Source organism: Polypterus senegalus, chromosome 1, assembly GCF_016835505.1.
Source record: "Polypterus senegalus isolate Bchr_013 chromosome 1, ASM1683550v1, whole genome shotgun sequence".
Taxonomy (NCBI): Eukaryota; Metazoa; Chordata; class Cladistia; order Polypteriformes; family Polypteridae; genus Polypterus; species Polypterus senegalus.
The window spans coordinates 100,110,246-100,254,424 of record NC_053154.1 but is presented as its reverse complement, the minus strand read 5'-3'; the positions used below and the strand labels follow the sequence as shown (position 1 = coordinate 100,254,424).

General features: G+C 38.0%; 4 protein-coding genes across 11 annotated transcripts in view; 2 read left to right on the top strand and 2 right to left on the bottom strand.

Annotated features, from left to right (window-relative positions):
• Positions 1–45,239, bottom strand: part of nr1h3 (nuclear receptor subfamily 1, group H, member 3) — a 55,551-nt gene extending 10,312 nt beyond the window's left edge. The window contains exons 1-8 of one of the 6 annotated variants that reach the window (XM_039754118.1): positions 45,077–45,239; positions 41,094–41,162; positions 31,138–31,217; positions 29,557–29,640; positions 21,087–21,347; positions 20,332–20,598; positions 19,768–19,973; positions 19,077–19,256 (exon numbers count right to left, since the gene is read on the bottom strand). In XM_039754118.1, the coding sequence (XP_039610052.1) occupies positions 19,077–19,256; positions 19,768–19,973; positions 20,332–20,598; positions 21,087–21,347; positions 29,557–29,605 (963 nt within the window). In that variant the 5' untranslated portion in view covers positions 29,606–29,640; positions 31,138–31,217; positions 41,094–41,162; positions 45,077–45,239. Of the gene's footprint in view, positions 1–19,076; positions 19,257–19,767; positions 19,974–20,331; positions 20,599–21,086; positions 21,348–29,556; positions 29,641–31,137; positions 31,218–41,093; positions 41,163–44,990; positions 45,045–45,076 lie in introns of those variants that run through there. The other 5 variants (XM_039754124.1, XM_039754122.1, XM_039754132.1 and 2 more) reach the window with 5 other exon arrangements.
• A 39,502-nt stretch (positions 45,240–84,741) lies between these two features.
• On the top strand, positions 84,742–110,511 carry LOC120529774 (ADP-ribosylation factor-like 14 effector protein). Of its 2 annotated transcripts, none has more exons than XM_039753914.1 (4): positions 84,742–84,820; positions 103,140–103,668; positions 108,890–109,017; positions 109,918–110,511. In XM_039753914.1, the coding sequence occupies exons 2-4, from the start codon at positions 103,234–103,236 to the stop codon at positions 110,144–110,146; spliced, it is 792 nt and encodes a 263-aa protein (XP_039609848.1). In that variant the 5' UTR covers positions 84,742–84,820; positions 103,140–103,233; the 3' UTR covers positions 110,147–110,511. The 2 variants fall into 2 exon arrangements, with proteins under 2 accessions (XP_039609848.1, XP_039609839.1); XM_039753905.1 differs by lacking the exon at positions 84,742–84,820 and adding an exon at positions 91,170–91,428.
• Positions 110,512–113,963: 3,452 nt separating this feature from the next.
• LOC120518053 lies at positions 113,964–123,032 on the top strand. Of its 2 annotated transcripts, none has more exons than XM_039740623.1 (2): positions 113,964–114,049; positions 121,568–123,032. In XM_039740623.1, exon 2 carries the CDS (start codon positions 121,655–121,657, stop codon positions 122,546–122,548), a length of 894 nt encoding a protein of 297 aa, XP_039596557.1. In that variant the 5' UTR covers positions 113,964–114,049; positions 121,568–121,654; the 3' UTR covers positions 122,549–123,032. The 2 variants fall into 2 exon arrangements, with proteins under 2 accessions (XP_039596557.1, XP_039596568.1); XM_039740634.1 differs by lacking the exon at positions 113,964–114,049 and adding an exon at positions 115,557–115,608.
• A 9,003-nt stretch (positions 123,033–132,035) lies between these two features.
• Positions 132,036–144,179, bottom strand: part of fshb (follicle stimulating hormone subunit beta) — a 25,023-nt gene continuing 12,879 nt past the window's right edge. The window contains exons 4-5 of the mRNA XM_039749984.1: positions 132,882–133,059; positions 132,036–132,389 (exon numbers count right to left, since the gene is read on the bottom strand). Coding sequence (XP_039605918.1) covers positions 132,171–132,389; positions 132,882–133,059 — 397 coding nt within the window. The 3' untranslated portion in view covers positions 132,036–132,170. The remainder of the gene's footprint in view (positions 132,390–132,881; positions 133,060–144,179) is intronic.

The window sequence follows — 144,179 nt, the reverse complement described above, 5'->3', positions numbered from 1 at the left end:
TGACTTTCTTTTTATATTTTGCTTTTATTTATATTTCTATAGCATGGATCAATGGACAGTCTTGCTCCAACATCAAAAAGTATAAGTCAGTGGTGAAGCTGTCCAGGGTAGGATATTAAGATGCATAGACCACATATGGCTTCCTGCTCTTTGGGTGACTCAAGCAACTACCAACCCTTCAGTTTTTTTTTTTTTTTTCAAAGGGTAAAAGAATGTTAAGGAGAAGAACTGGACCATTCCACATGGCAGCAATGCATTAGCTCAGTAACATTTGTAGGTTTTCATGCATTAGATACTTTTTTCAAGACCCAACACAAAATCTAAAGATGATAAAGGTCTGAATTTAGACTAAGTAAATGCAAAAGTCTCAATTTTTTCTTCATCGTAATGTAGCCTGTTTATATTTTCTAGTTCAGTAACTTGTTGCATGACCCAGGTAGCAAAATGTATGCTTCACCTCATTGACAGATGGTGAAGAATTTTCTTTAAAATTCTTCTGATATTGAGTAGAATGCATAGTACTCTAATGTATATCAAATTGTTTAGATTCAGATGCAGCAAAGCATAGTGCTGGTGTTTCTTACTTTGGAAAGCAGATGTTTTTTAAAATAGATCTAAAAAGCACACATTTTTCAAAAAATATACTTTTTACTCATCTGTCCACAGAAGTCTTAACGGTCATCCAAATGTAACAGTGTAGACACATCGTCTTCTTAAAAATGGCCAATTGCTATTACCTTTCTAATGTGAAAAAATTGAATTAATTGCACATGCGTCTCTCAGATGGCACAATTATGAATAGTGACATTTGATGATGCAAGAGGGTTCTTCTGACTTGATTGAAAACTTTTTCAACTTGCTCTTGGGAAGATTTTGGTATTATGACTCATCTATTTACCAAATGTTTTCCATTTGAACAATGTGTTTGTGGAACCAAGAAGCTTTATACATCTCTTTGTCACCTTTTCCCAAACTAACAGACTTCCATTTTTACTAGAATTTTTGAGGAATTTCTTCTCATCTTGGCATGATTTGCATTTAGTACCTGTCCGCTATCAATTTCATTCTGGCCCTTTGGCCCAACAAAGCTTGCCATTCCTATCCACTTAATTCTTCTAAAATAACATCAAGTCTAGTTTTGAAAGCCTCTAAAGACTTACTGTCTACCATACTACTTGGTAGCTTTCTCCACCTGCCTATGGTTCTTTGTGTAAAGGAAACACTTACTAATATTTGTGCAAAATTTACCCTTAACAAGTTTCCCACTGTGCCCCCATGTTCTTAATGAACTCATTTTAAAGTAACATTCTCATTGTACTAACCCTGAAACAGGGGAAGAACAAACTAGTGTGTTTCTTCGTGCCGGTCCCAAACCCAGATAAATGGAGAGGAATACGTCTGGAAGGGCATCCGTTGTAAAATTTTCCCAGATCAACATGCGGGCAAGAAGACAGATTTCCATACTGGATCGGTCGAGCCTCATGTTAACAATGACTGCCACCAGTATTGTTGGCCAACAGGGTGCTGGCAGAAATTGAGCTACTGTTTGCCAAAGAAGGAGAAGAGGAGGAAGGGAGACGTGTCTGGAGGAAAGAGGAGAGAGATAAAGAGAGTGCAACTGAGTGTAGTAACTTTGAATGTTGGCAGTAAGACTGGGAAAGGGAAAGAGTTAGCTGATATGATGGAGAGAATAATGGTTGATATATTGTGCGTGCAAGAGACTAAATGGAAGTGAAGCAAGGCCAGGTGGACTGGAGGTGAATTCAAATTGTTCTATCATGGTGTGGATAGAAGAAGAAATGGGGTAGAAGTTATTCTGAAGGAACAGTATGTCAAGAGTGTTTTGGAAGTGAAAAGAATGTCAGACAGAGTAATGCAAATTGGAGGTGTGATAATGAATGTTGTTAGTGCATATGCCCTGCAAGTTGGGTGTGTGATGGATGAGAAAGATGATTTCTGGAGTGAGTTGGATGAAGTGATGAACAGTGTACCCAAGGGACAGAAAGTGGTGATTGGAGTGGATTTCAATGGACATGTTGATGAAGGAAACAGTGGAGACGAGGTGGTGATGGTTAGGTATGGTGTCAAGGAGAGGAAGGAAGAAGATCAGATGATAGTGGATTTTGTGAAAAGGATGGGCATGGCTGTGGTGAATATTTATTATGAGAAGAGGGAGAAACAGAGTGATGTACAAGAGTGGAGGAAGATGCACACAGATTGATTATATCCTATGCAGATCAATCTGCAGTCAATCTGAAGGAAACTAAAGACTACAAAGTGGTGGCAGGGGAAAGTGTAGTTAGACAACATAGGATGGTGGTCTGTAGGATGACGTTGGAGATCAAGAAGAGTAGGAGAGAGTGAGGGTAAGGCCAATGATGAAATGGTGAAAGTTGAAAAAGGAAGACTGCAAAGTTGAGTTTAGGGAGGAGGTAAGACAGGCACTGGGTGGCAGTGAAGAGTTACTAGACAGTTGAGCAATTACAGCAGAAGTAGTAAGGGTGACAGCAAGAAGAGTGCTTGGCATGACAATTGGACAGAGGAAAGAGGAAAAAGAAACCAGGTGGTGGAATGAGGAAGTAAAGGAGAGTATACAGAGGAAGAGAAGGGAGAAGAACAAGTGGGATACTCAGGGAGATGCAGAAAGTAGACAAGAGTACAAGGAGATAAGGTGCAAGGTGAAGGGAGAGGTGGCAAAGGCTAAAGAAAAGGTGCATGATGAGTTGTATGAGAGGTTGGACACGAACGAGAGAGAAAAGACCTGTACCGACTGGCTAAACAAAGGGTCCAAGCTGGGGAAGATGTGCAGCAGGTTAAGGTAATAAAGGATAAAGAATGAAACATACTCACAAGCAAGGAGTGTGTGTTCAGCAGATGGAAAGAGTACTTTGAGAGGCTGATGAATGAAGAGAACGAGAGACAGAAGAGGTTGGATGATGTGGAGATGGTGAATTAAGTGCAACAGATTAGCAAGGACAGCTATGAAGAGAATGGAGAATGGAAAGGCTGTTTTTTCAGATGACATACCTGTGGAAGAATGGAGATGTTTAGGAGAGGTGGCAGTGGAGTTTTTAACCAGATTGTTTAATGGAATCTTGGAAATCTTGGAAAGTGAAAGGGTGCCTGAGGAGTGGAAAAGAAGTGTACTGGTGTCACTTTTTAAGAATAAAGGGGATATGCAGAGTTGTAGTAACTAAAGGGGGAAAAATTGATGAGCCATAGCAGGAAGGTATGGGAAGGAGTAGTGGAAGCTAGATTAAGAAGGGAGGTGAGGATTAGTGAGCAGCAGTATGTTTTCATTCCAAGAAAAAGCACCACAGATGCAATGTTTGCTCTGAGGGTGTTGATGGAGAAGTATAAAAAAGGCTAGAAGGAGTTGCATTATGTTTTTGTGGACCTGGAGAAAGCATATGACAGGGTGCCCTGAGAGGAGTTGTGGTATAGTTTGAGGAAGTCAGGAGAGGCAGAGAAGTACGTAAGAGTTGTACAGGATATGTACAAGGGAAGTGTGACAGTGGTGAGGTCTGCAGTAGGAGTGACGGATGCATTCAACGTGAAGGTGGGATTACATCAGGGATCAATTCTGAGTCCTTTCTTATTTGCAACGGTGATGAACAGGTTGACAGACGAGATTACACAAGAGTCCACTTGGATTATGATGTTTGTTGATGACATTGTGATCTGTAGGAAGAGTAGGGAGCAGGTTGAGGAGACCCTGGAGAGGTGGAAATATGCTCTAGAGAGGAGAGGAATGAAGGTCAGTAGGAACAAGACAGAATACATGTGTGTAAATGAGAGGGAGGTAACTGGAATGGTGAGGATGCAGGGAGTAGAGTTGCCAAAGGTGGAGGAGTTTATATACAATACTTGGGATCAACAGTACAGAGTAATGGGGATTGTGGAAGAGAGGTGAAAAAGAAAGAGAGAGTGCAGGCAGGGTGGAATGGGTGGAGAAGAGTGTCAGGAGTAATTTGTGACAGACAGTTATCAGAAAGAGTGAAAGGGAAGGTCTACAGGACTGTAGTGAGACCAGCTATGTTATATGGGTTGGAGACGGTGGCACTGACCAGAAAGCAGGAGACAGAGCTGGAGGTGACAGAGTTACAGATGCAAAGATTTGCACTGGATGTGACGAGGATGGACAGGATTAGAAATGAGTACATTAGAGGGTCAGCTCAGGTTGGATGGTTGGGGGACAAAGTCAGAGAGGCAAGATTGAGTTGGTTTGGACATGTGCAGAGATACTGGGTATATTGGGAAAAGGATGTTAAAGACAGAGCTGCCAGGAAAGAGGAAAAGAGGAAGGCCTAACAGGAGGTTTATGGATGTGGTGAGAGAGGATATGCAGGTGGTGGGTGTGACAGAGCAAGATGTAGAGGACAGGAAGATATGAAACAAGATTGTCAGCTTTAGCAACCCCTAACGGGAGAAGCCAAAAGAAGAAGAAGAAGATGTGTATATACATTATCATCAAAATAATAATGATAATAATGGAGAATTCAAAAAAGTCTGTAGGTTTGTCCTAATAATGTAAATTTAGCTACTATGGATTATTAATGCCAGTAGGTAATTGCATACACGAGTACAGTTTGTATATTTGCTGTCTTAAGACTGCTGTAGTTAAACCCCTACTCAAGAAAAATAATCTTGACCCATCTGCTTTTTAAAATTTTAGACCCATTTCTAACCTGCCTTTCTTAAGTAAAATTCTAGCGAAGGCAGTCATTTTGCAGCTAAACGACCACCTCAATAAACATGCTATTCTTGATAAATTTCAGTCAGGTTTTAGAACAAATCACAGTACAGAAACTGCACTTTTTAGAATAGTAAATGACTTGCGGGTAAATGCCGACAGAGGCCATTTATCTGTTCTCATCCTTTTAGATCTTTGTGCCACATTTGACACCACTGATCACAACATTCTTATAAATCACCTTAGTCAATGGGTGGGCCTCTCTGGCAGTGTCTTAAATTGGTTTGAATCCTACTTGGCAGGGAGAAAATTCTTTGTTAGTTGTGGTAATTACAACTCAAAGACACATGATATCCTATATGGTGTTCCACAAGGCTCTATCCTGGGTCCGCTGCTCTTTTCAATCTACATGCTTCCGTTAAATCAGATTATCTCGGGGCATAACGTGACTTACCACAGCTATGCTGATGACACGCAGCTGTATTTATCAATAGCACCTGATGACCCCGACTCTGTTGTTTCACTAACACAATGTCTTATTTGTGTTTCTAAATGGATGAATAGTAATTTTCTCAAGCTAAATAAAGAGAAAACAGAAATTTTAGTGATTGGCAATAATGGATATAATGAGGTTATTAGAAATAAACTTGATGCATTAGGATTAAAAATCAAGACGGAGGTAAAGAACTTAGGGGTAACTGTTGACTGTAACCTGAATTTTAAATCACATATTAATCAGATCACTAGGACAGCATTTTTTCACTTAAGAAACATAGCATATTTAGACCTCTTATATCACTGAAAGATGCTGAGAAATTAGTTCACACTTTTGTTTTCAGTCGACTAGATTACTGTAACACACTCCTCTCAGGGCTACCCAAAAAAGACATAAACCATTTGCAACTAGTGCAGAATGCAGCTGCTAGAATCCTAACTAGGAAAAGAAAATCCGAGCACATTTCCTCAGTTTTGATGTCACTACAATGATTACCTGTGTCACTCAGAATTGACTTTAAAATACTGCTTATGGTTTACAAAGCCTTAAATAATCTCGCTCCATTTTATATATCGGAATGTCTGACACCTTATATTCCAAATTGTAACCTTAGATCCTCAAATGAGTGTACTGCTTAGAATTTCAAGAGCTAACCCTAAAAAGTGGTGAGGCGGCCTTCTGCTGTTATGCACCTAAAATCTGGAATAGCCTGCCAATAGGAATTCACCAGGCTAATACAGTGGAGCACTTTAAAAAAACTGCTAAAAACTCATTATTTTAACATGGCCTTCTCATAACTTCATTTTAATTTAATCCTGATACTCTGCATATTCAATTTATTATCATAACTAATCCGTACTAACCCCTACTCTCTCTTCTGTTTCTTTTCCTGGTTTTCTGTGGTGGCGACCTGCGCCACCACCACCTAATCAAAGCACCATGATGTTCCTACATTGATGGATTAAAAGCCAGAAGTCCACATGACCATCATCATCTAGTCCTTCCATGAGAACCCTAAATACAAAGAGGGCTGTTTCATTTATGTTAGGTAGAATGCCCATAGGGGACTGGGTGATCACATGGTCTGGAACACCTGCAGATTTTATTTTTTTCTCTCCAGCCGTCTGGAGATTTTTTTTCTGTCCTCCCTGGCCATCGGCCCTTACTTTTGCTCTGTGTTATTTAGTGTTGTCTTATTTTAATTCTGACTTTATCTTTTTTTTCACTTTTCTTCATCATGTAAAGCACTTTGAGCTACATTTTTTGTATGAAAATGTGCTATATAAATAAATGTTGTTGTTGTTCTTCTTCTTCTTCAAGGTGACAAGTAGCCACAGTTCAGGGCTAACAGTGACTCGTACATTGGTTGACAAGCATGTAATATTGTCTTGTACTAGCTTTTAATTTTCTTTTTTTCTCATAGATTACACAGATGCTATGCAGTCAAAAGTGTGAACCCAGTACTCTTCCTACGACGCCTTATCAGGAGGATTTTTAACACAAGGAGATCAATGTTCAGGTCTAATAAAGCCAAATGATCCGTATTTTGTGAATCCAATGAAGGATGAACATCAAACCCCAAGGGTTAAAAACACTCTGGACTGCCTAATAACTGCCCCCCAAAGGTAAACACACAAAACTTCAATCTGGGCTGCAGGCTGGCATTTACCAGAGTCAAAAGAATGTGCATGTAACGTCATATTGAAGTCAACTAACCCTTACACTTCCCCCAACTGGCTATAGTCGGTTCCCAATGCAATTCTTACGCCAGAGAAGAGTATATTCGGCAACATACTTTCGTTGAAAGCTGCAGCCAGCAATAATTATTTCCCGGTGCAATTCGCCAGCATGTTGGAGCCGAGTATATTCAGCGGCATACATTCGTTGAACGCTGCAACTAGCTGTAGTTGGTTCTCAGAGTAATTTGCCAGCACGCCAGATCACAGTATATTCGGCGACATACATTCATTGAGCAGTCAGCTTATGACCACTGCTGCCCCCTAGCAAATCAACATCACTGTCCCTGGGATTCAGCCACTGCACTAGACTAGCCTGCAAACATCAGCATTGGCCTCTGTGTGAATGCGTGCAGCCAGTTCAAGTGTAGTTGGCTCGGTGATTTACTGAATTTCATCCATGACATCAGTTGCACCTTGTACATATAATAAAAGATTTTTGTAGTAGTTTTTTTTTTTATAGTTTTTACAGTTCTTTGGCAGAGTGTAAAATGAACAGTGTTGCAGTAATTGTGATGTTCTTTGCATGAAAAATAGCGTTCCATTAAAATTTCACTTTTTCTTGGTGAATTGTGAGGTTTTCTTAAAAAGTGCAGCAAAACAGTATTTGGCGTCCAAGGGTGAATTAACCCCCCAAAGTATGTGGCAGTTTAAGGGTTAATCACCACTACAAAATGCAACTTAAAAACGCATAGGTTGCTCAGAACGCATTCATTTAACCAAGTGTGAAGACACAGGGCCTTTCTGCTATATTCCTTTCTAATTGCATTTTAGCCTCCCTAAAATCCTTCTTAATGGTTACACTCATGTTCTCATAAGCCCTACAATTCACACTGGAGTTTAGTATTATACGCCTTATACAGCTGTTTTTTTCCTTTGCAGCTTCAACTCTTTATTAACTCACTGCTGAGGATTTTTTTTTTTAATTTCCTACTAATTCAAATTTAGGTATGTACCTGTCCTGCATTATATGTAAAACGTTTTTAAGCCTGTTCCACTGCTAGTTGACTGACTCCCCACTTAAAAGCTTATGCCAATCTATCCTCTTTAGATTTTGCCGCATCTACTCAAAATTTGCCCCACCAAAGTTAAAAACTTACCAGTAGGCCTGGGAAAGTTAACACATTGATTTTTGTGATTAACGTGGCTTGTTTAACGCATTAAAAAATACTAGCCAACCCGCGGCGTACCATACGCCACATAATCGGGCCGTTTTTTTAATGATTTTTAAGCACAGGGAGAAAATTAACAATTGAAAAATCGGTAATGTAATAAATCAGCAAGAAAAGCAACATTGTAACAATGCACGGAACGAACCAATACACAATCATCTGTGACTGAAAACTGGTGGACCGCCATCGCTCATGTGCCCACCACCAACTCGTCACTTGAGTCGTTGTCGTCTTTGCACAGTCCAGATGCACCTGTGACTCACGTAGACTTTCCGTGTTCCTGCAGGAGCATCTAAGAAGACGCATGTTTGTCGCGGATGCGAATTGCTGTATGTAGCGTGTAAAACAGTTTGTTATGGTGCACGCGGTCGTGCGTCATAACCGAAAACTTGGTTTTTAAAGACTGCTTACTTCTTGGTGTTGGTGGGCGTAACTCCTTCCTGCATGCGCCATAGGTGTCTTACTTGTCGGCGGCTTAGTGAATCCACGCCCCTTCCGGCGTGTTTTCCATGGGTGTCTTGCCTTAGTGAATTATATATATATATATATATATATATATAGATTGTCAAATCCAGGGTTGGCAATAAGGCAAACCCCTCAGGTAGTACTTTGGTCATAACGGCATTTTCATGTAATTTATTTATTTTTAACTTTACTAAATAACACAAAAAAGTTAAGTGTGTATCTAAAGAATTACATACATATCCAGTGCCTTATTTATATACTATTTTTAAAAATGTTATGAAATAATTGTACTGTATTATCAAAAGTTATCTGCTTATTCGTGGCTACTGTTTAACATCATTCCCTGGGTTTACTCTTTCAGGACTGTTTAAGATTATATTCTAGGTTTATAGTACTGTATTGTCTACCACTGTTTCTTGTTTTGTTTTGGATGTGCTCTGTTTCTAAGTATGTCAGAGGACTAGGACTTTGTGAAGTGTGGTCTAGCGTCACATGGGGAGGCAAAATGGGGAGGCGGGGAGGGGGGAATAGAGCAAGCGATTTCTAATCTGTCATTTTAACCATTACAAATTTAAGTGTCAACATAACAATAGACTTCATAGCAATAAATCCAGGGATAATTTGAAATTATGGTCAAAAAGTTATCTTATGTAATAATGTACTACCTTAATTAAGACTACAAAATGTCAACAAAAGTTCAGAAGTAATGTCTCTATGACCAAACAGTGAACTTTGTGAACTGGAATATCAAAGGTCTCAATTACAAATTAAAGAGAAAGAAAGTATTCTCTGATCTAACAGGGCTAAATGCCAAGATTTTTACAGGAGACCCACTTATTAAGCAAGGATCAGTTTCGGCTGCACAGAGACTGGACTGGCCAAATATTCCATTCCAGCTATACAAAGAAAACTACAGGTGTGGGAATTCTTATACTTAGAACAATTTCATTTGTAGTATCAGATGATCGCCATGGGTAATTTAATTGTAAAGTGATTTTGACAAATATCTATACAACAAATGTGGATGATAGGGGCTTCATTCAAAACATATTTACATCCAACCCTTATGTGAACACTCATAAAATTATAATGGCCAGAAAACTTCAATTGCACTTTAAATATGGATCTGGATAGGACTCCCTGTCACAGGGGCGATACTACGTAACATTGCAAAAACATGTACACAGTTTTGTAATAGACCACTGGAGATTTCTAAATCTAAACTCAAGAGCATATTCCTTCTTCTCACTAGTACATCACTGTTACTCAAGAACTGATTATTTCTTTATACATATTTTTTTGTGCGAAATCAAATCTTCTAAGTACAAAGCTATTGTTATCTCTGACCACCCCCTCTGATCATGGAGCATAAATCATTATGCCCCACATACTCATCTTGTAGCTGGTGTCATAACCCACTTTTATTAGCTGACGTCAACTGTACAGTTTATATCCAAGCAAAATGATTATTTTAGAGACAAATACAAAGGGGATTATCAGGAAAGGACTTGAACAGAAAATATTACTAGATCCAGATGATATGCTACTATATATATCGATCCACAAAATACTGTGGCTGCATTCCTAGCAGCACTAGCAGAATTTCAAAATAATAAAGCGTTTTTTTCCAACAGACTTTTGCTGTCTGCATGGAAAAACTTAAGCAAGACTTGCATAGATGGTCTACCCTCCATCTCACTTTAGCAGAGAGAATTAACACTGTCAAGATGATTATCCTTCCTAAACTTCTTTTTCCATTTCAAAGCATCACCATATATATTAAAAATCATTTTTTAAGAAATTAGATTCAATCATAACCTTCTTTATTCAGAATTTAAAAAATCTATGCATCCAAAGGGAGACCCTACAAAGACATAAGGCAGAAGGTTGCATGGCTCTACCTAACTTTCAGTTCTATTACTGGGTGGCAAATATACAAGCTATAAAAACCAATGGACATTTACACAAATACCTGAACACACACAGGCTTGGCCCACAACAGAAATAAAATACTGCAGTACTTCTTTACATTCCTTGCTTTGTGCCCCAGTAAATACAATTTATTGTCAATATACTAACAACGCAATTGTGCTTCATTCACTCAGAATATGGAACCAATGTAGGAAGTACTTCAAAATAGAGAAGCTTTTATCTGTGGCACCTTCATGATAACCACCCTTTTCCACCCTCTCATACTTGCACAATTTTTAATGTTTGGAAAACATATCAGATTAAATCAATTAGAGATCTGAACATAGATAACATCTTTGCACCCTATAAACAATTACATTCCAAATGTAACTTTCCATTAACACAATGTTTTCACTATTTCCAAATTAGAAACTTTGCTAAACAAAATCTGCCTAATTTTCCTCACCCCACCCACCAACACCACCTACTTCTATTCCGAAAGAAATATTGGAATAGGAATAGGAAGTCCCTTCCTTTCAAAGATCCCATAGTACAGTGGGAAAAGGATCTCTCATTCAACATTTCAGAAAAGGAGTGGAAGGCAGCCACGCACAGAATTCACTCTAGCTCCATATGCGTAAAATATGCAATTATTCAACTTAAAATCATCTATCGAACACATCTGTCTCCTTTAAAATTGTCCAAAATGTTTCCAGGGCAAGAGCCAACCTACAAACATTGCAATCGAGCTCCAACCATATGTTTCGGGCATACACCAATTAAGCACCAATCTGGACCAAAATCTTTAAATGCCTTAAATGCCTTTCAGAAAGCCTTTGTGTCACAATCTCTCCTAATCCAATAACAGCTGTGTTTTAGCGGTGTTTGGTGTACAGTGATCCCTTGCTGTATCGCGCTTTGACTTTCGCGGTTTTGCTCTATCGCGGATTTTATATGTAAGCATATGTAAATGTATATTGCGGATTTTTCGCTGATTCGCGGATTTCTGGACAATGGGTCTTTTAATTTATGGTACATGCTTCCTCAATTTGTTTGCCCAGTTGATTTCATACAAGGGACGCTATTGGCGGATGGCTTAGAAGCTACCCAATCAGAGCACGTATTACATATTAACTAAAACTCCTCAATGCTATAAGATATGCCTCCTGCGCGGTGCTCGATTGTTTGCTTGTCTCTGCCTCTATCTCACCCTCTCTGACATTCTCTGCGCCTGACGAGGGGGTGTGAGCAGAGGTGCTGCTTGCACAGAAGCTGTTTGCCTAGTGGATACGGACGATCCTCTAAGAAATGCCGCTTTATCGAGGTGCGTCCAAAAGCACACTTATTGATTTTTTGATTGTTTGCTTTGATCCCGCGCTCTCTCTCTCTCTGACGTTCTCTGCGCTTGACGGAGGAGATGTGAGCAGAGGGCTTTTGCACAGAGGCTGTTTGCTTAGAAGATACGGACGCTCCTGTAAAAAATGCTGAAAGGCTACCTTCACATTGATCCCTTCATTGCCGCTGCTTTATCGCGGTGCTTGCATACTTAAAAGCGCAACAGCCCTATTGATTTTTCATTGTTTACTTTACTCTCTCTGACATTCTCCGCTCCTTACGCGCACTTTGAAGAGGAAGATATGTTTGCATTCTTTTAATTGTGAGAAAGAACTGTCATCTCTGTCTTGTCATGGAGCACAGTTTAAACTTTTGACTAAAGGGTGTTATTTCATGTCTAGAGGGCTCTAATAATGTTAAAAAACGTATTTAGAAGGTCGTAAACAGGTTTTCTATGCTCTAACTGCGAAAATATTAGATTTATAAATAAAGAATCCTACTTCCTGGAAATTCATTTATCTGTCTGGAGCGGATTAACCGCGATAAACAAGGGTTTACTGTATAACTGTGCGGAGAATATTTATAAACAGTGTGGGAGAGTTTCTAAGGGCTTAAAATATATAAAAATAATCATACAAACATATGGTTTCTACTTCGCGGATTTTCACCTATCGCGGGGGGTTCTGGAACGCAACCCCCGCGATCGAGGAGGGATTACTGTACTCCCAGATGGGCTTAAAGTGGACAAGGACAAACAAACTGTAATTGCCTTTACTTCACTACTAACATGAAGACTTATCTTGCTCAACTGGAAGAATCCTAACTCTCCTATTCTAAGTCAGTGGGTAACTGATATTTTATACTATTTGAAATTGAAAAAAAACCAAAATTCTCACTTAGAGGATCTGTTCAAAAGGATCTAATTAATAACATTTTGGAATAAGCATTTACATACTGCATACTGGGGAAAATTATATTCTCATTTTTTTTTTTTTACTCTTGAAGTTTTACTATGGTTGTTGGCCTTCCCCTCTTTCTCATGGGTAGGGGTAGAGCTGAATTTAGTTTTGTCAAGTTTTGCTTGCTTTTATGGAAGGTTACTTTCTTTTAATAAATTCAATAAAATGGAAACATATTTTCATTTAAAGTTTTAAAAATGTTGCATTACTTGCAAGTGAGTAGGAGGAAAGAGGGTAGGAATGGGGGAGTTGATGGCAGTCCTGATGCAATACTGAAATGTTGCAAAGATAAAAACTATGCTCTCTTTTTTTCATTTTATGTTTCTATAAGAATAACAAATCAATGTCATATCAAATAAGTGATAATTAAGTTATCTTTGAGAGGCACTAAAACTAAGTCTCTAGTACCTCTGTACTTAACTCAACAATCTGCCAGGTAGCTTACAGTGCTGACTGTCCTAAAATAATGACAAAATTCTACAAAATAGAAGTGTAATGATTATCCCTACCCATTATTCCAGTTTGCAGTATCTTCATTAATTTATGCAAAGAACACAGCATAACCATCCAAGTAATGCACAGTGTAAGATTTAAAGTGAGACAGCAGCTATGGAGATCTTTTTTAGTGTACCAGGAGCAAAGGTATAGGTAGAGCAGCGTTTTCCAACATTTCTTCTGTGGTGGCACACTTTTTGTAACCCAAAAAATCCTAAGGCACACCATGATTCTACCAAACAAAAAAAATCTCTTAGACGTGTTAAAATTGTCCAAAGGGAAGGGACAGAAGGCGGCAAAAAAAGCAGATACATCACTTAGTGAACACCATGGGTGTATTTTCCAGCTGCTTTGTCTATTTGCCCACTCATACAGGTGGCCCTCTCTCTGCCTCACCTCCAGTGACACGGGGTCAGTGGTAACTTGTATGCTCATTGTCCCACAGCTTTGTGAGAGTCACTGGTGAACATGCACCCAGGCAGATGGACCCCTGACACGTCTACTGGCTGCTAAAGTGCTCTCTGAGTAATGTGTCTGCAAAATGGTGATCACGGACTTAATTTTATGTCAGCTACTCCAAGTAGTCCTGTCCTCCTCGGACAGGTCTCGACAACCTGGGGAGTGTGTCTCTCTCAGGTCTGGACCCAGAGGCACTACATTGTTATTTCTGAAACGCACCAATTGAAAAACACTTCTGTACAGTATAATTATGAAGTCATTGATGGTGATAAACAATTGAGGATAGCATTTGCAGGATATTAACACAAGTTTTAATGTATGCCCATTTAAGAGATGCATATTCTTTCAATTAAATCAGTCTTCAGCAGTGCATTCAAAGTCAACAATAGTTCTGATCATTTTTTTTTTTTTACTTTGACACATGTGTCTCACATGCTATGCCAATTTGAGAATTAATACATTGGCCTTGTTTCCTTATTGCCTTCTTTCAAAATGTCTTTTAGGTGCTTCATTACTTACTTGTATTTTGTTAAAAGTTTGGGTTTAAGGTCATTTTTTAAGTTTAAACTATGCCATTCATTTTTATAATTAATTTCTGTTGATTCTACATAAATTTTGTGATTCAGTGTGTATTTACTTCATAATTTATTAATTTTATAATTACATGTTTTAATGTTAAATGCAATTAATCCCAATTAATTGCATTAATTTATGTGATTAAATTACTAATTCCCAGCCCTACTGTTTTAGTCACAACATCCACACTGTTCCAAAATACTGAGAACTGTGACATTGACTCTAATGGTTCAGTCACCTCTGCACCCACAGTTCTATCCTGATTATTAAAAACAGTAAATGCAGACAGGCTTCACTCAACGTTGGAGCTTTAACATACTGTATTAAAAAACAGTCACTGATTAATTCTAAACACTCCTGCTCTTATACTCCAATATTTGCAAGGTTATCCCAGTTAATATTCGAGTAGTTAAACTCCCCATTACTATAATATCTCCCTGTAAACTTGCCTTTCTCATATTACCAAAAAGATGTGCATTGAAATTATTGCCTACATTAGGCGGTCAACAACACACTCCATAAGACCTCTTTCCCTAAGACAAAGCCATATGTCCTCACTAAGATGGAGCTCATCATCCAACTGAAGAAGACATGTTTAAATTCTGTTTGACATAAACAGCAACCCCAACCCCACCTCCTTTTCTGTTCAGTCTATCCTTCTAAAAAAAATTTGTATCCCTCTATGTTATACTCATCCCAATCATTGTTATTTAGCCAGGTTTCTGCTATTTTTATAATATAATTATGCTATGCCACATACAACTCCAACTCGCTTGTTTTATTTTTGATAGCTCAAGCATTAAGGCAGGTTACATCTTCCAAGGCAGGCTAAAATCTTAATACACTTATCATAAAGTTACATACAAAAAATAATATATGAAAGGTTTAATGAAATAATGTGATGAATGCCATATTCACATTTTTAGAACCACTGTTAAAGAAATATTGTCAATTGAGAATCTCAAGCTATAGTCAAATCATATTTTAGAAAAATATGACATCTTAATGTACAGAATGTTATAACCAATAATGATCCATAAGCATAATAACACAATAAAATATGATAAATAGCACTTAAAATTTTAGTGTAAACCATTATATAATGGATTTTAAAAAATCTGCACACCACTGCCAAAAATCTCAGGTTTTGTGTAATAAAAATATGAAACACAGATAAATCTGGTCAGAGCTTATTCCACCTTTATTGCTAAATTGCAATCGATACAAAAAAGGTAAAAACAAATCAGAAACTGTTCAATGAAAAAGGGAAAAAAAATGACACAAAAAACAGGCTGAATTAGTGTGCACATCCTCTAAATTAATGCTTAGCTGAAGCAATTTTTGATTTTGTTACAGCACTCAGTCTTTTTTGAAAAGTCTATCAGTTTGGCACATCTGGACTTGATGATATTTACCCACTTCTCCTTCCAAAAAGTTTCCAGATCAGTCAAATTACAACAGCATCTCCCGTGCACAGTTCTCTTTCGGTCACCCAAAGATTTCTGGCTGGGCCATTCCAAGACATTGATCATCCTTTGATAATGCCATTGCTTTATTGATCTTGATGTACGCTTTGGGTCACTGTCATGCTGAAATGTGAAGTTTCTCTTCATCATCAGCTTCCTAGCAGATGCCTGAAGGCTTTATACCGAAACAGACTGATACTTGGAGCTATTCACTATTAAATCCACCAAGACTAAACCCCCAGTTCCAGCTGAAGAAAAGAAGCCCCAAAGAATCATGCTGCCTCCACCATGCTTCACTGTGGATATGGTGTTCTTTTGATATTGTGCTGTGTTATTTTTGTGCCAAACATACCTTTTTGGAATTATGGCCAAATAGTTCAACCTTGGTCTCATCAGCCCATAATACATTTTTCCACATCATTAAGGGAGGCTGGGTATATTTTTTGAAAGGTTTAGCCAGGCTTGGATTTTTTTCTTTGTAAGAAAATGCTTTCATCTTACTACCCTAACTCTTGGTGGCCTCCCTGACCAGTTTTCTCCTTGTCTTCTCATCAGTCTTTGAGGTACGACCTGATCTTGGTATAGTCATTGTTGAGCCATAATTTCTTAACTTATTGATGACTGTCTTCATTGGGCTCCATGAGATATTTAATGCTTTGGATACTTTTTTGTACCCCTGTTCTGACTAATACCTTTCAATGATGAGATCCCGTTCATGATTTAAAAGCTCTTCTAACCAACAGGATATCAAAATAATCCTACAGGAACAGCCAAACTTTAACTGAGTTCAATCAGATCCACTTTAATGGATATCAGGTGCATACTAACCACTATCTGAGATGAGACTTGCGATTGTTTGGTTCTGAACACAGCCACATCCTTGATTATTACAGAGTGTGCACACTAATGTAAACTAGTGTTGTATGATTTTGTATTTCCTGTTTTCATTGAACAGTTTGATTTATTTTCAGCTTCTTTGTATAGATTGCAATTTTGCAATAAAGATAGGATTTATCTTGGTTTCAATTTTGTATTACATAGATAGATAGATACTTTATTAATCCCAAGGGGAAATTCATATACACAATATATCTGCAATTTTGGCAAGGGTTACAGAATTTCCAGATCCATATTTTACTATATATATATATATATATATATATATATATATATATATATATATATATATATATATATATATATATATATATATATATATATATATATATATATATAATATCATACATCATAATGTGAGGTTTCGCTGCTGCTAGCACTTTGCGAGTATATTATTTACCTTTATTATTATTTATTGTTAAATATTGTATGAAGCACCATTTTGTACAAGGTACCATTTATGCCTTAATTCATTCTTAACCATATATACACCATTTACTGAAATAGATTCATGGCATATTTATCATGTGTATTTGATTTGATTTACCTCATACCCTGTTTAATAAGAAGTAATGCACTGAAAAGAGGCCGTGAGTTTGCATGTTCTGCTCTGCAAGCTTTTTTTCTTTAAGCGCAGCTTCTCAGTATACAGTTTATGCACTGTTAAAACAATTTATGCCCTAAGCTCTTCCTGACCCTTTTGTGAAACTGCTTTATGCCATCTTTATGATGTTCTTTGCTGTACACTTCTGGAGATTTTTGCTTTCCAGTTATTCTCTACTTGTGTTCAAAGTACACATTACTTAGACTTTTTATTAGATTTCTTTTTATTTATTTATACTACTTTTAAGTATCGTTCATATTTTTTACATTTGTTACCTTTTGGTTATATAGATTCATAGCATTTTATGAAAAAAATACGTTACATTTTGACCAAAAAAAACTTTTTTTCTGGAAAATAAAAATTTAAAAAAGATTTACATTTGAAAATGGAATGTGTCAATTTAAATTTGATAAACATTTAAAAAACTTTACATTTTCAGTTATGACAAAATGTAATAGGCAACAAAGGATCACATTTGTTTGGCTCCTTCTGTTCAAATATGATCCCAGGTAACAGCTCCTACTTGCTCCCATCTCTTCTTTAAGTGGCCTTGTTAGCTGAATGCAGTGGTAGTGCATGCAAACTTCATACTGACAACAACCAGGCATAACATTCAAAACCAGAACCCTAGGTTCATGAATCAGCAGCACAACTGTGTCATCCTACTTAACAGCCACTTATGTAAATGTATTCTGTTTGCTAGTAAATGTCACTTCCACTCCTAATGCTATACAGCTCTATTTTTCACCACGCTAAACAGCTTCAGACATGTGCTTAGTTTTCTGAAATTTTACTTCTTTATTTACATGAAAACTCCACCCCAACAGTCAGTGTGAACAGACAAGCCAAATTAAAAGCTATCCTTATCTCAGGAAAAATAGTGCCTCAAATATGAGAGAAAGTACTTTACAGTTTATTTTTGTTGTTATAAATATACATCAGAAATATGTAGAGCATGCTTTCTGAAACCTTTGCCACATAAAAATGAATGTACGCTGTAAGTTTTAATCAACTACCCCGCCCTACCCTCCCCACCCCAGTGTTTCGATATACCCAGTAAACCGCAATTAAAATTTCAAGAACAGGCATGGCAGTTTTTTTTAACTTTAAAAAAAAATACTGCACTTAAAAGCACAATTTTCAACAGCAAATTAATGTACAACATGATTGTGAAAAAATTACATGAAAAACACCAAATTATCCTTTAATATGCTAATATAAACTAAATATAGAAATGTTAAAGAATTTTAATTTTAACACATTAATTACAAACATCTTCCACACTGATATCAGCTGACAAGGATGTAACTGATGATAAGATGCTTCTGATATGCAGAGATGAAATCAGAGTATATTTCCTAGCACATAGAGATCTGTGATTGATTTGTACAACTAGGTTGGTTAAATTTTTAGTTGCAAACTAATTTTAAGGAAATTAGGATTGGGCAATCTTGTTTTGAAATCTAATCAGGGAAATGCGTTTGAATATTACACCTTAATTTCTTAACTTCTCGAAATGTTGTTTATGTCTTGTATGTTTAAAAGAATAATTAGTCATTCTCCTCCAAAGTCTCAGACAGATGGGGCTACAGCTATTGCTCTTCCAATGCATTCCAGCCGTGTTAATTAAAATAAAGAAAACAAAAACCACTATATTTTTAGGATATCAATATCACTAATTCCTTGCCTTTTTAAAGTATTTTCCATAGATTGGTTTCCTCCTCAACATCGTTTTTCTCTTCAGTAAATTACTCCTGCTACAACTGCTTTATAATGACCATCTCAACAGTCCAACCGCAAAAACCAATGTACCTCAATTGTAGAAGTCTTCAGTAGTGCAATCTGATCTTCACGAGTTAGTTCCAGAAAACCAGGCAGTTGTTTGGCAAAATCAACAATCTCTTGGACTGACATGATAGCCAGTTCTGTGAAATGAGCAAACCTTTGCTGACGTACTTCTCGATTTTGTGGGTCCTGGTTCTGAGGCCATGGCTGTAAAGCAGAAAGGTAAATTTTGATTTGAATCTCTAATCATCAAGAAATATTTGCTTACATATACTCTATATAATTATCCATAGAGGAATTTAACAAGATTTTAAAGGAAGCAGAGGATTTCAGTGGTGAAACTGTACTTGCACATATCAGAATAGGTAAGAGAACCCAGCAGCCTAAAAGCTGCCTTTGTACTATTATGATATCATTCTAGGATAGTAGAGGGTGTTAAATATCATTCATGATATCACCATCACAACATTTACAGAGTAAAAACGTATGACCAAATTTTAAGACAGAAAATACCAAGGTCAGTGCTTTGCGATAGTAGCCTTTAGGTGATTAAATAATTGAACGAAGGAATTAAAGGTAATTTCAACAAAGTGTTACCATTCCTCTTGTTAAGGGGCAAAAGCACAAGAAAAATTATGGGAAAAAAACAACAATGAAGGAAAATCATGGCTGGCAAAGCAACAGGTAGACAGGAAATCCTTGCCAAAAGTTTACTCACAGTCACTTTGGGGCGGTCAATGAAGGAACGTTTATTACACTGTTTTTGCACTGACACCAATTTCTCTATCATCTCGCGTTGCTCAGGAACAAGCTTAACAGGCTCCAAAATGGAGGGGGTACGTAACAGGGCCCCAGAGTTTCTAGCAGTCTCATCCTCCTGCCTTTTAATCTTTTTCAGTTGTATCTGTTCTTCTGACAGGACACCTGTGAAAAAAAATGAATTAATAAAGATCATTCTATTGAAAATTCATATTATACGACCAGTCCAAAATATGACTTTTGCCTTTCATATCTACTGTTCCCCACTATACTCTCTCCCTCTTCCTCTTCTAAGCCGATACCGTAAAATACCCTATTCCACCCTTGATTAAATCTACAGTTTCTCTGCAATAAAACTCACCACACCAGGTACTAATAATTCTCAAATTTTCCACAACCACTTTACATCATCTTATTCCTAACTTGTTTCACACTCCCTAATAAACCACCATTTACATTTCATTATGTTTATGAGACGTTACTCTGCTATACTACCTCTTTGCCCTGCCCCTTGACAACTCACATTGCTCCAGCATGCCTGCCTCACGACACTTGCGTAGCCGGCATTCCTGGCATTTGCGCCGCATGTACATATCCATCTCACACTTGCCACCATTCTTGCAGCTATACTGTGCAGTCTTGATGACGCTACGGCGGAAGAAGCCTTTGCAGCCCTCACAGCTCAGTACATTGTAGTGGAAGCCAGAGGCCTTGTCCCCACACACGCTACACACCTCATTACCCAGCATTTTGGGGGCTGGCCCTTTTTTCCTCTTGACAGGCAGCCGATCTGATGGAAAAAAAAAAATCACACCTGTTTTCAATGTAAGAGATTCATACTGCGCAATAACTCATAACAAAGTATTATCAAATCAAATCAAAATAATACAGGAAAGCAGATCAAGTGGTGGTACAGGGCTCTTTTCACCAGCCTTCCTAAACCATCTTTTGTAAAACTTCACCTTAACCTAAATGGGCCAGATTTGCCTTTAGTATCAGAGGACCTAGTGCCATCTAGTGCCCAAAGAGTATAGCAACTCTTTGCCACGAGCAGCAGATGACACAAAATAACATATTCATTAAACTATCTGTGTAAACTATCCTAATTTTAGGAGTCATAGACTCCAGCTGATGATACCCAAGAAAGGCGAATTAGTAAAATACGGATTCCCCCCAGTGAAGTGGGTCATCCATTAACAATAAACTATACACAAATAGTCAAAATAAATTGCTTAAAATAGTTAAATTACTAAAGTATAGAACTGTGGAATAGCATACCTGAACAGGCTGCCGATGTATCGGTATCATAGTCCAGCTGCATTACTGTGCTGTTTTCCATTGAAGCTTGACCCATATCCATTTCCTGGGTGCTGGGAAGGATGAAGCCATCATGCTGTATGCTGAACACAGCATCACAGCTATGAGACTGTATAGCCAGAAGGCCATCATGGGCTCCCTCAGATAATAAATGAGAGACACCCTCTTCTACAACAGAGACAAGTTGTGGGTCTGGAGTCAATGCCAGAGGTTTACCTACTCCTTTAAAAAAAAAAAATAAAAAAAAAAAGGATATGGTAGTTTAATAATTACCAAACAATATAGGAAACACGAAGACACTAGACATACACACCTGATATAAAATGTGTTTTACAAAATGTATACTCCTATACCTTTTCTATTCACTCTGGGTTGCAGTGGCATCCTACTGTCCATGGACACATAGTTCTGAATATTGATATGGCACTCTACTTCTTCTCAACTTATATCACCTTTCTAAATTAATCTTTGAAAAATAGTCTCTGTTGATTCACTTTTTTCAACAATGTAAAGTCCGATTTATTCCTGTCTACTTAATGTATTCTACAGCAACAGACGTTCAAGTTCCCAAATTTCCCTGAGGTTGTCTGAATGTGTACTCCTCAAAAGATATCTAAAATTGCTCAAAGGATATATCAGATCTGGAAGAGAGGAAACATTTGGTATTTTTTGATATTCAGTACACTGTATTTATCCCCGAGAGGAATTGCAGAATTCACTATTCTTCCAAGATGTTTGAACAAGTGGGTGTTGCACAAGTGACAAATAAACACTAAGAAAAAAACTAGAGGAATAAAAGGCAAAAGGGATGCACATTCAAATTTACGCATTCATATGCAACCATAACACATACAATGGCTATAAAAAAGTATACTCTCTCCTTATGAATTAAAATTTTATGTTCATCAATACAGTATATATATTTTCTATTAACTGACCAATTTTTTTAACGTACTTATTCCAGTACAACCTAATGGGAGCCACAACATCTGCCATTACTGGCTACAGGGCAGAAAGAAGCCCTGAAACTGGTGCCAGTTCAACACAGAGCATACTCGCACATATGCATCCTTAGCCATATCAGACCAACTGAAGCAAATGATTGGATTTTTTTTTTAGCATTGATCAATACAAAAAGCACTGAAATATTAATGTCTAAATTACTAATTATTAAATTATAAAAAGATAAAGAATTATTTATGCCATTATACATTTTAACAAGTTCAGGTCAAATTATTTGTCTTTGGAAGTTATAAATCCTAAGTTATGGATAAATGTGTAAAGATTCTTTCAAAAAACTGAATAAATAAGACCAGGGATGCATTCAATGCAAATATTAATTAAGATTACTGAAAGGTATCAGCCATGGGAGGCTATAAGAAAATATTAAACAAATTATTTATTCCCCAAAGTTGAGTAATCCTCATCATACAATAATGGAGAAAATGTAGCACAACTGTAAACCTGTGTAAAACAGGATACCTTCCAGATATTTTGTAGCATTACAATGACATGAACTGCAGTGGCCAACGACAACTCAAAAATTTGCTTCCATAGCCAAGATGGAAGAAACCTGTTAGTGTTGTGAGAGAAAAAAAACCACAACAAATCTTCAGTGAAGTATACAGGCAAAATAATTAGAAACTAAATAGAAGAACTTATGTCATAAAATGTCACCAGAAGTTAACATTTTTATAACTTGATGCCTATAGCTTTTCTTCTCCTGGAAACTGAACCAGGTTAAGACATCTACCACCAGTCTCAAGACTGAAATCAGCAGAGTGGAAAAATGACATCAGCACATAAATCAAGTGAGAGCAGCAGTCAAGGCACCTGAAAGAATTTCTAGCTAAAGCAAAGGACATCCTTTCACTCTTGCATTAACCTTCATCATAACCTGATGGCTTCTGACTGCATTAAAAAAAAAAATAAAACTAGTGTAAGTATGTTGGTGGTGGACCAAATTCAAAAAGACCACATTCAGAGTCAGAAACAGATAGCAATCACATTTAACATGACCAAAAATTCCAACGCATTTTTATCCACATACAACAATCATGTCAGGTAAGTTGTAGAAGAGTAGCTAGTCTTGACATCTGTGCAGCTTTGAAAACTGAATGGCAGCAGTGGCATGTGGTAAATCAAGCTACCATCTCCTTCACGAGACTGTCACAGTCTGGCAGTATGGAATGACACTTTTTCTTGTTGAGCCATTAGAAGCAGAAAATTTCCATTCTAATTATAGTTTAGTAACTGCATTTTGCTGGGCAGATAAATGGAAGTGGACAATGAAGCGGTATTTTTGCCAGGTTTAAAATGTACATTATATACAAATACAATCTTTATATGAAACGCAAGTTAAAGGGGGATTCTGGAAAAACTAACAGTCATCACAAGCTGTATGTAATTTGTTTTGAATAATAACGCAGGTTGCTTTGAAAAAGTTTAAGGGCTGGATTCAGCTCACAGGCCTCGAGTTTGACAAATCTGACCTAGAGTGTACAGGCAAAATCGCATTGGGATTTAGTTTCTATATATAGTATCTTGAAGATCTTCAAACCAATTAAGTCCAGTTCAAAGCCATAGAGACCAGAATCCATCACATTAAGGTCATTTGCAAGGTCTAATCAACCCTGGATTGGATGCCAGCCCACCATAGGAAACAATCCCAAACACACCCGCACTAAATCATAAGGGACCATAAGTGTCAACTAATAGTTTATCCTGTACCTTTTTGGAGGGGTTATGGGGAAAAAGAGCTACCAATCACTAGCCATGGAATTCATTTCAGTTCAATTAATTTCTATAAGGTGATGTACCACTTATACACCCTGAACACCACTGTACAACTACTTGCAAATAAATACATTTATAAATTAATCAAAGTTCTTTAATCTAGTTCAGTATCATTTGAGGCAATAGCTTATCCTATCAACAGCAGGCAAAAATCATAGAAAGATTTACAATATAGTGTAGGTAAATTAAAAAACAGGAAGACATGGAATCATATCACAAACCATAAAACATTAAGAAAACGAGCAATATAGAGAAATATTCTGCATTAGTGAAGGGCTAGAAAAAAATATAAAGGTTATTTCCATTCTAAAAAAATTGAAAAGATACAAAACATATTGCTGCGGTGGGCTGGCGCCCTTCCCGGGATTTGTTTCCTGCCTTGCACCCTGTGTTGACTGGGATTGGCTCCAGCAGACCCCCATGACCCTGTAGTTAGGCTATAGCGGGTTGGATAATGGATGGATGGATGGATAATGACTGACTGACAAAACATTTTGACTCTACAGCTTTCAACACATGTGTGATGAAGTCTACAGAGCCAAAACAGCGTGCCTCTAACCTTCTTTCCATAATTTCATTCCAGATTCCAAATTCCTATTCAGACTCATTCCAGAATCACTGAAGTCGTCCTGTTAACCGAAAAAAACCTACCACAGAATACAGAGGACAGAATGAGAAAGACTTAGAAATGTTCAATTAAAATGACCGTAACAATTACAGTATACACAAACACACACACACACACACACACACACACATATTACACATACAATATAAACAGCTTTAGCGGCAACCTTAACAAGTGAACTTAATCACTATTTAAACCCTAAGATTAATTGGGCCTCCCTAATTTTTGTATAACTCAAGAGTTTGGGGACTCTATAGCTAAATGTTTTCCCACACACGTTGTTTTTATTTATCCTTAATTTAAAGCAGGCCTGCACTCCAGGATTACAGAGCATGCTCTTCAAGTATTAAGAAATCCTATAAGAAGGTATTTAATCATTTTCAACTTTTTACGTCAAAAGGAGGATTAATAAAAAAACCTGTTATAAACTTAATTGGAAGTCAGGATAATGATTTAAAAATAAAGTTATATTATTGCACTTCTTAGTTCTAGTTATAATCCTTGTCATCATGCTTTGAAACACTTAAATGCAAAAAAGTCAAGCTTTAAAGCCCAAGCTTTAGTTCAATTTAGAATGGGTCACAGGACGTAAAACAAGGTTCACCAAATGAGCCTCATCAAGTTTGTAAATATTAACTTGCTATATAAAAATATAGCAAACTGTCCAGTGTCCAGGTTTTTAAACTAATACATTCATCATAAAAGCTAAGACTACTGTAACACCTAGTAAAAGTGCCTATCATGGATCTACCCTTTATCTCAGCAAAATCACACATGAAACACAATTAAGATGTGAAAACCAAAATATCATTAAAATATCTATAAATGGACAAATAACATATTGATCATGAAAAGTACACTGAATTTTGAAATATTATTTATGAAAAATGACACTGTAAAATTGTAAAAAAAAATAGTTATAGTAAAATGGGAGTGGAGCAAGTGGACTAATAAGGAAGTTCTGAAGTTCACTGTTAAATTTATAGAATTACCAGTCATAAACCAAATCAACATGACTCAATGTTAGCAGTGATAGGCCAAGTCTTTAAGCTGTCACTGTAAAACCTATAGGATGACTCACCTACTTCTGACCAGCTATCTGGGGGCATCCCCACTACTCCAAGCAGTGTTGCCATATACAGTACTACAAGAAGAGTGGAATCAAGATCTCCTTTACTTGTAAATACACCCTGGATTGGATTACCATGTCCAATTCAAATCTCAAAACTCACTATCCCAAAATTGAAAGATAGGTAGGTTTCATTAATTTCTGGACATTATAATCCCAAAACATTAAAATATTACTGCGCTCTAACAATACTGATGCATCATACTCAAACACACACACAAAAGGTACACTGTTCAGCTACATATCAACCACACAATAAATCCATTGACAAGGTGCCAGTCTGGCAATCCAGGAAAGTTACGAGAGCCACAGAAAGACCCACATTGGAATGCATGATGAGTCAGCATTCTTAAGAATAGGTTTCACACCCCAAGGACTATAGGAACCTGCTCAAACATATAAAAGTGCCATGGGCAGCATATTATGGAGTGGTCACGATTAGAAGAAGCGATTTCCCTTATCTTTCTTAAGTGTGCCCAAAAGTTATTATTTTGGGGATAGCAGATGATTAGGAAAGTTGTGGGGAACACACAGGAAGCTGGAAAAATTTTCCCAAGACATAGGGTGGCAAAAAAGGCCTCTTGTATTTTTCTATGAACATTATAGGACCAGAGAGGAGATGGGCCTTGGCCCTTGAACAAACACTAGGAGTTGATAATTCGTATAGTAGTGCATACTTTTCAAGTAATTTTCTGTTTTTCAATAACAGGTTTTTTACTCATAGAGCTGTGTTTCATAAATAAACCAAATAATTATAAAACAAAACGTGCCAGTGTGCAAATACAACTGTTGTCAAACCTCAATGATATTTCTTCTTGGGGGGGAAAAAAGTTTCTGCCCAATGAAAGAAGTTTACAACATGCTGACAGGATGTTTATTGATAATGTTCAGTTTGCTCTAAATTTTGTGGTATGAAATGCTACCAAACTATCTGGAAATTGAAACAAAGCAATACACCAAACAAAGCAAGTGGAATACTAGTGTGAAAACGGCTTTAGTCGGTGGGTTTGTGTACCTGCCACCCCAACTTATAATTACAGTCGTGACCTGTTTAGCTGTTTAGCTAGGCATAGTATGTCAGCAAATTATTCTTTTCGGCCTATTTATTCATTACATTTTCCCACAATTTATTACCTCATGTTTATCAAACACACTTAATATTTTGTTTTTTATGTTTTGTTCTATGTATGGGTGATATAAGACAAATTGGGTATTTCCCATTCTGGTAGGCTCCTTAGTGACAGACAAGGCCTAATAAAACATCAGATTTAACAGGGAAGCAAACATCTAGCTTCGCCCTCCCCAACCTACATTGCAGAAAGAAGCTGAACTCTTCTTACCAGGATCAGCCTATCATCTGATAACAAAGGTGTCAATCAGAGTTGAACTGACATATTTCTGGTCAGAAAGTGCAATAGACACTATGCCCAAACAAAGAGTTATAATTCAATTAGTGACAATTCTGATGGACAAAATGTGCGAATGAGAAGGCACCAGTTTTGAAAGTGAAAATGATTTTAATACAGTATCAAAAGATTACACTTTGTTCAAAAACTAGCCGCACTCATGTCACAGGAAAATATGCTCTCTCTCTCCAGATGACCCCTCTCTCTGAAACTAAAAAGCTCATGAGCCAGTCCCTCTTTGTCAACCTGAAAACCGAGACCCACTGCTTCAGGCCAAGCCCTGTGCCAATGGGCTAGAAGACTAAGTGCCGATTTATACTTCACGCTCAGAACGCGTACGAGCCCGCATCATGGCTGCCACGTGTTCCCAGCGTTCATTTCATGCGTCCTCTGAGCAGGTCCTCAGAAATTAACGCGACGCGTGCGTGAGTTGCAGTACCAGCAAAAAGTCAGGGGGCACAGTGTGCTAAAAGTCGGAATGTGACGTCAGAGTCTCTGTTTACTATCTACAGTGCATGTGACAGAAAGCCTCTATGCAGATCCTACAGGGATCGATGTGCGTGCTTCGCTGTTTGATGAATGGTTCGATGTGGTGAAGGAAAATGCCGACATACAGATGCATTTGTGGTGCTTTTATATTCAAGCGTCGCATATTCCCGATCGTAATGACACGATGCATTTTAAAAAGTCTCACATAACATCTTTGTGCCGTCTTTTTTTTGCAACTTCACAACAGCAACATAATGTATAGCGGTGTATTTGAGCCACTGAGAAAAAAAAATAAAAGACACGGTGAAAACGTGTATTTTGTGATTAAAGTGGAAATTTCGGCTTTAATCTCGAATTGTCCACTTTAACCTCATAGTTTACTTTATTATTAAAGCAGACGAACGTAAAAGTCATCCTAGTTTTTAATCGCTACGCGCTTCTTGGACCTGACAGCTGCGGCAAGCAGCAATAGATCACCACACAGAACAAATTAAATGTATGATATTCCAACTCTCTGCACATTTAGAATCTTTAGATTTATACTTGATATCACTTTTATGATGGAATGCATTAAAGTGTGTATGTTACACTTTACATATAATGTAGTTTAAATAATGAATACTGTTAATAATTAAACACATGGGGGGAATAATTACACACATGGGGGTGTCACAGTGGTAGAGCGATAGCAATGCTGTCTAGCAGGGAGTTATGTTGCTGGTATATCCTGCTTGTATTCCTCACTGTGCTCTGGTTTCCTTCCAAAGATATGCAGATTTGGTGCCGCTAAAATGACGCTAGTGTATGTGTGTGCTTGTATTCACCTTGCGATGAGCAGAGACCTCGTCCAGGGATTGTTTCTCAGTCATACCCAATGCTTGCTGGAATGGACACATCCCTGGATTTATGGATTTAATCAATAAACATCCTTCTCAGAGATATTGCGGTAAGGTGTTATCGGAATTTAATGAGTGTTCTAGGCAAGTCACTACACAGAGAAGCCGAACATGTTCTCACCGTGATAATATCTCGCACTGCCACCTGGTGGATTCGTCCAGATTTACATAAAGTACGCGCGCAAGTATAAACACTACAACGCTTGCGTAGCAGGAGTGTCCTCTGCAGCATGCGTAGCATGAAGTATAACTCCAGCCTAAGAAGCTGCTATTGCTTCAAGAAGGGAACTTCAGCATTAAAACTACTGTGCCAGAAACAGTAATACTTTTGTCTATGAAGTTACAGACAACACGGCAAATAGTGAGCTGAGAAAAGCACAGAACACTACTGCACAAAGAGAACGTTTGCACTCTGATTCCTGTCTTTTATTTTTATATAATATATACAGATATCATACTTCTATAATCCTTGTGTTAAATGTCAATAAATTGTATTATTCTGTTAAATCGAGTGTGCTTCAGTTACTTTGATAAAAGTGTAACAGCCGGAGACTGCCTCCTACAACTAAGAAAGGAAGGTTAAAAAAGCAGGATCTTTACCAAATATTTTAATTAAATATGTGTTTCTAAAGGCAGAAAATATAATTAATCAGATTAAATCTCTTCCCATTCCTTCAGTGACTTCTACAACTGCTCCATCATAGTATATTATGATTGTGTCATTTAGAAATTGCTGCTTCAAAAGATCTTGCTAAAGATGGAAAAAGGTCTGACATGATTTGTCTTGAATTCAGCCTCTACCCCAATTAAAAACACAAAAGATGCAATATGACTAAAGGTATATATGTGATGGACTGGCACCTCATTCATCTAAGGAAAGTTTCCACATTATACCCAGTGCTGCCAGGACAGAAACAGAGTTTTCCAAGACCCTGAAATGGTTACAAAGGTTGGAAGATGTAGCTGAATTAACACAGAAGTCTGAAACACATACTCTAGAAGTTTCAAAATTCTTGCATGTCTTAGCATCTTACTTATTTCTTGCTAGGGTCAACGTGATGAAAGAGGCAACAGTGTCACTGCCTACCATGACCAACATTGTTGATGTTACTCGCAGACAATGTGGACATCTTCATCACTACAAGTTGTCATAACTGAAATATTCAACAACCTAAAAAAGAGAGAAAAGTAAAAAGACAATTTAAATACATTTTAAAAAGGTAACAAATGCATGCATTCTCATCACAAAAATTGCTTTGAATTTCTGCTGGAATTCTTTGAAGATGGTATTCTGCTTTTCAATTAGTTCTGCAATGGCACCTTGTGCACAATGAAAGTTGAAAGCAAGTCTACCAGTACAGTAACTTTCTCTTAAAGATGTTCTCATTCTTCTCACACATCACAGTTTCAGACAGTATACACTACTGGACAAACGTTTTACAACACCTCAGTTTTTCCAGTTTTTGTTTCAAACTAAATCACTTTAAATTAGTGCCTTCTTCAGGGAACAACTAATAGGTTGCAACCTACAGATGTCACACAGTAATTAAAATAAATTAAACCTTGTAACCTAAAGCATGCTATTTGCACAGGTGTCTCACCTTCTGCTGATTACTTAAAAACCCTCTGTCTGTCTTAAAGCAGCATTGGAACAGAGTGTGTTACTACACCCCCTGAAGTATTATTTGAACAATATCACACTGTAGAAAGTTGTAAATTTCATTGATAATGGCAAGAGAAAGACAATTAAATTAAATGAGACACATCATTATTATTACCCTTAGAATTGTAGGCCTTTCAATTAGAGATATTGCAAAAAAAAAATCAAAGTGTGAGTATGGTGTCCAAAGGCAATTGGAAACTGGATGAAACTCTGATAGGAAGAGATCTAGCAGGCCCAAAGTCACAGCCCAATCAGAAGATAAGTTCCTCAAGGTCACCACCAGATGCCTCACAGCACAACAGCATCAAGCACAACTTAACAGTGGTTGAAAAAAGGAAGTCCCAGTTTATATTATGAAGAGAGACTTTGTGCTGCAGGATTGACAGGGCAAGGGGCAGCAAGAAAGCAATTCCTTAAAGGACAAAATAGGGCATTGAAATACCAGGATTACTGCAGACTGGGAGAAAGTTTTATGGAGAGATGAATTAAAATTTAAAATCATCTGTTCATCACGCAAGGCATTTGTACACTGTCAAGTTGATGAAAGGATGGTTCCTCAGTGTGTCACACCAACTGTTAAACAAGGAGGAGGAAGTGTGATGGTCTAGGGTTCTTTTACTGGAGACAGAGTTGGTGATTTGCACAGATTGACTAGCATTCTGAATCAAAAGAGTTACTACAGTTTGACTGTTATATCAGCAAAATTTTGAATATTTTGTACTCTTAATGAGTCCTTGACTTATTTTTTATTTGCCATTGTTTACTTGTTCTATGCCTTGATTTCATGAAACATTAAGATATTAAACTGTGTGCTTTTCTATAAAATCTAGAAAAACTAAGATGTTCTAAAACTTTTGACATGTAGTGTACATGAAAATAAATTTAATGGAGACTGTGTTTCATTATTTTGTTTAATAAACACACTGTGGTAGATAAAATGTAAGATCTATTTAGTTGCCTACATTTCTGCAGAAGTTAGGTTAATAATCCAAAATTGAAGTATACCTGGTATAAATTAATAGGCCAACAAGAGGTGAATTTTTGTGGGTTTCCAACTCAAAAGGTACTCTTCTGAAAACATCTTCCTATTTGTAAGGGAAAGAAAAAAACTACGCTAAAAAAACATGTCTTTGTGATGTCCAATTTACTTTCCCATATCACAAAACACAATTACACATTAATTGAATTTGTTAAAGTGAAAAAGTCGTAACTTAGTTACTACCATAAAACTAAGCCATTTCAAACAGAAAAAGTAGAAAATATAAAGTGCAAGAATTAAGACAAAGTGTCTTAATCCTGTAATTTTTAAAATGAGCTCAACAATGTTCCAAGTTCCACAGACCAGATGGCACAACAACAAATGACCCAAATCAGCAAGCTCTCCTTTGTCTTTTAACATATGTGAAAACAGCTGACCCCAGAAAGCATCACAGTTCCCTCTTTTACTCTGTTCAGGTCAGCAGAAACACCCCAGTTGAGAAAGACATATGCAGGGGAAGCAATTATTCGTTCTCAGCATTCATAAAAAAAGACAGGCGTGTCCAAAGGATCCCTACCCAGGAGGAGAGGAAGCTTCATTCTTTTTTCAGAATTTCTTTGCTGATGACTACAAACTTCAGTCGCCATCAAGGCGCCTCATAATCCATTTTTACGTCTAAAAGCATTTCATACTTTTTGCAGGATACCAAAAGAGGTCAACGTATATAAGGAGGTGCATATGACAGTTAGGCTGGGTTGTGTTTTTTGTTTGTCCTTAAAAAATAACAAGCCGCATATAAATAAGCCTGGCCGCAAATGGTATTGGCCAATGGACCAAATAAAAGAAAAACAAATACAAAAAATTGCTGACATTCATTATAAACCATAATAATAATACTATAAACTCTATAATAAGCTAAGTCACATTTACATACTGTTATATGGTATAAAGACTAATTGACAGTTGTGTCAAGAATTTTTAGGTTCAAAAAGCAGAAAATCCGCTAACATTATGGACAGTTCCCCCTAAAGCTAATGCCATACACATACTGTGGAAGGCTGGTAGACACATTGGCTTTCAGAAAATGGACAAAGGGGTTATAAATAAAATAAATAAATAAAGCTAGCTCCAGATTTCAAGCTGGGTGTACTCCACTGTTGTAGTATGTAAAAAACAGCAAAACTTCACAGTAATTCTTCACCTTTTCAGGACATAACCAATGATGTACAGTACTATGTTACTCTCTAATCACTGGCTTAACTTGCTGATATACTAAGTGGCATCTATTTTTTGATTTTATAGTTGACACCAACACCTAAATGGAGTATTTTAAAATGAACAATTCAAAATTACTAAACAAAGGTGGTATTCATCCACATATTGTGAGCCGCGTAACTTAACATCTTCACATCAAGAGTCATCTACAACAATTTGAAGAATATGACAAATCAACCTACATTACATTCTCAATGCAACTTAATCCAATTCTTGGCTAGAGCCCACTCCAGTATCACTGCACATGGCAACAATACACTGTGTGACCCATTCAGGTAAGCACTGACACTCAAAATCACACAGGAGCTATTTGGAATCACCAATTAACCTAACCTGCTAATCTTTTGTGGAAATGAAAACTATAGCAAAAGAAAACATTCAAAATCCACATTGGCAAGAACCTGGCACAGGACTTGCACTCAGGATGCTAGATTAATGAGGTGAACACACATATCACTGCACCACACTGTTAAATTGGTTGTTTGTAAACTAATGAAAATGATACAGTAATCCCTCGCTATATTGCGCTTCGACTTTCACGGCTTCACTCTATCACAGATTTTATATGTAAGCATAACTAAATATATAACGCAGATTTTTCGCTGTTTCGCGGGTTCTTCGGACAATGGGTCTTTTTACTTCCTGTACATGCTTCCTCAGTTGGTTTGCCCAGTTGATTTCATACAAGGGACGCTATTGGCGGATGGCTGAGAAGCTAACCAATCAGAGCACGCAGTTAAGTTCCTGTGTGCTGAACGCGGTGTTAACCAGGAAGTCTCATCTCGCTCATTCAGCATCAACATGTTTCACTGTGTAAAGAGTTAACTTTTGTGCTCTTTTGTGTTTATCTTTGTGCATAGTCAAGCCCTTCATTATGGCTCCAAAAAGATCTGCTCCTGCTACTGCTTCAGGGGCCGTGCCCAAGCGCCAATGGAAGATGTTAACGATTGCCGAAAAGGTAAACGTTTTGGATTTGTTGAAAGAAGGGAAAAGCTACACCGCTGTAGGACACCATTACAGCATCGATGAGGCTACGATTCTTTTTATTTAAAAAGTAGGAAAGGAATATAAGATCTACGGCCGCAGTGTCCTTTTAACCAGAGTGCAAAACGAGTTGTAAGTGAATGTAATAAGGCAGTACTCTGGATGGAATCTGCTTTAGGGATTTGGATTGAAGAATTCCAGAAGAAGAACACCGGCGGTGCTATACAGTCGCCTGAAGTGGCTCCTTTAGAAGGGCTGTAATGCTCTCCTTTGTTGTGCAGTAAAATTAAACTCATCGTTATCGGACAAGTCATCGTGTCATTGTTGGTGAGTAACCATAATTAATTTTCTACTTACAGTACTTAGTACATGTACGTACGTTTAGTGTCACTGTACACACATTTACTGTATACAATTTTTTTGCATTGTACGTATTTATTGCTGGTGGCCTGTCTATCGTAATGGCTGTAACATATGTGATATTGGAGACACTCGATATCTTTAAAATAATATTTAGGTTATACATAATTTCAATGAATCTTACCTAATATCTAAGAGAATACAAAGGGATTATGCTGTATAACTGTGCAGGGAATATTTATAAACAGTGTGGGAGAGTTTATAAGGGATTAAAATATATAAAAATAACCATACAAACATATGGTTTCTACTTCGAGGATTTTCACCTATCGCTGGGGTTTCTGGAACGCAACCCCCGCAATTGAGGAGGGATTACTGAATTGATTTTTTTTTTTTTTTTAAAAGAGTTTCACTAAATTGAATTCCCAATCGCTTTAATGTGCATTTACTTTATTTTAAATACCCAGCTGATAAGCATTTCTTTCCAAAGAAAACTATGCTTAGGAAAAAAAGTGGAGGAAAAACACCTGGATTGTTTTTGCATCAGGGCAGAATTTTAGCATAAAGGTGGCAATAAGGCAATGGAATCTTCACCATTAATAGCTTACCCACCCTTGCCAATATGCAAATATAAGTTCTACAAATAAGAAATAATGAAGACTGACATAACACGCCATTCAACCCATCTGACACACTGCACTAATTCTGGTCATATGTCATAGTCTTTAGTAGTAAGTCAACTGTTTTCTATAGTTCCATTATACCAATCAGTAGAAAAGACTATTAAGGGAGAAAAAAAATTTACATCTTCAAGCAAACCGAGAAGCAAACTGAAAGGCAGACAGCAACAGTAGATGTAGTACTGACACATACAATATATAGAGTAGAGTGAAATACTTGGGTTGTATAATGGATGGATGGATGGATGAAATACTTATTTGTAGGTATGACCAACAAGCAACACATTGCCACTCTCCACCATTAAACAAGAACCTATGAAAGTCAACTTCAGGCATGCTGGTTTTGGTTCCATTTCACTTCAGCATTACTAGTCAATTAAAGCTACTAATAGAACACATTTTTTGCCTCAATTTTAAATTGTCTTTATAAGATACCAACCCCTTGGTTATTTAATCTTTCCTTAAGAAGTCCCTTAATAAAAAAGGGATGCAAAGTGAGCCAACAGATAACCAGCTATATCACAGCCTGTGTCTCTGAATTACTCCAAGGAATTGCACTAAACATCTGACTAGGATAAGAATTTTTCCTATCTTAGAGTAGAACATTTAGTATTTACAAAGCGTCCCACTCCCAACTCTCAGCTAGGAGAGAGAATTCAAGTGTAAGAATGAATGATGTCACGTTTTTTGACACCGTTTGCCACTCGTGATAATGTTTTGTAGTTTTTTATACATTTGCTAAGGATTCACCACATTGATAATAATAATAGGAATAGTAATAACAACACTACTCAAAGAAAAAGAAAGAAAACATAATAAAGTAGGATATTGCGCTAAACTGCTTATAAGATGTAAAGTGAATGTTTATGGAATGCAGAGCTCAGCATACCTATGTGACAGAAGGGGATAAAAGCTTAACCTGCACAGACTTTTAAAGAAATAGTGATAAAGTCATGGCAAAGAGACTGCACAAAATATTAAAGACTATAATCAGTTTGCTTCTCTTTTGGGTACAAAAACAAATGAAACAAAGGAAGGGGTGCTAGATGAACCTCACCTAGATGGAGTCTTGGTCCACCAACTGTTTGCACTGTATGAAGTCGATATTGCACATTGATTTGACATCACTATTTAGCATATTCTTTATTGACCGAGCTGATAGTCCAAAGGTTTGGGACCACTATTCAGTGTTTACGAGGCCAAATTTCTGTTCAACAGAGATGAGTACAGGATGGATTTTCTTTCAAAGGAGAATGTTTTTACTACAATGTCTAGTGTGATAGACCAGTCTGCAAACTAGACAGGATTCTAAAAGAGTGGGTAATGTGTCAATGTCATTGACTATAATGTGTACTCCTTTGGTTTCTATCTACTATTACATGACCTGGGGCAGAAGTAGGAGGTGTAAAAAGCAGGAGAAACATAAAATATGCAAATACTATAACAAACTTTCAAATATCTATCTATCTATCTATATATATATATATATATATATATATATATATATATATATATATATATATATATATATATATATATATATATATATCTATATCTATATCTATATATATATATATATATACATATATATATATATAAATATACACATACAGTGGTGTGAAAAATATATTTGCCCCCTTTCTGATTTCTTATTCTTTTGCATGTTTGTCACACAAAATGTTTCTGATCATCAAACACATTTAACCATTAGTCAAATATAACACAAGTAAACACAAAATGCAGTTTTTAAATGATGGTTTTTATTATTTAGGGAGAAAACTAATCCAAACCTACATGGCCCTTTGTGAAAAAGTAATTGCCCCCTGAACCTAATAACTGGTTGGGCCACCCTTATCAGCAATAACTGCAATCAAGCGTTTGCGATAACTTGCAATGAGTCTTTACAGCTCTGGAGGAATTTTGGCCCACTCATCTTTGCAGAATTGTTGTAATTCAGATTTATTTGAGGGTTTTCTAGCATGTACCGCCTTTTTAAGGTCATGCCATAGCATCTCAATTGGATTCAGGTCGGGACTTTGACTAGGCCACTCCAAAGTCTTCATTTTGTTTTTCTTCAGCCATTCAGAGGTGGATTTGCTGATGTGTTTTAGGTCATTGTCCTGTTGCAGCACCCAAGATCGCTTCAGCTTGAGTTGATGAACAGATGGCCGGACATTCTCCTTCAGGATTTTTTGGTAGACAGTAGAATTCATGGTTCCATCTATCACAGCAAGCCTTCCAGGTCCTGAAGCAGCAAAACAACCCCAGACCATCACACTACCACCACCATATGTTACTGTTGGTATGATGTTCGTTTTCTGAAATGCTGTGTTCCTTTTACGCCAGATGTAATGGGACATTTGCCTTCCAAAAAGTTCAACTTTTGTCTCATCAGTCCACAAGGTATTTTCCCAAAAGTCTTGGCAATCATTGAGAGGTTTCTTAGCAAAATTGAGACGAGCCCTAATGTTCTTTTTGGTTTGCGTCTTGAAAATCTGCCATGCAGGCCGTTTTTGCCCAGTCTCTTTCTTATGGTGGAGTCGTGAACACTGACCTTAATTGAGGCAAGTGAGGCCTGCAGTTCTTTAGACGTTGTCCTGGGGTCCTTTGTGACCTCTCGGATGAGTCGTCTCTGTGCTCTTGGGGTAATTTTGGTCGGCCGGCCACTCCTGGGAAGGTTCACCACTGTTCCATGTTTTTGCCATTTGTGGATAATGGCTCTCACTGTGGTTCGCTGGAGTCCCAAAGCTTTAGAAATGGCTTTATAACTTTTACCAGACTGATAGATCTCAATTACTTCTGTTCTCATTTGTTCCTGAATTTCTTTGGATCTTGGCATGATGTCTAGCTTTTGAGGTGCTTTTGGTCTACTTCTCTGTTTCAGGCAGCTCCTATTTAAGTGATTTCTTGATTGAAACAGGTGTGGCAGTAATCAGGCCGGGGTGGCTACGGAAATTGAACTCAGGTGTGATACACCACAGTTAGGTTATTTTTAACAAGGGGCAATTACTTTTCACACATGGCCATGTAGGTTTGGATTTTTTCTCCTAAATAATAAAACCATCATTTAAAAACTGCATTTTGTGTTTACTTGTGTTATATTTGACTAATGGTTAAATGTGTTTGATGATCAGAAACATTTTGTGTGACAAACATGCAAAAGAATAAGAAATCAGGAAGGGGGCAAATAGTTTTTCACACCACTGTATGTATATATATATATATATATATATATATATATATATATTCATTCACTAAGGCAAGACATCCATGGAAAGCACGCCGGAAGGGGCGTGGATTCACTAAGCTGCCGACAAGTAAGATGCCCATGGCGCACACATGAAGGAGCCACGCCCACCAACTCTAAGACCATTGGATACGACGACAACTCGCAGAACCACGCCCACCAACTCGGACGCGACGACACAGGAAAAACGGTGTCATTTATGTTAGTCTGTCGTAGAGTCCACATGCAGCTCTGAGCCACGTTGACTGTTCATAGAGGCATGTTTCTCGCAGAAGTGAATCGCTATATGCAGCGTGTAAAACAGTTTGCGAAGGGTATCCCATGGGATCCTTAAAACAATCCTTTAAAAATGAGGTTAAAACACAATGAAGGAAGCAGTCTTTAAAAACCAATAAGCCCTGTGCCTTTATTACCGTCTCACCTGCTTCACCAATGCAGGCCCTGCAACAGTCGAGACGCTCTCTCTGCAGCTGACCTTCTCTGCCCCTGACCGGTTCACAAAGAGGCACCACACGATGCGGCAGGACTATCTAAGAAGAGGCATGTTTGTCACGGATGTAAATCGCTGTATGCGGCGTGTAAAACGGTTTGTTTGTCGCGGATGTGAATCGTTGTATGCAGCGTGTAAAACAGTTTCCGAGGGGTTTCCCATGGTCTTGGACTTGGTGGCCGAGTCTCTGTCAGTTGCTCTTGTGACCAGGCACTTGACCAGGCAGTGTGTATGCTTCGAGTGCGAGGGTGGACGCGACAGGACCATCTAAGAAAAATCATGTCGCGGATGTGAATCGCTGTATGCGGCGTGTAGAGCAGTTTGCAAGGGGTATCCCATGGTCTTACAGTTGGTGGTCGGGTCTCTGTTAGTTGCTCTTGCGAGCGGTCACATGACCAGGCAGTGTGTGTGCTTCGAGAACGTGGGTGGACGCGATAGCACCATCTAAGAAGATTCATATTTGTCGTGGATGTGAATCGCTGTATCCAGCGTGTAAAACAATTTGTCGCAAATGTAAAACGCTGTATTGTATGTTGCCCTCTCCAGAGTTAAATCTTTTCATTCACCTACAGTCGTATACACAATAAAGTAAACAGTCTTTAAAAACCGAGTTTTCGGTTACGACGCACGACCGCGTGCACCATAGCAAACTGTTTTACACGCTACATACAGCAATTCGCAACCGCAACAAACATGCGTCTTCTTAGATGCTCCTGCACTTTGTACACACCCCCGTCCCACCTCGCTACTACCATGGTCGGGTGTCTTGGTGGATTATATATAGAAAGGCAGCAAAAACTGCACAGAGCAATGAAAAATCTACGTGAGTCACAGGTACATCTGGACTGTGCAAACACGACAACGACTCGAGTGACGAGTTGGAGGTGGGCACATGAGCAAGCAGTTCATACTGGATGAGAAATCAGCAGACTAGCATGACGGAAGGAGCGGAGTGGATGTCTTTCTCCTCTCCTCCCGTTCTACCCTCCATGCCTGAGCGCCGCACGGATGACTGTGTGTTGGTTCGTTCCGTGCATTGTTACAATGTTGCTTTTCTTGCTGATTTATTACATTACCGATTTTTCAAATGTTCATTTTCTCCCTGTGCTTAAAAATCATTAAAAAACCGGCCTGATTATGCGTCGTATGGTACACCGCGGGTTGGCTAGTTCATAATAACATTCTTCTTGCTGACCTCCAATATACAACTAATAACAACTGCCAAACCCTCCCATCATCCCCGATGCAGCCAATGACAGATTCTACCACACCCCAAAAAACACCAAAGCTATCCAATTGAAGCCTGCTGCCGGCCAATCAAATTTCACACAAACAATTCAATCAAATTTCACACATTCAATAATACTTAGCTGTCTTTTTCATTTGTCAAAGCTATTTATTAAATAATATTTTAGAAAAAAATACGTGTCTCACATTTTCTGAGAATAAAACTAGATGACACGGCATGTAGATTAGGCAAAAGGTGTAACATGAAATATTTTCATGAATGTTTTGTATTTTAACTATTGTCCTGCACTGGTCACCATTGGGTTTTGTTCTATCAGAAAATTTGTTATGTACTTTTTCTGCAAAAACATAAGATTTTTTTTTCTCGGCCATCAATACAAACTACATTAAGGAGCCCCTTAAGGGACAAGGGTAATTTAAAAAAATGATGGTGGAAAACAAAAAAATGGATGGAAAGAAAAAAAAATGTTATGATTGGACCTTTTTTTCCTCCATTCATTTTTTTTCCTCTAGTCAAATTTTTTTTCTTCCCATCAAGACATTTTTTTTCTCCTATCAAAAATAATTCTCTCATAAAAAAATCCTCTTATTTTTTTCCTTTGATCATTTTTTTCCCCACCATCAATTCTTTTTTTCTCACTCTTTGGTTTCATTATTCTTAGATGTTTCCCATTTTCATAATAAAACTGAGATATATAGCATGGTTTATGTATTTTTTAACAGAAACAAAATTTAAGAAATGAAAAGACACAATATTTTAAAAAGTAATTTCTTCATAAGGAAACTAGAGTGAACATAAAAGCTATATAGTACTCTAAAAGGTATTACAATTTTGCCACATTAAATTCTTTCACTGAAATATAACTGTACAATAGAAAGTAGAAATGTAGAATGTCATTCATCAGAAAGTTCGTTAAAAATTTAAAAATTTTGTTTTCATCAATAAACACCTGCAGGTGTCTCCAGTAACTTTTCAAGGAATCATGGCACATATTATTCAAATACAGTTTAATGAAATGGATTAATGTGGTTTAGACACTTTAATCTCATCATAAACACTAACAACTGCTAAGGAAAACAGTTCATAAAAATATCTTTTAAAAACATAACTGGTTTGAAATTATTTGGGTTTCCATGACTTGTGTTTCTGTTTATACTATGGTGGTCAATTGCAGTACTTAGTCACAGGACTCCTTAGCACTGTCTAACTGAAAGTTGTTCTATTATACAGGCCTGAAAGAATAAGGATACCCCTTAGTAGGCCATCGCATTAAATGACAAGCAGAACAGCAACACAGTTGTTAGCAATGCCATTTCATGTATCTAGAGTTCAAGGTTCAAATCTCTTGCCCAGTCATTTCCAATTTTAAGATGTGTGCATGCACTCAGTATATAAATGGGCTTTTCTCCAACATTTTCAAAGAGACAAAGGTTATGTTGCTTGGCAGTTCCAAATTGGACCCTATACAAATGTGATAGTGGGAGTGTGCATGAGTGGGTTCTGCAATGGACTGGCACCCTACCCAAGGCTAATCTCTGCCTTATGTCTAGTATTGCTAGTATAGGCTCTAGCACCCATCAACCTTAAGTTGAAATAAGTTTGGTTTTGACTGTTTAGTTATAAAATGTCAGTAATACAACATATGGCAGCACCATACTACTCACTTCCCAAGCAAATAACATAATTTATATTCAAACCTCAAAGAACACATCCTCTCCAAGCTGTATAGTCTCCGTTCAACCAATGCTCTTCTTATGTGTAGGGAACTGGAAGAAGCAGCAAAGAAACAGTTAACAGAGGCAACAGGTATGGCAACACTCACACTTAGTGGTAGCTAAATAAAACAGCAAAAAGCTTCCCCCACCCTAACTTGTTCATCGCAGGATGGAAGACCACACTTTAGTTACAGGAAAGATAGATGAAATGCCCAAACGGTTATAAACCGTCACCTTATCTGCCATGACCTATAGTAACCCCATCTCTCTTGGCACACTGCCACATCTACACTTTCATTAGAGCTGAAGACCAAACTGCATTGCCAAGATCAGAGTGGCTAAAACACTGGCAGCTGCATAGAGAACTAATTCAAGAGAGTCTGAAGGATCTTCTTATGAATCCACTCATTAGAAAGTTGGTCACTGCATCTTCCTCGCTTTGACCCAAGGAAGTCACAAGCCGATGTTACAAAGAAGACAGAAACCAACAAGTCAAGTAGTCTGAGAGACTTCTTACAGAGAAACCTGGGATTTTTCTTTCATATTGCAACTTTATCTAAATTAAAATAAACAGACAGCATTTATGAATTTGTGTGTTTGTGGATATTTATTTCCTGATTCAGAACTCAGATTTTTACCCCTCCCAGGAATCCTGCAATGCTCTCCATGAAATTCTTCCAACAAATAATTAATAGACAGAAGCATAATATTAAATGAAAATTAATTTGTACTGTCCAGCACCAGAAACATGTACACTACATGTGGCTCCATTATGGTGACTTTTAGCTGTCCAAAAACCACCTTGTTGATCCCTTTCAGTTCTTTAAAAGGAATCAGTTTAGAATATCCATCATTGCTTAATCCATGCAGCCAGCCTATTCATTTGAAAACCTTGGGCACTCCATTATTTAAGTATTTAGCAACTACTTTCTGGAACTCTCTACTTTTCCCTGAGTAGAAGAACTTTCTCTTATAGCATTCTGATATGAACTGAAAATGCCCCCTGGCTATACCATATTGTGTTTAAAAATACACAAAGTCATATGGGATTATTAAATTGCCTACTGCAAATATTCTCTTCCAATTCCTTGTTCTGTGCTGCCTATATTCTTTTTGCTTAAATGTACATTCAACACCTTGTTTTTCCCCACTCTGTTTATTTTTGTGTGCATTAAAACATCACTCAGTTGGTAATAAGATATATCTTATATGAAGTCACAGGGGAATTAGAACCTTCTGAAACATGAGCACAAGAACATAACAAAGGCTTTTCCAAGCTGCATCATTAATCTCTTAATAGTATTAATGCACATAATGGCACTTTTTAGTTTTACAAAGCAACCTGACAAAAAATATTTAGACTGTGGGAGGAAATGCTTAAAGACAAGTTTTCTCAGTCTAGAGATGCATGCACAGTAAAACATTACCATACTGTTTTTAATAATGTTGCAAAGTACAATACAAAAGGAGTACTGTAAAAGTCAGGAAACATATCCCATGTGTTACCTATATTTGTAGTTTCAAACTGAACCTGTCAGTGTATGCTTAAGTGAGCCCCATGGCAGACGGCATCTCTCCGGTATTCGTTCCTGCTTTGCGAATAAGCTCGGATACCCTACCAACCACAGTTAGATTAAGAAGGTTGGACAAAGTTATATCATTGCAATAATGCAATTATTAATTTTCCAAGAGTACTTTCAAATCATCAAATGGCTGGGAAGCAAACGATTATGACTCATCGGATTTAATAGTTTTATCAAATCATTATACTTTTACAATGCCTTTTAAAGACAAAAAAGGCAACATTTATATGCACATAGCATTAAACAGTAAACTGCCCTAAACATTAACTATTACTGTGCTTTTACAGCCTGTATACTAGGGCCCCTGAGATAAAAGAAACTCCAAACCCACCTAAACCTTTAAAAGAACTTACATGACAATAGTGTCTCATGCAAAGATTAAAGCAAAGACTAAGAAACTAGCCAAAATTACAACCTTTGTTTTCTTACTACATGAATAACTTACCTCTTCTTTACCTTGCATGAAATATTAAAGGCTATACTCTATTGCAAATAATGTAATGCAAATCTTTGTAAAATTTAAAGGATAAATACAACTATATCAACAGACAGACTATTTAGCTATTGGACCTCCAAACTCAAGACTGACCTACATGGCAACATTAAAGATGTCAGTTTGTGATGCTAAAGATTCATTGTTTTAGCATGGCATACTCCTGTTAAGGCTGCTGCTGAGGCGGTTCCAATCACATTTTCATAATCACGGGAGTCATTGTCAAATCCTATCAAATCCATCTCTTTTAAGAGTCAATGCTAGAATATGAGATTGCTAACGTTTTGACCAAGTTACTCTTGCAACTGTGAAATGGGACGTTATAATTCATGATTTACCACCAGTGGCAAACCCTGATGTTGGACTGTTTTCGTATTCTGCAAAAATCCAAGAACATTTGCCTGTGCTACAGTGGAATACCCATGAAATGACTGTAGGACCAAAGAAAGATAGAATTTACCATGCCCCACAAATCCTCCCCAAAACATTGTTATCTATGGAAGTTTATCTTGCCCAAAATCTGTGTAGAATTTTGTTGGGATCTTCTTTGTTGTTAACTAGCAACTTTAGAAAATCTACTTTTTACTGGTATGTATATAGATGCATATATTTTGATGTATTGTACATGGAGCTTTTCATGATCACCATTTTTTTTTTTAACATTATCATACCTGAAAATGTGTACACACAGTACTCTATACTTGTAAATAAGAGTGTACTATATATGAGCAAATTGAATCAAACCAAAAAAATAATTTTACTTTTGTAAAATGTTTTATGATAATATTAACAGTGAAAGGTTCAACACACAAAGGCTAACTGAGAAAACATTAAAATAGTATGTCTTGTGCATAATTCTGGCCTGTTTGGGTGACAGTCTTTGCACTTATTACACTGCTCACACTATGAGATAACTTAATGAGTACCGTTCAGTACAAATTTAACATTCACTACCTCACATGAAAATTTAAAATGCACTTTCTTTATATAGGGTATAACAGAAATGGTCATTCAATTAACAGCCAAAAGAGGGCTCACTCATCAAGCACTTGAACTTGCATAGGCAAAACAGAGGTCTCTTGATCCAAACAGACACACAAAGATATCGATCAATTAAGGTGTACAAAGAAGCCACTTAATAATATACTTACTTAATCTGTACAGCTGAAAGGCTACTGCATACGCACAAACATGCTTTCCAGTAAAGCAGAGGATGCACTGGAAGAACACACACACACACACACACATTTATCTGACAGACAACTAACAGTTCACTCAATCCCACATAAATCTGGCCGGACAGCAAAGATGCGTTTAGATCAACACATATCTTCTGGGACAACACTGGAGTTACTCGATTAACACGTACGTCTCTGCAGACAGCAGCTAGGAGTCAGCCGATTAGCAATTGACTGGACAGAAGATGTGGACACTTAAACAAAATTGCACATACTTTTGCCTAGACACAGAAAGATTCACTAGACAGCAAAGACCTGGACACACAAACACACCTGCTACCTGTGTGTGATTACAAAACACAGGCGCCTGGTCAAAACTAGGGTATACAAAGCCACTCAAGCACCTGCGCGGACAACAGCGATGGGTCAGTTAGACATGTCACATACGCAACAGCGACAGCTACCAAGGGTCACTTGATTTGCGGAGATACAAACATTGACGAAGAGCGTCGCGGAGATAAAAGTCGACGGCAAATGGGTTATCAACAGAAATACGGACAGTTTGCTTGGATAAATTGCCGGCACAATGTACTCAGAAAAAAAGGAAAGCAGAATAGTGACTCACAGATAAACAGAACGACAGCAAAGCAGTCACGCGCAGACGACGGCAGGCAACTAAGTTTGAGACACTGTCTCCGGTGTTCTACTCACCTAAACTCGAATGAAATGAAGAGCACTGCTCCTCTTATCTGTGCTCAGTCTACCTCCAAACCACGTCGTGGTGATGAAGGTAAAGCTCCATCGTCACTTTACCCTCAAAACTGAGTATTAAAAGTCCTAATCTCAGTGATGTCATGTGGGAGAGCAGATCACGTGCCATGCTGGAGTAGGCAGGAGAACAGCACAGGCCCCTCCCACTGCGAAGTAGCGATTCGCTCCTTCACTACGTGTCCCGCCAAGTTATTTCGCTCCTCCTCTCTGTTATCGTCCGGTTGATTACCACGGGCATATTTCAGCAGTACTTTGTCCCACAAGTGCTGGGGGCCGGGCTGTTATATTACGTTGAAAGAAATGTCTGTGTTGACACTAAACTTGGGTTTTCTGTATCAAACAAAAGAATGTGCAGAACGCAAAAAAACTTCGTAAAACGACACTGTATGAGTGAGTGTGTCCTGCGAAAGAGTGATTATCATGTCCACGGATTAGTCGTTTACAAACGACACCAACTTCAGATTATTAGAGTTCGCTAAATGGATAAAATACTGAGGTACAGACAAGTAAATGCTATATTTACCCTGAATTAACCATGTGTCAATGACTTGTCTTAGCAACACTACAATTATTGAAAGCAGAACAGTGCTCACTAATACACACCTTAGTGCAGATAGGCCTACTGTAACCTAAGCATCATTCTGCAATTCAGCTAGCCACATATTTATCAGCCTAAGAAAGTGCCAGAGGCTGACGCTAATGGCAATCCATTGATCCAAACAACTGCCTCTACAAAGAAAAAAAAAGATTTTCTTTTTTTTATTGCTTACACGCACCCACACACAGGGCTTCAGTTTGAAGTGGGGAATTCGTGTGAGACACCCACCACTCCAGCATTCTTCACCTACTGTCCATGAGTCATTTAGCAATCATGCATTTTCAAATTGATGCTTTTCTACAGTATTTACACACATTTGTATTATAAAAGAAACTGAAATACTGGCGAACCTCTACAACTGCACTATTGAAAGTATCTTGTGTGGATACATTGTGGTGTAGTTTGGTAACTTGAGTTGCTAGATCACATGCTACTCTAAAGGACTGTCCATAGTGCTTCTAAAATCTTTTGGGGCTGACTTTCCACACTTTCATGCTAGCAGTTTTTGCTGACTCCTGATGTCAAGAGCTTAAATCGCTTCTCTGGGAGATTATGCATTTGTCCTGTTGCATTTCAAGGATGAACTTAAAGATACGTTTAAATTAATCAAGACTCTGAATTCTTTTAAGATAGGATTTAAATTTTACTTATTCAAAAGGGCTTTTGCAGTACTATTCAAATAAGAAACAATGGCAGAAGCCAGTAACATATATTAAAAATACTTATAATTATAATTTCATCAAGAACAAAATGTATACATATATGCTACATTTTATCTAAAGGTCTTGACTAATAAAACAATACATATTACAATAATAAATACAAATAAAAGTTAGATGCACTTTGTGCATTAAGCACTACTGAAACTACTGAATCTATCTATCTATCTATAAGTAAGCATACTCCAGAAAACACTTCCGACTAGAGAAGTACTAGGCAAAGGAAAGCTGTGAATTTCACACCACTCTGCATGAAAGGAAAACCAAATTGATTAATACTTAAATACTAATAAGTTTTACTTCTGTCCTGTGAAAAATTATCAAAACTGTAATATGAAATAAATTAAAATATTATTAAATTAAAATAATATGTTAAAGGATAGCCACCATAGGTTTATTAAAGGATAATCTTACCAAACTATTATCAAACTATTTCAACAGGCTAAGTATACAACATAATTTACTTAGAAAGCAATTCTCCGCATGGACAATAGTCATAAATTGAGTCTATAGTTATCTATTTTCAGATTGTTACTCTCATTTATATTAATGACTAAGACATACTGGTTAGGTGAATTGCCCATGCTAATTTGGTTCTAGAGTGAGTGTGTGTGTGGGTGTGTGGGTATGTGCGTATGAGTGTGTTTACCCCTGTGATGGACCAGGGCCCTGTCCCAGAAATGTTCCTCCCTTGTGTCATGTGCTTGCTGGGATAGGATGCAGTCCCATGCAAACCTGTTCAGGAATAAAAGAGCTTTGAAAATGGTACTGTATGATACAACATTAATTCTGATATTGTTAAAAAAACATGTTCAATTGACAGATAACATGAAAAATGAATGGACAGCAAAAGAAATTAAGAAAGACTGACAATCTTTGAATCAAGGCAAACTAATTTAATGTGAATAAGATCAAAGTGCTAAATGCTGGTAAAAGGTGCATTATGAATAAGAATGGAATGTTGTTCTATAGGAATCATATTCTGAGAAAGATTTAGGGGGACACACCATAACTTCATCCAGGCATCACAAAGAACGAATTAAAAAGATGAAGTAAAAATTAGGTTAGGTAGTGAGGACTCATCAGGAAAATTACATTTACATTTGCTACAATGTTAAAAAAAGGTTGCAATAGCTTTCAAAGCTGTTCAGAAAGCAACAGTCAATGTAAGCATCATCTTTGGACTAAAGTGCACATCTTGCTCAGACCAGCTAGAGGTATTAAAATTTTCTACTTTTGAACAATGAAATACTGTCAAGTTTCAGCCAGGGTTCCCCTCTGGCTGTGGTTCATAATCTTATTTTTGTCTAGATTGTTCATTTTTTATGTTAATATTGTTGTTCACTTAGTTTGTTATTTTTAAATTAACTTCTTCTGTATTTCTTGTGTTTTGTGGGTGATTCCCTAAGACGCAGGTCAACCTGGCCATCACTGCAGGGAACTGTTCTCAGCCCTATAAAGGCTGAGGAAAACCAATAATTACTTGCTGTTCATTAAATGTAATCATGATGGTGGTGAGTTCTCCTGTGTTTATTGCTTTTTTTATTGTGATTTACTGGAGTTTTTACCTAATTCTCTGCTTTTGACTTCAAATTTTGGATTTGTGGGGCTTTGTTTGTTTTGCTTTGCCATTGCCTCTTTTGGCATTCCTGGCTGAGCCTTTTGTGCTCTTCAGTGGTTATGCTATGCCCCAGAGCATTTCTGCAAAAAATAAATGCATTATTGTAATTTATATAGAATCTATGTGGAACGTTTCTTTACTAGCCAGGGTTTGACAGTTATTTCCCCCTCTAGTGGGCATTGTCAGTATTTTCAGAACTTTCTGTGCTAGGGAACTCCTTAGATTACACCAGCTATGTGAGGACATAATCTAGATATTCAAAATTCTCAAAACTATCAATAAAATGGATCAAACAAAAAATTCATTCAGTTAAACAAGGAATCACATACTCAAAAACACCAGTGGAAATTAAGGGAGAGGGAGTATTTAACATGGATGACAGGATGTCCTTCTTTACACAATGGGATGTGGAAATGTGGAATGTGGATGTGGAAAAAAAACAACAAAAATCTCCTGATTCGTGAATAGTGGAAACCCTTGTCAACTTTCAAATGTATATGTGTTGAAATATTTGAACAACTTAGCTTTTAGCTAAGCGAACAAGCTTAAAAGGCTAAAATGTTTCTTGTTTGTAAAACCTCTTATGTTTTATATGTGCAACAATGTCTCATTTTTGTTGTATAACAGATGGAGCAAGACTACACCTGAGCTCACCATCCCTGGAAAACCTTTGTATAGATACTAATACCGTCAGACTGCAAATCAACTGCTTGTCAAAACGCAGCAAGCTCAAGATACTCTGGAAAATTGCTGAGACATAATGGGACAGTCTTGTAATCTGTTATCTCCAGCAATTCCTAGCAATATAATCTGACATCCTTAAAGCCTTTTTGAATAAGTAAAATTTAAATCCTATCTTAAAGAATTCAGAGTCTGGATTAATTTAAATGTATCTTTAAATTCATCCATGAAATGGATGCAACAGGACAAATGCATGATCTTCCAGAAAAGCCATTTGAGCCCTTGCCATCTGGAGTTAGCAAAATCTGCTAACCCTGACATGGCAGTTAGGTAACAAAAATGTGCAATAGTTCTTTAAGGTCTAATGATGCAAGACTATGAAGGGTCTTTTCTGCACCCCTCTGCCACGACTCTTACCTTTCAGAAATTTGTGTGCCTCTCCAGATAACCTAATGACTTTTTTTGGCTATCATTGCTCCAAAAAATCTAAGGGGGACATGAGTGGGTAAAGTCTGTTTTCACCATTGCATTTCTGTAATGTCTTCAATAATTATTTTCAGTCATGTGCCTTTTTCTTAATGGAAAATAAGCATAATTAGAAATATATTTAAGTGCTGAATTTAAACGAATTGCCCCCCTTTCTGTTACTTTTAACAATTTGACACTTGTCCACACACCCACATATACAATGATGAAAATGGTTAATTAAACACATAAAACAAAATTCAACTCAGATATACTGTTGATGCAAGAAGGCTTAACCAATCAGGGATATTTCCTAATAAGAAAGCACTGCCACATGACTAGTTGACTTCTCATTCACATGCACTGATACATGGGGCAAATTCAGGTCATTAAAATTAGTCTGTGTCAATAAACAGATATTTTAAATATCTACTGTAAATGAAAGGGGCCACTGTTTAAGAGCTCTAGAACTCTAGAATAATACTAAAGAGTCTAAAAGATATTAATAAAATACAAAATAATAAAACAAAATAAAAAACAGGGTACAGGGCAAAGAGACATTCTTAGGGAACCTAATACAAATCTTGTGCCTTTCCACCTTTGTGTACCATGTCTTAGCCACAAAATGCCCTCTTTACTACTATGGCCTCAATTCCCTGCCTGCCAATCATGCGTCTACCTACAATACATTCCTACTCTTCACTAACCCTGGATGTGAGGGGGATTTAAATTCCATCCAAAGGTCACATCCACCTTATCCCCAAAAAATACTTCTTGGTCTAGCAAGACCTATGTGTGAACATGGACACCAGGCTAGAGCTCCACCTAGCAATCCCTGGTATCCAAGTACTATTAAGCCTTGTATGTTCCCCATAATTATCAAAACTGATAGGTGTGTAGCACCAACACACATCCATTTTCAAAACGAATGCCAACAGTAGGGAGCTGCCTTCAAGATTAACATTACCATTTATTTCTACAATTGGTTGCATGTACATTTAACTCATGCCATTAAATTAGCCAGTTACGTTTCCTTCCTTTATCAGATTCTCCTATCAATGAACTATAGTTTCACAGTCCAGTTCTCTGTGACTTCATAATAGAAAATGTGGGATTCAAAAAACTTCAATAGTAAACCTTTCAATGTGTTTCTAGTCTTACACTCTGTCATACTATCTTTTTTGTATTCTCCTGCTATTGGGATTAGAGAATACTTTCATGTAAAAAACATAAGAAAACAGTATGAGCACAAAAATCAGGGAGCTCAGGTCCATTTACTGTTTTTCTGGAGAATAATCTGCACCCAGTGATTAAACCAGGAGGCCTGGGACCTACATGCAGCTTGAGTGGGATATCACATAATATAATTAGTTTCATGGGTCACATCAGCCAATCTGGAATGTTAGCCAGCCCAGAACAAAAAACTGCCATTTTAGATGCCACCTACAGTGTAGCCCTCAGGCTGACTTCTAAAACTTTAGATCCACTAGAAATTGTTTGCTTTCATGCAAACCACCCCACCTCCCCCCAGTTCAGTTCCAAAGAGAAATGTCTGTCCTGAAGGCCTTTGACTTTACCACTGGGCAGCTTCCAATGTCGGCGTGAAGAACTCCAGCTTGGCAGCGAAGGGGGCAAAGGGTACATTCTTTCAGGCTTTGAATACTGAGGGAAAAAAACAGCCTGTGTTTTAAATGGGATGATCACAGACATATGGAGGGTGTGTGTGTGTTCCATATTTTTTGAATATTTAGAAAGGACTCACCTGAAATGGCACTGTGAAGAGCACCAGGCAGGAGCCCCAACGATACTTGATGATTATATAGTATACAGTATGTATATCTAATGGTTGATGAAGGGGGATAAAACATTTTCTTTAATGTAAATGAATTTGTTAGTATCTCAGGTCAACCTGTTTGCTGAATCTAAAAGAGAATCATCACTCCTTTGCTTTATATAGCACCATTCATGTGAATGCCATCATGAATTGCATCACAAATCCACAAAGAACAATACAGAATTCTATCTATCTGCCCAATCGCTAAACCTGCTTTGACTTCAAAACTTGAGTTAATCCTGCATAGGAAGCCAGTCCACTGCAGGGTATGGAAAAAGAGACAAAAATAATGTTCAAAATATGCTGTACAATGAAATACTGAAACAAATGTTCATTGGCTGAACATACATATCAGTCATTTGATTTCTACACTATAAACTATGTTTCTCTGTGAAGTTTATGACAAACTACATTTGCAAGAAACTTTAGTGAACCTTATGGAATTACCTGGATGTCTGCAATAATTACTCATAACAGCGTGGTATGACCTTCAAATAAGGACTGTGAATGCTCAAAAAATATGCTAGGTATTGACAAAAAGTGCAAGTGGGTGTTAGATAGATAGATAGATAGATAGATAGATAGATAGATAGATAGATAGATAGATAGATAGATAGATAGATAGATAGATAGATAGATAGATACTTTATTAATCCCAAGGGGAAATTCACATGTTGTTAGTTTAAGTAGATTCTTTTGTCTTCTGTTATGACTTAAAGATTAAACCACATTTGTATGAGTAATTAAGCTAATTTCAAAGGTTTTGTAGTTTTTTTCTTGCAAATATACTTCATACACTTTTTTTTTAATTTATATAGGATCTTTAACTGTTAGTACCATTTAAAACACATTCAAAAAGTTGCTAAGAATAATATACAAAAAATATATAACAAAAAAATCAAGTCAGAGAATATAAAATATTAACACTCATCAACTTCTCAAGCAGGCACAATTAAAACATCTACCACTGTTTGACAACGTTTTCCGATTAACACCTTTACATTGTCATCCCATCATGCCGTGGTTTTTTCATCCAGGAATCAGGAGAACAAATCAGAAATGTCATGCTACACTTTGTTGCTCCCAACCTTTTACAGCTGGTGTATCTGTATCTAGCTGACTGAAAAAAGTATACAGCTGATCAAACCCCATCATCTATGACTTTCATTTACTAAATGACCATATATAAATAAGAATGTAATACAAGCCTATACACAGTGGACTATGTTGTTTGAGTGATAATAAATCACACTTGGGGATATTAAATGTGCATGTTTATATTAATTGGTAATTAACCTAAAACTATGCCCTGATATTTACCACTATGGCAATTAAGTGATACATTTTATTTGTAACCCCCCCTTGGGAATTTTCTATTACAATTAGACATGAATATTCACTGACAAGTTCTTCCTCTTATCTGTTAGTGACACATTTGATTTGATATTTGTTTTCTTGATGCACTAATCAGTCTGGATATTTGATCCTGTGCTGCATTCTTGTTAGATCTGTAAAGTGCCTTGTGATGGATGATGCTATAAAATGATAAAACAAATATAACATTCTCAAATCTGCTTAATCCAATTCAAGGTCATTGCCCCATTTTCTTGTTGTGATCAACTGGTAATTGTGGCATCTTCTTAATTAATCCTAACTAAATACATATCAGGAAAACTATTTTAATTAGGTATGTTGAGAACAGCTTTAACTATAACAAATTTATTTTCATAGAGATTTTCATAAACAACTCCATATACAGATGCTGTAAAACAGCTTCACTGTTTGGTCATCAGAATAGAGTAATACAGAGGAAGTATTGTTCTTTACTGGACTGACTGCCCATTTCCAGTCATAAGCAGTAATTTATTAATTGTGCCACTTGTGGTAGACTGAATGTCTTTTAAGGCGCTGCCTAATCAGAAATGGTAAAATGACTATGAGAAAAATAGAAGACGTCTTTCAAAAAGTGATGGTATTCGGATGGTTATATATCATGAAGGACAAGGAAACAACAATAAGTGTGTCTGGCCCTTTAATTGTAATAAGAGGGCATGGGGATGTAAATGTACTTAGAGCACCAGAGGGAACTTTTGGAAGGAACGCCACAAGACTTTCTGAGGTCATTCAGGTGCAGAAGTGATTCCCAATACACCCCAAGAAGTAAACTCATGGGGACATTTAAAGTCCCCTTGTTGCCTGTAGCTCTTTTAACTTTTACCCTGAAGCCTGAAGAAGCATTGGAGTGAAAGCTTAACTGGCAGACAGGAGACACGAGTTTAAGAGTGAGTTTGGGACATCAGTGGAAGAGTATTCAGTGTTTGAGGAATTGGGCAAATAGGAAAGCAACTCCACCTAACAGAAAGTGACTTAAATCTATTGAATGAGGTATATTGGACTGCTGGTGCTTTGTTTTTCTTTTTTTTATTTGATTTTCTGTATTCTGTTTAAAATATCTGATTAAATTACACATGCTTTTATTCTGCACTGATATAATTACAGTGGATAAACATATATGGGTCTACCCCAACCATAAACCATGGATGACCACTGGTTCAGTCTGGTTCAGTGAGAACCCAAGACATTGCCTTCAGGTCAGGGGAAAGGGTCCAGTACAGTGCAGCAACAGCAAATCTGAAGAGAGATCCAAACTGCCAAAATAGCCTACAAGAGCAAGGTAGAGGCCCAACTGACAGACAATGACCCACGACAGGTGTGGCAGGAATTACAACAAATCACCAACTACAAAAGCAGTACACATATGCTGATCTGTGCAGATGCCTCATTGGCAGGAGAACTAAATCTTTTCTTTGCTCACTTTCAGCCAAAGTGGTCTCACACAGACAATCTGGCTCCACTGAATCCCAACTGCAACATGGTCACTTTTCAGGAACTTCAAGTGAGACGGGTGCTCAAGACAGTGAATCCGAGGAAAGCTGCTGGACCAGATGGCATTCTTGTCATAGTACTTAAAGTTTGTTCTGACCAGTTGGCAGGAGTCCTTAATAAGTTATTTAATTTGTCATTGACATAGGCCACCACCCCCCCTCCATTTTAAGTCGACTACTTTCATCCCTGTCCCTAAAACGTCAGTCCTAAAATAACCTTAATGACTATAGACTTATTGCATTAATATCATCAGTCATGAAATATATTTAAAGACTTATTGTTCAGCACATTAAAGCCAGCCTCCCTCCCACCTTCGACCCTCACTGGTTTGATTATAGATCAAAATGATGTTAGGAAGATGCCATCTATACAGCCATCCATACAGTGATGAGCCATCTGCAACAATCAGGGACCTATATAAGAATGCTATTTCTCTATTATAACTCGGCATTTAATACAATCATCCCTAGGATACTAATTGATAAAATGCATAACCTGGACTTTTACCCCTCCGTCTACACTTGGATAAAGGATTTCCTCACTAGCTGCCCACAGACTGTTAGAATTGGCCTCCACAGCTCCTCCACCCTCACACTTAGCTCTGGCTCCCCTCAGGGCTGGGTACTGAGCCTAGTTCTCTAGGCCTTGTGCACTTATGACTGTACATCTAATTACTCTAGCAACACTATCATCAAGTTCATTGATGACTCCACAGTAACAGGTCTCATGACCAGTGATGATGAGTCAGCACACAGAGACAAAGTGCAGAAGCTGTCAGTGTGGTGCTACAGGAGCAACCTCTCTCTCAACACCCACAAAACTAAAGAGATGGTCATTAACTTCAGAAGGTACATAGAAAAAACAACCCCTCCATATATCATTGGGGACCTAGTGGAGAGGGTCCCCTCCTTTAAGTTCTTGGAAACTTACATTTCTAAGGACCTGTCCTGGACAGCAAACACCCTGGTGGTGGTCAAACAGTCCCAGCAGTGACTACATCTCCTGAGACTTCTCCAGAAAGTGGAAATGAAGGAGTAGCTGCTGTTGACCTACCGCTCAACCATTGATAGTGTTTTAGCATACTGTATCTCAAAATGGTATGCTAGGGGTACAATAGTAGACAGGAGAGCTCTGCAGAGGATAATATCTACAGCAGAGAAAATCACTGCCCTCCCTGGAAGATATCTCCTATGCCCAATGCCTCTGCAGAGTTGGGGAAATTATTAAAGACCCTTCCCATCCTGGTCACTCACTGTTCACACTACTGCAGTACAAGAGCATTAAAAGTAGAACAAACGATTTGCATATAGTTTTTGTCCTTGGGCCATCAACATTTTAAATTCTAAAAGCAAATAGAACTGTTAGAATTTTTCCCCTGTATGTACAATGATTACTTTAGTAGATAATAATTTCTGTCCCTTATTTATTTATGTATGTATTTATTTGTCACAGGATGTGTGGTTTTTATATTATTTGTTTGTTGTTTGTTGTACTTGCACCATTTACAAACCATTTACTGGTACAATGACAATAAAGGCTTCCTTCCTTCCTTATAACTCCTTTTTCCCGGTTAGGATGGCACATTAGGATGTAAAGAGTCATGCTTACAATAATTGTATGACCTGCTTAAAATAACAGAATTTCATACATGGACTTTTCTGTAGATGTTCCAGTGAATTCGGCATGGATGATGTGCCCTCTTTTGACCTAATAGTCCTAGATCCACTTTAAAAGTCAGGTTATTGCACTCTAAATCAAAATGCACACACAGAAAGATTTTTACAAGCTCATTTAGGCAACACATTTGGAAAGAAAACGGAGGTTTTACCAACAGAATTGCAGCTGCCAGTTTCAAAGACAATCTTTCTGTGTCATCCTGTGATACGTTTACAGGCTGGTGTAAGCAGGGCATATACAACTGACCTTCAATTGCAACATATGTACTTCAGCATCAGTAAGATAACAGTACTAAAACAGCAAACATACTAGAAAGGGAAACCAATGTTCTTACTGAAGAATGTCTCTCTTGACACATGCAGTGATATCAGATATCATGTTTAATAAAAATAATTCAAGTTTAAATGATTGCTTTAATAATGATATATTTTAATAATAACAATGAAAGAGAAAGATTTGTCAACTGTGACACACCAGCAGTTTGAACCTGTTGTCCAAACCAATGTCATGTGAGTCAAGAGGTGGACATAGTTATGCTTATTAATGCCATAAAATAGGGTTTGGCTTAGACAAATCCTTTAAAGCGAGATTGAGCAAACAATTTCCCTGAGGGTACGTTTTTATTTTATTATTATTATTTTTCAAATGCTGACAATTTTTTGCTTTATGGCTGATGCCACTTTATATTCTGCTCCTTTCACTATATGTCCTGGGTATGATGTTAAACTGCATCCAGCCCTGCAAGCGGTCCTCCAACTAGCAGGGAAATCATAGGGGTTGGTGGCAGGATTGGCATTCCAGCCATCGTAAAAAAAAAAATTCATGCAGCTCTGAGACGACAGACAGGAGTCCTTTTTGCTCTCCATGGGAGTAGCTCTGCTGCAGCCATCCACAGGAAGGCTGGTCGCATTATGAAGGAGAAGGGGAAAAGCCCTGGGGAGCCTCATCCTCGGAAGAGTCAAAACTGTTGGAGAGGCAATTGGATTAGGCCTGTTGGGGATCGTAATTGGCGTGATGCTGAGGTGTCGCATACTGCAAGGTAGCACTCTGTCCCAATATGAGGTAGCCCATCTAGGTAAGCGGGTGAAACTTCTTGTATTCTCCGGCATGATGATCATCTTCTTCTGCTGTAGGAGGAGCTTTGTAAACTCTGTGTTTCAGTGGCACCACTCTCTGAGGTGCACAGACTTGCGACTGGCCAGATCTCTATAGTTGGGTACACCTTTTATTGGTCTGGTCACTCCGGTGGCTGTCATACTCAGGGAGTAGCTGTTGCTGTAACGGATCAGCTCCTTCTGATGGTGTCCAATGTCACTCTTTTCAATGAGCATATTATGAGTCTCAGATTAAGGCACTCTCTGGGCACCTTGTCTGTTGTTTCAGTGTATGCTCTGACCACGGTGAGTGATGTCTCGGCAAGGGAGACATTTCATTCTCAACTTTGCTCGGTGGTTGATGGGTGCCTGTGAGGTGACACTCCTCTGGTAATGGGTGATTTCAATGTGACCACTGACACTGACAGTGCTGACTAGGAGGATTTTGTTGATCCCCATGGTTTTGCCAACTGTGGGGAAAGTGGCTCCATGTTCTTTGACTTTGCAAAAGGTCAGGGGTTATGGATCTGTGGATCCTGGTCCCAGCACCCTGAGCTGCATCGTTGGACTTGTTACTCCAGTACTGGTGGTGTGGTGTAAGAGATCGATCACAGCCTTGTTGGGAGACCCCTGAGGCTCTTAGAAAACTGCAGGGTTTACAGAAGTGCCCAGTTTATGAATTCTGACCACAGACTTGTTCCTACTCTGAAGATCTAGATAGGCTACCGCCTACTAGGAAAATGAGGCTGGACCTGGGCAGACTCCAAGATCAGATTGTTTCTAGTGAGTTTGCTTGCAGTTTGGGTGAGGAACTTATAGACGGGATCAACTGGTGATTCTAATGTGATGTGGGAATCCTTTTGTGATAAGACCCTGAAGGTTGTGTTGGTGTTACCAGTGTTCCCAGAAGGAGATGTTTTATCTCACAGGGCACCCTGAATATCACCGAGAGAAGTCGCAGCACACAGCTTAATGGCAGCTGTAGCTGTACCGGTAACTGATAAGGAAGGCTGCAAGGATTCAAAGGGCAGATAAAGATGCATATGTTAGAGGAATATGTGAGCAAGTAACACACCATCTATGGTCTAGTGACCCATGTCCTTCTTACAGAGGAATTAAAGCATTACGCACATCTGAAACGGTTCCTCTGAGAGTTGCAGTCAGGGTGGCTGATGGAACGGTCTGTATGGATGACACTGCAGTTGTGACCCAGTGGGCTGGCTACTTTCAGCAGCTGTTTAAAACGGATCCCGGCTATGAAGTTGGATTATCTCCAAGTCCACGGCCCTTGAGGCTGATCCTCCAATTAACTGTGAACCACCCAGTCTTACTGAGATTGCACAGGTGGTGAACCAGCTGATGACAGGGAAGGCTGTAGGAATCTGTGGTATCCAGGTGAACGTTTCTAGTCTGGTGGCAAGGCTGTGTTTCAGGCATTGCAAGCAATCTTTCCTTCCAAATCTATGAGACAGGCATCATCACAACTGACTAGAAAATGGGACTTATCATCCTTATGGAAAGGGAAGTGTGATCACATGGATTGTGGCAATTACAGGGAGATAACACTGCCCTTGGTACCAGGTAAGGTCGTCAATAGGATCCATGATCACTTGCTTACCTACCATCAACCGCATCCTGGCACTGAGGGTTTTGCATGGAGTGCAAACTCGAATATCCACAGAGTTTCTTTGCAGCCTTTGTCGATTTCGTCAGGGGTGTGTTCTTGCTCCTACTCTGTTTAATGCTTGTATGGACTGGGTGTTGGGCAGGGTTGTGGAGTCCAGCAGCTGTGGGGCATCTGTTGATGAAAAAAGATTCACTGATCTTGACTTTGCTGACGATGCTGTGATTTTTGCGGAGTCAATGGAGACTGTGATTGGGGCTCTTGAGAGACTGAGCAAGGAGTCTGACTGCCTGGGCTTGCGAGTGCCCTGGATAAAAACCATGATCCAAGCCTTCAATGACCTTTAGGGCACAGCCATCAGCAGTGTGTATGTCTTACTTACCTTAGTAGCAATATTTATGTCTCTGGTGACTCTTCCTATGAAGTCAGTAAACGGATTGGTAAGGCATGGGGTGACATGAGGTTTCTGGAAAGGGATGTTTGGCGCTCCCAATATCTATACAAAAGGATGACGGTCTAAGTCTTTAGAGCCCTGATGCTTCCTGTTTTGCTATAAAGTTGCAAGACATGGATGCTATCCAGTGACCTGAGACGAAGACTGGACTCCTTCGGTACTGTGTTTCTTTGGAGAATCCTTGGGTACCACTGGTTTGACTTTATGCCGAATGAGCGGTTGCCAATGGAGTCCTGAACGAGGCACATTATCTGCATTGTGAGGGATGGTCAGTTACGGCATTATGGCCATGTGGCACAATTCTGGAGCGGCTGATCCGGGCCAAGAGGACGCCCAAGTAACACCTGGCTGCAGCAGATAGATGGTAATTTCTGGAGTGTGGGACTAAACTGCGTGACTGCCTGAGGGGCTGCCAATCAGGATATTGAGCTGTTTTGTTATGTGCTGTACCAGTGCATGCTCCCCAACCTGACCTGACCTGACCTTTCACTGTATGCTGAGGCATCATTCTGTTTGCTTTAGGCCTAAACATTACTTTTTAGGAAAAACATTAAAAACAAAGTACTCTTTTCAACATTTTCTTATTTTTACTTTATATTTTCACTTTCTCATATACATAGTATAGAGAAAGTATAGGAAATGTGAAAAATTCTACCTTGAGATCTTGATGAATCTTCATATTTTAGACCTTTCTGAGTCTGAAAATACCATTATTTGGAATTAAGTCTGTCTGTGTGCAAACATGATAACTCGAAAACACTTTTACCTGGGTCAATGTGATTTTGTACACCTGCTTATATCAAAAATAAGGAATCTTATCAACTTTTGGGCCACTTCTGGCACCCAGAAGTGGTACTTTAACTGAATACTTTCGCAAATTTTCAAGTAAACTATGGTTATAATTACAGATAGATGATTCAGATTTTGTATAGATATTTATAATGACAAAAAGCAAACAAATATGAAATTGGAGAAAAATTACTCATCCAGGAGTAATATTTTATTTAAACAACCATCCAAATTTTTTGTATCATGGAAATATAAATGTGTACACTATATTAAAAACTGTATTCAATATAACACATACTCTTTGAATAACTACTATTAATTTTATTTTCATCTATATATCATCAGTTTAACAATAATGTGTTGTAAAATAAATCAGCGTTGGACACACAGACATGTTTGGGGCAGCCACCCATATATTATACCTGGCTGCAAAACATTTTTAGTAGTTGCACTGTTCAACTGTTCAGGTGCACAGTTCGAGTTCTCAGTATGAACTGATTTCTTAAAACAAAATGGTGTCTTTATAGACCAGGTCCTGGAAGTGATGTCATCTTGGATGCTGGGACCGGAAATGATGTTTCAAGATGGCACTGAAACTGGAAGTGACGTCTTTCGGAGCACAGGACCCGGAAGTGATGTCTTTTGGGTGCCAGAAGTGAATTCTTTGAAGAGAAATCAGGCAGGTTTTCCTGTATTTTGTCTGCAGAGAATACAGAGGAAAGTTTAGCGCACTCCACCACCCCCTGGCCTGGCATGGAATTACCTTCTTTCGGTCCACTCAGCTTCCTCCTATTTGCACATGTGTGACAGTGTAAACACTAAATATGCCATGTAAATAAAAAGATGTAACGGGAACAATAAGCTGCTCCACGCTGTGTTCTTGGTAATACATTTTATTTTATTTCCGCCATCATTACCAGTTTTACCTATAGCAATTGTTTGCAGCAAATATATAATGCTAACACTTTTTCTATGTTTTTAGGTGATTGTAACTGTTTTTTACTTGGCACGTAATCTATGTAATGCATATGTAATCATGAAAAAATTTCACCACCATTTTCGACCTCCCTAAGTGTGAAAATATAATTTTAATATAAAGTTTGATTATAGAGATAAATGATTATGTATTGATATTTTCAATTAGTTATTATGAGAAACAAAAAGATATGATATTTGAGCAATATTGTGCAACTGAAAGTGGTTCTGATGACCTTTTACTCTATCTCAGTATATGAGAAAGTCGAGTGGATCACACACCCGATTTTTAAAAGTTTTCAAATTTATTTTAAAGCGGTTACTTAAAGATATTGTGAAATGGCACCACTCTCTCAGATTAATTGTTCTCTACCTTATCAATTGCAACTCTTGGTTAGTTACCTTCTGGTCAATAAAAAGAAACTATGACTAACTCAAAATTCTTGAAAAATAAGTAAATTAAAACAAAGCTGGGGTTTGGTCTCCGTTTCGGGAGATGGATGTCTAACACAGAACTCCATGCGCAGCGATGTTATTTTACCTTTTTTTTTAACTACCATCTTAAGGTATCCTGTACTTAAATTGAGGGACTTTATAGTATATGCAAGTATATACAAGCATGACCAGCAGAAAAAAAGGCTCAGAAGGAAATGGTAAAGACAACTAAAGCTTCATCTATGCCTAAACAGTTCTCAAGTTAAAGTTCAAGTTCAAGGTATAGCCTGCCAGAGACTGAACTGGAAAAGATAGGAGAAAGAACAGATCTCAGGGGACCTGACACTGCAGTATTGGCTCCAGCCGAGAGCAAATGTGGGAGCAAAACTGCAAGTGAGTTGGGCCCGGAGAACGCATCGATTCCAGAAGGTTCATTGGAACTGAGCATGGTTGTCAACTACACCCCGCGAATCAGCAGCACCAACTCCAACTGGGCTTGCTACTCCACCCGCAGAGCTCAGGGAAGACCAAACAGTCCAAGCTGAAGGTACCAATCACAGCAATGATTACTGCAGCAACTACCTCTCTTGGGAGACCCATAAAGGAGATAAAGAGTAATATAATGAAGGTTACAAATTATACAAATGATATAAGGAAAGATATAAATGACATAAACATGTCAAATGAGAAGCTGCTTCAAGATATTAAAGACCAGGAGAAACGTTTAAGTAATCGCTTTGAAGCAACCTTTAAAGGTATGTTAGAAAAAATTGAGGATTAAAATATAGGAAAAATGTGAAGAAAGTCGAGAATAAATCTGGAGCACTTGATGCTCAGCTTGAAGACATTAAGCAAATGTTCACCACTCGTATTGAAATAACTGAACAATAGGCATCCGCTGCTGGCAAAACAGCAACAACTACAAAATCCGAATGCAAAGTGCTTGGAGGCAGACTATTTGTGCTGGAAGACAGATATAGAAAAAACAAAGCCAAAGAGCCTGAATTGAAGAGATCATGCAGAAATAAGCTAATGTCCGAATTTCAAGGAGAAGCAATCTAACATAACAATTTGCTATTGTCAGCTATTAGATTACAAAAGGATTTTACTAACAAGATTAATATCAAATAAGAAAATGGTTGGAACACAAACTTGTAACCACTGCCACCCTCCAGGACCAGGGCTGCCAGCCTACTTTAAAGCAACTGTCATGACGTCTCACGGCGAAGTATAAAGCTTGGCATTGCGATTGATATCTGGAACCTCGATAAGGATTAAGTATAGCAAGTGTAAACTTGTCCTTGCACTGGACTACATCAGTGACCTTCTAAATCACTATGCTCCTGTTCGCCTACTAAGGTCCTCTGATTCTGGTAATCTTGTTGTGCCATACACTAACCTGCTTTCTGTGGGTGACAGGGCATTCAGCTCCATAGCACCCAGACTTTGGAATGACATCCCGAAATTAATTAGATCAGCTGACTCCATTCATTCTTTTAAAAAACAACTTAAAGCTCATCTATTTAGGAAGGCTTTTAATTTAACATTCTGCCCTTTCTTTCAGTTTACCTCTCTGTCTGCTCAAGATAATTTGTGTGTCTGTTATATTAAATTAGGTTATTTGTTAGATTTTTCTTTTAGTATTGAATGTAGTATTTTACTGTGGTTTATTGTTCTTTATTCTATTTAATGCTTTGTTATCTGTTTCATTGTTCTATTCAGGAAAACATTTGTATCCAATGCTACAAATACCCTGCTGTTTTCTCTAAGACTCTGTGAAGCGCCTTAAATAGTGAAAGGCACTATATAAATAAAATGTATTATTATTATTATTATTATTATAATAAAGCAATGGTTTTTAGAAAAAGAGAAAATAAAGAGTTCTGTCAGTAAATTAGGTTTATTTTCAGCATCAACATCTCCTGAGAAAATAACCCAGACTTTATACATAGTTTAGCCATTTCAAATAACCATAGTACAGTTTTCACCAATAAGACAAAACAACGGTCTACAACAGGGACAGGAGCACAAAATTATACTAACAAACTATACTTCTTTGAATCTGAAATTTGAAGTGGATGGACTGTACATGCCTAAAAATCGTAGTGGTCATGATCTCAGGGAACTAGAAAGCAAATGCTAAAATAAAAAGAAGGCAAGGCAGGAACATATAAGACACAAAGAAGAAAACAATGAGAGATTTCTGAAGGTGGGAGAATCCTTCAGCACCTGGGAGAGGATTAACATCAAACACCTGAAGCACCCGGTGGACACAATCAAGAGAAAAATGAAAACTTGCTCATTGATTAAAAAATCTACAACCTTTTATCAAAACCATGTCTTCATTTGAGCTGTATATATAGGAAGGCTAGTAAGATTTACATGATTCAAATCAGGAATCTTCATATTCACTTACCACCAGCAGTACACCAAATGCTGGACGTTGTATCAATAGAAATAGTACTTAAATTGCTGGTTGCTAATTTTCTAGCCCCAAACAAATGGATGAACGGGCACAAAAGGCTCTATAGCTACATTCACCTTGATAATATTTGATACGCTTTGCATTGAAGTGAACATTCACCTTGATAATATTTGATAAGGTTTGCATTGAAGTGTCAATTTACTTATACAGTGTAATCATGCTCCTGCTAACGAAAGTTATTAAGACTGAGATCATTATTTTAAGGTATGATTTTGTAGTCCAAACTGAAAGTAAACCGATCTTAACTCGTAGAATATAAATCTACATTTACTTATTGATGTGGCAGTTTCAGATGACATAAATCTATCCATCATTTTGAAAAATACACAGCCATTTATAAACAACCATATGTTTGTGTATGTGGAAAACAAAAAATGTGTAATTGCAGGACCAGTATAAACCACTGAAACTATTAGATCTGGCTGTAAAAATAGCTTGATAAGCTACGAGGGAAAGCAAATTAGTTCAAATTATTGAAAATCAAGCAATGGCATGAAGGAAATCTTGAAAATTGTTAACATGGTATGTTTTTGAAATGCATTACCTTTTTGGGAAACAAGAGTCTTGAAGTGGCTATGCTTCTTTTTCATCACAGTTATTGATTGATGGAGGACCCAACCGTCTTGTGCTGATTAAAATTATCACATTGTGTTCTTGAGAAAAACATTGTTTTTCCATTTGCCAACAGACAGAGTCATATCAGGTTACGTTAACTGAACATGGAAGTTCCATTGATCCTTTGGCATCAATGGTTGAAACAAAGCAGATTATAATAATAAATGTAATTGAGGGGACTTTATTTTTTAAAAGTCAGGCATTGTGATAGGTTAGTACACGTTTCCTCACAGTTCCAAAACTCTGCATTTAGTTTCTAAAATGTTTACATGGACATTTTTCCTATACTCACATGGTCTTTTTCCAGTGACTCTGACATCATCCTACTTTCTAAAAATGTATTAACTGACAACTCTAAATTGTCTTGATATAAGTGATTGCAGGTATTATCTGACCAGATGTGGTACAGTACTTAAACCTGCTGCCTCACAGATCCTGCCCAATCACTATATGTGTGGAGTTTGCATATTCTTCTAGTGTCTGTATGGGTTTTTCACTGGGTAAACTATTTTTTTTCTCCACATTTCAAAAATATGGGTGTTAGGGTAATGTGTGACTCTTTTATGAGTGAGTATGGGTAAAATTCATTTATGCCCCATCCAAAGGGGTTCCTGCCCCTGACAATTCTATACTGCATTAAGCAGACTTTTTACATGTTATTTAGCCATGCATACGTTATACCTGTTGTAATTGTTATTCAATGACACCATGATAAATGTACCAGCATACGTAAGGTTTCCTATTTAACAGTGTATGTTAGGGCAGAAACTTCCCCATGAAGAATAAGGAAAAATTGTTCAAACATAGTTTTCAAATTATGAGAAGGCATATTATATAAAGACTATAAAGAAATTCTACTTTATTAGACTTAAATTGTAACACACAGGATAAATGTGAAGTGGGCTGAACTACTCAGATTCTTCAAAGAGAAAGCTGTCCTCCTAAAATGTGCAATAAGAAAAGAATATTGTGACCAGGATCCCTGTATACAGTACATACTGACAGAGCCACCAGATGTCCTAGCAGAGAAGGAAGAACTAGTTCAAGTGGCAACAACTGTATAAGGCATAATGGTGGGATCCACATGTTATGTTGGAGCTTTTTAGCAACAGGGACAACAATGGATACAGTCAAATAAAGGACAGTCCTTGTGGAGAAGATATTCTGATGTATTAGAGACACATTATAGTAAACAAGAAGGAGATGTTATAAAAGTGCAGGTGTGGTCACTAAATAAATTCACCAAGGAAGTACATTTTGTCCCAAACCAAAATTTCAGTGACTGACAATGAGGAGCAACCTTGGATACTTGTGCCAAGTCTCAAAGCGTGCCTACCTAATAAAGGTTATGTGTGGTGGCTAAATAAAACTCAACAAAGGAGATGAATTTTGGAATTGCTTGGTCTTTACCAGGTACTAATAAGTAATCACTGCAAAATGTCACAGAACAATAGTTAGCGCTGCTGCTTCATTGATCTTGTAGTATTGGCTTAAATCTCATGCCTGATCATATCTGAATGAATTTACTTCAAGTAAGCCAGTTTCCATCCAAATTCCCAAAGATGTATGTTATGTTAATTTGTGGTTCTAAATTGCTTCCAGTATGATTGAGATTATCTGTGTGCATGAATAGGCCCTGGCCAGGGTTGTTTTTTTTTTTCTGCCTTGCGCTCAGTGTTACTGGTATAGCACATACTGAATTAGATTAAGTTGGTGGAAAAATGATATGTTATGCTAATTCACAGGACAAAGATTCTAACCTTACAACCAAAGAAACAACAGAGCTGCCTCAAAAGAAGAGGTTCAATGTCTCACAGAGATCAACACAAACAAAGCTAAGATCCAAATCCCTTTAGAAATGGGTAAAAAATACTTGATTTTGGTTCACACAACTACCCATGCAACTTGACAGCGCTTGATCAAATTTAAAAGGAGGGATTAAATGAAATCTCCAAATCCAGACATGAAACTGTTATGCTTATATTCCTATGCAGTCTCAAAGCTGTATATGGTATAAAATGTGTCTTTATGAAGTAGTTACTCTGGAAGATATATTTTAAAGTTAAAAATACTATTTTTTTAATTAAAATGTTTTCTTTAAACTTGTGGAATATTTTGTGAGTCATAGGGTGAGAAAATAGATTGGCTCCATTAAAATGCAGGAAGTAAGAGAACAGAATGTGCAGTTGTTCATGGGAAGCCAATACTTTCTGAAGGCACTGCAGAATTATTTATTTTTGCGTAACCTTGTGAAATTTTCAGAAGACAGCAAAATGGGAAGTAAAGTAAAAAATGTGCAGACAGCAAAAATAATTCAAAAAAGTAAAAAATGCATTCCAGCATGTGCATGCAGGTGATAAACATATTACACAGAAATACAAGATGTAATATCTTTAGCAATTTAGGTTTTTTGTATTTACACTCACATTTATATGTGTTATTTGCTACTGCTAAATTTGATAAATAAAACAGCAAATGAAAATTTGAAATATATTGGCTTTAGGTTGAGTATGAATACATCAAAGGTTATGGCAGAAAACAGCATAATCAGGACACTAGTTAACCAAACAAGGTAGGTGGGCTTGCCCAACCACATTTAATGGGTGGTATGGTGCCATAGGGTAAGTACTGCTGTCTCACAACAGTAAATATGATTGCAGGATGGTAATATATTAGGTAAAATTTTAAGTATTATGAATAGACTTTTTGTGAGAATTCCATATATTTATACATAATTTTATGTGGATGGGATGAAGATATGTCTGCTAATAGAACAGCCAGCATTTAACAGCAGTGAGATATGGCCGATGAAGGTAGTGCATTAAACAAAGTTGGAAAGGACTGAGAAAAGAATGATCAGGTAGATGTGACTTCCAAGCAGATATTGAGTGAAGAGTTGAAAAGACTGCTGAAGAGACAGCAAGTTACATAGTGAAGAACAGCAGTCTGAGATACCATGGGCATGTGAAGGGAAAGGAAGGTAATAATAAACTAACGGGACAGAAGGGCATGATGGCAATACAGAAGCCAAAGAGTTGGGTTTATAGAATTTTAATCAAATATTTTTAATCAATATATGGTTATTTTTACAATTTAATACCAGTATATACTTAAATGAAGTTGTATCAATAGATTATTAAAAGCATAAGGAAAAGGACTAAAGGCAACTAAAGGGTTAATTAAACACAGCTTAAAACTTGAGCATGTGAGGGTTACCTCCTCTTAAGAGGAACCATCAAGGTAATCAATAAGGTTAAAATGAAGTAAATGAGTAATAAACAGCCCCTTAAATAGTGAGAACACACTAGTGAGAAAACCCAAACAGCCCTGTTATGAAGTGGTGATAAGATCAATGGGAAAACCCATACGACACCCCTATTAATGAAGCGGTATTTAGAATAACGAAAGAATCGACATGTATACAAAGTTAATGGTGGCTGTAGCAAATTGGCTAAGATGGCAGAATTCTGCATATTAAGAGTCAGATGACATCATGTATTAGATAAAGTAATGGCAATAGAAATGTATAAAAGGGAATGAATTGCTTTATTGATTGCTCACTCCATGGACTGAGACATTTGTGCATATCTATGTGCAAATAAAGAATCATTCTGTATTTCCATCGGGTCTCTAAGAATAATTTATTTGAAAATAGAGGAAAGATTTTTCCACAACAGGTTCCAAAATATAAGAAGAATGAGCCTGACCCTTCAGAGTGTGCAAGAACTCAGAAACAAATGATGAGGAATCTGGGGAGTAGCCTGCCAAACTCAGCTATTTTAAATAGTTTAACATAACCTGCTCAACTTTCCATCTTGTTTACACTCCAGCTTCACTGCCAAATAACAGAGGGAACTAAATTGTAACGCTAAGTATATTAGGCTAACTCTCAACTTCTTGATGTTGTTTTACTGCCATCATGCCATGACTGCTCAATGATTTCCCTTGCTCTATGATGTTTTCTAAATAGTAAATTGCATACAATTATATATAGTATAATGCATTGTATACTGTAAATTAGCACTTCTTGTAATCCCTGTCAGCATTTTGATAATGTGGATGACTTTGAATTTATTATTGCACATGAGAAGATACCAGTTCAGCACATTTAATAAAGTTATGTACTCTGCAGAAGTCAAACAGAACATTTTGGTATTCACCATAAAGAGACCATGCCGCAGGAATACTGAAAGGCATTTTTATTAATTATAAAGTGGTTTACTTGCAATTATTTGAAATCCTCTCTAATTAAATTATCTTGAAAGCACATGAAAAAGAAAAACATCCTAACATAACTTTTTTTTATCATCAGTCCTCCTAATCACTTAATTGTGTCTTGTATCTTTTTGTCCACTTCCACTTACAGTCAAAAAAATGTGTTTGTATACATTAGAAATGTCAAATTGAGACCTTAACCTACAATGTAAATATTTACACCCTATTGATTTGGGACAAATTTGAAAAGCCACTATGAAGAAACTATCACTTTTAAAGAGGCAAACATTTTCATCATTTAGACTAATTAGGCTGTTAAAAATATTTGTTAGTATGACTTTGCACATGATAACCAATATACCCCCACATTAACATGCCTCTTTAAAATACCATGATACATTATCAAGCTCAACATGCTGTATAAAATTTTGAATATACCTATTAGCACCATAAAACAACTCATTAGAAAAAGGCTTTGTCTTTCAAAGTTGTTCATCATATGTAAAAGTATTTCCTCCCACATCATGTAGGCCAGCATTTCATTCACACTTGTGCCCTACTTCAAAATGTATTGATAAATGATACAATTGCATTCAGAAGTTTGCATACACTCAACATGGAAATGAATGTCATGGTAATTGTGGTCTTTCAATTATTTCTTTGAACTGTTCCTTTTCTGGAGTGGAATGATTGTACAAAATGCATTGTTGATGACTCTAAAAGACAAGAATTTGGTGCGCAAGTTTAAAATTATTTTGGATTTCTAAAATCCACACAGGGTCAAAATTACACATACAGGCTCAAATATATACATAGACAAACATATTTTTTAATTAAGTGGTACAAAAGGTTCTACAAAGTATTTTAACTTGACAGGACCAAGGCCTATTAAATTCTCGTTAATGAACACATTGACTACAGCTGGTAGCTTCTCTGTGCTGGCACAAAAAGGGTTTGTTTGACAGTACTCATTGGATTGACCGATACTCCGAACAATGTGAAAGTCCAAGGAGTTCAGTGAAGATCTAAGAAAGAGAATTGTAGATTCACACAAGTCAGGAAGGTCTCTTAAGCCATTTCTAAACAACTGCAGAATCCACAATCATCAGTTCAAACAACTGTATTTAAGTACAAGTTATTAGGAGGTGTCCCCACTTTGCCAAGGTCTGGAAGACAACCCAAACCGTCACCCTCAGCTGAGAGAAAATTTGTTCAGGATGTTCAGGAACAGCCCAGGAACCACCAAGGCTCAAGCCTAAAATGAACTGGAAACTGCTGGAACACCAGTGTCACTGTCTACAGTCAGACAAAATTTACATTGCCATGCACTGAGACGGTGCTATCCAAAAAAGAAGCCCCACTCCAAAATCCACACTTCATGCTCAACTGAAATTCACAGCTACCCACATGAATAAGCAAAAAGCTTTCTGGCAGAAGGTTTTATGGTCAGTTGAAACAAAGATTGAGTTGTCTGGCCACAATGGCAAAAGGTATGCTTGACGGAATAAAGGTAAGGTTTTTAAACCCAAGAATATTGTACCATCTGTGAAGCATGGTAGTGGCAGAAACATGTTCTTGGGCTGTTTTGCTGCCAGTGGTACCAGTACATTACACAAAGTGGATGGAATAATGAAGAAGGAGGACTACCTCCAACTTTTTGAACATCACCTCAAATTAACAGCTAGACAGCTGCAACTTGGACACAATTGGGTATTCCAAAAAGACAATGATTCCAACACACATCAAAGCTGGCTGTGGAATAGATAAAGCATGGTACCATTAACCTTTGGGAATGCCCTTCTCAAAGTCAGACCTCTATGAACTCTAACAATTCTGCCAAGAGTGGTCAAAAATCTAGCCAAAATTATGACAGAAGCATGTTGTCTGCTACTAAAAGTGTCTGGTCAAGGTTCAACTTGCTAAGAGACATTCAACCAAATAAATATCAGTTGGAATGAATGTATTTATTTGAGCCTGTATGTATAATTTTGACCCTGTGTGGATTTTGCAAAATCCAAAATAAATCCAAACTTTGTGCACCAAATTCTTGTTTTTTAGAGTCATTAACAATGTTCTTGATAAATTTCAGTCAGGTTTCAGAACAAATCACAGCACAGAAATTGCACTTGTTAAAGTAGTAAATGACTTGTGGGTAAATGCAGACAGAGGCCATTTATCTGTTCTCATCCTCTTAGACCTGAGTGCCGCATTTGACACCATTGATCACAATATTCTTAGAAATCGCCTTAGTCAATGGGTGGGCCTCTCTGGCAATGTCTTAAATTGGTTTAAATCCTACCTGGCAGGGAGAAAATTCTTTGTGAGTTGTGGTAATCACATCTCAAAGACACATGATATTCTATATGGTGTTCCACAAGGCTCTATCCTGGGTCCGCTGCTCTTCTCAATCTATATGCTTCCATTAGGTCAGATTATCTCAGGTTACAACGTGAGTTACCACAGCTATGCTGATGACACACAGCTGTACTTATCAATAGCACCTGATGACACCGACTCTCTCGATTCACTAACACAGTCTTACTGGTATTTCTGAATGGATGAATAGTAATTTTCTCAAACTAAATAAAGAAAAAAGTGAAATATTAGTAATTGGCAATAATGGATTCAATGAGGTTATCAGAAATAAACTCGATGCATTAGGATTAAAAGTTAAGATGGAAGTAAAAAACTTAGGGGTAACTGTTGACTGTAATCTGAATTTTAAATCGCATATTCATCAGACCACTAGGACAGCATTTTTTCACTTAAGAAACATAGCAAAAGTTAGACCTCTTATATCATTGAAAGATGCTGACAAATTAATTCACGCGTTTGTTTTCAGTCGACTAGATTACTGTAACGCACTCCTCTCAGGACTACCCAAAAAAGACATAAATCGTTTGCAACAAGTGCAGAATGCAGCTGCTAGAATCCTAACTAGGAAAAGAAAATCCAAGCACATCTCTCCAGTTTTGATGTCACTACACTGGTTACCTGTGTCATTCAGGATTGACTTTAAAATTCTGCATATGGTCTATAAAGCCTTAAATAATCTCGCTCCATCTTATATATCGGAATGTCTGACACCCTATATTCCAATTAGTAACCTTAGATCCTCAAATGAGTGTCTCCTTAGAATTCCAAAAGCTAAACTTAAAAGAAGTGGTGAGGTGGCCTTCTGCTGTTATGCACCTAAAATCTGGAATAGCCTGCCAATAGGAATTCGCCAGGCTAATACAGTGGAGCATTTAAAAAAACTGCTGAAAACACATTACTTTAACATGGCTTTCTCCTAACTTCACTTTAACTTAATCCTGATACTTTGTATGTTCAATTCATCATAATAACTATTCATAGTGGCTCTAAAATCCGTACTGACCCCAACTCTCTCTTCTGTTTCTTTTTCCGGCTTCTTTGTGGCAGCGGCCTGCGCCACCACCACCTACTCAAAGTATCATGATGCACCAACATTGATGGACTGAAAGCCAGAAGTCTACGTGACCATCATCATCAACTCCTTCCATGAGAACACTAAATACAAAGAGGACTGTTTCATTTATGTTAGGTAGATTGCCCAGAGGGGACTGGGCGGTCTCTTGGTCTGGAATCCCTGCAGATTTTAGTTTTTTTCTCCAGCCAGCTTTAGTATTTTTTGTTTTTTGTGTCCACCCTTGCCATCGGACCCTACTTATTCTATGTTAATTAATGTTGACTTATTTTTATTGTCTCCTATTTTTCTATTCTTCATTTTGTAAAGCACTTTGAGCTACATTTTTTCTTGTATGAAAATGTGCTATATAAATAAATGTTGTTGATGTATGTCGTACAGTCATTCCACTCCAGAAAAGGAACAGTTCAAGGAAATCATTGAAAGCCCACAATTACCATGAAATTCATGGCCATGATGTGTGCGCATAAACTTCTGACCATAACTGTATTCTCACTGAATATACAAAATAAGATACATTTTATAACGTTTGCTTACTCAATGTAAAACCGCATGGATTTATAAAACTTAATATTAATCGATATACCCAATCTATCTAAATTAAAAAGCTAAAGTGACGTCGGTAAGTCGCCACCGAGCAGTAAACATCTTAACACTGCGAACAATCGGTTACTTAAACTTAAAGAGTCGAAGAGTAGTGCTGAATTAAGTAAACGGGAGAAAGTAAAACTAAAACTGAAAATTCTGGAAACAGTTCCAACCGCAGCTGACGAATACAACACCAAATTAGCGATCTTGTTTTCTTTAAACATGTAACAACCTAAAGCGATACAAAAACGTTCAAGTATTCACAAAACCCCACGACTGTGCCTATAAAGCACATTGTATACTACTAAAATAACGTATTTCTTAACAGCCAGTGGTCTCACTCTAAATATTACATGTAATCATTATTCAACCATATTCTGAATACGCTAACATTCAAAATAACCGATTCCAATTCCTCAAAAAGTAACGTGCGCAGGGAAGGAATCCTGCAGGATTTCCTAAAACATCTTTACACGGTATAGCTCAATGGCGCTGTGAGAAAGATGAAAAATCGGATTTGGTTGTGGCGGTTATGATGATTCTCTGATATACGAAGTGCGTGTAATTGTAAAAGCAAGTAAGCACGAAAACAACGGAATGACTCCAAGACGCTAGACATACAAACTTTAAGGCAACAACAAACACAACATCGCCGCGTTTGCATGCGAACAAGTACCGCAACAAAAACAACTTAGAGGTATTTGAACATGCTGAAAAGAAACAGCAGCATAACGCATTCCTGCACTTTGTCTGTTGAGAGATCCAGTAGAACAACTGTGCATCCAAAGTCGACTGTTTCATCTTATTCTAATGGTTGTAGCAAATAACTCTTCTTTAAAATTGTTAATATGCGGTTTAGATTGTAAATAATAGTAAACGACCAGTGATTGTATTTAACACAGCTGTTTGGTACAAGTTTAGTACAGTTTCATTCATTTCTAGAAAACAATACTATCACCCGTTAACCATAGACTTCTCAGCTACTTGATTTTGAAAACACTTAGGTTTCGTCGTCAACCTCAAATGTCCGCAACTCCGCATGCCTCTACACCCGGAAGTATTCTTAGGAAAGGGAGTGTAGAGCTGTCAATCAATTCCATTCAACCAATCACTTGTAGGATTCAATGTGTATCTTTTTTTGTTTTTGCACGCCATGTAGTGTCGGAGTTGCTGATCATCTGATGCTCAATACTGTAGCCGTTTTCTTTTGATTGCAGAACAAGTGCGATATGTGTATTACCCGAAATTAAAGCGTATTTACGGGGGGACGTACATTAAATAAAATCTGTAACCCTTAAAAACGCTCTGATTTTAATCACAATGTTGTTTATAGCGTATGTCATTTTTCCTCTCGTCTGCTTATCTCCAAAGACGGTTTCCACATCATAATCTTTATCTGATGCGTGTGAGTTTTTCACGTAGCAATAAACATACTGACAATATGTTCAGTATTTTGTTACAATAAATGCGATTCCTGAATTTGAAGGAGCCCCATCTTTGTTGGTTGCAGAGTCCGATTTGATATATTAATGCCATCTTCTGTTTTGATAGAGAATATTCACCTCTAAACTCAGTCAGGGTCCATAGCTGGTTTTATCTTTCACATAAATGTCTAATTGGCAAAGCAGCAGATTTGATGGGTAGTGAGCCCCACAGGGTCAATCTATGCAGTTTCTGCAGAATGAGGATATTTAAAATATGTGGTCTATCTGGTCAAAAACACTTGGTGAAAAAAAGAAAGAAAAAAATGCAATATTCACATTTTTCCCAGTGCTCAGTTAGTTTGACTAGCAGCCAGGGCCAGATTAGGATGAAATTGGGCCTGATGCTGCAGCGCAAAAAAGGCCTATTTTTTCTCAGCATTGGTGCATGTGCATTCAACACGACCAAGGAGCCTTAATTGCTTGCGATGCAACCAGCCAGCCTTTATTGAACATGAATAATAATAATGACGTACTGTAGTATCTTAACAACACGAAATTAACATCAAACTATGTAATATCAATATTCAATAGCAATTGTCTGAAAAGTGCACTTAATGCAGAAAACCTAACAATGAAGTACACAAAATTTCGCAATTCTCTTACGAAACACAGTAAGAAAAAATGAATTTGCAGAGATATTGGGTCAAAGTGACTCAGTTCAGGCTCTTGAGGGTAAAAATTTGTCCATGATTTAAATTTCATAATAGACCAGAATCCTTTCGAGGATTTAAAAAATTCTAAACATCCCTGCCGGGCCCGTGGGCCGGCTTTTAGTTTTACCTTTACAGATAACCATTTAAATAGCCATTGATTTTTACTGTACAACTAACTTTCAAGGTGAAAAATTTACTACGTGGCACTTACCAAACAATAATATTTTGGAAAGAATCCCCAAGATCTTGCACAATAACAATAACAATAAAAACAACGACGTTATAGTTATGTCATAGCTCAAAGAACAATAGTAACTGTATAATAAGTAACGCTGTGTCTAAGTGTCTGAAAGTCTGACTCCAAATTTCATTCTAAGAATTATTTTGAGGTTAATATAGCAAAGGAAAACTGTTCAGCTTCCGGAAAATTCTCGTCTGTTTTCATCTGGGCCTATTTCAGGAATGGGCCTAATGCTGCAGCATCAATAGCACTCACCTTAATCCGGCCCTGCTGGCAGCCATTACATTTTGCCCCCCCTTATGACCAACTTTCCATTAGGCTGAAAACCGATTCTCCAAGTAAACAACCCCCTCCCATGCTACACGTCAGTATCCTAAAAGGGGAGGTTGCCATAGAATTGAACCCCAGATGTGTATTTTGTAATTATATGAAATGACATAGTGATTTTGTTGGACTTGATCAGAGAAAGTGGTTCTAAGAAAATAATAGATGTGTAATGAATGCTGCAATGGCTAAAGCTGCTTCATATTAGAACAGATTAGATAAACTTTATTAATCCCATGGGGAAAATCAGATATCATGGGGTGCCACTTTGAGTTGATTCTGTGTTGGTGTACCAATAAAGCCCTATTGGAAGCTACAAGGTAAAATGCAATACTGTGTCAGTATTTTCAAACATTAGGTGACAATGTACTGAATTAAGATCATAACTACTACTATTAGGCACTTTTATGTAACTACAAATTAGTTAATTTTACCTCCAGAATGAACTATCACAATGTGCTGACAGGGAAGTAAGATCATTTACCTAACACTGTTTCTTCAGCATTATTTTCTTCTCTATATTTACATTTTATTATTAAATTGCATTATTTAATATTATTTTATTGCATTTTCTTATTTATGCATAGCTTTTAAAAAATTATGATTCATGTGTACATTTTTTACTTTCTATCCAACTTTCATTTACTATTGTATGCCTATTTTTTGTTGCCATATTTACATTTACTGTATATTATAGTTAAAATTGCTTGTAGTGTTTTAACACTTATGCCCTGACAACTTATACATGCAGTATCCTTTTTCAATTTTTTGCTTATTTTATAAAGCTCCCTGCTAGTTCAAAATGAATAATAAACATTGCGGGTTTTTACTTTTTTTAATGTCTGAAACCATATATCATATCTTTGAAGAAATCACCTCCAATGCTTTCCTTTATTCTATTAAGCTTACTTTAATCGTGTGTTCTTTTGTTACTTGCTTTCAGGTTGTATGATCTTAAGTATAGTATCTTTACTTAAGTAATATTCTCTTTATCCCCATGACTACAAATTTTTAAAAGTATTTTTATGCCTACTTTAGGAACTTACGTTTGCTTTTCTTGCTTTACATATTATGCTTCACTTGATCAGAAGGAGAACTTTCCTCTTTTCACCAACTGTTCCCATAGTCCACTTTCTCATTGATATTTTTTTTGTAGTGAATCAAGGGTATGTTAAATTTCAGTTCCTTTTTCTAACTTGTCAGTTTGGGAAATTAACGAAAATCTTCCTCATTTCTCTTTAGTTATTAACTGAAAAGATCTAAATGGTCTTTTGCTATATTCATTTTTAAATCCACTTCCTATAACTTCTTTTTCTCTTTTACATTATTTATAACATTCTCTTTTGTTGTTCACAAGACAGTTATCATGATCTTGTTTCACTTTTTTTATTAACTAGTCTTTTACATTTTCTTAAAATTCATAATCTCAAAAACTCCTTCTTCCATAACCAGCATTCTTAGAAAACTATGATTACTCTTTTTTAATTAAATTTCAACTTCTTACCTTTTACACTTAATCACACTCACATCTCTGATTATAGATGTCTTTTACATTGTAAAACTTAATTTTTCTTTGGTTCTTCCTTACCTGTCAATTAAAAATATGCACTTTAATACTTGTAGCTTCTTTCTAAAAAAACTTCGCTTTATGTAATTTTTTTTCAGTCTCCTTTATCCATTCCTCAGGATCTACTATTGACATATTTACAGGTTACTTTTAGAAAATATATTGTGACCTTGAACTATACATTATTTTCTTTGTCAAATATTTTGTACACATATTGTACAGAAAATGCTTAAATAATTTATTAGTAATAACTCAAATAACTAATATATTGTTATTAAATGGTATCGTCCCTGGTTCCTTTAAAGTCAGTACTGTTACCACCACATGACGAACCACCTGAATTGGGATCTGAGTGCAGTGGGTGGCACCTCAGCACCACACTGGAACAGTGCGAAACCTGCCACCAGCCCCCAAGATGGAGGACCTGCTTGCAGGGCTGGATGCAGATTAATGTCATACCCAGGATGAAGCAATTGCAGGTTAAGGGCCTTGCTCAAGGGCTTAATTATTAAAATAATATTTCAGATTTTAATGTTCTTAAAATTACAGATCAATTTCAAATTTACATTTTTCTTTTTTAGGTTTCAGAGAATTTTCTGCCTCACAGTGCCACTCATTCTCTTTCTCATTCCTATCTACAGGTAGACATGTTTCATGCAGAGCTGAGATCGGTTCTGTAACTAATTCTTGTTCTTTTTGTATGATGCAATTCAAGTATTAATTATTATAAGTATTTTTTGTATAAGTTAAAGTAAAAGATATTTCTTTGATTATGTCATTAATTAACTAATGAGGAAAAACAGGGAAGACAGAAAAAGAATAGTTCAGTGGGTGACAATTCTATAAACACTAAAGCGATTTATTCAGATACATTGAATCCACTTGTAATTTAAAAGTTGCATTTGACATAAATTTTATTTCACTCAACATATTTTAATACTTCATAAAATAGGGATGTAGGTACAGGTGGACAGTGCCCACCAAAAAGGCTTGCCTGTTATCCCCAGTGAAAAATCATTTAAAAATAAAGTTTTAGTTTATTTTGCCATTTGGTTCCACTTTCCTCTAAATGCCTATCCCTGCATGAAAGACTAGTAACATTAATTCTGTAAAACATCCTTTCTCCAGCTTAGAAACATTTTAAAATTAAGATCACTTATAGGATCTTGTAAAGATTGCACATTCATTCACTTCATGCAGAAGTGACTGTTATAATACTGGTCAGGCTGTTTCAATTATTCATTTGCTACTCTATAATTAATTCAAACCACAGTAAAAATCATCTTAATTAGAATTAAGAAGTCAACAGTCCATCATTCTGCAACCCATTTCATCCAACTCAGGGTTGCAAGGGCCAGAGCCTAACATAGTAGTACTGGGTGCAAGGTGCGAAACACCCATCGAAAGGGTGCTAGTTCACTGTAGATGCCGTTCCAACACATGCTAGCACTACACTAGATTATAGAGCTGGCAACTAACTCAACATTCTTGTCTTGGGGAATGCAATAGGAAAGTTTGAGAGTCCTGCAAGAAGTAAGAAGTATGAGCTTATAACCAAAGTTCTTTAATCACTGCACTGGTTTGCAGTTAAGCTTTGAGCTAATTTTAAATCCACTTTTTGACATAATAGTGTAAATCGTATATGCCTTACAGAACTTTTACTCATACTGTAAGGCGGTGTTTTTCAACCATTATGCAGTGGCACAGTGTCATAAGAGCTAGCCAGGTGTGCCATGGAGCTATTAGTTTAGCGCATCTGAGTATGAACCTGAGAGGGCTCCCCAGGCAGCTGAGACCTGTCTGAAGAGGACAGGACTACCTGGAGAAGCTGGCATAAAAGCAGCTTTGTGATTGCTGTGTTGCAAACACAGCACTCAGAGCACTTTTGGAAAAATTACCTGGCTGCTAGAGTTCATCTGCCTAGGCGTGTGGTCACCAGTAAATCTCACAGAACCTGTGGATAGTGGGCATATAAGTTGCCTCTGAGGCAGAGAGGGGTGGGCAAAGGGACGAAGCAGCTGGTAGATGCCAGCAAAGTGCTCACTAAGTACGAATGCTGATCTCAGAGCTTCTTTTTATCGGCTTCTCTGGTAGTCCCAACCCTTTGGAAAGTTGTGGATGTGTATGAGATTTAATGTGTTTCTGGTTAGTAAGATAGAGGTGTGCCTTGCAATGTTTTTGGTTACAAAAAGTGTTCCCAAAGGTTGGGAAACATTGCTCTAGTGAGTAAATTGTACTCTTAAGATGCAGTACTACTTTAAACTTTAGTTGTAAGAAAACTATTGTTGGATGTTGAACCTTCAACTATAGTGCTCTTAAATTCTGGAATGCTCTACCTATGCATATTAAAGAGATTCTTTTGGTCTCTGCATTTAATTAAGGTTGAAGACTCTTTATTTTACATTGGCATATGTGTGTTAGAACAGCTATTGAGGCTGTTCATGTTCATATTTATTACCTGTAGCAGTTATTTTGTTTGGCAGTGCCTTGCAGTTAGGAGACCCGGGTTCGCTTCCCGGGTCCTCCCTGCGTGGAGTTTGCATGTTCTCCCCATGTCTGTGTGGGTTTCCTCCGGGTGCTCTGGGTCCCTCCCACAGTCCTAAGACATACAGGTTAGGTGCATTGGCGATTCTAAGTGTGCTTGGTGTGTATGTGTGTGTGCGCGCCCTGCCCGGGGTTTGTTTCCTGTCTTGCTCCATGTGTTGGCTGGGATTGACTCCAGCAGACCCCTGTGACCCTGAAGTTAGGATATAGTGGGTTGGATAATGGATGGATGGAAGTTATTAAGTCTGTCAAATTTTCTTTCTCTTCTCAGAATGTTGCAATGTCATTTGGTGTATCTCGAAGAAGATGTATTGTCAGTGATGAACTTATTGTCAAACCCAGGTGTTCTGCTGTAATTGTTGTAGTTTGCTGTGCTATGAATCATTGATGATGTGAAGCAATTTGCATCTGAGGCTAAAAATTTTTTGATGTGCTACAGAAACTTTTTTAGTATATAAAAAATGTTGATTATTTATGGTATGTATCATAAGCTGTTTTTCTGTGATGTTTCAAAATTTCATTTTGTATTTTTAGTGCATATTATTTTGTATTATATTTAATCTATACAGTGTTTGTAATTAATGTATGGTATGCTGATCATACATGGGGCTGTGTGAGGAGTAAGAATTAACTAAATTTGCAGATATTGTTATCTTAATAGTAGCATTCAGATTGTCAGAAGGGTCTTAGTGTGTGGAGCTGGGATGTATTTTTTAGACTGACACAGCACTGTCACCTACAGTCCTAGTGAATCACTGCAGCTCTGACAGAGAAATAAAGAATTGTATTATTTGGTGCTAATTGCACCAAAGGAGAAATAGTGCTGATCCCTTTATCATAACAGTTCTCCTAATTAGCTGTGGAACATTTCATTTTTACACATGTATATACATGTTTAGGGACTTATTGTAAGGATTGCTTTATGTGTTTGATTTAAAAAAAATATTATTTAAGCATTACTGACTAGCTTTGACAAAATTGGGTCAATATACATGAAAAATGGTTCATCTTGAGAAAGTGTCCTGAACAATTGATTGACATACACTATTTTAAAACATTAAAATTTAAAAACAGAATTTTAAAATAATTTAATGCAGATGGGATATGAAGTAGAGTGAAAAAGACTGGAAATCTTGCAGTGAGCATATAAAATACCAAGTTCCCTTGGCATATTTGAAACTTTGCTGGGAAGCAATGGCTGAGAGAAAGACAGAGTCGAGTGAACAACAGTATTACGAAAATAATGACAGATGAGATGTGGAGTTAATGAGACAATAGTGTTGTATGAAAACTGGTGAGGGACAATGATCATAAACTAAATCAGATGTACCTGTAAGTCTGGGGATGATAGAACTGAGATGTCCAAAACAACATGAAATCATGTAAAAGGATATATATATATATATATATATATATATATATATATATATATATATATAGAGCCCATTACATAAATTAGTTTTAGTAGTAATTTTTGATTGCCTCTGTGATTACATTTTTAATGATTATTAATGAAAACATTAAAGGTCACCCATTAAAAAAAACTCAAGTCAAACATCTGCATATTCCCTTCACTCTTTCCTTGCAGGCATGACAGGGACCAAATAACATCTGTCTCAAATCCCCAACTCTCTTTTGTAGCTTCTGATTGTTATATTTCACTTATCAACAACTACCTTGTATTATATATCTGGCTGTTAACAAATTATAACCATTAAATGTAAAGCATTTTTTCTCTAGAAAGATTATATACTGTAGACTGTATACTATTATTAAAATTACTAACCATATAGCAATAGTTCTTCAATGGGCAAGTCCACAGAGACAACCTCATTTTTAGATAGGCTTGAAATTTGAATACTGTACATTGCCCCTAAATGGTCAATTTTCACACCATATTAATAATTAACCTTTTAATATTTTCAAAATATTTCTATCTTATTTTTTAAACTACAATACCTGAATAAAAAATCACACAAGTTTAAAAAGTGACATGTTTGATTGATTGGTGAAATAAAATTGCTCAAATGTGAATGAATTCAAGAGCATGCTGTATGATTAAGTAATATTTAATCTAAGTTTAGTTCCTGCGTAGTAATGGATAGACTTTGGCTCTCCACAACACTGTAACGTGCAATGTGTTCAGAAAAAGCATGTATGTAAGGGATTGTAATTAAGATAGAACTGACTCTTTAGTGCTTATTTTTGATCATCCTTCACACAGGATCAAACCTCAAACTTCTCCACTCTCACCTATAAACAGGAAGCTGGAATCTTACCTTTGAGGACAATGTCATATATGCAGTAAAACAGGCTTGCCATGTAAATATGTTTGCAATAAGTTTAATGTTAAAGGATGTATATATGATGTCATTTTAAGGTACCTTAAGGTGAGGGATAACGAAGGAATGCCTTCTTCCAAGGCAAAATGCCCACTCTATAGAAAAGTTCATAATATGGCACTGTTGTGTATTCCACCCACATTCAGTTGTCACCTGTGCTGCAAGCATACAAACATACTTATAATTTACATGTCTTGTGAACACTTTTGTAAAGTAACATTTAAATGTATGTGTGTATATCTTGAAGGGACCTCTATGAATTGTAGTTTAGAGCATAATTCATTCTTACTACTTTACTAATTTAATCATACTATATACACATGACAGTAAGTTTCAACATTTATTGGAAATGGAAACACCTGAGAGCATGTAAATGGCATATGCTGTATACTGAAAAGTACACTATGTACTGAAACATATAGTGTATTCTCAAAAGCATATACCATACATTGATATGTATATACTCAGTATTAAGATGCATACAAACCATCTTTCCTAGTTTATTTATTAATTTATTATTTTTTAACAAGGTTTTTAAGTAATGGGTGCACAGAAACTGGAGTAAGAAGTATATCAGGCAAACACATTTATGTTTTCTACCAACTTAAAATCACGTGCAACTTTAAAATCACGTGTTCACCTAACTCACTGTTTTGGAGAACCTGGGGGGAAAATACACATATGTACAGTGAGAATGTTTAATTCCAAGCAGACTGTGACCAGATTGAGACGACTCATCTGGAGCAGTGAGGCGGCACTAATGAAAAGTGTTGACACCCCATCAAACCCTCGTCTTAAATAAAATTGTAAAAAACAACCATTTCGAATTATTCTTTATTTTTTATTATGCATTAATTCAAATCACGACCCCCACCAGAAAAAGCTGACAGGAAGATGACCTATTACTTCAGTTTAGTGGTGTAGATGCATATAGATACTCAGAAACAGACGAGGCTAAAGTTGGCTACTTATTCCCTGTCCACAGATAATTCCCGTCTTTCCCCCATGGTTCCAGCATTGTCTACGTCCCCTTGAAGATCTTAGTTTCGCGACGGTACGTTGCGTGTTTGGCCAATTAATTCCCGTGCAGCATCAACTTGCAAACGAAGGCGGGCATCATTGAAAAATGTAATATTTAGTTGTTGGTGTACTTTTTATAATCTCGTTATCGTATCACTTATAAAGTCAGATTTGCAATCCAACCATGAATATGATTTTGTGGCGTAGCCGCATTTATCATATTATCCCAATCTGTGTCACTGACATCATGTCGCATTTTCTTCGTTTCCCAAAATGAAAGGCACCACCTTCAGGAATAAAAGACACGCCATCAGACTGTGACTATGCGTGGTCTGCACAACAGAAATAGCACGACTGTGGATGAGTCAGAGTGGGCCGCTTGGCACACACAAAACAATCACAACTCTAAACGGCTCTTGCTCAAAAGTCTTCCACTCGGGTGGCCACCCAGCCGACCAAGTGTAGTAGTGGACATCTCGATCCAGCGGCCATATCGCCATGTTGGCGTGCTCCCTTTAGTGGTACCGATTGGCCGTTATCTGCTTGCATGCTGAGCGGGACTGGCCGTCTGCGTCCACTAGAGGGAATTCCTGTAGACCGCAGCCGGGAAAAGTGCCGCGCGCAGCCATTGTGGAACAAAGCACCGCGGATGCGAGAGGACATCGGTCACCCATTCGCGATCGCGGCAAAACTGTTTATTTCAGCTCACTGATCATCCGTCTTTAAGGTACAGTACATGGTAAAGAGGAAGTTAGCCGATATTTTCTTTTTTTGTTTGCTGCGCATGTCGGTAGAAATTAAGGAAAGTCTTTTTTTTGGACTGTAAACCAGTGACGAATTAACTTCAAATCTGGTATACTTCAGGAGAACGGATCTGTTTTATTGTACCATTCGGTGCATGTTAGTAATACATATGAGGCGCTGAGCCAATATCCAGTAAAGAAGCCCTAAAATCTTACAGAACAAAACGATGCAAATCAAAACTAGCAGGTGCGGCCTCACTTTATTTAAGGACTCTAAATCTGTTAAAATGCATGTCTTCTTCAGTTTGAACAAATGTACAGTACTTTTACATGAGCAAGACTAAGGTAAGAAGCCCAATGTAAAAACATAGACGTACTGAGCAAATGGCGAATCATATATGGTTTCCAGCGGGGATGAGGTAAAGATATATATTGTAAATTGTGTCAGATAGTAAAGCAGTAGACACAGCAAGACACTTCGTAGACTAGAAGATCAAAACATTTTATTCTCGCTACAACATTTACATTTATAACACAAGACAGCAGCCACAACACAAGATGGGCATAAGTACGGTATATCAGTCCTCCCAGTTCTGTTTTCTAATATAAGGTACTTGTTAAGGTGTGGAGGAGGTTACAGTACATAAAATTCTTTAGCTGTAAGTTTTATTGAAGGCCATTTCCAAATCACATGGGGAATTGTTTCCGTGTAGTCAGGACGAAATTTCTAAAGTTACTAAGTACAAGGTGAATGGATCCTTGCAGTTTCCACTCCAGCACTTTTGCCACTGGGCAACCCTACACAACACAATATATTATGAGTTATCTGTGAACATTTAGTAATAAATAATACTCATAAGACTTAACCCAAACTGACCAAACAGACATCAAAGGTGTTGGTCAGTCTTTAGTTTATAAATTGCTCCTACCTTTGCAAAAACAGTCACAGAGTCACTTTGGTAATTAACAAAAAGCAGCCTGTCCATGGCTCTTTCCTGTCTTGCTTTCAGTACTGATTATATTATGTTTGGTAGCTTTAATATATGTAGTTGTATAAATTATTTATATTGTTGTTTGGGTGATTGAAGTAGTTTTGAAATCTTGACTGTTAGACTCCAAAAAGTTAGGGTTTAATTTATCGTCAATTTTATCTGATTTCATTTTATTAAATATGTCACCTCTTGAATCTGACTTAAGAGTCCTTTGTCATTAGCTGAAGTAACTTTAATGATTCTGTTAGAAGATGTTTAATATGGACTGCAACTAACTTCTGCTTTGAACAGTACAGACTTCAGAAGCAACTTTACTAGATATTATCAGGTCATTAACATTAATCCAGTCTGATGACTCCACTTCTCCCCATGGGTAATCATAAAAAATATTTAAATGTTTTACAGGTGGCCTCCAAAACAAAGTGACACACAGCTTAAGTACTGAAATAAATAGACACCAAGGAAGAGAATGAGGAAATACCGATATAGCATGCTGTCAGAGGAGGAGAAAGAGCAGGAGAGGGCCAAAGCCAGGATAAGGCAAAGGGAAAGGAGGCAACGGATGAAAGAGGTGTGTAGCAGAAAGACAACCTTGTTTAAATAACAGTCCCAAAGAATATAAAGAAGTTCACCTCACTTGATTTTATGCTACAATTTTCAGAGTGATTTTATAGAATGTTAATGGTTGGTGGACTTTACCCCAAAACAAATATCTTGATCAAATGTTAAATTCTTCTCTCACAGGAAAAGGTTGTTTTATGTATCCTGTTATTTTTTTTCCATTTCTGTATTTAATCAGGCCACTAAAAATGGTTGTTTACGCTTCACAGGCAAGGAAATATTGGTTTTCCTTATTTTAATTATACAATTTTTTAGAATACTTTAATAGATTTATAATTGTTAAAAGTAGTCTGTTTATAATAAACACAATCCACCCGATAGCACAAGAATCATGAAAATATATAGAAATGTTTAACACATTAATTTCCACCATAAGTTAGTTATCTTAGCCATAAAAAACAGGTTTAGACAGTGTTGAAATTTTTCACCAGGACATCTAAACCCTCCACAATTCTGACAGAGATTGAGAACTGAGTTTTCTTCCCAATAATTGCTTTTTAACTTTATTTACTTATAGTGTTGTTGTAATGTTTCTGCTTGTGTTGTTTCAACTTCAAAACAGTGCATACAATATGTTACTGGTCTAAGAATATTTTTGTTGCTTGTATTGACTAAACTTTCCAGAACTACATTTTTCTTGCACTCTCTTTTTGCAAACATAAATTGAATGGGCATATAATTGACAACCTCATTTAATTGGCCCTATCTTTGTTTGGTCTATTTTTTAACTAAATCTCTTGTTATTCCAATTTATGTATAAAATGAAAGATCCATCCACAAAGATGGAATAAACCCGACATGGTGTGCCATTCCATAGTAAAGCACACTTGCTCACATACACATACTGTACATACAAACACACTCACACTGGACCAATTTAGCATCTATTTGGGAAGAAAAGCCAAAGCATCCAGAGTAACACTCGTGCAAACCTCACACAAACAGTGACTGGGCAGAGAACCAGTATGTCTCTGCTGTGAAGCAAAGTCATTAACCACTGGACCAGGATGCCTTCTCAAAGTTAAATTGGTCAGTCAATAAAATGAGCAAATTCTTAAGAAAGTGAAATAAAACTAGTGTATACCAGTAATATTCAGACCTTCAGTCCTTGAAGAAAAATGGTGCACGTGCCTCTCATGAAACACAGAATGCCAGGTCACTCTGCTAGGGTTGCTGCAATGTCATCCACTGCCATGCTGTTGTCACAGCTCTTTTCCTGTCATCCATTTTGTTTGGTCTTGCTGATGCTTGCCGTGTGAAGGACCCGAAGCCCACACCTCCAATTCTTTGGTCATGTATGATGCACTTGGAGAATATAACTTGTGCTTGCCATGAAAATGATTAGTTGGCCTGTGTAATGTGCTTCACTGTTAGCAGAATTTGCCATGGCTCCTTTCCTGTCAACAAACCTGTGTGCCTATGCTGCTGTACTTTTTCTGTTTTACTTGTCAGTGGTACACATTGCTGGGCTTTTTCTGTCAGCCACGGTGCATGGGTAAATTTTGACTACAATTTTGAATGATATATTGACTACACACATAACCAGAAGATGACATATGTATTCATTAAAGATACTAACTATTTACTATTTAGAGATACATATTAACTGTGGTTTGAGTTTTGTTTTTATATGCTGGTGCTATGCAAATTGTACCTCTTTAATTTGTTTTGTCTGCTATTGCACCTTGTTTGCAAAACTGTAGGCTTTTTACTCTATAGTAAAGTCTTTGCTATTTCAACTTATACTTTCGAATGATAACTACAGACTACATTATTAACTTGTATTTAGAAATTATGAAAGTTTTAGTATTTTAAATATACAGATTGCCTATTAGAGATCTAAATCAGCAACAACATTTTAACATCAATCTAAATAACAGATTTATTACTTATTTCAAATTGTAATAATTTTGCACAGTAATAAAAATATGTTGAATTGTTTTCCTGGATTTAAATCTCATTCCGGTAAGGAAACATATGAGGCATTTTGCAGTTGATGAAGGGCCTACTTTGCTAGACAAACACAATAATAATTGTAGTTTGAAACCAACAAGGCTGCTTTGCTGTTTATTTTAATTTCGGTTTGAAAATAAAAAATGTTTTCATATGTTGAAGTTTAGCAGAAAGCAGTAAATAAAGAGATGACCTTGGATCCTTCTGTTATATTTGTTTAATGTTTGGGATTTTCACATTTAATCGGTCAATTTTTAACACTTAATAGAATAACTGACAGTTGCAGTTTTGCAAAGTAAAGCTTTTGACTGCATTTATGCATATTATAACATTTTTAAACATTATTTAATTAAACAACATAGCATTCTTTTTGGATTAATATTTTAATTATTACTGTTTACGTTTTGCATTATGTTTTGTTTTCATAACTTTAAATATCATTCCACTGGGGGGGGGGGAGTACAGCATACTTTTCCTACAAGTGTGCAATAATAATTAGAAATCAATAATGCTACTCTGTGGTTTGTTTAGATTTTGTTATAAATGTTTTTGGATTTTATAGACATGTACATACCAAATGTGTTTATATTATTGTTATGTATATTTTGCTTATGCTTTCCAATGCACAACATGGATATTTGCTGATTTATTTCATGTTTTTTAAGTAACTAAATTGAAGTTTTAGTTAAGTAATATTTTCCTAAGCCTTCTTTTTTTTCTTTAACTTGATTCATTTCCATGCCAGCTACTTTTAGTTAGGTAATGTTTTGTCTTCTTAACCTTCTTCGCATTAACTCCAAGCACGACTTGGGCTTGTAATTGTATGTAATTAAAGTTAATTACGAGTCAGACATGGGGTGATGTTTAATAATCTGCTTTACATTTTTATGCTTGAGTAACGATTGGGACAGTATTATGCTGGTATTTGCCGGATAAAATAACATGCTGCAAAAAATTATGATTATTTCTACACATTTTGCCAGTCTAAAGTAACTTATTAATATTCAGGAGTTGGCTGAGCCTTTAACCAAAACACAATAGCATGTAAATGAAAACCTATAAAGTCAATTTTAGAACAGACTGAAGCTGAATGTCATCAGATGTTGGCATGGATAGTGAAACTTACACATACAGCAGCATATGACTGAACCGATGTGATATGCCAAGTGACTTCAGTCATGTAATGCGGTAGTGGTAAAAATATAAATTTTCTAATTTAATCATTATTTTTCGTTTAAACAATTCGATGTTGATTCTTAAAGTCTCAAGATCGCTCTCAATTGCTAGATGTAGATTTGTGCCTATTTTCATTTTTGGCATCTGATCCAGTAAATTGCACTGTTAAGGCTTTCTACGGAAAAAGCACTTTACTATTTTACATACTGTAAAATGGTATGCCCACTTTAACTGAAATCCGCATCTTAGACACTTAAATCAGATGTGTGGACTTACTGCAGATTCAAATGTCGAATTAATACAGAACAGCTGGATAAAAGCAAAATCATGTGTAAGCTGTGCAAGTCAGACATTAATTATTGTTGTAACACAACAAATTTGAGAAATCATTTATCCTGATGTAACTCATAAATGTTATCTCAGTCGACATCCATACAAGTAGAGTCTAAAAAATCTACACTGGAGACAGTGGATTGCTCCAAGCTTCCATTTATTTCGCTTCATGCCCAAAAAATAACAAAATCTGTAGCTATTTTGATCTGTAAAGCTAATAGACCCTACACTATTGTTGGAAATGAAGGCTTTTGACAAATGATACAGGTTTTTGAACTGCTGTATGTTGTACAAGCCAGAATGGAATTAAATTAAATTATTGTTCCAAGGCTTAAGTAGGATCTCAAGCAAAGAATTGCCATGCCTCTCAGGCCAGTGGCACCTGTGTTGAATGTGGTGCACACAAGAGTGCTGCATGCCGGACACACCAGAAGCAACCTCGTTCCCTATATACAGAGCTGCTGAGATGGCTCGCTGTTGTTCCAGAAACCTTTCTAGTATTTCCAAAGCACTGTTCCATTGCATGACCACATCAATCACAAGCTTGTATGTTAGCAAGTACAGTGAACATTGTTTTCAGAAAACATTGAATTTTCAGAGCAGCCTGCGATACAAATGTAAGTGTATGAACAAAGCAGACTGTGCTTTGTTATGATTGTTGATATGATAATGCAGACTGTGACAAAAATAAAAAATAGTATTAGAGATATTAATTGTTCATATTACAACAATCTTGTTTGTACTCCACAAGCAAATGTGGTGCATAAGAGTGCAGCATAAGAGTCTCTCTTTAAAATGAATTAATGATAATTAATATAGCATAAGTGGCACAGTGTTAATTTGTGCTATCTAACAGGTCCAGCATCCTGGTTCTAATCATATACCTGGTCACTGACTAGGTGCTGTTTACAAATTCAAATGTCTGTGTGGACTTTCTTCCACATCCTACAGTCATGCAAGTGGTAGTAGTAGTAGTAATTAGTAGTATTGTATATTTGTAAAAGCATACTGAAATCGTTCCTTGTATGTTCAAGCAACAAGTAGCCACTCTCCTGTGCCAAAATAAACAAGACTGTATTAAAAAAAATAACTTTATTTAATAGAAAAGACAAATATGCTTACCTGATGTAATATTTTCATTTTTCCATAACACATATGCAGTTCCAATAAGAAAAACTTCAGTATAGTTAGCACAATGTTTATATTACATACTTGTATAATGTGCTCAATAGAAACATTCACTCTTTATTTTATGATGTCATCTACTGTATTATTGGTTAAGCTAATACATAAATACAGATACATTTTTCATTTCTTTAACCACCTTTGCATTTTTTGTCAAATATAAACTGTATTTTAGATGAAGTGTTAAAGTCGGTTAGCACTGCTGCATCACATCATCCAACCTGAAAGATCAAATCCAGGCCCAGTGTATTTTTTTTGCAGGGGTTTTCTCTAGGTACTTCAGTTCTCTTCCACATGCAAAAGACACACATATATGTTAGGCAGACTGACGACTGTAAATGTTTCCAGGATTAGTTTAGGTGTGTGAGTGGATATACTTTGTTATGCGCTGGCATACCATCCAGCATTGGCTTGAAAGTTCTGCAATAGAATCTGACCCAGCTCACACCCTCTGTCATCCCAATTTTAATAAGCAAGTTTTAAAATAGATGAATGGATGTATGATGTATAAACATCAAATAATGATAATATATACTGTACATGAATTTCACGTTATTCCTACTAATTACCTGTTTCAGTTGAAAAGAGTACACATTCTTGTAAAATTGTATTTTGAAATGACCATCAAAAAAGCCAAGTCATTAGGACAAGCAGGAATGTTTTACTCATGGACAGTATGGTATAGCATGTTTTAACAGAAAGCGATTCCAGTGCTTTAATGAAGTTGCAACACAGTCTGGTGAAGTGACAAGTAGCAAAATTTCAACCCACAACCTCGGGGTTTGATGTCCAATTTCCAAAGCCTTAAACACCACACCATACTGCCTGCCAATAATATTAACCCTTAAAACATGTACACATATTGTATACAGAAAAGTACTTAAGTTACATAGTACTTTAACCAAAGGCACTATAACTGAGGCCCACTGTTTTGGGAAATATCTCAGGCAAAACAATGAGAGACAATACTGTTTATCAAACTTACTAGGTTTAACATGAGAGTATTGCAAAAAATGTGACAGTCATCTAGTCCATCAAATCATAATACTAGGTAAAAGTAATATGCACTTTTTCATTATGCTTTGAAAAAATGGTCCAATATAAACTATGAGCAGGTGTACCATGACATGTGAAAATGATTATAGAGGATTACCAGTAAACGATTCCAAGTGTACATAAATGACACGACTCTTATTTTGTGATACCAAATCCTCTGCACTATATAGCAAACGTAGAAAAAGTTGTTGTTGTTGCTGCTGCTGCCGCCGCTGATGCCTATTATCCTGGGAGTTATAATGGCATTTCTAAAGAAATCTGCTGTTCACCATTCCATGGTATGGACGATTATGTATGAGACGTCGGGTAACCAACCCAGGAGTGAAAGTCATATTTTTGTCCTTATGCTTTAGCCGTCCAGAGGGATATCGATTATGATAAATGTCAGATGTTAACTCGGGCCTCAGATTCCGAATCCGCACAGTGGTAGTGAGTTGGAACATATTTTTTTTGTTAAAAACTAGGACATTTCAAACTTTTCAAGCGCGAGAACAATGATAAATGTAGTAAAAGAAAACCTTGGGAAATTCAATACTTTTCCAAGAGGGCCGTTTAACGCGCCCTGCCGTGCGACACTTCCTGAAGCTCTAGCCTTTGTTTTGATGTCTATGGTTGTGCTATCAAGCTGCATTAAGTTTAAAAGAAAACAAAATAACACGGATATGTCGCTTTTATCTTTTTTTAACTAAGCAGTTTAACAAAAAATGCGGAAGTAGCTAAAATAGTAGAAAAGGCGCGGCGATGTTGTGTTGGGGGCGGAGAAATAGTACTTGTTTGATGGGTGAACATTAAAAAAAAAAAGGTGGTCGGGCTACAGCTGGGTGTTACCGAAGAACTATGCCTCCAGTGAAGAAGGTGAGTGCTAGGCTGGGAGTTGAGAAGGTAGACTTGAAATGGGCTCTCAAGTTGCTTTCGCAGCCCCGGCCACAGTTACATAGAATAAGGATATTGTGTGTTTGAACACGCGCACGGGGAAAGTTGTAGGCGAGACAGGTTTGGAGTGAGCCCTTTATTCGCTCGGCTTGTAGGCCACGTTGTGGACGGTGAGTGGTTGGAGATCGCAAACAGTACGGGGTCAACGAGGGCGAGCGGTCTGTAAAAGAGTGTTGTCCGTTCGTGGTTTGAAAAGTAAACGAGGAGCAGTTTAAAAGTCGGTGGCATGGGGGTGACACTCGTCGTAAATGTATTCTTTTTGTTTTTATTATAAATTGGTAAGCCTTTGTGGAGGTGAACTGAAAAACAAAGGAAACCTAGCCAGTTTTATCTCGTAATGTAAGTTGCCTTGGGTCAGGGCGCCCGCCAGATAATAAAAAATCGTTTAATACCAGTCAGGGTTGGTACCCAGGCTTTTAAGTATTTACATTTAACTCCTCGTCTCGCTACACGCATCTTCATACTTTTAAGTAAAGATACGTTCTCAATACTACACATCATGGGGACATTTTAGAGACGCCCAGGTTTTATTTGACTACATTTGCCTTGATTACAACTGTGAGTGAGTAACTAGTTTAGAGCACGGGCTCTTGCATGTTTTTGTTTATTTTGAGGACTTAATAGCGGTATGGTACTGTGACCGAAAAAGGGGATTATTATCCCATGGATCAATAGTGCTGCGCAGGTACGTGACGATGGAGGCATAAGGAAACGGGCAATAATGGCCGTATGATAAAATTGAACTTTTTCATTTCGAGCATATTTCACACTTGCAAATTACAAAAAGGGAAAAATGTAAAACGCGTATTTTTAAAACAATTAAAACAATACAATTTTCGCAAGCATGGATTGAATGCAAGACGGGACAATCTCTCGACAGGGTGAACACACACAGGGACCAATTGAGCATCTAAAATCCAGTAAACCTTGTGTGTCATTGAACTGTGGGAGGAAGCTGGTGCAGACATGAGGAGAACATGTAAACTCCACACAAGGTGTACCTGGGGCTTGAACAGTTATTTAAAACAGGAATAGATTCCTGAGGTGTATCACTGCCAGTGGAAATGATTAGCCTAGCAAAGCTGAGAGAAAGATATTCATGGGGCACAAGAATATGAGGATTTTTGAAAGGATAGCATTAAAAGTTACTTATTCACTTGAATCATGGTGCAGAAATGTAGTTCATAGTAGTTAAAAATTAATTCACTAAACCTTGCAGCCTGTTTAGCTGGGCTTCGAACCTTTTTCTTTTAAATGTTTTTCCATCATTTATAATTTTTCTAAATAAGTTTGCAAATACTTTTAACATTTCCCAGTTTCCATTTAATCATTCAATTAACCATGTGTTAAAAATAACTTTATTTATATAGCACCATACTTATGCTCAAATTGCCTCACAGAAATTCAGAAAGTATAACAAGGCATATACAACATTGGATATAAGTAATATCTGCATAAAATACTAAATAAAATAAATACAGATTATACAAATCATTGAAATAAAATAGGTGAAAATAAAACAGTATAAAATACAAACAAGTATACTGCAAGAAAACCCTGAACAAATAAGAATTAGTGGTACAAACAGATATTTCTGGGAATCTGGACAGAGGGCTTTAACTGAAATAAAGGTCAGAAAGTCGGGGTTAAGTTTAAATGCCTTCCTGAACTAATGAGTATTAAGTTGTTTTTTGAAAGAATAAATTGAGTCAACTGATTTCATTAATCTAGGGAGATTGTTCCAAAGTTTGAGCACCATACAACTAAAGACTCTGTCACCCATAGAAAAGCCAAGCAAATGACACCTTTTATTGGCTAACTAAAAATATTACATAGGTTAGTTTGTGGTGTATAACAAGAATGCAAGAATTAGGGGCCCTTAGTGGGTGATCAGGGCATGGTGATGGAGGAGGTTACTGATATAGTCTGGGGCAAGGCCATGTAAACCTTTATAGGTTGCATATTAAATTGTATGCTCTATGCTGTGAGACAAAGGGAGATGGTGATGATGGTGCAGAATGGGTGTGATGTGGTTGATGTTGCGGGCCTATGTAAGGACTTTTGCAGCAGACTTCTGAACCAATGGGAGCTGCTCTAACAGATTATAAGGGGTTATGATCTGTATAAAAGAATGGACAAGTTTCTTAGTATTGGAAAAGGAGAGGAATGAGCAAACATGGGATATATTATGAAGGTAGAAGTAAAACAGTTGCTTAATGTTATAAATGTGGGTAGAATAAGAAAGGGAAGAAACAAAAGTTGTAGTAAGATTCCTAGCAGAACAAGAAAAAGGTCTGAACAGATCTTCACCAAGGGTGATGGAGGAGCTCCTGTCCTGTTGTTCTTAAGCTGAGCTTCAGTGCCAATTATCATGACTTTGTTTTTTTTTTTACAGTTTAATTTTAAAGAGTTGTATTCCATCCAGATTTTAATTTCACTGAGGCAAGTTGTGAGCTGGGAAAGCTCTGAACTTTCACTTTTAACATTACAGTAGATCTGAGTATCATTTGCGTATAAATGATAAGCAAAATTATCCCTAAAACGTATGCAGTATTTTTATTTTATACAGGTGATAGTTTAATTCTTGCTAAATAATTTGACAAATGGTCTAGTTTTGAAATTTATAACTCTATACTCACTGACGTGTTGAATGTCTGCTCATTGTCTCCCTCTTTCGATATTTCCTGGTGTTTTCACAGTTCTCAGTGGTCTGATAAAGTTTTCACATTACTAGGATGGTCATTTACTGAACCACTTTTTTAAAAAAAAAAAAGAATGAAAAATGAAAAGTTTTCCTCACGGAGGCATATTAAACATATTATTAACATAACAATAAACACACATCGAGGTACCAAGCAGTTGTTCATGGCCATGACACTAAATATATACTTCCACCCAGTTTGCTCCCTGAAAATGGTTGGATCCTTTTCCTGCAGCTTCATACACAAGCTTATTTGTGATTTTTACTACAAAGGGCTCAATTGGTGATTGGTAAAAATGGCCAATCACAGAAAACAATTTTTTCCAACATTAGCTTTGCTAAGATTAATGGTAATTTATTGGTAGTGGTCCTTTTTTTTCTTTGCAGCAAACTTTCTGTAAACTTACAGAGAAAGTAGACCAGAATATTAGCCTTTACATTAAAGAAAGTGGAATAATAAGCTGAGAAAAACTAAACAAGTGGTGTAGTCCTGATCAGTTAGAACGGACATACTTGTCTAGTTTGGACTGTGAACTTGATTGTTTAGCACAGCAGCTTACATTTTCAGTTAGAAAAAGAAATAATGACACATTTAAGAATTGCTGCTTTGTGAACAATAGGCTTGTTAGTATAAAAGCAAAATTTGTCCGTTTTAGTTGTAAGCTTGTTAAGCGTGTTAGCCTTGTATCTCCTTGACAAGTATCTTATGAACATTAGGTAGATTTGAGGCATTTTCAAGGGTTTGTACTGTGTTTATTATTTGTGTGAGTCACAAGGTAATTTAAGTTTTGATGAGAAACAAGAATGGCATAATTAAAATAGTAATCCATATTTATAATTGCACATCAAGAATTATGAATTTCTAGCTGGTGCAATCTTTGCTTTTTTAAGCTATATAAGTATAGTATGTATGTATAACATAAAAAGTAGTGTAATTAATGATTAAAATTATTCAAAAATATAAGTATGTATATTTCATCTGGGTTTAACTGCCAATATCAATTGTTTGAATCAATATGTGACACATATGCACACACACAAGACTGCCCTCCATAATTTTTAGGACAAAGACACCTTTTTCCTTGATATGCTTTTATGCTCCACAGTTTAAAATTACAAATCAAACAATTCAGATGTGATTAAACTGCACATTACAGACTTTCATATAAGGGTGTTGGCATACATTTGCTTATGGTATGTAGAAATTACAATACTGGTCCCCCATTTCAGGGCACTATTATGTTTAGGACATAGCAATGACTGATCTATTAAAGTAGTCATATTTAGGAATTGGTTGCATATCCCCTGCATGCAATTTCTGCTTTAAGTCTGTGATTCATAGGCATCACCAGGTTTGTTTCGGAAGCTTGTCCCCTCAAGTTTCTTTTCAGCATGTGGAGCTCAGTTGGATTTAAATTGGGTGACTGGTTTGGCCATTCAAGAATTTTCATTTTTTTACTTCTGGAAAAACTCCTGTGTTGCCTTAGCAGTATGTTTGGGATCATTATCTTGTTGTAAGATGAAGTGCCATGAGTTTGGAGGCATTCACTGGAACTTGAGCAGATAAGATGTTTCTATACACCCCAGAATTCATCATTTTCCCTACTGTCAACAGTTGCATCATCAATGGAGATAAAGTGTGCCAGTAAATGTGGCAGCCATAGATGATAAAACCATAACACCCCCACCACCATGTTTACCAGTTGAGGTTACAAGCTTTGGATCTCGGACAGTTCCTTTTAGTGTCTACACAGGTTAAATTTTCTGTCTCGCATTTCCACAAGACCTTTTTTCAGAATTCTGCAGGCTCTTTTAAGTACTTTTTCACAAACTAATCTGGCCAACCTGTATTTGTGGCTAAATAGTAGTTTGCTCTTGCAGTGTGGCTTCTGTATTTCTTTGTGAAGTCGTCAGCAGATAGCAGTGTGTGATGCACTCATCTGCCTTCTGAAGACTGTTTCATCTCTGTCATACAGGTATCTGGAGCTTTTTCTTTATCACAGTGAAGAGTCTTCTGTTCTCTCTTTACAATTACTGAGCTCACCAGTGTGTTCTTTCTTCTTAATGATATTCCAGACAGTTGTTTTACATCATTCTAAGGTTTTACCAATGTCCCTAATGGTTTCATTCTTGTTTATCAGCCTCAAAATGACTTCTTTGACTATCATTGGCACTGCTCTTGCTATCATGTTGAACAACGGTAACTACAGACTCCAAAGGTAGTCTATATTTCGAAGTAAGCCTAGATATCTTATGCCTGTACTAATGAAACAATGCAATGCACCTGTGTAATCACAAACACATGTGATGGCAATTGTTCACAACATTATGGCTCTTTGAAACGGGGGACCATATATAAATAGTGTTGCCATTTCTACATTCTATGCCCTAAATTTATGTTATTACCCTTAAAAGTCAGCAGTGTGCACTTTAATCACATCTGAATTGTTTGCTTTGTAATTTTAAACTGTGGAGCAAGGGGGTAAATCAAGGAAAAATGTGTCTTTCTACCAAACATTATTCAAAAGGTGATCTGTTGGAGTTTGAGATCTGGTGACTGTGGAGGCTATTTGAGTACAGTGAGCTTGTTGTCGCTGAAGAAAACATGCATTATGTAATTGAGAAGGCAGCGAAACAATAAGAACCGAGCAACTGACATTTACAACCATATTCATGAGTGCTGCTACTTCGGAAACAAAGCACGGTGTAAACTTAAAGTTTAAATTAAGTTCATAGACAGGCTGCCGCTGGTGTTTGTCATGCCCACAGGTAATGCAGGATACAAGTTTAATGAGAGGACGCAGGATATAAATGATAGTTTTGATCACTTTGTAACTAAGTTAAAATTGCAGGTGAAGGGCTGTGCTTATGCAAATTCCGAGAGACTGTGTTTGTGGGGGATTGACAGTTAAGGCGGGTGGGGAGTCACGTCATCATCTCCCCTCCCATTCACCTCATTTCGCTCTGAGCTGAGCTCCACGGCTAACGCCTTCTTCCGAAGCAACTTTGTCACACTGCCACCAAATACTCACAGAAACATCCACAAGTTAATACACACCCTGTCTCTAGAGTTTCTCCACACTCAATGTATTCCTCGTGTCCCCTTTATACCCTCTGATCTCCCATTTCAATTCAGGTGCCTCCAATTTCCAGTAAGGCTCTGCTGCGCGATGACAAGTAATAAGTCTCTGGGACAGACCCTACAAAACGATGCCATTGATTTCAGGCAAGATTGCTTTTCTCCTGGATAACTATACCTGCATTCTTAAAAGTGACCTCGCGCAGCTTCCTCATATTACAACCGGAGTGCAGCCAGAAACTTTTAAGTGCCGGGTCTTACTTAACATTAAATTAAGCCGTGGACATCGCAACATCACACAAGAGCAGCTCACGTGAACTTACTGAACGCAGTACGAGTGATCACTTCCATGCATCAAACCTGTTCAAAAAACGCATTACACAATTGACAAGGTAATGGCTTTATATGGCGTTCATTTATAAAGCAGCAGAGAGGCTGTGTGAAGGCAACTACACAAAAAAACAGCAGAGTGCCACACTCTGAATGTATTCCTGGCATCACCGTTATACCCCCTGATCTCCCATTTCAATTGAAATGCCTCAAATTTCCAGTAAGGCTCTGCTTCGCGATGACAATTAATAAGTCTCAGGGACACACCCTACAAAAGGTTGCCATTGATTTGAGGCAACATTGCTTTCCTATATATACATACATACTGCTCAAAAGAATGAAAGGAACACTTTTTAATCAGAGTATAGCATAAAGTCAGTGAAACTTATGGGATATTAATCTGGTCAGTTAAGTAGCAGAGGGGGTTGTTAATCAGTTTCAGCTGCTGTGGTGTTAATGAAATTAACAACAGATGCACTAGAGGGGCAACAATGAGATGACCCCCAAAACAGGAATGGTTTAACAGGTGGAGGCCACTGACATTTTTCCCTCCTCATCTTTTCTGACTTTTTCTTCACTAGTGTTGCATTTGGCTACAGTCAGTGTCACTACTGGTAGCATGAGGCGATACCTGGACCCTACAGAGGTTGCACAGGTAGTCCAACTTCCCCAGGATGGCACATCAATACGTGTCATTGCCAGAAGGTTTGCTGTGTCTCCCTGCACAGTCTCAAGGGCATGGAGGAGATTCTAGGAGACAAGCGGTTACTCTAGGAGAGCTGGAGAGGGCCATAGAAGGTCCATAACCCATCAGCAGGACCAGTATCTGCTCCTTTGGGCAAGGAGGAACAGGATGAGCACTGCCAGAGCCCTACAAAATGACCTCCAGCAGGCCACTGGTGTGAATGTCTCTGACCAAACAACCAGAAAGACTTCATGAGGGTGACCCAAGGGCCCCATGTCCTCTAATGGGCCCTGAGCTCACTGCCCAGCAGCATGCAGCTCGATTGGCATTCGCCATAGAATACCAGAATTGGCAGATGCACCACTGGTGCCCTGTGCTTTAACAGATGAGAGCAGGTTCACCCTGAGCACGTGACAGAAGTGAAAGGGTCTGGAGAAGCCATGGAGAACATTATGCTGCCTGTAACATCATTCAGCATGAGCAGTTTGGTGGTGGGTTAATGATTGTCTGGGGAGGCATATTCATGGAGGGTCACACAGACCGCTACAGGCTTCCCAAAGGCACCTTGGCTGCCATTAGGTATCAGGATGAAATCCTTGGACCCATTGTCAGACCCTATGCTGGTACAGTGGCTCCTGGTGCACGACAATTCCTGGCCTCATATGGTGAGAGTTTGCAGGTAGTTCCTGGAGGATGAAGGAATTGATACCATTGACTGGCCACCACACTTTCTTGACCTAAATCCAATAGAACACCTCTGGGACATTATGTTTTGGTCCATCCAATGCCACCAGGTTGCACCTCAGACTGTCCAGGAGCTCAGTGATGCCCTGGTCCAGATCTGGGAGGAGATCCCCACAACACCATCTGTCATCTCATTAGAAGCATGCACCGATGTTGTCAGGCATGTATACAAGAACACAGGGGCCATACAAAGTGCTGCGTACAATTTTGAGTTGCTGCAGTTAAATTTTGGCAAAATGGACTAGCCTGCCACATAATTTTTTCACTCTGATTTTTGGGACGTCTTTGAATTCAGGGCTCTGTAGGTTGATCATTTTCATTTCCATCAAACGATGTGGCATCCTTTCGTTCCTAACGCATTACCCAGTCTATATCAGTATAGATATCCAGGAGGATTTCTTTTTCCCATTGAGATCTGATGTGTTTTCAAAGTGTTCCTTTAATTTTTTTGAGCAGTATATATATATATATATATATATATATATATATATATATATATACACACATACATACACACCCCGATCTACATACTGTCAAATAAACGAACCACACACCCTAGCGCAACATGAGAGGCTTTGCCTTTAGCTCTGAGGTTCGATTCGCGAGAGTGGGTGCAGTGAGTGCGTACTGCCTGATGAGCCCATCAGGCAGTTGGATTTAGTCTTTAAATTTCTTTGGTGAAGAAAAATTTATGCAATGATGATTAAATTTAACTTTCATTCCTACTAAACATATTTCTGTCGACCAAATAAAAATTACTTATATTTAAAATTTAAATAGAACTTGAACAAATATGATAGTTCATAATACCCACGCAGCACTAAGTGCACATAAGATTAGGAGTCATCCGTTTTAACAAGCAGCGTATTGCACTGATACGAAATAGCCTGTCCATTTAATTATTTAGGAATGGATAGATTAAGATTTTGTACAAATGTTTTTAATTTTTCTTCCTCTTTTTCATAACTTCTTTAACACACTACTTCCGTGAAGCGCGGGTATTTGGCTAGTAAAGAATAAACTGGCCTTGTGCCACAATGAAGACCATGGTTAGAAATGTTTAAACAAATATAAGGCGTACTAGGGTGTTGTACAGTGTTAGCTATTATGAATGTAGTGAAAAGTCAAGCAAAATGACACCTTTTATTGGCTAACTAAAAAGATTACAATATGCAAGTTTTCGAGGCAACCCAGGCCCCTTCTTCAGGCAAGGGGCCTGAGTTGCCTCGAGAGCTTGCGTATTGTAATCTTTTCAGTTAGCCAATAAAAGGTGTCATTTTGCTTGACTTTTCACAACAAATATAAAGGATTACAAACGCCAGGGTCCTTTTTAATGTACCTAGATACATTGATCAACACTTTGTTGTTTTCTTGTTTTCGGCAGAGTTCTTGAAGCAGACATACAGGTTTTATGCTTCGTGGATACATTGTTCACACCCCAAATGGTAAAACTCTGCAAACAGAGTGGGGCGGGGGTTATTAAAATGTGTGTTATGTAGTCAGATTACTTTTTAAAGTAATGAGTAGCCTAACACAATACTTACTTTATTAAAGTAAAAAATACCTGTGGTAGTGTTCTCGTAGCATTTTAATAACGTGTCAGTTTAGTTTTAGTCCAGCATTTTGCTATATATGCTCTTATGCTGAAACAGTGTAATCAGCAGACGTAGTAGCAGGTGTTCATACTGTGAATAATCAGGTGCTCAGGTTATGGATGTAAAAAGGGGATAAATGGTGTTAACTTCAGAGCATATGAGGGACTAATCATATTGATTAAACACAAGATGATAAACCGTTTTACCAAAGGAGAACTCCAGAAATGTACTTGCTCATGTAAATGAAAATTTTTAAGAAGCCAGGTTTTTTCCTTAACTGAGTTACTTGCTTTATCCCTGTTGTGTTTGTGCATGCAAACACACTCACTGTCATATAGCAAGCAATTTTAAATTCATTATAGTAGTTGGTAATATATTTAATACAGAGATGTGTACTATATACTTTTTGGGGTTATTTTGGTAGATCTATTTAGTACATTAAGAAGTAAAATGGAATGAGAAGCTGAATTGTATTAACATGGACCATATAGGACACCCATCACTTACTGCTGTGTACTTGTTTAACTTTTGAAGACTTCAGTAGCAGTTTCACTTGTTTATGTGGTTATGTGTTCATTTAAACTTCCTTTTTGGTAACATCAACAAACCTAACAGTTGCTTGCATTGCATCCATCCCAGCTTTGCCTATGGTAATAAAATTGCTGATGGGGAATAATGGCGCAGTAAACACTGCTACCACACAGAGCATTTGTTCTGGGTCTAAATTCTGGGCATTATTTTTATGGAGTGGGCTCATTCTTCCTATAAATATGGGTTTTCTTCTCTCATCCCGAAAGACATGCATGCTTGATTATTTGACAACTCTAATAATTACCCATAGTGAGTGTAATCATGTGGATGAGTAGGCCCTATGTTAACTGTTACCTTGTTCAGGACTCTTTACTTCCATTGTGCCCTGTGCTGCTAGGTTAGGCCCCCCAGAACCTGAATTGAGTAAGAAAGTTTGAAAGTGTTAAAGCCTACAATGCAGTAGATAAAAGTGAGGTTAAAGATGAGACCACATCTTTCTTACTTGTCTTGTTCCATCTGCCTCTTTTTGGTGTCCTCTGTCATGGAAATAAAAGGAGCTGAAACCATGGAAATGATCTGTTCATACATAGTACATTACTGAATATAAATAAGACCAACTGTTAAACTCTCAAATATCAGATAAACACACACTTGTTTCACTGTAACTTGCATTCAATTTGTAAACAGCTGTGTTTTACAAACAGAGTAGACAATAGTGTGACCCTCTTAGTAGCTACGTCTACCCAAGCATGTTTACAATGTTTTAAGGTAGCTGAATTGTCTACCTTCTGCATGTAAAGTAGTTCTGAAAGCACAGTGCAGCTATTCCAAAGTAGTTCTGAAAGCACAGTGCAGCTATTCCTCTCTCTTGAGGTGCAGCTACCGCTGCTTCTATAGAAGCTATTAAAACTTTCACAGTAGCTGTGGAGTTACAAACTTATATGGACATCCATCCTTTATCCTAACTACAGGGTCACGGGGGTCTTCGGAGCCATTCCCAGCCAACACAGAGTGCAAAGCAGGAAACAAACCCCGGGCAGGGTGCCAGCCCACCACAGGGCGCACACACACACAGCACACACTAGGGACAATTTAGAATTACCATTGCACCTAACCTGCCTTTGGACTGTAGGAGGAAACCGGAGTGCCCGGAGGAAACCCATGCAGACACGGGGACAACATGCAAACTCCACACAGGTCTCCTAACTGCGAGGCAGCAGTGCTACCCACTGTGCCACCGTGCCACCCGTATATGGAAATAATTAATATTTCTCATATAGTCACCCCATATAGAGTGTGTTTTGTGGCATAGTAATGTTTTCTTTTGATATAATTACATTTTTCTTTCCTTTTTTTGGCATTTTGCAGAATAATGGTGCGCAAAGTTGTAACCCAAAAGACATGATCTTGAGCTCATTTTGTCTATCTCAAGTTTTATTATTGGAGGATCTAAATGGGCTGCTTCTGTCTAAACGCATATGTTATTGCTATACTAGACAAATGTTTTGGGGGATGAAAGCAGGAACAACAAAAAAAAATTTTCGTCGTTCTCAAGTTTGTTTTTCTTTTTTCCTGCATTATTGATTTAAATTTGCTGTCCTTTCATGTTATTTAAATGACAAAATTAGATTAAGTGGGGTTGAGAATGTTCTGTTAAACTTCTATCTACTTAGTGTGGGAAAAAGAAAACACTCTGTGGTGTACAGGATTCTTTTTAACCCCCTTTACTGGCATATTTAGTAAATGATGCAGTGATTATATTTATAGTTTTTTTGATTGGATTATTATTGAGTCTATCTATAATAAAATTAAAAGTGGATTATTCTGAAAAACGGTTAGTCATTTAATGCATTTCCCATGCATACTACAACTAGAATTCTTTTCTTCAAAGATATAACTAAAGCAATTGTATGTCGAGACATACAATTTACTTTAAGATATCTGATTGCCTTTAATGCTTTCCCTTAGGACTCTTCATAAGACCATCATACTCAAAAGAGGAAAATAAAGTTAGACAGTGACAAAGGTCCCAACTAGGAAGTAAGACCAGTACTGACCAGCCATGAATGACTGCAAGCACTGCACAGTGGGAGTGCAGCTGCAAACCACCTATGACTGTCACAGGACTACCTACATTCGCCAGATTGGCTTGAAAACATTGCGGGACCTCTCTGCCAATGATATGCTGCTTTTGCAGCTGCGAACAGGGATCATGAGCCTCACTGGAGAGGACACTGTGTGTTTTCACCATGAGAAGGTCTACATTGACCGTTACGAGGACATGCAAAGAATCTGCTGCGATCCCTTCAACATGCACAAGAAAGGCATTAAGAGAAGTCTCCAGATTATCGATGTTGATGAAGCTATGCTCCTCAGCGACAAGTTCTCACAGCAGTTTGTGCCTGGCTGGAAACTGTGTTACCGTTGTGCGCGGCTGGTATTTGGCTCCATTGATCTTGACTACGAGGCAAGGAAAACGAAACGACTGAGTAGTGAAGTATGTATATGGGATAGTTGCATATGGCTATTTTGGTGGGGGGAGGGGGTTGCGGTGGCAGTCTAGTGAGGTAGATATTCTTAAGTTAATTTTAGTTTTATCAATTGTCTTAAAATTGCCTTGTATTGTTTTTTAAATAACTCCGTGTTCTTTAGTTTTTGCTTAAAAATAATCCAATATCAATATAGTTACTGCCATAGCAGTAGTCCTCAGCCTGTTGGTTGTGCAAGTGTCTGCCAGGTGGTCAGAGAAGAGTCTGCTTGCATACCTCCATTGTGAAGGCACTTCCGTTCTGATTACGGAAGTGACCGTTTGTTCTATGTGGAACTTGGTTTATTTAGTATGATGGGTTGTTTAGTCTCATTCAGAGTTTGTTTTCCTGACCAGTTCAAATAGTTTTTTTTTTGCTTTTATTGTTTAGTTAGAAAATAACCCAGGTGTCTCTGGTATGCAAGAAAACTAAAAAAAAAATGGGTATGGTGTATAAACCTTAAAAGGACCATTGCTTATATGGTGGTCAAACATGAGCCTCCTCATTCAGCTGCTCTTTAATTCTATCACTCCTCCTCACAGTCCTCCTGCTACGAGACTCCAACCCTCTCTTTCTCACCCAGCCCCACGTTCCTCTTTTGTGTTTATCACCTTTGTCAATTCACTGCTGAAGTGGGGTCTAAGCAAACAAATCGCTTCCCCCATCTCCTTGAACTTATCCCTGACCGGAACAAGATGTTCCATGACCCATGTGGCCAAGGTCAGTGGATTTTTGCTAAAGACAGCTTCTTAAGAGGTAAGTGCTCTCTTTCTCACTCCATCCCAAAACAACAGTCCGTAACATAATGAACAACCTCCATTGAGCAGGGCTGGAAATGTCACAGTCCACTTTTTAAAGAAGACTTGGAGAACAACAATATAGAAGCCATACTGCAAGATGTAAACCAATAATCAGCATTAAAAATTGTAAAGCCAAATTGGAATTTGCAAAAAAGTACAGAGATGAGCCACATCATTTCTGGAAAAAACTTATATGGACTGATGAGGCAAAGATTAGCCTCTACCAAAGCGATTGAAAGGCCAAATTATGGAGAAAGAAGGGATTTGATCCTAAAGATACAAGCTCATCTGTGAGGCATGGTGGAGGTTGTGTCATGGCCTGGGCTTGCATTGCTGCTTCTAAAACAAGCTCCTTCATTTTTATTGATTATGTAACTCCTGATGGTATTAGAAGACGTTCAGAAGCGTATTGTCTGCCAATTTATGGAGAAGTACATCCAAACTTAATTGTGAGGAACTTTATTATGCAGTAAGACTGATCTAAAACACACTGCCACCTCAACAAAGGACTCCTTCAGGAGGAAAACATGGAGGGTTTTGGATGGCCAAGTCCATCACCAGATCATTAACCCTTTTGAACTTGAATTTCACCTGCTGAAGAGAAGACAGAAGGAAGAAATCCTGCAAAACAAACCACTAAAAGGTGCTGACGTAAAAGCCTGGAAAGGAATAACCAATGAAGAAATAAGCAATCTGGTGGAGTCTGTGGATTGTAGGCTTGGTGCAGTTATTGCGAGCAAGGGATATGCAACCAAATATTAAGCATTTTTAAATTTCATTTAGTTGAAAACATTCTGTTCCAATACTTTTGCTCACTTAAACTGGGTGGTTTGTTCTATGTTTAACATATCTAGATTTAAATACAAGGGAATGAAAGCTGAATCACTTTTCTCTTTGATCTTTCTCTGATCTTTTGGTCTCGCACACGTCTTCATTCCACAGCAAAAACAAATTAATTGGCCTTACTGTTCCAATACTTTTGGACATAGATATCTGTTTTATAAGATTGTATAGATGAATTTGTTTTTATTTACTTATTCATTATTATTCTTGTGTAATGTTTTTCTTGTAGCTTTCTTGTTGACATCAGTGTTCCATATTACAAAACCTTGTAAAGCACTTTGAGATACATTCTTATTTGGTAAGTTGGTAAAAGCTGCGTGAAACAAGTTATTTTATCAATGAAGGGAAACTTTTGTAATCGCCCCTATGCCCAAGATTATTTATTTTGTGGGAGGTGGTGTATTGGTATTTATTTCATGAGTTACATTTTGAAGATTTGTTTCCCTTCTCTGTACAGTACTTGTATTGAAATATGCCCTGTAACAATTCTAAACAGTGTGGAAGAAAGCTTTAATATGAAAGTGTCGGCAGTCTTGCAGCAATTGCGCTTTAAGGTGTTTTTGTATTAAAATGTTATGGTATCTGTGCTACGCCAGTCCTACCTATTGTTTTAATATGAGTAACTTAATTTTTTCCTTTTACATTTGATTTTTGTGATAACCGATTTATATTTATAGAGTTTCTCCTTGGCTGCTGTTAAATAGCTAAAACCACTTTGCTTCCTGAAGCAACAAGAAAATTGGGAGGGGAGAAAAATCCATAGAAGTTGCTCAGTGGCTTGTATTTGTTGCTACAGATCTAAATGCACTTGCCTGTCTAATACACAGTACTCGTGTTCTACTGTAAACTTAATTTCTAGTCTGAGTTTTAAATCTGTCTTCATGCTACATTAATCTGTGAGTCGAGACTTGTCCATTGCAGTTACTTTATCATTGACACTGTTTTCTACTGGATCTTCAGGAAGCTCCTCCATTATCATTATTTGCGTTTATATTCCTAAAAAAAAATAAGTACTGGATTTTCTATAAAACTGACTAGTTTATTTGTACCGTTAGTCTGAGTGTGAGCCACTAATTAATCATGTATATCACGTTGGAATTTCCCTTCTTGCTAAGTAACAAAGCTTTAGCTGTTTATACCTTTATTTCAAACTATTTATCCAAAAGCAGCAGCAAATTGCACAATACCCATTTTAGGACATTTGTTTTTTTCCCTTAACTTGTGATGAAGCATTAGTATTACTCCATGTTGTGTCATTTTTTTCACTGTTCGCTAGACACTCCTCAGTTGTTGCACATTATCTGTAACTTACTCTGCTCACTGCTAGTTTTTCACTCAATATACCACTTAATCACCTTTCCGTCATTGTGCATCGTTCACAGTTGAAATGTATACCCAAGATTATTGGTTTATTCAAATATTACTTTAGTTAAATAATAAAAAAAACATCTATCTGTTATCCAACCCGCTATATCCCAACTACAGGATCATGGGGGTCAGCTGGAGCCAGTCCCAGCCAACACAGGGTGCAAGTCAGGAAACAAGCCCCAGGCAGGGCGCCAGCCCACCACAGGGCACACACTAGGGACAATTAAGGATCGCCAATGCACCTAACCTACATGTCTTTGGACTATGGGAGGAAACCGGAGCACCCAGAGGAAACCCACGCAGACACGAGGAAACTCCATGCAGGGAGGACCCAGACAGCGAACCCTAACTCCTAACTGCGAGGCAACAGCCCTACCACTGCACCACCATGCCGCCCTGGTCAGAACAGAGTCAAGTTTTATTGGCTTTATAATTTTAAGTTCTCTGGAAGTGAAAATGCTTTGCAAGTCAATGCATTATGCAGTATCATCCATATCTGTATACATATTTTCTTTGAACCTGACTTTATTTGATTTTACACAATTTTAATTTCTCTAGTGTTATATATAATATTTATTATAATTAACCCAAATGGGGAAGGGTGGTGCAGTGGTTGGCTTGCTGCAGCTCATTGGTCCAGGAGACAGTGTTCAAATGCCATTCCAGTTACTATCTGTGTGAAGGATGATATTTTCTACCCAATTTGGTAGGTGCATTTCTGTTTTCCTCTCAAAACCCAAATACATGCTGGTTAATTTTTGTCCTTTCAAAACTTTGGAAGATTGGAGTGCTGTTGATTTACCACAGGATTTTCTATAGACCTGGTGTGGACTGTGAAAGAGCACAAACTCACACTGCAAATTCCAGGTTTGTCTAGAGACTCTTAATTAGCATATGTGAATTCTACCTCAATATAGACTTCAGTAAATTTTAATTAAACCCTAAATGATTTGCAAACCACTTTGTAGGAATTCAGAAGCATTTATTATAAAAATACACTGTATTCTTGCTTAAATCTATAATAAAGCAATTAACTGTAAACACTTGTACAGGGGTAAAAGATACAGAATACATCCATTTGGCTGGAGGGGTGTGTGTTTATTGAATAAACCAATGATGTGCATATAGTTCACTTACATGGTGATTTCCTAAAGTGCACACTGTACCATTAATTTTTAAACCTGCATTCTCTCGTAGTCCCCTAAACAGGCAATACAACCAGTTGTAGTGATGATGATCATGTGCTTTAAGAAGTTTGATGCGAGAGGAAACCTGTCAGTCTGTGAAGCTAGTTTGGTTTGGAACCTCTTTTAAAATTTAAATCTGAATCATTCCAGTCTGTACATTTCTGAATATGTGCTTTTAAAAGTGCTAAATTGTAAATGTTTTTTGAATTATGCATAAATAATACCCAGATCATTCTTTAAGTGAGCACAATCTGATCTGTCTGGTAGTTTCAAAACTGGCACAATTCTTGGCGCCACAGTACTCTACCTAAAAGCATCAAGGTTCAGTATATTGCAAGCTGGACCTCTGTTGCAAGATGTATATTGTTTTCAGTTCATTCTGCAGCCTTTCTTTAATAACGTTGAATTTTTTTTTTAATTACTTGAGTAAGCTGAGCTACTTACTGTGCTGAAAATGTGTAGCTCAATTTACGACTCTTTGAGCATTAATTACATTGATCTCTGTAGTTGATTATGCTAAGTTATCAGTACTGATGCCATAGAAGAGAAGGGGCATAATTGAACCCGAGTATAAATGGGTTTTGATTGTGTTGACCTTCTAAGTAACAAAAGAAGTAGTAGAGTGGGATAAATTTGTATTACCTATGCTTGGAGAAAATTTTAAAAATGATTCATTTATGAAATGGTTTGAAAGGTAAAAATCAGCAACAAGTGTTTTGGTTATGTAGCACATTTCTGTTTGAAAATGCTGTCAGGCCATTGCAGTCTTTTGGTGATGTTCCCAAAATAAAGTGGAAAATGAGACTGCTTACAAAACTATTGACAAGCTTTACTACCATTTTCATAGTTGACTGCATTGACAGAAACATTTCTTAAATAACTTTTTTATATTAGCTTGTTCTTTTTTCTCAGATTTTTGTAATGGTGTGGTGTTACTAGGTTTATAGCACTGTTCTGTTTTTAAACATTTTTCCTCTTTCACTTTCTTTAAGGGACGAACAGCAAAAGCCTTAAAGTCTCTCCAGTTTGCAAATCCTGGACGCCAGACTGAGTTTGCTCCTGAATCCTGTAGACGAGACAAGAGAAGGCAGCAACCCAAAGCCTCTAGCAATGCAGACAGGTAAGGCTAAACCCACCTGAAAAAAGAACAAGTGTTTAAGGTTAACTTTAAAATTTATACTAAGAGGAAAGGCTGATTAAGAGTGAACACAAAAGTTGAATGTTGGAGAGAACTTAACTACATGAAGAAGTTAATCAACAATGTAACAAAAAATAAAAGCTGTTTTGAATAGAAGTCGTTGGTTGTTTAACACAAAGAATAGACAAAATAAGTTAAATTTGATTTTCTTTATAGTATTTCTGAGCTCGATCTAGACACCTGACCATTAATCCCTAGGATTTGTATGATTTAGACCTCACTTAATGTGGTGGTATCTGATGTATATATGTGTGCATGGAAAAAACTATTAAAAGTTGCTGAATCTGTACTAAAATTTTGACCTTGGTTATTAATACTAGCTTTCAAACTTCAGTACCGGCACCTAAATGGTTCAGAAGCAAATAACGGATCACAATTGCTAGCCTCCCTGGTGCATTGTGTTGTGCTAGGTACCACTTCCCTCTTTATAGCCATTATATTCCAATTTGTCAACACATACGGTGTTGTTTCATGAAGTCTACGAAACAAATGTTTTTTCACATCTACAGTAGCTAGGGTTTTGAGGTGTGGGATATTGAGAAGAAAGCTAATGTTTACTTCCGATGCCAAAAATCCCCAAATGCTTGTATCGTTTCAATTTTTTAAATGTGTGAGGTATGGTTTTTTTAGCTGTATCTTTTAATGCTTTGTGAGAACAATACAAAAAACAGTTCTTTAGTTTAAAAGTCACAGGCCATCTTTACGGGCTCTTTGCATATTGGTTTTACAAACTATATTCTGTCATGATAGATGTATGATTTTAATGAAATGAATCCTATTTTAGTCTGAAGATGATAAATGAGTTTGTATGTTTTTCTACAGGCAGACAATTAACTCAAAGAGCAAAGTATATGACAGCACAGGACTACTGATTACAAGTGGTCTTGATCTCTGTGACTGCTTAGATGAAGACTGCCTTGGCTGCTTTTATCCCTGTCCACAGTGTAAATCCCGGAAATGTGGTGTGGAATGCCGATGTGACCGCAAGTGGCTATATGAGCAAGTTGAGATTGAGGGTGGTGAAATTATTCGAAATAAACATGTGAACTAAGTTAAGTGCCTGTCTCCTACCTGACACCTGCATCTCTGACTGACTGCTTCTGCTGCCCCGAGAAAAAAAAAATGGTTGTCACACATTTGTATTTGCTTTTTAACTGTTTTAAACCTTTGTGTTCAATACCTGAAGCTCAAATATTTTAAATTTAGTTTTCAGATTGACTTTTTAAGTTTTCCATAACCATTTATGGCAGAATTTCTGTGTTTGGAGTGATATAGCTGGAAAGTTTTATTTTTGCCATTTGGATGTACATACTTGAGATCTGGTCCAAAATGTTAATTTATTCCATGTTTTTGAATTGCAAATGTGAAGTATTTATGTAATCTGGGAATTTAAATAAAGGTAATTTTTGTATGTGGTTTTATGTGTGTCATTACATGAGTTTTGCAGTGGTAAAATTACATGTAATTGTATTCATTTGCAATTTTAGAATGATTTCTAGAAAGGTGCTTTAAGTTATGGGGTGTTTTTGTAATTTGGGCAAGTCCTAGAGTTGTAATGGATCAGCACTAATCACTGTACCACCATCAAAGACAGTGTTAGATCACTGGCCTAATTGCAGTCTCTGTGGACTGTCCTTTTTTTGTTGTCATTTTTTCACCCCTGGATGTGTAAGGTAAGTAGTTCTCAAGTTCACTCTTGTGGGATTCCCATGGTTGTAGGTTTTTGTCCCAACCATTCCTACAGGTAAGATTGTTTAATTAGCTGCTGTTCTCTATTTTTTTTCTTATTCTGTATTCAAAAAAGTTACAGTAATGTGAGATTTACATTTGCAGGCATAATAAATTTAGAATATTTTGCCATAGTGCATAGCATTTTTTGATGACAACAAATGACACGCAGACACATGGGCAACCAATATATGAATTCTAAAAAGCTGCGGCTCCTTCAGTGTCAAGCTCACTAGAACAGTAACTAGTTAATAACAGCTTGAAATGAGTACAACACCTGGTAAAGGGGAATGAAAAATCATGAAAATGGAAAATATTAAAACCAATATAAAAATGTATAATTAATCAACCTTAACATTAAAACTACCTGCCTAATACTATCTAGACACCACCTTGTGCTGCTAAGACAGCTCTGACCCATCAAGGCATGGATTCCACTAGACCGCTGAAGATGTTGTATAGTATCTGGCACCAAGGCATTAGCCACAGATCTAAGTCCTGTAAGTTGCAAGGTGAGGCCTCCATTGATCAAACTTGTTTTTCCAGCACATACCACAGATGGGGAATTTAGAGACCTTGAACTCTGTCATGCTCCTCAAACCATTCCTGAACAATGTTTTGCAGTGTGGCTGGGTACATAATCTTGCTGAGACCAGTCACTGCCATCAGCGAATACCATTGCATGAAATGGTGTATGTGGTCTGCAACAATCTTTTGGTAGGTATTGTATGTCAAAATAAAAACCACACGAGTACCAAAGCCCGAGGTTTCCGAGCAGAATGTTGCCCAGAGTATTGCACTCTTCAGAAGAGCTCCATTTAATTGCCTACTGCACCACATGATTCATCTTTTAGTTTCTCTGCAATTTGTAAGGAGGATTTTCAATTGGGTTAATTTTCATAAGCCATCTAGTCCAATTACATTTGTTGTAGTGATCAATTAGCTGACATCATTAGTTGTTTATTATTTTACTGAGGTGACCTGTGGCTCATACCTGCTTCAGTAGGAGAATTATCCCAGAGCTTAAGAAATTAAAAGTTGACTCTCAGAATGCCTATAGGTGTCACTTACTCCAGTCTTGAAGTACTTTGAGAGACTGGTGCTTGGACACATTAAATAGAATATTCCAGATAGTCATGATCACCTTTTGTCCATAGAATGTGCCATGTGTCTTGCACTCCATACTGTCCAGACCATTTGTGGGCTGTAGCTTAGCACACTGTTGTAGAAGTAAAGCTGATCACCAAACTCCCCAGTTTAGGACTTAATGACATCTTATATAACTGGATTTTAGACTTCCTAACTGGCAGACATCAGTATTTGTGGATTCATACCATCACATCATCTATGCTGTCTGTCAGTGATGCCAGCAAAGTAATCTCCCCCTTAATGTTTGCAAAATCAGTAAAATGCTCATAGCAGACCATACTCTAGTCTAGATCAGAAAGAGAGTTGAGGTTTAGGTATGGGTGCTGTTGAGAGGGTTAGCGGCTTTACATGTCTTGGAGACATACAACTTGGGAAGGCAAACAGTATAACTGAAGACTATTGGCCCTCGTGTCAGTAAATTGAGACAGTTTCTGTTTACAAGTGAAGTCGTGAGGTAATTGAACAACCAGTCATAATATCAAATACTGTACATGTTCTTGCGTATGAATGCAAGTGTGTGTATATATATTGTAACATAAACAAAAAGAAAACATAATTATAGAAAACTTTTTAAATGTAATAAAAAATAAAGTTTCCCCACAGTGGAATATCTAATGTTATACCACTTGTGGTGTTCATTTGGTAAAAGCAAAGAAACACCGAGTGTCTACCAAAGAATAAGAAATCTTTTCCAGTCCCCAAAATTTTCATTTGTCATGGTGACCCTGTAGTTAGGATATAGCAGGTTGGATAATGGATGGATGGATCGATGGAAATAAAATTATATAGCAGTATAAATTTCTGATGGAGATAAAAGAACAGAAAAAAGTAATTCACAGTCATTCAGTCATCGTCCAACCCGCTATATCCTAACACAGGGTCATTGGGGTCCACTGGAGCCAATCCCAGCCAGCACAAGGTGCAAGGCAGGAACAAACCCCAGGCAGGGCACCAGCCCACTGCAGGGCACACACACACATCAAGCACAATTTAGGATCACCAATGTACCTAACCTGCATGTCTTTGGACTGTGGGAGTAAACCGGAGCACCCTGAGGAAACCCACGCAGACACGGGGAGAACATACAAACTCCACGCAGGGAGGACCTGGGAAGTGAACCCAGGATTCCTTACTGAGAGGCAGCAGCACTACCACTGTGCCACCGTGCTGCCCATTAACAATAACAATAGGTTTCTAATTCAAAATTTTGTTTGATTGAAATCCGTCAGCATTGGGCATTCAGAGACATTTCTAAATTTCCAGCAGTTAGGTTATATTTTGAATGTCTAGGATACCACGGTAGTCAGTATTCCCTGCCGCAGTTAGCATATTGTCCTTGAATCTGCATGTTTTTTGTCTTTGTATAGAGTCTGTTTTGGTACTCTGTGCTAAACAGGTTTGTTAAAGGATGGTCAGAGTAACACCGGATCGTCAGAGTAGTGTGATTGATTTCACACTGTGTCTCAGTCCTTCAAAGTGCGAACTGCCATATGTTACTCAATGGCAGTGCTCCTTTCTGTGCATTAATGCTTCATTCTCTATCTGCAAACCTTTGATATAGCACTATTTGTGTAAACAAATGCAAACCCAGTTTGACAGATGTGGTTGAAGGGGATTTTTCAGGACTGACATGTTTGCACATGGTAATTCTAGATGTTTTAGTACTGCCCTGCTCTGTTGCCAGGTTGCCTTTCGACTCAGGGAACAGACACACTGATATTAAACCAGAACTGTGCCAGCTTTTTGAGAACCTAGGCGTCCTCCTCTACTGGATGTGTGTTTATTTCTCGTAACCAACAACCTCAAACGTGAACACAATCCTTATGTTGGGTGTGCTATAACAAATTCAAAATGACATTTCCTCCTCTCTGTCTGCTTCCTCTTACATTTCATAGTGATTTAGCAGACTGAGAAGAAAACAAGCAAGAGTGAATTTGAGAAAGCAGGGGTCTTTAAAACACAGGTGATTGACTAGCCAGTCTTTGAATGTGGTGCATCAGTGTTCATTAGATTAGGATGAGTCAAAAGGAGCTGACTCTTATAGTCTGCGGCTTCTAGCAAGCACATCAACGACAAGGTAAGATTAACATTGTGACTTCATGATTTATGTTACACAGGGACAAATAAAGAAAAAAAATGCTTTTTGGAAAGCCATGTTCATTTCTGAACAACAAAACAGTAAGTCTGAAATTCTAGAAGAGCAACAGCAGCATGGCTGTGTATGTAATTAAAAAGCAAGTGTGCCCTTAAATTTTCCATGTATATGTCAGCAAATAATACTAGGATACTTGTAGAAAGTGACAGCTGAAGGGAATGTTTGTAGGCTTATTTTATTGTCTATGGAAAGGTTTTATACGTACCTGTAATTCTGACACTTCAGAATTAAGTTAGTGTACGATTCATTTTTTTGTAAAATTAGTTTAGATCTCTAGATTGTTTCATTTCATATATTAAAAATGTCACTCAAACCTATAAAGGCTAACTTCTGATCATGGATTAAAAAATGTCATTCAGTCAATACAGGCTAACCCCTGATCTACTAGTAAAGGTGCTAAGTGTTGGGGGTACGGCACTAGTTGCTGGGGAACTGTAGACTAACAGAAACTTTCATGCTTCTCTGAGCTGGTGTAAAGAACTTACTCTTTAATTTTGAGAATATGTTGCCATTTAAATTTGTTTACTCCTTCATCCCTCCCACTTAATGGTTTGCCTTTGTTTTATGTTTGAGACTAATATGTTTATGGTCTTCACTTTTTCCTTGGTTAGCGTTTCTCTATTTAACTTTTATTTCTGTGCCTACCCATTTTACATTTCATTTCTTGGTTTATATTGATCTATTTTGTGACCGTGTCATATAATTGTGCTTACTCCCTTCACCTTCATCTACAATTTCTGAGTTCACTTTGCAGCTGCTCACACATGCATTTCCTATAAAGGATAAACAGGCTTAGTTCTGGTGTATGTGGCCCACATAATCACTAAACTCTTTTAACAGTTACCTTCTGCTGTTTTTTGGAGGGTTCTATGGTGGGCTGATAATCTGATGTAGTTTTAGTAGGTGATACAGAAATGTCTCTTTTGGGATTACTTCTTCTGAGGTGTTCTACACATTTAACCCCAAGGCTAACTTTTTTTAAATTGCCTTGCAGATTTCATGTTCTTTAACACCTGAAGTCATCACTTACTTTACTAGCTGTACTGAAGTTAGACGTATTTAAGTTACATCATAGCTACAGAACAGGGCACTTACCCATAATACAATTTTTGAACATTAATACATCATTATAGGAATCTCTGTCATTTTGAGATTTTAGAAATCTGGAACAAACTACTTTGTCATGGGATTGATGTCTGAGGTTTTATTTATAAGAAGATGAACAATATATTCTGACAACGGATTTATTTAAAAATATTTAATAAAAAGTTTTTCTGATGTAATGAGCGTACGACTGAATGACTTGACACAAGGATTATGTGACACAATGTGAGATTTTTTCATGGGCTTTTTGATATTGTTTCCTGTTCTCCAGCGTTGGTCACCATAGACACCTATAAAATCAGATATCTGTCATTTCAATTCTGCATGAAAACATTGGATTACAACTTTTCTTTGGCCATCATTAAAAACTACATAACGTAAGTAACATCTAAAATAATACCATTTGTTAAAAATCATTTCATTATAAAATAGTAGCCACTGCTGTAGGGAGTAAAAATACAAATTTATAAACGTCAACTAGATGCTGTATACTTTTGCTTTGGTTCACAGTAAATACAAATCCTCTTTGGGTTTTGGTTTTTTATTTTATTATGCACACACATTTTTGTAGCATCATGGTGGCTCATTGTAGTTCATCAATTGCAGTTCATCATGGACTTAGGGATGTGAGTTCAGTTCCTGTCCCAGTTTTGTCAGCGTAGAGTTTGCTTCTTCTCCACATGTGGTGGTTTGTTTTCTCCAGATACATTTTTTCACTTAAATTTCAAAGTTAATGTTCATTTTTCAAAACTGTGGCTTTTACTATTGGTATTTATATCTCTGGTTCTTGTATGGATGTGATAATTTAGAATATATGGAACCTTGGTTCACGACCATAATTTGTTCCAAAACTCTGGTCGTAAACCGATTTGGTCGTGAACCAAAGCAATTTCCACCATAGGATTGTATGTGAATACAATTAATCCGTTTCAGACCGTACGAACTGTATGTAAATATATATGTTTTTAGTTTTTAAGCACAAATATAGTTAATTGTACTATAGAATGCACAGTGTAATAGTAAACTAACTGTAAAAACATTGAATAACACTGAGAAAACCTTGAACAACAGAGAAAACTAACACTACAATGAGTATAATGAGTTTTAAGCACAGGGAAAAACATGAACATTTGAAAAATCCGTAATTTAATAAACCACCAAGAAAAGTAACATTGCCACAATGCACGCTATGAACCGATCGCTGTAAACAGAACTGAAAACAAAAACAAGCCTTTTCTACCTTATGCGTCCAGCCTTCTCTCGCTTGCTCGCTCGCTCTCTCTCTCTCTCTCTCTTTTGTGTGTATGTGTGTGTGTCTCTTTCACGTTTCTGGAGCGCCTGTGTGTGTGTGCCTCTGTCTGTCTCGTGCGCCTGTGTGTGTGTGTCTCCCGCTGCATGTGTGTGTGTGCCTCTGTCTGTCTCGTGCGCCTGTGTGTGTGTGTCTCCCGCTGCCTGTGTGTGTGTGCCTCTGTCTGTCTCGTGCGCCTGTGTGTGTGTGCCTCTGTCTGTCTTGTGCGCCTGTGTGTGTGCCTCTGTCTCGCGCGCCTCTGTGTGTGTCGCGTGCCTGTGTGTGTGTGTGTCGCTCTCTCTCTCTTGCTTGCTCGCTTGCTGCACAGGAAATGCATAGGAAGAGACTGAACATGTACAAACCTAAAGGGAAACTGGCTTGTTCGTATACCGAGTGTGTGGTCGTGAATCAAGGCAAAAGTTTGGTGAACTTTTTGGTCGTAAACCGAGTTGTACGTGTACCGAGACGTTCGTGAACCGAGGTTCCACTGTACAGTTGTGTTCAGAATAATGAGCGGTGTGTTTAAAGAAGTGAATAAAGCACATAATCCATATAATAGCTTTTATTTCCATACACACAAATGCACTGGGAATACTGCACATTCTATTCAAAATCAAAACATGAAGAAAAATTGATCAAATTTGTGAAGAAAAGGAAATATTAGACTGTTCAAAAAATATCAGTGTCCGCATTCTTCTTTACAAACTCAAACATTCATTGTATAAACTGAAAAATGTTTCAAGATTTTGCTTTCCTTTGAATCACTGAACTAATATTTAGTTGTATAGCCACTGTTTCTGAGAACTGCTGCACATCTGTGTTGTATGCAGTCGACCAACTTCTGGCACCTGTGAACAGGTATTCCAGCCCTTGGCTTGGTTTTGCCTCAGAAACAGCATTCTTGATGTCACCCCACAAGTTTTCTATTGGATTAAGGTCCGGGAACTGGGTGGCCACTCCATAACGTCAATCATTTTGGCCTGGAACCATAAATTTGCTCATTTACTGGTGTGTTTGGGGCTGTTGTCTTGTTGAAATACCCATTACAAGGGCATTTCCTCTTTGGTATAGGGCAACATGACCTCTTCAAATATTTTGAGGTATTCAAACTGATCCATGATCCCTGGTATGCGATAAATAGGCCCAACACCATAGTATGAGAAACATCCCCATATCATGATGCTTGTGCCACCATTCACTGTTTTCACAATGTACTGTGGCTTGAATTCAGTGTTTGGAGATCGTCTGACAAACTGCGGCCCAAAGACCCAAAATGAACAATCTTACTTTCATTCTACAAAATGTTATGCCATTTCTTTTTAGGCCCGTCAATGTGTTCTTTCAGCAGATTTTAACCTCTTCAGCACATGTATTTTTTTCAACAATGGGACTTTGCGGGGTCTTCTTGCCGATAGCTTGGCTTCACATAGGCATCTTCTAATTGTAACAGTACTCAGAGGTAACTTTATGGAGCTGATCATTGGCTGAGTCTTTGCCATTTTGGCTATTCTTCGATCCATTTGAATGGTTGTTTCTGTTTTTTCCACGTCCTTTCAGTTTTTGGTTGCCATTTTAAAGACTTTGCGGTCATTTTAGCTGAGCAGCCTATCATTTTCTGCACTTCTTTATATGTTTTCCCCTCTCCAATCAACGTTTTAATCAAAGTACGCTGTTCTTCTTCTGGACAATGTCTGGAATGACCCATTTTATTCAAATTTTCAGAGAGAAATGCACTATAACCAGCACGTACAACATTTGCTGCCTTCCTTCCTAAAATAAGGGCTGTAATTGACACCTATTTTTCACAGAATGAATGACCTTACTAATTGAACTCTACACTGCTATTATTTTGAACACTTGAATCAATTAATGATTCAATTACACAGAATCAGCAGCATGCATGTCGTGACTGTTGAGTCAGTTAATTTTCTAATACTCTACTACACCTACTAGTAAATTATTTGCCATGTAGAAATATAATTTCTACCAAAAAGAGTGATTGATCAGGTTAGTGATATTGGACTACTGAACACAACTGTATATATATTTTTGCTCATCTTTCACTGATTAAATTTGAAAAAAATTACTTTGCTGGAATTTATTTTATGATGCCTAGTGTCAAAAATGTAAAATTTGTGAAACAAATTGCACATATTTACATGATGTGCACCATATCTGTGGGTATTTCCTAACTTTTCATTGTAAAGAACAAGGTAATTAGGAGAGCAAAGTTACTCCTGAGTGTGAAGTTTTTGACAACTGTCATCACTGGTGATGCTTTGTTTATCTGCCAAATAGCAGTTGTGGTTTATTCTTCTATCCTTCCTGTGGTTATTTTACTGTGGTTCACATATTTTTAGTTGACTTTTGATCTGATTTGCTTGGTGAGGACTGTGGTGACAACAGCAGCAGATCAGGTCACCATACCATCACCAACAGCCTTCAGGCTTTCCTGGACAATTCCCAGATGCTCCCAGGTCAGCCAAAAGATATCAGTCTTCAAGCATGGCTTGAATTAACCTACAGGTGAATAAAGCATGCAATGTAGTGTTCTCAGAAGACAAAACTAATTTAACTCTTTGAGGACTGAATATTTTTTTCCAAAAAACATAGTTTCTGAAAGCAATGGTTTCATACAGAAATCAACGTAAAACTTCTGTTGCTGCATGCTGTGGCTGCCAGTTTGCCAAGAATGTGCAGCAGGCTTGCTGCCAGGCTGTCAGTGCATTGCAATCTGGTTTCTACCTCTGATCATTGTTAAGTGGCAGTCCTCCTGGCGAACAAGTGCCATAGGTGTGTCAGCTACATGAACCTGTTCAGCACCACAATTAGCTGGGGACCAGTAAGCTGAAGCTGGAGCCGTACATGTGTTTTCGATCACTCGTATCAAAATCGGAGTCCGACAAGTCATAGTCCAGTTCAGAGATAATAGGCAAAACTTTGTCCACGGAGTATTTTGCTTTACCCATTCTCTTTGATCTCTCACCATTATGTCAGTGACATTTTTGCCGTTGTTTGCACCTTGCTACTCACATGAGCGCCAGAAATCTTGGTCAAACCATTGAAGATAACTTTCCTTTTAGCAATGAGAGTCCAACTAAAACATAACAGTTGGTTTTGTCACAGATTACAGTTGATTACCATTGTCAACTCCTCCTTTTTATAAAAGTTGACATCAGCCCTGAAAGAGTTAACTGAGCACATTATGAGGCATCTGTTTTTGACTAGCCAGTAGAGCTTACCTAATTTGGAAATGTTATGTTTGTATGACTGAATTAAGAAGAGGATGATCTGTAGAGTCATCATCCATGACAATGGGACCTCGGCTGCTCCTGTCCACACTCACTGTGTTCTGGAAGCCAACTCAAAGGTGAACATCAGCCTTCTAAAATGTTTCTCCTCATATTGCCCAAGTATTTAAGTTGTACATTTGAAAAATAATGGATGTCCTGGGTCTTGAGGTGATCGCTTGCTTTAGTATACAAGGTGACTGAGGTGCTGCCTTGCTGTGTAATGAATGAATGATTTTGCCTCGTCTTCAAGTTTGGGCCTATTGCCTCCTTTGCCTATCATTCTTTAAACTAGCACATGACTATTTTTACCTTGCATTTATATGCCTTATTGTGCCTTGTGTGTCTGGAACATTTTTTTAAATCAAACCAGTGTAGAAAATGTGAGAAACCCACACTTAAACACATATTTCACCATTTGGTTTCTCATCAAGTCTGTCTTCAGATTTTGCAGCACGCTCACAAGAAGGTTATTTCCAAAAAGAACATTTCTCATTAATTTTAACTGAGAGTCACAACTCTCCTTACCTAGGATCTTGCAAAATTTGACTTCAAAACAAATGTCAGATAATACTCAAGTGCAGCTGGCCGCAGTAGTTTGTGTTGCTCTGTAGGAAAAGATTGAGAAGAAAAATGGAAAGCCCATTTTGTTCAGGAGAAAGAGCGCCCTTCCTCTGCACTATATTTATTTAAGTAATTCTGCTTGTCACTCTCTTGGTCTTTCACATACAAAGTTGCCGTGTTCCACCAATACTACTGGATTTGTAGTTTTAAATATCGAACATGGTTATTATTTATGATTTGAAATCAGGAAGGCTCCAAATGGCCTGTGAATAAACTGGGGATGTTAAGATTACTCATTATGCCTTTTACATTACAGAATAATCTGGGAAGAAAATCACTTAAGACCTTCTTGAACTCCGGACACGTTTTATGATTGTCAGAAGGTTTGAATCGGGCCTAAAATTGGGCTGATTACCCTATAATGTATGTTCCTAGCATCGGTGACTTGACCATATTACTGAGTCAATAGAAAAACACTGTACCTTTTTGTAGGGTGCAGATTAAAGTCACAAAGTGTAAGAAAATATTAATGGCAATTGTACATTGACCCCTTGTGAGTGCATTTGGCATTTTTGTTGAGCATGTCGGGGAATGAACTGCCATCCCATTTACAGTTTGACTCTCAACCCAGTCACCATTTTTGTTAAGCTCAGATGTGCTCCTTACATCTGCGATAATTTTACTCCAGGTTCTCAAGTAATGTCCCCTCCAAAAGTATTGGAACAGCAAGCTCAATTAATTTGTTTTTGCTGTGCACTGAAGACATTTGTGTGTGAGATGAAAAGATGAATATGAGAGGAGAGATCGGAGTTTCAGCTTTTATTCTCCTGTATTTACATGTAGATTTTATGTGTCCAGCACACAGCAAAAACAAATTAAATGACCTTGTTGTTCCAATACTTTTGGAGGGGACTGTGTTTTATCCATATCCCAAAGTCTTGTCTGTTCCGTCGATTTATCATCTCTAAATTGATCCCTATATGAGTGAGCATAAATGTGTGCCCTACAATGGACTGCCACTCTGTACAGTATTAGTTCCTTCCTTTCAACCAGTTAAGTGCAGACCCTCAACTTGATAAACTTTATCAGAAAAATGTATTGGAATACATGGCTTCCCCACTTGCTAGTGTTCACATTTATTCATATTTACTATTGTGCATCTTCTCCATCTCTCTCATTTTTGTTTTGCTACAGATGAGCAGTTCCTGATGTGAAGGAGAATATTGGCCTACTGGCTACTGCCTTTGCTTTCCTCTTTATTGCATTGTTGCTTGCACCCACATGAGGAGGGGCACATTCCCGGCCAGGTACATGGCCGCTCGGAAGCGCTACCAGGAACTTCTGGACGTTGACTGGGAGCCTCCACTGGTGCCATGCAGCACCCCAGTGACATCAGCCTTTATTTCAAAGAGGCTTCCATCACCAGAGGTGGACGGTCCTGCTGAGCAATCTGAGGCTGCTGAGATCCTGAGTTTCAGAAGGTCTGAGAGCCCTCCCAGGAAGCCTGTTGCTTTGAAACTACCTGAGGTTGACCTTTTGGTGGAGTTTCCTTCAGTTCTGAGTCCTAAACTCTCTCAGGCCTTTGTTGGCAGTAGCCACCCTTTGAAAAGAAAGGTGGAAAAAAGAAGGAAAGAAAGCAATAGTTCAGTGACCGTGGTGACTGAACCATTTCCCCTTCAGAGACTGTTGACACTACATAAGAGCAAGCGGAGACAGCAGGAATCAGATCAACAGACAAAGAATTTCCCAGAAGTCAGTCAGCCCAATGTTTCGCTCAGTAGGTGTGTAGTGCTGAAGCTTCCTCAGATTTGCTTGTCTGAGGACTTTCCTGTGAAACACGGCAGCTACACTCCTTCCATTCAGTGGGTCAGTGGACCATCGCTTCAGACTCTCCCTCTCAGTCCCCAAGTCCTGGAAAGCAGCAGCTTCCACACCATTCTGCTTCATTTTGAAGGGGAAGAGGTTCAGCAGTATAGGAAGAGGACACGAGAGGCAGATGTGGCAGTGCCAGTGAAAACAGACTCTAGTGCCAAAGACAGTAAGAAGTCAGCAGCCCAGTTTTATGTGAAGCTGCCGGAACTGAATCTCCGAGTCGGCCTGCTTAATCCCAGAGTGACAAAGCATCCAAGACAAGAATGGCCACAAAAGGCAATAGACGAGATCAACAAAAAGTAGATGCTTTGTGGACTTATCAACAACCTTCAATGCTCAAGGAAAAAGACAGGTGCACCTGTAAGCCATTGGAAACTTCCACCCTTTGTGCTGAAAACCTCACATACCACATAACAATGGACACTTCACACTCTAGGGCTTTGGGTACTGCATTGCTTGGGCAATGGATGCTTCTGTGCTTGTGGAGTGGACATCGCCTTTTCTAAAATACTGGAATAATAATATACTTATGCATAGACACATGATACTGTGGAGCATTTTACACTTGTACCTGTACTTTGGACACTTCTACATGGCATTGAACATTTGCATCCTTGCTCACTAGGCACTTCACACCTTAAGGCTTTGGGCAATGGACCCTTGTCATTTTGTGAAGTAGATAAAGTTTACCCTAAAGTACTTTGACAATAGGACATTGTAGACATGAATTCCTGTATGCTTTTACAATCTAGAAAATTACAATAAATGTTTGAACCCTTGTGTAAAATGGCACCTCACACCAAGAGTATCAGACAACTGTATATACTGTATGTGCATTGGACACCTCTTATTTTTGATTACTGTGGACATTGCTCACCCCTGAGTACTTTACTCTTGGAGTCTTATACCTTAGACGAGTGCATATTTGAGGTTCTGCGCACTAGATACTTTATAGGATGTTACACACTTGTGCAGCGGATAATTAACATACTAGAATACAGAATGTGTGTAGGTCTGTGCAGTGGACATCTCAACTTTAAACAAATAGACAACTGTATCTGTAAGCACTGGACACTTTACAGGGCATTAGCTTTTACCTCTGTGCACTGGGCACCATGCATCTTAGGGAATGGTAAACGTAAGCTCTTGTCCAGCAGACACATTACATCCTACAGTTTTGGTCAATTGCTTATGGACATTTCACACTCTGGGGTGTTGGCACTTGAATGTTTGAACTGTTGAAGGAATTTAACTTGCTTTATTGGAAAAATGTACCCTTCTCCCTTGAACAGTTCAGACTGTACCTTATGGGTCACTTTAGGCTTGAACATGTATGCTCTAGGCCCCCCAACACCACTGTGCTTCAGAGTCTCATATTCATCCTAGGTGAATCTCCTTCTGTGCATTGGACACCTGACGCCCTTTAAGCCATTTTAAAAATAACTCTTATTCTAGGGCATCGATTTATTGTCCATATGGTTTTGCAAAATTGTATTCTTATTCACCGGCCACATCACACCATATAGTACAGAATGTGTGTGCAGAGAACAACTCTACTTTCTCAACCATTGCACCTCATACCTCATGAGACTAATACCTTGTATCTTAATGCAGTGGAGGCCTGTATATATAATATGTGCTTGAAGAAGTGTCAGACACCAGCATATGTCTTTAATGCAAAGGAGCAGTGTGTGGAAGCATGTGGAGCTGAATGTGGAAAAACAGTCGAAGCAGCAAAGGCATGATAGAGAACATGGAAGTTGAAATTAAATCAGATTTTGCCTCTTGGTGGCTGTCTTTTCCCTTTTATTTTATTTTTTTTGCAAACTAGATTTTAATGAATGAGACAGTGAAAAGGAGTCAAATAAGGATGAACAAGTGTGGAAGTGTCTAACTTTTAAAAGAAGGAATATCAGTTTTAAAAAAGACATAATGAGTGATTCCAAGGCAAAAGTTAAAACATTCCCTACAGAAGGACAACTGTGGTGAAGGCACAAGCTTTCATAGAAGTACACCATTTGAGACAGATTATCTCTCACCTGGTTCCCAGTTTGTTAAATGATTCATACTTGGTAAAAGAATCCATAGGGAGCATCAGGGAGGAAGAAACATTAGAACAGTTTTGTCGAGAACAGGCCATTCAGCGCATTTCTTCAAAATGACAACAATAATTTTGAATTTCTCCAAAGTATTACTATCTGTCACAGTAGTTGGTCATTTATTCCAAGTGTTTTTGGTTCTCTGTGTGAAGAGAACATTGGGCTATGTACCCTAACATCCTTTTAGCCTTCTTGTTTGCTTCTGTACACTGTCTGGATGTAAGATAACGACAAGTTCACCATTTTCCCCTAACATTCGATTTATGACTGCTAGCTTTTTCACCTACAGAGGGCTATGAGAGAGATGAGATATACTTTCAAATTTCAGACCTCTTATCGTATATTCGAATGTACCATTTTGACTTCATATATGCAATACATTATATTTTCTTACATTAAATTCCATCTGCCTCCAATCTGTCCAAGAACATATGTTGTAAAGGTCACTCTGTGATGTTTTGGTTAATTTCATTTTCACCCTTTCACCAAGTTTAATATCATCTGCAAACATAACAACTTGTTGTTTATAATCTTATTAAGATCATTTGTCTATACTAAAAATACAGCATTACCAGTACTAAACCCGTGGGCCATCACTTTTAACATCATCTAATTCAGAAGATGGTCCGTATGACGTAATTCTTTACTACTGTTGTTTACGCCAGTTCTGCACCCATCTACATGCTGCCCCTTGGGGTCCCACTTCTTTTAATTTCCATCGTTTTGAGTGAGTCTGCATCACATTGCAGCATAGGGCTGAGACAGGAATATGTTGTCCGTCCATCCTTCCACCCATTATCCTGGTTTATGGTCACTGGTTGTGAAGTGTGTCCTGGAGGTATTGGGTGCAAGGCAGGGAACACTTACTCATACAGGGGAAATGTTAGCGTCCTTAAATGCTACACAGAAACTGAGCATTCTGGGGTTTGAACTCATGACTCTGTATCCCCAGAACACAACTCTTCTGATTATATTAACTTCTGAGGGCTGGAAAGCAGATTATAATGTATGGATTAACTCCTGCTGGAACAACCATGAATTGAAATAAGCAGGTTCAGAAAACAGATGGATGTTTAAAAGCCATACAAAATAAACGTATGAAGACACACAATTTTAAAAATGTATATTTATGATGAGTCACCTGTCCTCGAACATTAATTTGGTGCATTTTGGAGTTTTAAGTAAAAACTCTGCTCTAGCAGCATGCAGTTGATGGTAGGCTCTGACAAGGCTTGGGACCACCATTAGCACTGCTGCACCCTGTGTTCAGTTTAGCTAATCCGCACAGTGCATCAGTCACTCAGGTGACACATTTCTTGGTGCACCACATGTCCAGTAAATTAATTCACCGTTCCCAGCCCTGGTTTCCTTGCAAAATATAAAATTCATTTAGTTTGGCTACTAAAACATACCACTGCAGCCTGGAGCTGAAGATATTTTAGAAGCAGAGCACTTCAAAGTGACACTGACAGGTGACATAATGTCGTCACCCTGCAGCTCAAGCTGAGGTAGCCAAGCAGCTGAAGGAGCCTTAGACCCCAAACAAACCCCACACACACACCTTATGGTCTTGCATCCGTGCGAAGGAAGAAGCAGCACCGACATCTGATAACCAGACCTAAAGCCTGTGCCACGGTATTTTCAGATGCCTTTTCCACCTTGTGTTTAATTTCAGAACTGAAGGATGGATGCCAAGCCCTCCTACTGCTCTCTTGAATAGCAGCGTTCGCGCAGATTTGGCCGACTTGGCTGAAGTACCACTGAAAGCCAGTAGATGGCAACAGTGGCATTCGATCCTGTTGCTTTCTTCCAGTTGATCTCTTGTATGCGTTTCAATCATCCACCTCCGGAGAGTCGACGGAGCTCGGGTCTCAGATTACGCGTTTAGTTGTCATTCATCTTCGTTAATCATGCAATTGGCACTAACGCTCGTTTAATCAATTATGCCTCATTTAGCACGCGGATTCAGAAGCGAGAACAAACAAAATGGGGCGGTGGAAGATGGTCAGAAGCCGCTCAGTGCACTGAATTGCGCAGTTAACACGCGATCTGCTGAAGCTGTCAGTTGCAGAAAGGTGCTCCTCATAGGTAAAGGTGGCCCTGTATTGTTTTTGCGGTGAGACTTATGTGAAATATTTTTTTTTTTTCTTCAGGTGGACGCCATGTAGAACGGCGTCAAAGAAATGTGTTACCCGAGTATATTAGATTGGGCAGGTTCACTAGGTAAACATCTAAAGTTAAACGTAGTGAGTGAATACCGTGCAGCAAGGCGGAGATAAACCTGCCATTCATCCCAACTCCCCAAGAGTCGCTCCGGCAACACTGGCCACAGTGCAGGAGGCAACCGTGGGTGAGGTGACCCAAAGAAAAAGGCAGTTTGTATTGTATTCTAGTTCTGAGATGGCAATGATAGATTGGTCATCTAGCTCTGTGAAGAGGATTACTTATGCAATGTTTTGTGTCTCTGTTGGAATTGTCTTTCCCAAGATTTCTTCCATACAAGGTTTTTTTTTCTTTTTTTTTTTTTTCTTGTCCTTTTAGGGACTCAAAAAAAAGTGCCTGTTAAAACCCACTGAGGTATTCCTGGTCTTCCAAACCTCAGCTTGACCTCCACCGTTCCTGTTAACTGCCATTTCTTAATAACATTATGAACTAAGGAAACAATTACCTGAAAACGCTTTGCTATCTTCCTGCTTTGGGAGCATCAGTTATTTTATTTGTCAGAGTGCTAGGCAGCTGCTTAGAAGAGCCGAAGACTGCTGATTGTTGGGACGAGCTTTGAGGAGTCTGAGATTTTATACGGCTTTGCACTTTACATTACCTGGGGTTTCCTAATGATGGCTGAACAAGGCATAGTTGTAACGAGCTAATTCAGGTTTGAGGCCTTGGTAAAAGTTATCAGAGACCTCAAGTATCTTGGGTTGTCCAAACATTTGCAGGGTGCTCCTTTCCTTTTTTTGCTTTACAAGTCAGTTAGTCAGTCATTATCCAACCCACTATATCCTAACACAGGGTCATGGGAGTATGCTGGAGCCAATCCCAGCCAACACAGGGCTCAAGGCAGGAAGGAAACAGGGCACACACACCCACTCACAAACCAAGCGCACACTAGGGACAATTTAGAATCGCCAATGCACCTAACCTGCATGTCTTTGGACTGTGGGAGGATACTGGAGCACCAGGAGGAAACCCAGGCAGACATGGGGAGAACATGCAAACTCTACGCAGGGTGGACCCGGGAAGCGAAACCAGGTCTCCTTACTGCAAGGCAGCAGGCGTGCCGTCCCCTCTGTACAAGTGTACAAAACAAAACAATATGCTTTCATAAAATGCTGAAAAAAATGTGTTGTCTTTAACTTTATGCTTTTAGGTGATCAGTTATCTTCTGCTCACTTAACTATTCACAGTACAGACATCCTAAGCAAGGGTTCCCAAACTTTTGCATACCCCTGTAACTCTGGAAATTCTTCATGGATGTTCTGTATGCACTGGCAATCCCACTTTAAGTGGCCTCAACTCAATCTTATGCACTGCAGTTGAGTAAATGACACCGATGCAGCTCTGTTTTCACTTTCTTTTACAAACGATAGAAATGATCTCTGAAAGTATAGTCTTTCTTTTACAAATGTTCTGGTGTTTCAGAATACATTCCCCCTTCTTTTTACCACCTCTATAGAAAACTCTTACCTTTGGCCAACCAGCATGACAAGGTGGCATAGTGATAAAAACCCTTGGTTTAAATCCCATGTTTGATGACTGTCTTCATTCATTCTCACCTCACTTCACAAAAGCATGGATGTTTGATGAAGTGGTGATCCAAACAGGCCGGGTAAGGGTGTGTGTGTGTGTGTGTGGACTCTATAATTTACTCCACACCTGACTCCGTTGGATTGGTATCTGCTCTCTGTGACCCGGATTGGATTGGATTAATCAAGTACCCAGGATGCAACACAACACAGGGCATGTAGGACTCGTCTTCCCAGGTACTTAAAATGGTGCTCAAGCAAATTAAACAAGCCAAACCTGATGCTACATTATGGTGTTTTTTGGCCTCTACTGTGACTGTGACTTGATCTGTGTGTGTGTGTGTGTCTGAGGACAGGCTAGAGATGTGTTTGGTGTGCTCCAGGCCTCTCTGCCTCCCCAGTGAACCATGACTTATTTTCCTCACATCTGGCAATGTGGTGGGTGAATCATCTTGTATTTGATCTTCCTTCATATTTTTCTCTTCATTCTCTTGGTGCTTCTCTTCCCGTGTTGACAGCTTCTCTAATAGCAGCCATATTTCAGCCTGTCAAGTGATTGAGAGACAAGTTAACGATGCTGAAAAACAAATGGCAACAAGCAGATGGATATTTACTCAAAATGTAAAGCCTGCTCTGCAAAAGAGTGGGACGTCGAACTGACCTCAGCATCTCATGAACAAGCAAGAGAGGATAATAATTGCTCAGTCAGTTCACTTCTGGGGTTAACCTCAGCTTTCCTCTGACTGGTCAGTCAGTATACACAAAGCTGCTGACCTGAACATTTCTTTTGAGTGATTCAAACTGGACAGTCACTTTATATGGTCGAAGCTGCTGGCCTCGAAATGATCAGCAGTGGCCAGTCACTATACAGAGTTCTGGTCTCAGCATTTTTGCAAGTACTCAACACTGGTCAGTCACTGTACATAGGGTGTTGACCTCTTCATTTATTTAAACTCCCCATTGATGGTCAGTCACTATACATAGAGTACTGAACCTGGCAAAGCTTTTGAGTAGTTAGATCTGGTCAGTCGCCATGCATGCAATGCTGATCTCAGCATTCTTCTGCCTGTTTTTCACTTATCAGTCAGTGTAATTATAGAATTCACCTCAGCATTTCTCTGGCTGGTCAAGCTTTATATATTTGACACTGACATCTGCTATTCCTTAATAGTTTGCAGTAAGTTACTACCTAAACATTTTTGATTGACCTCAGCACCTCTCAGGACTGGCCAATCATTACACAAGTGGTACTGAGCTTACATTTCTCTGACTGTTTTGTCTCTATACTTGTGGGGCTAAACTCAGCATTGTTCTGAATAGACAGTCATTATACACTGCAACACATACCCGTCAGAAAGTCACCTTCGAGGCTCATCAGAGGTAAGCACTACCACCCAGGACACCAGGGGGCAACTGATCCTGCCCTTTCTCATCCACAAGCTATAAACGCATTGTCTCGTTTGGGTGGTGAGCCACCCGAGCTAAGGAGTTCCATCCCTGAAACCTGACTGCTCTCCAGAGCCTTGAAGCTACAGCCTGCCGCTACATTTTGCTTTTATTTATTTACTGTGCCATCAAGCACTTGTTAATTTGAGTCAATATATTATTTTGAGTAAATAGGTTGGTCCAGTTGCCATACCAGCATTTCATCTTGACTCCTGTCTTACCCTCGACCGACAGCAGTACGTTGTGCCTTGTTCAACATTTCTTTTCAGAGGTCAGTCACTGTATATACATTCAGCATTATTCTCTCAGCACTGATGAGTCACTATGCATAAAGTGAAGACCTCAGATTCCATTGACTTTCGAATGCTGGTCAGTCAGTCCAAATGTGGAATTCATCTCTGCATTAACTCTTCTCTGGATAAACAGGTTTAGAAAATAGATGGATGGAGGATGGAGTTCCCTCTGACTGGTCAATCTCTATACAGGTGGATGAATGTTTTTGTCTCTCAGACTCTGTCAGTATACATGCATGACTGACCTCAGCATCAGTCAGTAGTGAACAATCACTAATGACCTCAATATCTCTCTGAATGACTCTTGCTTGTCATCAAGTATAAATATGGGGCTGATCTTATGCCCTGCATAAATGGACCATGACCAGTTACTGTACATGAAGATCTGACTGCGGCATTCCTCTGGATGCTCAGTAACTTTACATACCGTGTGGTACTGACCACATCATCTGTCTCACTGGTGACCATTGGCCAATCGCAAGACAGGTAGTGTTTGACCTCAGTATCTCTGTGATTTAGTAGACTTCACTATACAAATGATGAGACATGCACTTCAGAACAGGTGATCCACCTGAAGTTAAATATGTACAAGCCAAGCCAGCCAGATAAAGATTGGATTGCTACTGGAAGTGGTGTTGGTGAGGCTAGCAGGGGGTGCTTACCCTGTGGTCTGAGTGTGAATCCCAATACCTCATTGCAGTGGCAGGGACACTGTGCTATAAAAATGACCCTGTCTTTTGAATGAGATGTAAAAATCAAGGTCCTGACTCTCTGTGGTCAAAAGATTCCTGGGCATGCTTCATAAACAATAGGGTTTATCCCAATGTCCTGGCTAAATCACCTACCATGGTCTAGTCATTCTGTTCCCCTAATAATTCCCTGTCTCTAACTGGCTATCTCTGTCACCACTTCACCACCTAACAGCTAATGTGTGGTGAACGTACTACCGCAAATTGGCTGCCATCACATCATCCAGATGGATGCTGCACATTGATGGTGCTTGAAGTAGCTTTCTACTCACTATGTAATGGACTTTGAGTAGTGAGAGAAGTGCTATATAAATGTAAACAATTATTATAATTTTGATCTCCTTGAATGATCAATATTGGTTATTCAATAGACTTGTTGGGTTGACTGTGACTTGAAGGAGCAGCATTGGATCATTACTATACTGTACTAAGGAGCAGCATTGGATATTTTCTATGCAATGGAGACTGTCCACATTATGTGTGTTAATGACCAACTGTTCTCAGTCGCTATAATATAAAGTTGAACACTGGGTCTCTGTGAGGGGTCAAACATGTGGAAATGACCACAGGGTCACTCAATGACCAGCAGTGGATAATTCCTATACATGTAGGGCTGACTTTAGCTAAGTCTGTATCAGTACTAGACAGTTACTCTAAATGGTTAAAGTTCTGTGTTAATGTTTGGTGCTGTAGACTTGCTACATATGTGTCACTGACCTCGGCATCTAGCTAAATGATCAGTACTAGTCAGTTTGCTTAGATGTTGGTACTCAAGTCAAGGTTTTGCAGATGATTTCAATGGGCTATCACAGTACAGTACCTACAGGACAAGCCTATGTGTCTCTCTCTGAATTGCTTATGTTGTGACCATTATGGTATGTGAAGGGGTGACCTTATTATTTCTTGAACTGATCAGCTCTGATCTGTCACTACATGCAAGCTGTTGACTTCAGTATGTCTGCAAATGACCAGCCCTGGATCAACTACTATAAATTGGGTACTGATGACACTTGCCTAAATGGTTAACACTGGACATGAGGTCCTAAGAATCTTTGTGATTGTATAACCTTTGCCAAAACCGACAAATGTGGGACTGACCTCAATGTGCCACTTGATTTGCAGTGCTCCTTTTGCCCATTTAGGTGCTGATGCAGTCTATCGACCTGCAGCCTAAGTTGATAAACTTTAGGAAATAAGCTAAACAAGAGGAACCAACAAAAGATTTTACTGATTAACAGCCAAGGACACAAGACAAATAAAGTATGTTGAGAGAAAAGCGGACTTTATTGAGTTACTGTTTCTTCCTTGGGAGACTTGAAAGCAGTCACAGGAGGTGTGATCACTGCAAACCTTCCTCCCACATCCCCCACCTTTCATTTGTTTTTCTGTTGTCAGCAAGTGCTGATAATGTACAGATTAAAAGCTGACTGAATGTGTTTGTGCTCTTGCCATGGCAGGAAAACTGGGTGGTACCTTAAACAGGACATCAGTCTTGGCTATTTAGTGTCGGGCGGGCAGTCTCAGTGGCCCCAGGAGGGCTTCGTTGACCCACACTGTTGAAGAGCTGTAGCTGTAAGCCAGTGGCTGTAAATCTACTTGGTTGGGCAATCAGTCGAGCCAAAGGTGGGAGATCCACAGTCTGTGCTGTCTGTATGGCACAGGCCACATTCACAGCTGAGCGCCACTGGGTAGGTATACACCGTGTCCCCATGCCCGGTGCAGTTAGGCAGCTGGATGGTTTCATAGGTCACCTCTTTGATGGTGCAAGTTTGTTGGCTGAAAGGTGCAAGTGAGCTCTTGTAAACTGGATCCTGGAGAAAAAGAAGAAGGGTAATTGTCAGCCTGCAAGATGCAGAATGTCAGAAATTTGCAAGAGGCAGACCAAAAGATTTGGAAGCTGGCATCCAGTACCCTCTGCATTGGTAACTGGAATATGATAGACAAAAGCAGAATGAGCTTTCGGGCTCTGAAAATGAAGAAGCGGCAAAGTCCATCACTAAAAGAAATGACAGAGTTAGTGAACACACTGTGCCAAATACTGACACTGCCATACATCAATGAACCATTAAAGTGCTGAAGAACACACTTGGGCAGTAGCGACCAGAGAGCTGAACATGGGGTTCAAAACAGCTGGAAAATACCAACCAACATTCTACAAGCAAACAGTGGGAGTGAGCACTGAAATCGAGATGCAGAGAGAAGACAAACATGAAATTACAAAGGACAGAAAAAAAAATGTTGGTTGCTGAACACAAATGCTGCTGAACATTTTTAATAGGTAGCCATGGTGTGCCCCAGCTCACCTGTGTGAAGCAGAACCCAGCACAGACTGTGGTATTAATAGTCAAACAGTTTCCACAGCTGTCTTTATCCAGCGCTATTGTGATGTTTTCCAATGAGCAGCTGTGACCATAGTGATATGTGGTACAGGACAGCAGGATGAGGAGGAACAGTGCAGGACACATCTCTACTCTCTTCACACTACACAGAATAAGAGAGATTCATTTAAATACGATGGGCCGTGTGACATTTTGATAAAACGGCCTTCTGGCTCTGCTGGTGAGCCACAGCCAATGACCAATTACTCAAGCTTTATATTATACAGAACATTTCACTGTGAGCACGATTAGATAGCAATTGACTAATTAAGCAAAAATAAAATAAAAGAAACCCCTGGCCCATTTGGCCTGGCTACCCCTCCCTAAAGAGCGTTCCAAGACAAGAAGCTGTAGCTTACCTTTGCTGATATGGACCTCAGAGTTCAGCGAGTTGGGTTAGGCATGGGACTTGTAATCATACCTGATTTATAGTGCCTGTCCTCCGCAAATAACTTGTGTGGGATTTTCTTCTGGCCAATAGGAACCTTGCTGTTAAGGCCTCTGAAAAGACTCCTAAAGCTGCTTTAAACCTGTCACCATAGAGCTTTGAAAGCTCACACCCACCCAGGCACTCCCGTGGGCGAACTTCTTGAGGTCAAAGCAGAGAAATCCCTGAATTGTTATGTCTAGCAAAAGGAGGCAGCTCATACGTAGCAGGGATGAGAATTTTCCTCAAGGCTGCCTGCAGTCAGGTCAGGAAGTAGCTCACGCACTAGGCTGGCTGGCAGGCAGGCAGTGTGTTTCCGAAAACACTGCACTCAAGCTCCACTCTGCTCTTAGGGTATCTAACCTCCCTCACTCCTGCAGCCTCTCTGCTAATATTTCCAGATGATACCATTTAGGCAAGAGACCCCCAAGTGATGCTATCTTTTTGCTACTTTAATGCACTAGAGAATAATAAATGCAAATCCTCTATGATTCCGTCAGTGATGTGTCCATCACTGCTCACCAATACATCTGGCCACAACACTATGACAGAAAAAGGGGCTGGTCTTACGTGAATCCACAATGTTTCACTGGAGTACCCCACTGCCTTCTGCTAGGTGGCCTCAGAGAATGTGGCAGACTTCCAGATGGGGGCCAGGACAGCTGATATGAATGGACCGCCCATGGGGCCTATGCCAGATTCTCTAGCCTTTATAAAAGGACAATCACCAAATCTTTGCAACCCAGGCAACATATTAAGCTTGTAAATAATTTATTGCATTGGGTTGTAGAACACCAAGAAGAGAGGTGAAACCAGCTCCTAGTCCTGTTGCCCTACAGGCACAAGATTTCTAAACTGGCCCATGTGCATCTACTGCAGATCCATCTCAGTGCACAAAAAATTGGAGATGATCTTGGCCCATTTTTCTGGACTGGGACTCCATGAAGAAGTATGCTGCTTTTACAGGTCTTATCTAGAGTGCCAGTTAAATTAGATGCCCCTGTGAGACTGCACGTCTCTTTTCCCACTGTCACTGATTGATATTCACTTTAAGCAGATAGGCATAGATATTGTTGAACCCTTGAACCTTTCAGCATGGGGCAATAAATACATTTTAGTTATATAGTTTACTTATTTTAGTTATAGTCAATTATGCCACACCATACCCTGGAGTCATCTCCCTTTGTGTTGCTATTGCTGAATTATTGAATGGGAACTTGTGGGTGTCATTGCATGGGTGTCATGATCTGGGGAGTCTCTTTCCAAAGTTGTCCACTAGAGGTAGAAAACACCATTAAATACCCTGACTAGATACCCAAAGGCCTGAGACAAATCTTTATAAAAAGTCTTTATTAAAAAGACTGTGCAAGCCCCTAAGCTCTAAGGAGCAGAAAGGAACTGCCTGAAAGGCAAGGTAATACACAGCAAGCAAAGTCCCAATACAGAATCCAGCAGCGTGGTCAAAAACAGAACAAAGGTTCAAAAAATCAATAATCAAAATCCCAAAATTAAATCCAAAGACAAAGCTGAAACACAAAGCACAGTGCTGAAAATCCAGAAAACATTAGCAATATCACTGAAACTCACAAAAACTCTCCACTCCCTAGTACATCCAATGAACTGCCAGTAACTATGAGAGGCTTTCCCTTAAATTGGGTGGAAGGCTGTTCCTGGTGGTGACTGGAGGCGGCACTGTTCCCTGGGGAACCACCCACAAAAGATACATTATAAACAAAAAGAAATATTAATACAAATAAATAATATCAAATTAAACAATACAGACACATAACACATCTTTGAACACCAGCCAGGGGAAAAATGCAGGCTGAAACGTGACAGTGGGTGGGAATCCCCATGGAACTTACAGACCAGGGGTTCCCTTTAATGTCTGCCACCTTCAGGGACGTTGCTCCTCATCACTCACCTCAAAACTTCCATATACCATTCCCAAATGGATAGTCTGGTAGATTCCTTTAACCAGATGCTCAAACAGAAGTTGAGGAAGGTGGCATGGGTAGAAGGGTGAGACTGGTATTAACTTCTTCCTCATGTCCTGTCTGCCTTCTGCAAGGTCCCTCAGGCCTCTACTGGTTTATCTCTGTTTGAAATGGGCAATCTAGTATCCTAGTCAAATCAGTGTCCGTGAGAGTGCATGTATTATGCCATCCTCTTTAAACCCTGGTGAGAATGGGAACATTCTAGCAGCCATCCGAGCTCCAGAATAGTGCTCTTTATGGATGCCGGTAAACTTAACTTCAGGGAGACCCTGAGCCTTCTGTGGAAAAGCAAGCTGCGGAGTGCAAGCTGCATAATGCCATTCCCTCCATTACCAGAGTGGTGAATGTCAACCCAGGCCACATCTTACTAATCTACCATGACATTACTACTCCACTTGGGGGTTGTGATTAGAGAACCACCACACTGCCTACTGGAGGCCAAGCAGGCCGAGGTGGAACTGGAGATCAAGCGTATACTGAAACTGGGGGTTATTGAAGAGAGCCATAGCTTTTGGTGTGGTCCCATCGTTTTGGTCCCCAAAATTGATGGAATTGACCCTTCTGCAACAGCTGTTGTTGGCTCAGCCAGGTCTCCTGGTTTGATGCCTACCCCATGCCCAGGGTGGATGACTGCCTAGAGTGCCATTTACCCAGACATGACAAAGGGCTATTGGCAGATTCCTCTGATGGAATCTTACCCTTTGGGCTGCATGTGGCCTCAGCCGCCTTCCAGCATCTAGCAGACAGACTGCTTAGGTTTCATAATGCCTTAAGTGCTGCCTGGATGATGTCAACATCTGTTACAACACCTTGGATGATCTGAGGATCAACCCTAAGAAATGCTATTTTGGTTTGACTAAAGCCAAGTACTTTGGTTATGTTGTGGTGACAGGACATGTCACGCCGCAGTATTCCAAATCAGTGGAATAGAGTATAACAAATGTTCAGTAGTTATCTATTAACCTCCGTATTATTACATTTCTTCTCGAAAAACCTTTAAAAAGCATTGCATTTTTTGTCTTGAGAAATTACATATTTATTAAATCTGATCTTTATACTATAAAATGTGCAAAACACTACAAGTACAATGTCAGAAGTGTAGAAATTATAATAATGAAATAATAATACAATATATACTGTCTAAATGTGTGGTTTGTGAGGTATATCTTGAAGCATGATGAAATACATAATCCAGTGTCACATTTGAGACAAATAGTAGTTTGATTCCTTGTGGATTTTATTTCCAGACTGATCCACTTTTGAACAGCACACTGCACATGTGTGATTGACACGAGTGATCATTTTCGAATTCATCAGAATCACTTTCAATTTCACTGTCCGTTTCAATTTCACTGCCCGAAGACGGATTCACTTTGTCATCACTGCTCGCCTCACTGTCAAGAGCGTGCAATACTTGGGCTGCTGAAAAAAGTTTCTTACAAGACACCATTATGAGGCTAGCAGAAGACAGGTCACACTCTGGCCTGTGTATAGTAATGCTCGGTCCTGTCGCTTATGCAAGACTTGCCTATATCATTTCCAGAGCAATGCTCGGCACTAACACTGCTGGCACTTTTACAGTCTGAGTAATCCTCGGGTGTAACACTTATGTAAGACGCATCTATACAGAACTATTTTTGCAACCCGAGTGATGCTCGGGTCTAACGCTAAGGTTAATTCACCAAGACAAAATGTATCACTGCACAAAGTTCACCCTACCTCAACTAGAGCACTCACTTAATAAGCCACCTAAATTTTCCTTAATCATTGTGGCTCTGCAGGACAGTGTTCTGTTAGCTCAAATTCCATAAGGCAGCAACAAAACTACTTCTCTCTGCTTGAAGGAAAGTTGACACTCCTTTTATTAGCTCTCACATAACAATTGACAGCAAAACCCCTCACAGGCCAGGAGATTTCACTGGAACCCTAAGCCTTTCTTCTCCAGCTAACCAGTGACGTTTGTGGCAAGGCTTATAAGAATTCACCACAATATCTTGTGCGTACAACATACTGTACAGATACTGCGCAGACAATATATAACTTGTGTTGTCAAGATATCACTCATGCCCATAAAAACTTTTTTTCATAAGATTGGGACTTTAGGGGGACCATATAAAAAAGCTTAAGGGGAAAAATTCTTACTTCAACATGCTTTATTAAATTTGAAGATGATTTCTTGAAAGGAGACATTTCTTTATGTGCTGTTTTCAAATACAACCGTGACGAAATTGAAAATTCAGTTTCCGTGCCTCAACAGTGAATGAGAAACATGGGAATGACCTAACAAATGAGCAGTGGAAGGCGTGCTATTGCAATTTTAATTTTTGAATGATATACTGTATAGCATTATATAGGCTCTGTCTGAGCAACACTGAACTATAACCTAAGTTGACAACACACTTGATAGGTCTTTTGTTATGAATTTATAATAGTTTGGTCTGTGTAACAAGTAATGAGGGCTTGCTGGAAAATGTAATGAAATAAAAGGTATGCTACCTGACCTAAAAATGTAGTGAGGTATAACTAAAAGTAGCCCTAAATGAAATATAACTAAAAATGAACCAGGCCTAATATCTCTTTTTCTTCATAAGCATAGATGCATGCGCAGTGAACTAGACTGGACTGCATGGTACCCACAACCTTGACAGGGTCTGAACTGTTTATCATAATATAAGACTCTCATGAGATACTTCTCTGAAAGCCACTGTGGAACAAGCTAGACAAATGTTTTCTAAAAATGAGAAAGGTATTAATCTTTTACTATTTTCAGACCAACCTAAACTATCTCACAAGTACAAGAAACAGTCAGGAATAAACTGTGGATCGGTTGGCCCATCAGAACGCAACACTATACACAGACCCAATGTAAAAGCATTGATATTATTATAACTTACATTTACCATTTATGTTTACCCTGAAAGAAAATGGACATAAATTCTTTTTTATATGTGTTTGTGGTTGGACTATCACATAGTTCAATGAAAATTGTGGCCCATGGAGTAAATCAAACCTGCTGGTTTTCAACTGGATAATGTGCAACAACTGTTAAAGGTTAGCTTGTACTGCCTCACAACTTCAGAGACCTGGATTCAGTTCATCCTTTAGTCATGTTCTGTATAGGGGATTGATTGCTATCCTTGTGTCTGTCTTGCTTTCCTTCAGGTACTTTGGTGTCTTCACATATCCTAAAAATGTATCAATTAGGGTGTTGTGCACCTCTAAGGTTTCCCATTGTGAATGCATTGTGTGATGGACTGGTGCTCAGTGCAGAGGAGACCTGCCTTGTCTCAGGATGGTTTTTAGCTATCCAAAGAGAAATAAATGGATGAATGGATGAAACATGTGTCTATGTTGTTACCATAAGCAAAACTAAAGTGTTTTGCTGAGAGAAAAGAATAAATGTTTCTATAACTGCTGATATCCGGAGATTGCCACACAACAGTCTCTAGAGTTTACTTAGAATACATAAAACGAAAAAAAAAAAAACAGTGAGTATTGGTTCTGTGAACAGAAACACCTTGTTGATGAAAGAGGGCAGAGAAGAATGGCCAGAATGGTTTGAGATGACAGGAAGTCTACAGCAGCACAGATAACCACTCTGTACAACTGTGATGAGCTGAAAAGCATCTTAGAATACACAATACATCAAACCTTGGGGTGGATGGACTAAGAAAGCAGTTGAACATTTTGGGTTCCACTCCTGTCACCGAAAAACAAAGATCTAAGATTGCAGTGGGAACAGGATCACCAAAAACTGGCCAGCTGAAGATGAGAAAAATGTAGCCTGGTCTCCTGCTGAGTCACACAGATAATAAAGTCATTGATTAAATATCATTTGAATGCCACTGTCTATATGAGAATTGTTACCGATCATGTGGATCCCCCTCATGGACATAATTTGCCCATTTTTAAATTGTTACTTCCTGCATAATAATACACCATGTCACAAACAAAAAAGTCATCTCTAACTGGTTTCATGAACATGACAATGAGTCCAGCATTCTTCAGTGAAGTAACCAAATCTGAACCAAAAGAACACCTTTGGGATGTGATTGAACTGGAGATTCACACCATGAAAATCTGCAGATATTGCATAACACAGTTATGTCACATGGACCAGAATCTCAAAACAATGTTTTGTGGAATCCATCCCATAAAGAACTGAGGTTGGTTTGAGAGCAATAGGAGGCTCAATTCAGTATTAGTATAGAATTCCTGTGAATGTGATCAGTGACTGTACTGTATATATACTGTATGTATAGTGAATGAGAAAAGGGCCCTATTTATTGTCCTGAACTGAAGTGAAATAATAAAAATAAAATTACACTGAAGATCAATTTTCTGACATGGGATGTCACATTGGTGAGCACTTCTGAAGTGGAGCTCCATCCTCCTATGAAGTACGTCTGACAGTGAATGCCACCTTCCAGTTGAAGAGTTAGTTAAGCAATTGAGAGAATGGAAAGGATGGGTTTTGTGGTGATCACGCTGGAAGTGAAGTCACTCATCTTCCAGCTGCTCCTTTTCCATACTAGAGGAAATGGAAACCATGTTAGTTTTGGTGCGTGCACCACTCACTTTCTTCTACCTGAAACAACCTGAACCATTACTTGTGAGACACAACCTCATGTGCATGACAATATATATATCTATATATAGTAGGAATAACAAATGGGACAAGGTTGTAGAGTTGGGGCACCTCCTTGATGAAACCCTTGTACTGGTGAAAATGAAAGAGAAAATCAGAAAATGGGATTAAAGTCAAAAATGGCTGCAGTCACAATCAAGTACTGTACTATTAGCAGGAGTGCTGTCTTCTTCAGTCACTGGGAAAAAAGTGAATGGCTACTTCCTCTTTTTGGCTGTTTTATTTAGTCGACATCCTGGAAAGTGTGGAGCTTTGGTGGGATGTAAAGGAAGTGACATCAGTTAGCTCCCTGGTAATCTTCGAGATGGCAGAAGAAGGGGGAGAAGGAGTTAGCAACAGTGTCCAGTCTTGGTGTGCAGTGGTACTACTTTACCTTGTTGTAGCCCTGAAAGAGTCCACTAAGCACTTGTTTGCGAAGGTGCGTGTTTATATTTAAAAAAAATCAAAGAAGTAGTCGCTTCTCTTGCCTCAGTACAGTTGAATGTTCATGACACTACAATCAGAAAGACACTGATCAAAAATGGGCTTCATTTGAGGCTAGCAGGACATAACCCACTGGCAACCAAAAAGAAATAAGTGTTGATCTCTCATTGCCAGGAAGCATATGGATAGTCCTCAGACGTTAAGTAAGTATGTTCTATAGACATAAAAAATAAAAATGGAACTTTTTAGATGACATAGACCTCATTGTGTCTGGTGTACTGTATATAAACACAGCATTCTGCAGTATGAGCATCATACCAGCAATCAAATTTGCCAATACTTAGAGATCTATGAATTCTCATTTGTTTTAGAAAAGACTTGAGGAGAATGTCCAGTTATTTGTCCATGAGCTGAATCTAAAGTGCAGTTGAATCATACAGTAAGACAATGATCCAAAGTATAAAAGTCCAAATCAGAATGACAAAAAAAGCAAAATTAAATTTTATCATCAAAGTCCAGACTGAAACCCAAGACAAGTGCTGTAAATGAACCTGAAAGGAGCAGATCAAACTCTAGGACATACCAATCTTTCTAAGGTAAAGCAATTCTGGAAGGAAGAGCAGTTTACAATTCCTCCACAGAGACGCGTAACACTGATACTGAATTATAGAAAGCGTTTAATTGCAGTAATTGCAGCTAAAGATACAGTAGCACAATCAGTAAATGAAAGGGGACGACTACTTTTTTACACATTGCTTGTTGGTATTTAATAATTTTGTTCATTCAATAAATTACATAAACAGGAAATGTGTTATTTGTTCCCTCAGGTCCCTTTATCTAATATTAGATTTTGTTTGAAGATCTGAATAAATGAAGAAAAGCAATAATAGAGGAAATTTATAAGAGGCGAATACTTTAGTTGCCCTGCCCAGGGTTTGTTTCCTGCCTTGTGCCCTGTGTTGGCTGGGATTGGCTCCAGCAAACCCCCGTGACCCATATACCGGGTTGGATAATGGATGGATGGATGGAGTACATCGATCTGCCAATGTAGAAGAATAAACACACTTTACTTTATATAGCATAGGTTACATTTATTTTATATTTTTAATTTCAGCTCACGGTCACACCATGAGTGAGTAGAGTAGAGGGAACTGATCTGGCAACCTTCTGATTTACAGTGCAATATTTTAACCATTAAATCACATTGTCTACCAAATAAAATAGAGCTGAAATGAAAGAACAGAGAAGAGTTTAAGATTCACATGGCCTTTGGTTCCAAGGTGCATTACAGGTCTCTTGCAGGTTCAATGACTTAAAGGATGCAATGTTGTGATTTACAGAGCATTTACTGGTTATTAACATTATTGGATGAAGGATATTAGGCAACAGATATAAACAATAGGCTAAATGCAGCAGGGCATTTTGTCATGGAAAGATGGAAGATGCTATGAGTAGACATGTGAATGCTATTTGGAGAAACCAGTAGGGAGGACCCTTTGAGGTGATCCCTTCACTCATAAATGTTTAATTGAGCCATTCATTGAAAGCCATATCTAAAACAAGCATGGAAAAAATGAGTGTTTAATAATTAGTCATTATTTTGTGCAAAGTATTTCTAGTGCTAACTATTTCAAAGTATTATACAAGGAAATCAAAAAGAATTTCACAATCAATCCAGCATGCACTGGGCATTCTACCTAACATAAATGTACTTATGTAATTCCTTATTGTTTTTTGATATTCATCCTATGCTCTTGGAGATCTGAGCATCGGCCATCATCATTTTTCATTTAACATAGCATCTTGCCGCTATGTCTCCATGGTCCTTCACTTAAAGGATAATTTCAAGTTTCAGACCTCACATTGTGTATTTAAACCTAACATGTTTACTTCCTATGTGTAATATTTCACATTTACTTATATTACAATTCTTCTGACACAAGTGTGCTCATGTTTGGGTGCTGTCCAAATCCCTCCGTTTTTGTCTGTGTGGAATTTGCGTGTTCTCCTTGCAGATGTTTGGGTTTTTCTATCAGTATTCTTCCCACATTCCCTAAGACTTGCATGTTAGGTTAATTAATGGGTTATGTGTCTGTGAGCATTAAGTGAAGGATGGTTTTCACTTTGTGCCCATTATTGCTCCAGTTCCCTGCACCATAAACAGATCAGGTGGGTTGGAAGATATATTAATACATTTTTTTTCTCTTAGTATTCATCCATATTGTGAACCCCTTATCCAAGTCAGGTCCAGATGGAATGGAAGCCTGTTCTTGCAGCAATCTGCCAGACAAACACTAGGTCTTGGACACACTATCTCACATTAGGAAATTTAGAGATGCCAAACCACCTAATGCCGTCCCTTATGCCGTGGGACTACAATTAGAGTCCAGCCATCCATTCATTTTCAAATACCCATCTCTTTGTTTTTATGGTCACGGAAAAATGGTTGGTTAGATGGCTTGAAGTATGTTTATATATTATGCTGTGGTCATCTCATATGCAAACATTATGTAGGAAAGATGGTTCTTGCAGCATGGAGAAAAAAAAAGAAAGAGACAAATAGATGGGACATTGGGTATAAATGTATGGTACTTGTAAAAGTTAGCTTTAATCAGTTTTATTCTCTCAATAATGGTCACGCTCTAACACGCCTCCCCACCACTCTCCTGATCTGACTCTAAGTAACAGCGCCAGCGTAAATTCACACCCGATATGATGCTGCTCGTTTTCAAATAATATTCCGTTAATGCGATGATGTTTTCTGATTGGTACTATTCAGGTCATAAAATGATTTCTTCAAAATGTCACATACATTGTCTCTTTCTTTCAGGTGTGTGATGGAAACTACAGCATAGAGAGAAGTGTGCGCACTGCAACAGGTACACATATCATAAATGTAGGAAGGACTGTCCTTGCGTGTGTGTGAACTGTTAACATTTGAATTTGATGATTGCATATAGCGCTGAACTGACTTCATAAAAGGTAATAAAATGAATAATTCCAAATATCATATATACCTACGTCTCTATTTTTGTTTTTTTTTTTTGACATCATAAACCATAAGGTGCATACTAATTTTGCGTTGGGCAGGAACACTCAATGAAACTGAATTAAAAAAAATAAAGTGACGGTGAGATACGAAGAAGGCAGATTCACCAGCGTTTGTGTGTCAGCTTTTATCCCTCCAGATCAGAGAATGTCCAGTTCCATTGCCTCAAAACACCACTCACATCTACAGTTATTCCCAGTTTCAAATAAAAACTAACAGCGTCAGATCCCTAGAGTGGTTGTATCTATCGTGATTGTGAAGTGAAGTGAAAAAAAGGTACCTTTTACAAGTACAGTACTATAAATGTACACAGTCTGTTACAAATGCAAACCAAATGTATGTGTGTACTGTATAATATTAACAATAAGAGCAGTTCACTATTGAAAATGGCAAATATAGGAGGCAGTGGGTATCGAACTGGGGACTCTTTTGTCCTTGAATCTTTTGTGAAATAGTTTATTTGATCTTTGGACTTCAGGCTTCACATATTCTATAATTTATGCCTACACTTTCTAACATTTATTACTAAAGTATGAAAAAGTTTCTGTTTTAACAATGTGTTTACACAGATTACTGTAGAAATGGAACACACATGAAATGCATGTGTTCCAAATAACGATCTATTATTTCCACTCTAAAACTCCAGCAATTCACTCCCAGATTATCAAACAAGGCATGA

Coding starts and splice junctions, on each gene's coding strand:
- LOC120518053 (XM_039740623.1), top strand. CDS start 121,655: ATGAGGAGGGGCACATTCCCGGCCAGGTACATGGCCGCTCGGAAGCGC.
- LOC120529774 (XM_039753914.1), top strand. CDS start 103,234: ATGAATGACTGCAAGCACTGCACAGTGGGAGTGCAGCTGCAAACCACC. Junction 103,669..108,889: donor CGAAACGACTGAGTAGTGAA/GTATGTATATGG, acceptor ACTTTCTTTAAG/GGACGAACAGCAAAAGCCTT. Junction 109,018..109,917: donor GCCTCTAGCAATGCAGACAG/GTAAGGCTAAAC, acceptor GTTTTTCTACAG/GCAGACAATTAACTCAAAGA.